The sequence below is a fragment of the Erpetoichthys calabaricus genome, chromosome 2 (assembly GCF_900747795.2).
Source record: "Erpetoichthys calabaricus chromosome 2, fErpCal1.3, whole genome shotgun sequence".
Classification (NCBI taxonomy): domain Eukaryota; kingdom Metazoa; phylum Chordata; class Cladistia; order Polypteriformes; family Polypteridae; genus Erpetoichthys; species Erpetoichthys calabaricus.
The window spans coordinates 117,465,522-117,609,700 of record NC_041395.2 but is presented as its reverse complement, the minus strand read 5'-3'; the positions used below and the strand labels follow the sequence as shown (position 1 = coordinate 117,609,700).

At 38.8% G+C, this 144,179-nt stretch overlaps 4 protein-coding genes across 7 annotated transcripts in view; all 4 read left to right on the top strand.

Annotated features, from left to right (window-relative positions):
* The window catches only part of cul3b (cullin 3b), a 123,209-nt gene extending 118,160 nt beyond the window's left edge, over positions 1-5,049 (top strand). For both annotated transcript variants that reach the window (XM_051923899.1, XM_051923900.1), the window contains 2 exons: positions 2,243-2,388; positions 4,068-5,049. In XM_051923899.1, the coding sequence (XP_051779859.1) occupies positions 2,243-2,388; positions 4,068-4,199 (278 nt within the window). In that variant the 3' untranslated portion in view covers positions 4,200-5,049. The remainder of the gene's footprint in view (positions 1-2,242; positions 2,389-4,067) is intronic.
* A 7,965-nt stretch (positions 5,050-13,014) lies between these two features.
* LOC114646296 (protein FAM124B) lies at positions 13,015-42,828 on the top strand. The gene is made up of 4 exons (XM_028794424.2): positions 13,015-13,236; positions 16,675-16,706; positions 39,431-40,176; positions 40,886-42,828. The coding sequence occupies exons 1-4, from the start codon at positions 13,172-13,174 to the stop codon at positions 41,564-41,566; spliced, it is 1,524 nt and encodes a 507-aa protein (XP_028650257.2). The 5' UTR covers positions 13,015-13,171; the 3' UTR covers positions 41,567-42,828.
* Positions 42,829-55,076: 12,248 nt separating this feature from the next.
* prss16 (serine protease 16) lies at positions 55,077-87,147 on the top strand. Its single transcript, XM_028794422.2, has 9 exons — positions 55,077-55,375; positions 58,619-58,800; positions 62,623-62,855; positions 65,164-65,299; positions 67,364-67,478; positions 80,199-80,400; positions 82,169-82,259; positions 84,415-84,623; positions 85,991-87,147. Exons 1-9 carry the CDS (start codon positions 55,160-55,162, stop codon positions 86,095-86,097), a joined length of 1,491 nt encoding a protein of 496 aa, XP_028650255.1. The 5' UTR covers positions 55,077-55,159; the 3' UTR covers positions 86,098-87,147.
* Positions 87,148-95,225: 8,078 nt separating this feature from the next.
* Positions 95,226-139,235, top strand: serpine2 (serpin peptidase inhibitor, clade E (nexin, plasminogen activator inhibitor type 1), member 2). 3 transcript variants are annotated; one of them, XM_028794419.2, is made up of 9 exons: positions 95,226-95,376; positions 115,021-115,296; positions 116,251-116,478; positions 119,358-119,552; positions 126,975-127,173; positions 128,384-128,484; positions 129,625-129,711; positions 129,831-129,914; positions 137,109-139,235. In XM_028794419.2, the coding sequence occupies exons 2-9, from the start codon at positions 115,038-115,040 to the stop codon at positions 137,144-137,146; spliced, it is 1,191 nt and encodes a 396-aa protein (XP_028650252.1). In that variant the 5' UTR covers positions 95,226-95,376; positions 115,021-115,037; the 3' UTR covers positions 137,147-139,235. The 3 variants fall into 3 exon arrangements, with proteins under 3 accessions (XP_028650252.1, XP_028650251.1, XP_028650253.1); XM_028794418.2 differs by having other exon boundaries at positions 95,252-95,446; XM_028794420.2 differs by lacking the exon at positions 95,226-95,376 and adding an exon at positions 95,487-95,581.
* The last annotated feature ends 4,944 nt before the right edge of the window (positions 139,236-144,179 follow it).

Below are 144,179 nucleotides of genomic sequence, written 5' to 3'. Positions count from 1 at the left end.
TGCAAACAGGAATGGGTGAAACTGGCCAAGGATAGGTGTGCCAAGCTTGTGGCATCATATTCAAAAAGACTTGAGGCTGTAATTGCTGCCAAAGGTGCATCGACAAAGTATTGAGCAAAGGCTGTGAATACTTACAGTGGTGTGAAAAACTATTTGCCCCCTTCCTGATTTCTTATTCTTTTGCATGTTTGTCACACAAAATGTTTCTGATCATCAAACACATTTAACCATTAGTCAAATATAACACAAGTAAACACAAAATTCAGTTTTTAAATGATGGTGTTTATTATTTAGGGAGAAAAAAAATCCAAACCTACATGGCCCTGTGTGAAAAAGTAATTGCCCCCTTGTTAAAAAATAACCTAACTGTGGTGTATCACACCTGAGTTCAATTTCCGTAGCCACCCCCAGGCCTGATTACTGCCACACCTGTTTCAATCAAGAAATCACTTAAATAGGAGCTGCCTGACACAGAGAAGTAGACCAAAAGCACCTCAAAAGCTAGACATCATGCCAAGATCCAAAGAAATTCAGGAACAAATGAGAACAGAAGATCTATCAGTCTGGTAAAGGTTATAAAGCTATTTCTAAAGCTTTGGGACTCCAGCGAACCACAGTGAGAGCCATTATCCACAAATGGCAAAAACATGGAACAGTGGTGAACCTTCCCAGGAGTGGCCGGCCGACCAAAATTACCCCAAGAGTGCAGAGACGACTCATCCGAGAGGTCACAAAACACCCCAGGACAACGTCTAAAGAACTGCAGGCCTCACTTGCCTCAATTAAGGTCAGTGTTCACGACTCCACCATAAGAAAGAGACTGGGCAAAAACGGCCTGCATGGCAGATTTCCAAGACGCAAACCACTGTTAAGCAAAAAGAACATTAGGGCTCGTCTCAATTTTGCTAAGAAACATCTCAATGATTGCCAAGACTTTTGGGAAAATACCTTGTGGACTGATGAGTCAAAAGTTGAACTTTTTGGAAGGCAAATGTCCCGTTACATCTGGCGTAAAAGGAACACAGCATTTCAGAAAAAGAACATCATACCAACAGTAAAATATGGTGGTGGTAGTGTGATGGTCTGGGGTTGTTTTGCTGCTTCAGGACCTGGAAGGCTTGCTGTGATAGATGGAACCATGAATTCTACTGTCTACCAAAAAATCCTGAAGGAGAATGTCCGGCCATCTGTTCATCAACTCAAGCTGAAGCGATCTTGGGTGCTGCAACAGGACAATGACCCAAAACACACCAGCAAATCCACCTCTGAATGGCTGAAGAAAAACAAAATGAAGACTTTGGAGTGGCCTAGTCAAAGTCCTGACCTGAATCCAATTGAGATGCTATGGCATGACCTTAAAAAGGCGGTTCATGCTAGAAAACCCTCAAATAAAGCTGAATTACAACAATTTTGCAAAGATGAGTGGGCCAAAATTCCTCCAGAGCGCTGTAAAAGACTCATTGCAAGTTATCTCAAACGCTTGATTGCAGTTATTGCTGCTAAGGGTGGCCAAACCAGTTATTAGGTTTAGGGGGCAATTACTTTTTCACACAGGGCATGTAGGTTTGGATTTTTTTTTCTCCCTAAATAATAAAAACCACCATTTACAAACTGCATTTTGTGTTTACTTGTGTTATATTTGACTAATGGTTAAATGTGTTTGATGATCAGAAACATTTTGTGTGACAAACATGCAAAAGAATAAGAAATCAGGAAGGGGGCAAATAGTTTTTCACACCACTGTATGTACATGTGATTTCTCAGTTTTTTTATTTTTAATAAATTTCCAAAAACCTCAAGTAAACTTTTTTCACGTTGTCATTATGGGGTGTTGTGTGTAGAATTCTGAAGAAAAAAATGAATTTAATCCATTTTGGAATAAGGCTGTAACATAACAAAAGGTGGAAAAAGTGATGCGCTGTGAATACTTTCCAGATGCACTGTAATTACTTCCCCGACTGTAATATAACATCCTCCAATCTGCTTAATAGAATGCAAGGCTGTGAGTGATATTTTTTTCTTATAGTGCTCCTTCATTGTACTTTTGGATTTTTGTTTGTGTTTTTAATGATTGTTCGGCCAGTCTGGTGTATGATGTGTTTTTTAAACATTTGCATGTGCTTTGCACTGTTCTCTTTCCCTTTAATTTTGGTAGACTTCACTCTAAACTGATATACAACTTGTTGCCTAATGTTGTTTACCACCATGCTAAACAGTATGCTGACAAGTTTTATTTTTATAGTTGCTGCCAAACAAGGAGAGTCTGATCCGGAAAGAAAAGAAACGAGACAAAAGGTAGATGATGACAGAAAACATGAGATTGAAGCTGCCATTGTTCGTATTATGAAATCAAGAAAAAAGATGCAACATAATGTGCTGGTAGCAGAGGTGAGTTTTTTGTTGGTCAGTTAACCTATGTTTTCTGCATCAATGTTGATTAACTAAATATTAACTAAGAGCCCCTATTGCATCACTAGAGTGTAGGAGACTACTTTATTCGTAGGCAAAAGATAAGTCTGTAAAAGTTGTGGTTATAGGACAGCTGTTGCATAGCAAACTATGTAGCATCACAAAGAATATTTTTCTTTTTTGTAACAAATATTAGTGTGCAGGGTGCTTGCTCATCAAGTGGCTAAATAATAAATATTACATATCAATTTTAATTAAATTCTACATTTACTTATTTGGCTGATGCCTTTATCCAAAGTGACTTGCAATATTTATGATACCAACATTTCTTTTTGGTTTTCCAATTGGAACACAGGCAGGTCAAGTTACTTGCTCAGGGTCACACAGTGGCAGTAGCGGGATTTGAACCAACAACCTCAGGGTTTGAAGTCCAAAGCCTTAACCTCTACACCACACTGCCTGGTCTTCATCTATGAGATGAAGAGGAGACTCTAATGCAGCATATGTGTTTAGGCCTTGTGCTGTTGCTCAGGGTCACACAGTGGCAGTAGCGGGATTTGAACCAACAACCTCAGGGTTTGAAGTCCAAAGCCTTAACCTCTACACCACACTGCCTGGTCTTCATCTATGAGATGAAGAGGAGACTCTAATGCAGCATATGTGTTTAGGCCTTGTGCTGTTTCAAAACAAACAACATTTTATATTGTTTGTGTTTTTCATAGTAACAGTAGCAAATAAACAATGCACCTGTGCTGAAAATCTGAAGGACATTATTGATGCCTTAGGATATTCAAAAGCACATGCACACTGTGTTTCAAAAGGTGTAATTGCTGATGAAACTGTAGAAAGAAATGTTTTCCTCTTCCATTACAAGGCAAAGGATGAAAACGTTTTGTCATGAATCATGATAAGGGGATGAAAAAGAAGTCACTTTGAACTGGAAACCAAATGATTGTCAATTGAATTGCATCATTCATCTTTCCCTCAGAACAGTTTAAGGTTGTTCTTCCAGTGGGGAAGTCATTGCCACTACATTTTGGAATGTACAAGTGTCTATTTTGCTAGAAATTATGCCACGTGGTCAAATAATTAACTCGCATCTGTACATTCAGACTCTGAAGCTGTTATTGAAGTGTTTAGGAAAGAGGTTCACCTCAAAAATGTTGCTGAATTCATCCTTCAATGCAATACACAACAACACACAAAGTTGAAGAGACTCTGAGCAAACTCTGCCTCTCTTCCTCCTTGTCCACGTTTAGTCCAGGCCTTGCCATCTAAAATTTCCACCTTTTTCGGGATCTTAAAGGCACCATACATGACAAAAGGTTTGGGAGTGATGAAATTATTGAAAAGGTGAAGAATTGGCTATAAGTGCTGACCTGGTAAGACCATTTGCATTGAAAAGCCAAAAATGTTTGTTTGCTATACATATTTAAAATCAACCAATTGTTTAAAAAGAAGTCCCAGAAATGTGTTCATTATTGGAAATGCTGATTCATCAAGCACACTGGTGCTCAGGTAGGCACTAAGATAGCAGTAGGTCCTTATTATGTAAGTAATTCATCATAGATTTGCAGGAATTGCATTTTGTTGTCAGAATTCTTTTTTATCGTTTTAAGTCCAGAAATCCTAAAATTTTTGTTTTTATTCACATACAGGTGACTCAGCAGCTGAGGGCTCGTTTCTTACCAAGCCCAGTTGTAATTAAAAAGAGAATTGAAGGACTTATTGAGAGAGAATATTTGGCACGAACACCTGAGGATCGCAAAGTTTATACATATGTAGCGTGAAATGCATTCATTGAGTTAAAAAATATTTTGGACTACATTATAAGCATGAACTGGGAAGTTCCTTTTAATTAAGCAAACACTGGGAAGACCTCTTCTCCATTTAAAACAAAGAAAAAGTGTTCTAGAATATTTAAATCAGGCCTCTATTCCCTGTGAGAATTTTCAACATGAATGGATCCAGCTTCAAGCTTTTCACCACTTTACCCTCGTAGAGATCGCCTCTAAACAATCCTTGGGAATAATGTGAATGCACAGCATTGTTTTCAAAACTGTAAAAACAAAAAAAAAAAATTAAATAAAAAAATCACAAAAATGGAATATTGTTCATATGAATAAAATACTTGTTGAAATTTCTCTCCCCACTTCTTAATGTTGATGTAATTGTGTTTTCTTAGTGTTTTGCAGCACCTTGCTTGATTGTACAGATTTGAAGTCAAATGCAGCAAATAAGGTTTGACAGTTTTAATCTAAATTAAATCTGCAACTGATGGATCATTTCTGTAGCACCTAGCAAGGGATGCTTTGTAGCATGCTATATTTTACCAATTGGAGCTTTTCACTCATGCTAGTAGTAAAATGCTTCATTTTGGTGGGGGACTAATGTACATTTTCAACCCAATATTTCCTACTCCTTTTTGAAACTGGGTTCTTCAGAGTACGGTTCATGAGGGATTTTTGGTTATTTTTTTATTTTTATTTTTTTGTTTCTGACAGGCTGATAAAGGATTCGATTTAACACGTTTTACTGTGTATAAAATGTAAAATAATTCTGTCATTGTACTCACTAAGAGGTCAATTGTACAGACCCTTGTTTCCATCATATTAAACGTTTAAAAAGGAAAACAGAGAATAGAGTTGAATTTTTTTTATTTTTTACTGAGTGAAGGAAAATGCCTTTGTTTAATTTAGAGGCTACAGTTTTTATGTTTAATGAAGAAATTGTATGCTAAATTCTAAGATGTTTTGCACCACTTTTTATAATTTGTACGTTTTTGACTAGAGGAAAAAAAAAGTCTCCTTTTTTTATGTTTAATTTCAGGTAAGGCACTTTTAACTTTGGAAAGATAAATTCTTTAGGTGAAAATTATTTTTGCAGCTTTTGCATAGAATGGCCCACACCATAGATAGCTACATGTAAAATATATTGAACCAAATTAGAGGATCAAACTATTTTGAACAACACTCTCACTATTTTTATCAGTAAGTCAAGTGAGGTATTTGTTCTAAAAGCCATCTAGTCCTGGATAAGACTCTGAGACTCCATTTTTTAAAGAAGCCAACCGGTTTTAAAGAAAATATTTTAAATCATGTCAAAAGTTGCTTTGTATATTTTAAAGTGGAGTTGGAAATTTGATATTGCTGTTCAGGCCATTTTATTATTTACACAAGTGTCTACTCTCTGAGTCACTAATGTTTTTTTTCTAAGACTTTACAACTGTTTCAAGAATTAAGATATTTAAATTTTATTAAAATTATAGTTGGATTTATTTCATACTATTCAACTGAGATGCTATCGTTATAGTAAACTTTTTTAGTAATTCATACAGAGCTATATCTCATGTAAGTGAATACAAGACAAAGACTTCAGATGTTGTAAAAACAATAATACCATTTACAGACATGGTGCATACAGTATATATGGGCAAGGTGAATGGCCTGTGCAGACGTTTTTAATCAAAAGCTAGTATTAGATGTTTTTATTATTTTTTTTTTAATTCTAAGAGTGACTTGACACATCTTAAATTACGTTCACTTAGTTTCAAGCCTATTGAGTTACTAGCTATGTTTGCCATTTTCTGTACCAGTGACACACTAACTAATGCTTCCATCAGAGTCATTGTTTCTGCTTTAGAGTTGCATGTGTCCTGCACATAATGTCTAGAGATCAGCTACCCACCAAATATACTCTCTACTCGCTCCAAAAAATCCAGGCTCCTGTTGCACGTATCCTAGTACAGAGCAAAAGGGTTATCCATACAAAGCAGTGAGTGCCAAATACAAACTGTTGGTAGGAAACTGGTAGCAATTCACATTTTGAAAGCTGAAGTTAACATGAGTGTTATACTGGATTTTACTCCACTTGAATCATTTTCAAATGTCTTTTTAAAAGGGATTTTAAGTGTTGTTTTGAGATTAGTAATAATCTGTTTAAGGGTTTCTAAAGACAGAGAAATCCAAGAGTTGATTATCTTTCAGACCTTTTGGTACTGATCCCCTGTGATACTGTATGTTATAAAGACCTAAATGGAGTATTAAGTGTAAAGAGTTGTTGTTCTTGAGTCTACTTCCTAGTTCACATTGTATATTGTGGCACCCGGATGGGGTTCATGCCGGGACGCCCAGTAAGACCGGAGGAGGGCCCATTCCTCCTCCAGACCGCGAAGGGGCGTCCGCCCTGGTTGTATTGGGGGCCACGGGTACAGGGCTTGGAAACCCAACCCTGTAGGGGCCCATGGTCACCGCCAGGGGCGTCCCCCTGCCTGAAGGACCCTGGACCCCAGTACTTCTGTCACACCAGGAAGTGCTGGGGGGAAGAAGAGAGGGAACACCCGGAGTGCTTCCGGGAGGACAGCTGGCATTTCTGCCACACTGGGGTGTGTCCGCGGGATTGCCGGTGCACACCTGGAACACATCCGGGTACGGGTAAAAGGGGCCGCCTCCCTTCATTCAAGGCTGGAGTCGGGTGGAAGCAGGACAAGGTGATAGAAAGAAAGAAGGAGGCGGTCCGAAGAGGCAGAGTGGTTGGCCTGGACTTTGGGGAAGATTGGGGTTTGTGGCATCGTAATTGTATATAATAGTGTAAATAAACGTGTTGGGTGACATGAGCGTGTCTGCCTGTCTGTGTCCGAGCCAGTCTCCACAATATATATATATATATATATATATATATGTATCGGTGTGTGTGTTGCAATAGCTTGCAGCATATAGATCTTGATATATCTGTTTCTAGTTTAATTGCTGTTAAAGAATTCAAATACAAGAACCTGGAATGTTTTTAATTTATTAACGTATTGAACATTTTCAAACACATTTAGTCTCTTTCAGGATTGTCTGGGGCCAAAGAATATGAAATAAAACTCCATTGTACAATTTAAACATTATTATACTGAGATTCCTAGTACTTGAGTTTCCAACTCATAACACAATGGATGGAACCAGACGTGCTGTTGGCTTTCACAAAAAGCTATTTTTGAATCATGGGGAAATACTTTTTGTAGTAATAATTATAATTCAATTTTAGTGTGGGGCGGCACGGTTGGGCAGTGGTAGCGCTGCTGCCTCGCAGTTAGGAGACCTGGGTTCGCTTCCCGGGTCCTCCCTGCGTGGAGTTTGCGTGTTCTCCCCGTGTCTGCGTGGGTTTCCTCCGGGCGCTCCGGTTTCCTCCCACAGTCCAAAGACATGCAGGTTAGGTGGATTGGCAATTCTAAATTGGCCCTAGTGTGTGCTTGGTGTGCGGGTGTGTTTGTGTGTGTCCTGCGGTGGGTTGGCACCCTGCTCGGGATTGGTTCCTGCCTTGTGCCCTGTGTTGGCTGGGATTGGCTCCAGCAGACCCCCGTGACCCTGTGTTCAGATTCAGCGGGTTGGAAAATGGATGGATGGATGGAAATTTTAGTGTAAATTATGTGCAAATACTAAAGGACAACATGACACTAAATGTTAGCTGTTTTGATATCCAAAATATGGGAGCTCTGGTCACTCATTTTCCTTCTGCCCTTAAATGTCCTTTTTTTATTGTTGATGTCAAGTGATGCACATACTTTTAATTGCATGAATGATTTTACTTTTGTACTTATTTAATTTTCTTTATTGCTTTTCCGAATAGCATTATCTGAATTTGATGTGACTGTGGATTATAGCTAGAGTCATTCTTTTAAAGCCATAAAGTAGAGTTTTAGGCTAAGAAAAATGTATAATGCAGTAACTTTTTTCTTTTTAATTTCAGTTTTACAGTTTGTTGTCATGTGTATACAGTACAATGGAAATCTTACATACTTGTCTCCCATACATCAGTGACAATAGTGTAATTCCAATGAAAGAGGAACAAAGGCAATGAATTCAACATAGTAGATTCCATTTTCCATCTATATTACATTTATAGGAACTATTTTTTAATAAAGTTAGCTTAGTTTTTATGTTGTCCTAGAAAGCAGCATTTGTAGTGAAAAATCTACAGTGATTTTAAAATGTCAGATTTATTAGTTGTGCTCAAAAAGCTTTCATATACAGCATATTAATCCTAAAGGAGACATGAATATTCTAAATAGGTATTTGAGTCCATTCACCTGTGTAAAATAGGTTGCATATAAAGAGCTTGTACAGTGAATTGGCTTATTCATGAATTATCCCTGACACATCCCTTATCCTACAAATTCAACAAAATATTTGATTAGATAAACGTTATTAATCCCATGAGGAAATTTTGATGCATACTACAGCAGAAACATAAAACTCAAGACTCGCAGGATAAACAGTAATGTATATTGTGCAGAAATTGCAAAATGAGCTTAAGAGTACCAGCTTTTAGTTTAGGGTGTTGGGTTTAAGCATTGAATTGCCTGATAGCAGTGAGAAGAAAAGATCCACAGACACGGTGGTGTAATGATCCTGTGGCTACAAGTGCTCCAAGAGAGTGCCATCTGGAGGGAATTTTAAATGATGGCATCCAGTTTTTCCACCATTTAATTTCCCACAAAAACTTCCAGTGTGTCCAGGGGTACGCCTGTAATGGAGCAGGCTTTCCTGATAGGTTTATTCAGGCATGGGTCATCTTTTGAGCTCAAGTTGTTTTCCCAGGAGACCGAGGCTTAGAACAATGACTGATGGAACATTTCCAGCAAGTTGCTGCATGAATCAAAAACCCTTAAGTCTCCTTGGGAAAGGGCAGTCAGCCCTGGCTCTTCTTCTACAGAGCGACTGTGTTTGTTGTTTATGTGAACCCCAAGTACTTGTAGCTCTGTACAACTTACACATTCTACCCTGGATGGTGGCAGACCTCAGGACTTCTTTGGCATGCCGGACATCCACCACCAGCTCTTTTGTCTTGCTGATGTTGAGTAGCAGTGGGTTCTCCCTGCACCATGAGACAAAGTCCTCCATTGCCTTCCTGCACTCTGAACTCTTCTCCATTTTAAATACAGCCTATGATAGAGGGGCCATCTAAAAAACTCTTAAGTGGGAAACAGGTATTGTTTTGGAAGTCTCTTGTGTTGGGTAAACAGGAAGGGAGACGGGGCAGTTTCTGTAGGTACCCCAGTATTACACACTACCATTTCTGAGTCTTTACCATCCACTGCAGAAAGTCTAGAGTCATAAACATACGTTAGACTTTTCCACAAACCAGAATGTCAAGTGGCCCAGTATAAGTTAAGGTGGTTAGAGAAAAGGTGAATCCCTTTAGTAGTTGGCATCAACTTTAATAAACCTCAGGACTTTCTTAATTACATGTAACAAAAGCCTGGACTAGTACAGTGTATTCTACTGCCACACAGAGCTGTCTCTTAAGGGCACTTTTGACAGGAAGGAGTGTTTATTATCATGAGGTTTGCAAGATACAGCACACTCAGTCACAATCACTTAATTAATACTGCCGTGTTTTGTGTTTTTGGTTTGGTCTGTTTAACTTGGTACATTATGTAAGATTTACACTAACTGCTTAGGTTTGATTAAATTACTAAGATTCATTTCCTTTTATTACACATTACCAAATAAGTTGTTTATACTGTTTTCTGGTTACATTATCCTAAGGATTATTATTTCTCTTGCTTTCTGTTTATTCAAAATAATCAGTAGTGATTTTGGAGTATTCATATAAAGTATCATTGTGCACAGTGGTGGTGTACCTTAATCTTGACAAGTAACCATATTTGGTTGCCTTTAGGCACTGCATTGTACAAAATTACATTTTTCCATACAATGCAACTCGACAAGAGCACTTATTTTAAAGGCCTTGGGTTTAATGTTTTCTTGGTTTGTCTTTAGAACTAAGTTATTTTATACTGCTAAATGTAAGTGTTAGTAAAATTATGATTTATTGAATCACGATGGAAACTACACAGAGAAACATTTTTAACTTCTTAAATATAACATATTGGGTCAATAAGTCAAAACTTTTAAAACAATTAGTTTATTGTGTAATATACTTTACTACATGTAATCTGATTCCAGTAGCATACAGACATTCATTTTATAATTGTCCATTGTTGTGGTAGTATATTAATTTTTGGAAGTATTTGCACAGATAATGTAATTGAAAGTTATGTTTTTTTTCTCACATAAATAACTTTGATTAACCAATGTGATTAATAAAATTACTCCTCTAATATGAGAAACTAAAAATACCAAAGCCATGCTTACATACTTGCTTTCAGCTCTCGTGTCTTTTTATTTAGATGGACGTTAATGGAATAAGGTCACATATGCCAAAGGTAAAAAAAAAAAAACTCTTGTTATTTGCGTCTCTTTGTTAATTACTTGAAAAGTTCAAACTTTTTTGAAAAATCCAGAAATAAACTATAAAAGTTTGTACACCCTCCACCTGGAGAAGAAAGTACATATTGTTATCAGGTTAATATTTATTTTAAATGAAAAAGTATTGCTGAACCAACACTTTGGCCCATATAAATAAGTTTTTCTCTTAAAAGCACATGGCCATTTTGTTGATTCATTTATAATTTTTAATAATAATCTACACATTGTTTTCTCATCCTTTTTAAAGACCCCCATGTTGGTTGCTTTGCCAGTCACTTGGACTGTAACGCTTTGAGCAGTGTTTCTCAAATGAGTGTTGGGAGTGCAGGTGGTCAACAGCGCTGCACGTTACTAAACCCACCGCTTTTACATTCAGTTCACCAAGGGGTACACCATTATAAACATTGAGAAAAACTGTCACGGACCACTTTAGTACAGTTATGACCATTTCCTTTTACTTTATTTTTGCGTGTTTATTCAGTCTTTTCAGTTCTCTTACACTGTACAGTAATTAGCAAGTGTGCTTGTTATCTGAAAGTCACTTCTGTAACACTTACAGTACGTGTGAATATAACCAAGATGTACAACATTTCACAGTAGTAAACTCTACAGTATCTCTTTGATTTCTTAAATGCCATCTAAGGGAAGTTTAATGTCTGGAATTGAGCCCCTGGATGTCCAGGACAAGGTCCAAAGGTCGAGCAACAAGATGGAAGGATTTCCAAGAGGATGATATGTAAGATAAAAAATGAAACAATTTGTATGGAGCAAAACGGGGGAAAAAAACTTTGTTTTTATGACCTTTGACATTTTTAAATTGCCAAAACTTAACAAAATCTATTAATTGCAGAGATTTTTTCTGTTTATTTTTATTTTTTTTACCAACTAATATAAATCTTGCAATAGCAAATGTTACAAACGTAACAAAAGGTTTATCTGTCAAACTATATTTTAAAAGTATGTCGTTACCCCAACACCATTACATTTTTTTATATTAAAATAACCTGAAGTATTTTGGAATTCACTCATTCAACATTACAGATACAATAATGTTTGAATCTTTATTTTTAGAATTGATTTTAAGCAGTATTTTTCAACTACTGCAGAGAAAATATCAGAATAAATTTGGAATGTGCACATGGTTGGATATATCATGTCGCCCATGACCTCTACTTTATAAACACTATGCTAAAATTCCAAGATTTTAAAATGCCCATTATTTGTTGTTAGATGTATGGATTCCTTCCCCCAGTGTATCAGCCATTAAAATGCAAGCCCTGCATTTTGTTTTGATAATTATAAATGTCCGTTCTGGTTTACTTAAATTATTTTTTGAGTCACTACTTCATGGATATACCAAAATTTTAAAGCTATTGTTACTGTTAGTTTTTATTTTTATTATATTACAACAAAAGACACTACTAATTTGAATAATTGAGGCACTTTTCATTAGCCGTTGAATGGGATTTCAGTTTTTGCCTTGATATTGAATAGACTTGGAGTGTTGCGAAATTTCACTCGTATTGGTACCCAATAAAAACATTATGGCGTTGTGACATTCCTGTGTGTAGCTCAGAAGTGTAAATAAATGGATGAGGGATGCTGATTTGCCCCACCATATTGAAATGAACAGGTCCTAACCCCTTACCCCCCGGACTGGCCGTAATACGGAGGTCTTGGTCCCTCCTGAGCTCTTCAGCTGGGCCAGTTTGAACTGCCGCGTGTATTTGACGTGTAGTCCGCCAGTTAAAACCTTGAAGCCAGCACGGAGGACAGTTTAAAGACCGCTTTAGCATTAATAAAGTCCATGCAAAAATCCAGCTGACATTGCATTCTAAATCTCATGTTAATAATCTTAGTAACTAATAAAAATAATTTTTAATAATTTATAACGGTTGTTTTTTTTTGTGTTTTTTTTAATGTCAGCCTATAGAGCGCTTGTGCATGTTATGTCCTTTTTTTAGAAACGATTTTCTCGTGCTAACACTTTGTCTTTATAACATAGACATTTATGATTGCGTGTGTAGATGCGGTGTGCACAATTCGTGCATTCTCAATAAAATATACAATGGTATTACATAACAGGACAAACATGGATTAAATCGACAAAATGTAAGAAAAGAGAATGGTGTCTGTAGGATCCAGAGTACCCCGTAAAGGAGAACGAAAAGTGCAGAGCAGTTTATTTTACCGTTATGAAGTCTACTGCAATTCCACAGCGGGACAGCACTTGTTTGCAGTCTTTAGTATTTCCTCATGGGACTTGACGGCAATAGTATAGTCGGTGCCTTATTTAACAAGAGCTTCCCTTTGAAAAAAAGTCGCCTTGCATTCAAATGAGAAGGCGCCGAGTGTGGGCCGGGAGGACTGACGTCACGTAATGAGGCTAAGCGCCACATCTCCGAGATATCCGCCCACCGAGCATGTGTTCCTCGGCTCGATTTCGCTCAGAAAGAGTACGCCGAGTGAAGAGGCGCTGGCGTCGGGCTCGCGGTTAACTGACAATGTCGCAAAAAGCGACTCGTCTCACTGAGGATGAGGGCAGCGATTCGGGAGCAGAGACTGCAGAGTAGGTGTAGAGCTGCAAATGTTTCTTTTCCTTGTTGCTGTTTGTTTCGCTGGTTACTGGGCGTACGTTCTCGGTGTGTCCGTTTCACTTTAACCAATACGGGGGTTTGTTTTCAATTTAGATGTTAAGCCTTGTGTTTCTCCGCCTCAGTGTAGGGTAAAGGCACCCAACATTTAAATGCGAGTACTAGAGGGAAAGGCAGGGGCTTCTGCGGTGCTTAACAAAAACAAAACATTTGATAAGTTGATCCTGTCGCTTGAAGTTCTAGAGTATTACCGAACTTTCGCAAAATGCAGTGCGATTTTTTGGAATCAGACGTGTGCAGCACCTGGACAAACTGAACGCGATAAGCGGATTGTGTGAGGTAGTGGAGCTGCTATATTAAAGATGGATCAGCGCCAGTGTTATGGACGTTGAAAACACTGCACTTTTCTCTATCACGTTGTGTGTGTGTGTTTATGATAATGTAGATATGATACCGTTTATCCAGTTCTTAAATAATGCATAAAATACAAGTGTAATGTCAGTCGCAAGGATAAAAGTCTTCACAAATAACTGGTGAGCAGATGCGAGGGCCGACAAGGATGGCTCAGTAGGTATCGCTTTCTTTCAAGCGAGACACATTAAAATTTATTGGGATTTTGTTTTCTATTGCGGATCAAATGACTTTTCATCATTAATGTGCTTCTTTATTGATAAAGTAAAATAAAAGTTTTATAGAGGAAAATAAAGAGAATTGTTATGCCATTCAGATATTTTATTTCAAACCCTCCAATTTGAATTTGGTTCTCCCAGGAATGCGTTTAAGGCGTCGAAGAACCGAAGCGCTAGTTGTAAACAGTAGTTGCCCTGGAAACTAGAAGGCATTCTTCTGGGTTTAAAGAGATGATGCGAGGGTCTCTCTCTCTCTCTCTCTCTCTCTCTCTCTCTCTCTCTCTCTCTCTCCAGCTCCCTTTGTTTTGGTTTGTTTTCCATTAGGCGATATTATTTACTTATGGCAATGTTGTGCGCTCTTCTTTCAAAAGTTTTAAAACATACCTATACATATTGTTTGTGCGCCATAACAAGCAAAGTATATACATTCATGTTAATTCCCGCAACCAAAATTCGCGAGAGGTGCACTAAAATTCATTGTTTTCTTGCCTTAGAACATTTTTTATTACTGTATATTAAACTTTACTATTTTTTGGTGATAGCCTAGATATAAACCGTTAATTTCATCAATAGAATAGTTGGAATTAGGGCTGTGTCAGAGTTTATGTGCTGAAGGAAAAGGGTAAAGATTTTGTGGTGGAAAAGAATTTTGACTCTTGTCATTTAGACTGCAGCAACACATCAGAAACATTACATTTCTATCTTTGTTTTTATTTTAATATAAATATAACAAAAAATTTATTATAGAAGTTAAGTAGCTTTCCTGAACAGGTTGTCATGTTCTTATCTTAAGAAGGATTTCTATGACAAGGCAAACTATTGTTTACAGATACAGCATATTAAAATAATTAGATGTCTTAAAACATTTAAAGTTGTCTCTATATGATTTAAAGACGTGTTGAAATAAATTAGATATTTTATTTAATGACATGATTCAAGATACTCTTAAATAAATCTAAAAGTGCACATGGCTGTAAATGATTTACAGATATTTTTTAATCATTTAAAGATACTCTAAAGATATTGATTATTTAAACAAATGGCTCGAAATTGTCAGCTATCTTAAAATTACTTGCATTCTTTAATAAATACTAGGGAGCTTTGCTCGCCTGTGCTACGTGCCAGCAACTACGCATCTCTGCTGCTCGGGTATGTGGATTTCACTTTCACCAAACAACAAAACTTAATTCTCATGGATAGGCCTCTTCATTGGATAGAAACACTACTTTTCCCTGATGGCAACACGAATCAGACAATCTACAAGTCTCTGACTTCAAGTTTAAATCCGAACAATATATTCAATCTCTTTTTGCTATTTCGTTATTTTACCGAGCAATAATTTCCATTTGTTTGCGCTAATGCGATCTTTACTTTATCATTTTTTGAAACTTTCAAATTTTCATACTTCCATTATCTCTAACCTGTTCTGCATGTGTATTGTGCCAATGTTTTTGAATTCTTTATGACGTTCTACTTTGTCATCTACTCCCTGTCTTTTATTTCCAGCCTGGGCGTGGTTAAATCTCTTGGCATAAAGTCTCGTCTCACGGGACATGATAGTGTCTCTCTAAGAAAGGCACATCTCGTCCCAAGATTTTTCAATTATAATAGAGAGAGCGATATCTTTAAATGAGTTACAGATGTCTTTAAATTTGTTGCAAACACAATTAGATTAAGCAGGTTTGAGAATGTTAACAAAGCAGTAAATCAGAATTTGGACTCCTGATATGTGATTTCATTAAATTTATTTGGGTGTGCAAACTGAAATGGAAAGAAGGAACTGCATCCTGTCAGCCTGTAGCCACATAAGCTAAATTCAGTTTTGCTCTGAAACCTTAAGAGCATATACAGCCTTCAACCCCCAAAAGTATATTTTTGCAGTATGATTTCTGTTTTATAACTGTTGCTTACCGCTGTGTTTACGAGTAAAAAATACATGGTCATTGAACTCTTAGCATGCTGCTTTGTCTGTCATGTAGTTTGAGTGGGCTACAGCTGATCTTGTCAAACAGCACTTCGTGCCGAGCTGAATATGCAACACAAAAGAAACACAATTCCGAAGAAATGAACCTGCAGCTTTCATGCACATTTGCTGTTTTGTGTGTGCTACACATTTACCTGATCCTCATGCGTGCCATTGCTCATCATTTCTAAATAACAAGGTGCTGATTTGCAGATATATTAGTTGCATTTAAAGACTTCTGTAAATGATTGAGATATCTGAGCATATTTCAAACACTTGTGATTATGCTGGATTGGCATATGGTACTAGATTGCTCTTTTTCTTATGAGTAACCCAATAGGCTGACCCTGTACAACCCTGTATCTTAGTAAGCAAGATTTGAAGCTGAGAAGGTGTAGTGAACCCAGCAACAGTGTATTGATCATAGGAGGTCCCTCCTACTCATCTGTGTCTTAAGGATGCATTATGCAATGCTCCATGCAATGATTTGGTGCAATTTCTGCCTTCACTATCTTTGCAATTATAGAAATAAAAGCTTTAGTTTCAAATTGTATACTTTTGCACACATCATTTTTTGCTTGCTATGCAGTTTCGGCATTGCGACCTTCTTAGAAATGTTCATAGGAACCTTTAGAGTTGCATTTGTGTTAAAACACAACAAATATTTGGCAAATGAAAATTGCACCAAGGCTGAAGGAAGTAGCAGATTTAATATTATACCCAGCACATGTCAGTCTGACTGTATTATTAAACATTTATCATTAAGCCAAATCTTTAGTTTGAAAGTGAATAAATCATTTATCGTTTTCCTTTATTTTCAGATCAGACTGCAGTAAAATGTCATCTTCAAGCAGTGAGTATTCCAAACCCTTTTTTGTGTTGATTTACTTGGGCATTCATACCTTTGGGCAGTAATGAGGAAAGGATTGTAAACTAGAGAATTTGTAGGAAAAACAGTTTCATCATCGTTTGTTTCCAGGCCAATGTTAGAAGCATGCTTGTAGTATCTGGGCTTATTTACATGTAATCCTCCTTAAACTTTTTTGTTAAATAATTCAGTCTGAATGTGAGGATGACCCTAAATCTACATCTCTAAGGTGGTCTTTTCAAACAACAACAACAATATTTATTTATATAGCACATTTTCATGCAAATGTAGCTCAAAAAATAAGGTAAAAGATGCCTTACTTATAAAGGAGTTTCTTAGAGCACAGATGAAACCTTTTTAATCTCAGTCATTTTGTATGATACAGGGAACGCAAAATAAAATACTATAGGTAAAGAAAAAAATCATAATGACAAGAACAGTTAAATAAAAAAGAAAAATAAAAAGGACTGAGTATTTAGTAATGGCAACAAATGAACCAACCATACCAGTTTAAAATCTTAAAAAGAAATTAACTGGATTAATGAGGTGAATTGAAAACAAAGGGGAAAAAACTAACAGATAAACCCATTTCTTCTTACCAACTATAATTTAATGGGCTTATTTCAGCCAGTCTTCTACTTGTTTTATCTTCTGGTGCTATTTTATACTCCACTTGTGAGTAGGCATTTTTGCAACTTAGTACCCCTGATGTAAGATTCTTCTTAGTACCCATTGGTCCCGATGACATACCTTTGGAAGCATGGAGGAGCATTTAGGAGAGATGGCAGTGGAGTTTTTAACCAGATTGTTTAATGGAATCTTGGAAAGTGAGAGGATGCCTGAGGAGTGGAGAAGAAGTGTACCTGTGCCGATATTTAAGAATAAGGGGGATGTGCAGGACTTCATTAACTACAGGGGTGCAGTGTAATTGATGAGCCACAGCATGAAGTTATGGGAAAGAGTAGTGGAAGCTAGGTTAAGAAGTGAGGTGATGATTAGTGAGCAGCAGTATGGTTTCATGCCAATAAAGAGCACCACAGATGCAATGTTTGGTCTGAGGGTGTTGATGGAGAAGTATAGAGAAGGCCAGAAGGAGTTGCATTGCGTCTTTGTGGACCTGGAGAAAGCATATGACAGGGTGCCTCGAAAGGAGCTGTGGTATTGTATGAGGAAGTCGGGAGTGGCAGAGACGTACGTAAGAGTTGTACAGGATATGTATGATGGAAGTGTGACAGTGGTGAGGTCTGCGGTAGGAGTAACGGATGCATTCAAGGTGGAGGTGGGATTGCATCAGGGATCAGCTCTGAGCCCTTTCTTATTTGCAATGGTGATGGACAGGTTGACAGATGAGATTAGACAGGAGTCCCCATGGACTATGATGTTTGCTGATGACATTGTGATCTGTAATGATAGTAAGGATCAGGCCGAGGAGACCCTGGAGAGGTGGAAATATGCTCTAGAGAGGAGAGGAATGAAGGTCAGTAGGAACAAGACAGAATACATGTGTGTAAATGAGAGGTAGGTCAGTGGAAAGGTGAGGATGCAAGGAATAGAGTTGGTGAAGGTAGATGAGTTTAAATACTTGGGATCAACAGTACAGAGTAATGGGGATTGTGTAAGAGAGGTGAAAAAGAGAGTGCAGGCAGGGTGGAATGGGTGGAGAAGAGTGTCAGGAGTAATTTGTGACAGACGGGTATCAGCAAGAGTGAAAGGGAAGGTCTACAGGACGATAGTGAGACCAGCTATGTTATATGGGTTGGAGATGGTGGCACTGACCAGAAAGCAGGAGACAGAGCTGGAGGTAGCAGAGTTAAAGATGCTAAGATTTGCACTGGGTGTGACGAGGATGGACAGGATTAGAAATGAGTTCATTAGAGGTTCAGCTCAGGTTGGACGGTTGGGAGACAAAGTCAGAGAGGCGAGAGTGCGTTGGTTTGGACATGTGCAGTGGAGAGATGCTGGGTATATTGGGAGAAGGATGCTAAGGATAGAGTTGCCAGGGAAGAGGAAAAGAGGAATGCCTAAGCAAAGGTTTATGGATGTGGTGAGAGACGACATGCAGGTGATGGGTGTAACAGAACAAGATGCAGAGGACAGAAAGATATGGAAGAAGATGATCTGCTGTGGCGACCCCTAACTGGAGCAGCCGAAAGAAGTACCCCGATAATAATTTATAGAAAGACGGTCTTGTACTTGCCTGCTCAGCATGTTAGCAAAGTAAGATGACTTCACTTTTAATTGAAGTGTTTACTTGTGGTTGTTTTTAGCAAAGTTAAAGTAATACACCAGACACAAGCTGCCTTTGAACACTAGGTTCTTTTTACAGCCTTAGCTTATTGGTTGCTGCAAATTGCTGCTTCTTTGCAGTCCAGGTTCACTTATGCTGAATCAAGTTTGAAAGACAACTTCCTAATCCATAGAGCTTGCTTAACCTGCTTCCAGTCAGCATGGGACACATGCAGCCTGAGGCTATGTCAGGGCCAGGTACAGTATGTGTGCTCTTCATAGCCAGTGGCTGCATCACAAGAAGGTATGTGCACTCTGATTTTGGGAGATAGTGAGACGAGGCTCTAACAGAGAATTAGGCAACATCAGCAATTCAGTGACCACAGCCTCTGGGTTTGTCTTTAGTTAAGTGTTACTTTCATTTTCATTATTTGTTTACTCCTGAACCTAATTAGAGAACTTATATAAAGCCTATGTTATGATATGGATTTTTCTTCTACCACAATACCGGTTTAAATTGCCTAAACATTTGGAACATGGCGCAGCGGGAAACTGTTTAAGGGGGACCTTTTTCACTGCTACACCGCTAAACAAGCATACACCGGAGTACATGCGTTAGTAGAGGTATTGCGTGGTGAAAATGGACAGAGAACATTCTGAAACTGAAGCTGTAGCAGACGATAAAATTGAACATAATGACACAGAAGAACTTTTGCTAGAAAAAGGAGTCACGTCTGTTGTCTGGAGATACTTTGGATTTAAAAGGTCGGATGTGGACCATTATGTTCAAATGTGTGAATACTGTTTCTATACTACTGGATAATACTGCAAGCCAAGTTGTATTTTTTTTCAATACTGTGTAATGTATCTGGGTACTGTGTAATAGTGTGACGACATGTTGACTTTATTCTCGACATTTCCACTTTAATCGCGACGCTTATGACGAGAATAAAGTCGACATTTCTACTTTTTTCTCGCTGTTTGTCGAGATTAAAGTCGACATGTTGACTTTATTCTCGGAATTTGTTATTAATGTAGAACATTGTAAACTACATCTTAAAATGAATATTTAATTTACTCGGGGAACACAACACAAAGCATTTAATGTGCTACATAACTTATGACGGGGTTTGAGAAAATCTAGTGAATTAAACATTCATTTTAGGATGAAGTTTAGTTTACGACATTCTACTTTAATGACAAAATAAACTACAAGAAGAAAGTGGAAATGTCGACTTTAATCTCAATATATAGTTTTTTTTTTTCCCCCACTGTTTCCGTATTTTTTTTCCTCATCGTGGCCCTAATACGATTCTGTAGGGCTATACCACAAATAGCATTATAAATGCAAGTTGCAGTTTTATTATTTATGTATATAGCTTAGCTTGAAGCAAGGTCCATATTAATGCAGTTTGCCTTAATGATGGTTCAGTTGGTAAAGATGTCATCACCAAGTTGCACTTGTTTTATTTTTATTTGGTGAATACTGTGTAATGCACCTAGGCTTGAAGTCTTGGAAGTAATAGTATTATTACTGGAAGTTGCACTATTATTTGTTTTGTTATTATTTATTAGTTTAAATATTATGCAGTTTAATGATGGTAAAGTTGTTTAAAAAGTCACTTTAATATGTCAATGGACAGAGATTGTTAACATTAACAAAGTGTAGTTGGTTTACAAAAAATATTTACTATTTATTCCTTTTCTAAGACATGTTCAGTGAAGTACAACTTTTGACAAGCACCTCTGGATATTTTACTAAGTCTAAATGCCTCTTTGGATGGTTGGAAATATGTTGTCAAAATTTTAGTTTAACTTGTTTGCAAACATTGTTCAATAAAAAGGTTCTATACTTTGACTGCATCTGTCATGCAATTTGATTCCTTCTCTTCATTAGTGCCACCCCCTTGAAAACTATCACTTTATGGGGCCATGCAAACCTGTATTAATACTTGTGTGCACATTAAAATGTTTTTTTGTACAATGTACGATTCTCATGACAGTGGAATAGGTTATTCTTAGCCAGTCTACTGCAGTAATTGCAGTGGAAAATGTGGTTAACATCCACTCGTGCATGGGAAAAAAAAATACTGTCAAATACCATGAAACTGGTATAATTTTTTTTTTTCCATCACGTGTCATTGTTTAAGTGAAAATTCCACTGGTTGCTGTGATTGGAGAAGATAACTGACTAATATCCTTTCCTTGAAATAAATAGTATAAAAAAGCAATGATAAAATTGAATTATCTTGGTTTTGTTATTATAAATATATCTCTGAATATTATGCTGGCTCAATCGCTTTCATACGCAGCAGACTGCAATTCAAGTGATGTGAAACTGGCATTGATTGATGTGTGTTAATAGTAGTTAATGGTCTTGCACTAATTGTTCATTTTTCTTAAAAAATAACATTTTTTACCATTTTATTGAAGTTGTTAAAAGCAAATAACATTCCATACTTGCAAGTCAAATTTTACAGAACCAAGTTCAAGTCAAATCAACCCCCACCCATGAGAAAGACAACTTGGCCAACAGAGTAAAACTTTAATAGTAGGAAAAATAAATGAAAAAAAAGGGAAGAGAGTACGCTTCTTCAATTTAAATGCTTATTCTGTTCTATTAATTAGATCCTGCCATGTTTTAAAAAAAGCTTTGCACAGATCCTCTAAGTGAGAATTTGATTTTTTCCAATTTAAAATATTATATAATGTCAGTTACCCACTGAGAGAGATGGGGTTCTTCTAGTTGAGCAAGATAAGTCTACGTGCCAATAGTGAAGTAAAGGCAATTATGGTTTGTTTGTCCTTCTCCACTTTAAGCCCATCTGGGAGTACACCAAACACTGCTGTTAGTGGATTAGGAGGGATTGTGTCTCCAATGCGATCTGAAAGGCATTTAAAAATTTAGGTCCAGAATGATGTTAATTTGGTGAACACCCCAAACATGGCCCAGTGAAGCTGGAGCTTGATTGCAGCGTTTGCAGGTTGGATCTTGCCCTGGAAACAGTTTGGGCAATTTTAAAAGAGAGAGATGATTTTAAGTTGAATAATTGTATGCTTTGCGCATATGGAGCTCGAGTGAATTCTGTGCATGGCTGCCTTCCACTCCATGTACTCCGGGATCTTTGAAAGGGAGGGACTTTAAAATGTTTTTATATATTACAGAAATGCTGTCTGAGTCCTCAAGACTTGATCAATATTTTTTCAGGAATAGAAGTAGGTGGGAGGTGAGGAAAATTTGGTAGGTTTTGTTTAGCAAAGTTTCTAATTTGTCAGTAGTGTGCAAAGACGTTGTCTATGTAAAAATCTCCTAAATGATTTAATCCCAGATGTTTTCCAAACATTAAAAACTGCATACGTTTGAGAGGGTGGGTGAAAGGTAGTTATCATGCAGAGGTGCCACAGGTTAAAGCTTCTCTATCTTGAAATACTTCCTACATTGGTTCCATATTCTGAGTGAATGAAGCACAATTACGTTATTAGTATATTGGCGATAACTTGTATTTACTTGAGTACAAAGCAAGGAATATAAAGAAGTATTGCAGGATTTTATTTCTATTTGGACCAAGCCTGTATATGTTCATTTATTTGTGTCCATGTCCAGGTTTTTATAGCTTGTATACAGTTCGGTCCATAAATATTTGGACAGAGACATCTTTTTTCTAATTTTGGTTCTGTACATTACCACAATGAATTTTAAATGAAACAACTCAGATGCAGTTGAAGTGCAGACTTTCTGTTTTAATTCAGTGGGGTGAACAAAATGATTGCATACAATTGTGAGGCAAATAAAGCATTTTTTTTAACACAATCCCTTCATTTCAGGGGCTCAAAAGTAATTGGACAAATTAAATAACTGGAAATAAAATGTTCGTTTCTAATACTTGGTTGAAAACCCTTTGCTGGCAATAACAGCCTGAAGTCTTGAACTCATGGACATCACCAGATGGGTTTCCTCCATTGTTTCATTTAAAATTCATTGTGGTAATGTACAGAACCAAAATTAGAAAAAAAGTTGTCTCTGTCCAAATATTTATGGACCTAACTGTATTTGCCACCCAGTAATAAAATTGAAAGTTAGGTAGAGCCATGCCATCTTCTGCCCTAGGCCTTTGTAGGGTTGCCCTTTGGATACTTGGATGTTTTAATTTCCAAATAAATTAGGTTATGAATGAATCGAACTTCTTAAAAAATGATTTATTGATGTATATTGGAATGCTTTGAAATTGAAAAGAAGCTTAGTGACCAGTGGAGGTGTGCTGAGGGAGTTTGGGTCCCTAAAGAGGAGAATTCCAGGAACATCGACCAGTTCCAAATGATTTCCCTGCTGAGGGTAGAAGGAAAGGTGTTTTTCAGCATCGTATCCAAAAGACTGACAGAGTTCCTCCTCAAGAATAACTACATCGACCCCTCTGTCCATAAGGGGGGGAAATTCCTGGAGTCTCTGGCTGCCTGGAGCATACAGATGTGGTAACTCAGCTGATCAGAGAGGCTCATGAGAACAGAGGCGACCTTGCTGTGTTGTGGTTGGTCCTGGCCAATGCCTATGGGTCTGTACCACACAAGCTGGTTGAACTCGCATTACATCGCCACCATGTTCCCAGGAAAATCAAGGATCTGATCCTGGATTACTATAACAATTTCAGAATAAGGGTCACTTCTGGGTCAGAAATATCAGACTGGCATTGGCTTGGCAAGGGAATGATAACCGGGTGAACCGCCTCCTTTATTCTTTTTGCCCTTGCCATGAATATGGTGGTCAAGGCAGCCAAAGTAAAATGCAGAGGGCCCCTGACTAAGTCAGGTGTACGACAGCCCCCGATAAGAGCCTTATGTGGATGATCTAACCATCACAACAACATCAGTCCCAGGGAGCAGGTGGATCCTACAAGGACTTGAGAGACTCATCACAGGGGCAAGGATGAGTTTTAAGCCTTCCAAGTCAAGGTCCATGGTACTAAAGAAGGGGAAGGTGACTCATAAGTACAGATTTGCTATCACGGGAACAGTCATCCTATCCATCACAGAGCAGCCAGTCAAGAGTTTGGGGAACGTCTTTGACTCAAGTCTGAAAGACACAGTTGCCATTCAGAAATCCACCCAGGAGCTTGGGACATAGCTCACCAAGGTTGATAGGTCTGGCCTGCCTGGTAGGTTTAAAGCCTGGATCTATCAGCACTCAATTCTGCCCTGGGTCCTATGGCCTCTGCTGGTATATGCAGTCCTGTTTTCAACAGTTGGGTCCCTTGAAAAGAAGATCAGCAGCTTTCTTCGGAGGTGGCTGGGACTTCCACACAGCCTCACCAGCGCAGCACTGTATGGATCTAGGAACATCCTGCGGCTACCATTTAGCGGCCTCACGGAAGAATTCATGGTAGCACGCACCAGAGAAGCCCTACAGTACAGGGACTTCAAGGATAGTAAGGTGTCAGCAGCTGGCATTGAGGTGAGGACAGGCAGGGAATGGAAGGCGGAGGAGGCTGTGGAGATGGCAGAGTCACGCCTGAGACGGAAGGCTCTGGTGGGCACCGTGGCAACAGGTAGAGCAGGTCTGGGCTACTTTCCAAAGACCCAGGTCGGCAAGGCCCAGGGCAAGGAGAGAATCCATCTACTCCAGGAAGAGGTCCGAGCAGGGGTGCAGGAAGAGAGAGTGAGCAGGGCAGTATGGCTCTGGCAACAGGGTGTGTGGACAAGGTGGGAGAGTACTTTCCTGCGAAGGATCACCTGGTCAGATCATGCAGGGAGATTTCTTTCGTGTCCGGTTCCTGGTGCAGGCGGTCTACGATGCCCTGCCAAGCCCAGCAAACCTCCACGTCTGGGGAAAGAGTGAGACACATCCTGCCCACTTTGTTCAGGAAGAGGCTCTCTAGAACATCAACTCAGCAGCTTTCCTAAAGCACTGGCAGACAGCTGCTACTGGTGGCATCATGACAAGGTGCTCAAGGCAATTGCTGAAAGCTTGGCTGCAGCCATCAAGACATGCAAACTCCTCCATGGCCCAAAGAAGGCAGTTACCTTCGTTAAAGCGGGAGAGCAATCCCAGGCAAAGGCAGTAATAACAGGCCTCTTTCACACAGCCTCTGACTGGCAGCTGCAGGCTGACTTGGGAAACCAGGTAAAGTTCCCGCAGCAAATTATAACACCACCACTCCGGCCAGACATGATCATTACATCATAGGCCTCAAAACAGCTCATCATGCTGGAACTGACAGTGCCCTGGGAAGAGCGTATCGAGGAAGCTAGTCAGAGGAAACGCACCAAGTACCAGGAGCTGGTGGAGTAGTGCAGGGACAGAGGCTGGAGGGTACTCTATAAGTCCATAGAAATTGGCTGCAGAGGATTTGCAGGGCGCTCACTCTGCAGTGTCCTCACACGGTTGGGCATAACTGGAGCGGCCAAGAAGAGGGCCATTAAATCTGCAAGTGAAGCCGCAGAGAAAGCCTCAAGGTGGCTTTGGATGAAGAGGGCTGATCCATGGATCGCTACTGGGATACAAGCTGAGGATTGATCAACCACTGCTGGGTCACCTGAGCGAGGGTGTATGATGTTGCAAAACCCGAAACGCCCGATGACCTCAGGATACATTACTGATGATGTGCCCTAGTGCATTTAGGTGATGTTTCTTATATAGTCATGTTATGATTGAATCTAACTTCTTAAATAATGATTTATTTATGTATATTGGAATGCTTTGGAATTGAAAATAAGCTTAGGGAAGATATTCATCTTAACAATGTTAATTCTTCCAGCTAATGTGAGATGAAGGGTAGGCCATCTATGCTAGACTTGCTTACGTTTTTCCATGGAGACAGCAAAATTTTGTTGATAGAGAGCTTTGTTTACTTGTGATGTTTACCCCTAGGTATTTAAACTGTTCTGCGATGATAACATTTTTAAAAGTATATCCAATAGAGTAATATCCAATAATTAGCTATTGAAAAAAATATCTGTTAATAGAAATGACAAATGCTGGCATAAAATCAGTAACAATATTACCTTATTAAAGGAGAAAAAAATAAGTTCCCCATCTAGCTATTAATATTAGTTAAAACCCAGTAATTAGTTACATTTTTATATAAATTAGAGTTTTGAAAGAAACTGATTTATTGTCTAATGGGAATACAAATGGTACACAATAGACAAGAAGGTTAGGGTCTTTCCACAATTGTTTGTTGTATATCTGGGACTGAAAAATCAGGGGCTTAAGCCACTGAAACCTCCCACCTCCTGACGGCACTGCCCATTTTTAAACCCACCCTATGTTTATATCACATAGGGCAGCTTCACCTTTCTTGTGTATTTACTTAGTTCAAACACCATTTAGCTGCAGGTTAATACCATTGGTTCTTTACGGTAATTTCATAAACCATATCACAGACCTGGCAGCAATTACAAGTTTATAGAGGAGGAAGTTAGTAATTGTTAATGTGTAAACTAATGCATCCTGAATTTTATCCACTCTAGGTTGGCCTCTGATAATACGTAGATCATTGCATATATTGGATTGTACTTCAAGTGTCTGTAACAATAAGCTTTTCTTTTGCTAGATGCAGAGGAAGATTTTGATATCATAAATTAAAAGAATATTTGTGGAGTTGTCCGGATTACATGAATTTTGGAGCCTAGTTCTTTTAAGTGGTAAAAATGTGGTATTCTACCTCAGTGTTCCTCCACTTTTATGGTCTTGCAAACTAGTTTCATCTTTTTTTAATTTTACTAACATTCCACTGTCAGCATTAGAAGAGCGGGGATTTTGGAGTCTCCTCATGAGTGAGAATAGGGTCCTTCTTCATAATACAAGCATAGTTAGAAATGGGGGAAAATGCATAGCCCTGTCGATAGCTTGGGAAGTAACCGGAACATCCACTTGTAAACCATCGATGGCAACTGGCAATTCAAAAGTAGGTCTTGGCCAGTGTTCCATCTGAGCTGGTAACGTGTGTAGTCTCTTACATTTTAGGAGTGTCGATCACAGATTTTACATTATCACTCACGAATAGCCTCCACTTTCAAAAAACTAAATAGAAATTAAAGTGAAATCAATTACCAATCGGATTTAAACAAGTTTCATACAAAATTGTGATGTATGAAACGATCTGTGCTGTTTTTTCTTTGTAACTTTTAACCATGTCTAAGTGAAAAGCTGAAGAGAATTCAAGTAGTAAATCTAAGTAAAACAGAATGGCTGACTCCAGTATGTTTTGATAAAATGGACTTACTATGTAGCGCCTGACAATATGTGCCTCTGGGGGAAAATTTTAACTTCTTGGAGACCGATGGTGTAATTTGCAAAATATATTTGAAAGCAGATCTTTCAATGAATGGACTTCAGGGAAAAAGCATGGAGTGACAGGAATGTGGACCATCTCAATTTGAACCAGAAATCTCATAACGGCGGAGTGGTGGCTCTGAGGCTAAGGATCTGCACTGGTGTCCAGAAGGTTGCTGGTTCAAATCCCCGTCACTGACAGAAGAGATCCTACTCAGCTGGTCCCTTGAGCAAGGCCCTTAACCTGTAATTGCTCTGGGGCGCTGTACAATGGCTGACCCTGTGCTCTGACCCCAAGGGGTATGCGAAAACTAACAAATTCCTAATACAAGAAATTGTATGAGGTGAAATAAAGAACAAAAAGCTTTAAAGTCATTCAGAAGTTTTATTGAAGAAAACATTTAACACTAACAGAATCTAAGCAAGAACATGAAGACTGGAAAGAATTTGTGCAGTGAAAACAAGCGGCTCCTGACAAGGTAAAAGTTTTAATAGATAACATTTTGTTGTCTGTGAAAATAAATACTTCTGATTTGACTGTCCTGGATATTCGTAATCATGTTGCCAAGTACATGAAAATCCTGGATTGTTGGTGAAGTAAGAATTACACCAAAACTGGACATGTTAAATGAAATTAGAAAGTCAGTTTGCCAGTCGATAAATCAATTGATGTATCAGTTTCAAAGACTTTAATTGTATGTGTTAAATTTAGAAATGAAAATGAATCCATTCATAAAACTGTGTTCACTGGCATCATACAGTTAACAGCATGTGACAGTTCATCTATTCTTGGGGCTTTTCAACAGCATTATATAGAAAACAAGTTAAATTTCGGCCAGATGATAATGTTTACCTCGGATGGCACATCAGTCATGCAGGGCAAATGAAAAGGTGTAGCTGTTTTTTTGTGGCAATCCCTTCCACACTTATCAGAGCAACATTGTTTGGCCGACCATGAGGACGTGGGCATAGATGTTGCTTGTAAAGACATTCTCCTGACAAGTGATATTGAGACTTTAGAGCTAAGGACTATTTGGAAAAGTTTTTGCAGGTTATCTGTTAATTAGACAAAATTTGAATAACTTATCAAAGAGGCAGATGTGATAGCATTTAAACCACTAAACAAATTTCAAGATTACTAAATAAGGTAAAATTAGAAACAGGAACTGTAGAGACATTTTCGGATATGGTTTCATTTACTAAACAACAGGATCACTTCACTGAATTGTTTTCACCTTTGAACATTTCTAGCACATTCCAGGCCTCGAGTGCTGTGTGTGAAAGAGGACTTAGGCTAATGAACAATATAAAATCAAATCAAGAAATAGTTTGGATGCCAAGCACTTGGAAAACTTGATGAGAATTAAACTCTGAACAGACTGTTAATGTTCATAGTTCATAACTTATTGAAGACCGAAAACTGTGGAAGAGAAACTTTTTGAATATTGAGTGACATATTGAGTCGAAATAAACTTTTTATAGAAGAACTTTGTCATATAAATTCAGTTAATTTTTTTTAATATTTAACATTAAATATGCAATACAGTAAATATTCATATGTATGATTTTATTGTGTGTTTTTACAGAAATACATTGCTAATACTGGCACGCAAAAACTGTTGGATTTTAGAACTTGTTGCTCACACACACAAAATAAAAATTGCACACACCAGGCCACTTCTTAAAGAGGATACTGGTTACAATTACAACCTAATGGTAATCTAAGGTGAAAGTGAACACTTGAATGATTAGAGTCTTTCATTATGTCTGCCAACATTCTGCCACACCTAGCACAAGTTAAGAAAGTGAACTGGAAATATCAGTACCATGGCATTTGAAATTGGAAGCCACTTGAATACTAACTGAGAAATTTGCTAAATTTATGTTCTCACCAAGTAGAAAAAAACAGTGACTTGGTCTAATTCATTTTACAACTGGTCTTCCTCATATGTAGTTTGAACAGTTTTACATTTGGTCATAAGTCCGTTTCAGCAGTCCCTATAAGTATAGGCATATGTCCATGTATGGTGAGAAATCTCACAAAAAGTTATGGGCCTGGAAGCCTGATTAGATCCAAACTGCAATAACCAATGGCTTAAAAAAACAATCCAAAAAGAAGTTACAATAGATAGCTCCATCTTGAGTCCCTGACTCTGACGCTACCTGACTTTGCTCCAGGCTCTTTGGAGGGACTCAAGGCGGAGCTGTCTATTGTCATTTCTTCTTTTTGGAGTCTTGATGTATTTTTTTTCCTCCTTTCATCTCTCACTAATGGCAGCAATGTCATCTTTCGTCCCACCGAGTAATTTGTTGTGTTGCTTTTTGTGAAGGTAAATCTAAAGATTCACCACATTCACATTGGGCTGATTGTCATGTATGCTCTTCAGATATCATGTATTGCTGAAAGGAGACTTAAATTGCAATAGCATGTGTAGATCCCCATTTATAACAATATGTCCTTACTAATTGGTGGTGGGACATACTAATAATCCACAGTTGTTGGTGTGATTATTCGGAAGAGGAAGAAATATAAAATGACCATCAATCACCCTCGGTCTGGAGCTCCATACAAGATCTTGCTTCATGGGGTGAGGATGATCATGTGAAAGGTGAGGGATCAGCCCAAAAGTACACAGGAGCAGCTTGTTAATGATCTGAAGGCAGTTGGGACCACAGATACCAAGAACACCATTCGTAACACACTACGCTGTAATGGATTGAAATCTTGCAGCCCCCACAAGGTCCCCCTGGTCAAGGAGACACATGTACAGGCACGTCTTAAGTTTGCCAGTGGATATCCAGGTGTGCTTTACACACATAATGAGTTGAGATCAGGAGTATCTGTAATTGATAGATTGTAATCTGTGTGCCCTATCTGTGGGAGCCAGAATTCTAGCTGGGTTGTAGGGATCAAATACTTATTTCACTCAGTGGCATGCAAATCAATTCATAACTTTTATGTAATTTTTTTTTCTGGATTTTTAGTTGATTTTCTGTCTCTCTTCATTAAAATGAAACTACCATAAAAATTAGAGACTGTGTTCATTTATTTGTAAGTGAGCAAATTTACAAATTCAGCAGGGGATCAAATACTTATTTTCCCCCCACTGTATTTATATTTTATTCTGTATATGTCACTTTAAATAAAAAGCACTGTCTATACTCGGTTTAAGATGTAGCAAAGCAGTCATCTGCAGTTTGCATATCATATATTCAAAAGTAATATTTTAAAAAATATAAATTTTTAAGACTATTATACCCTTTTGGGGGTCATGAGGAGTTGGGACTGTACCCTAGTGAACACACTGACACTTCTACTGTTCACTTCTCCTTTGGATGCTTTGTTTTTAACCAGCATTCAAGAATGCTTTTAGACTGTGCTAAGAAATCCATGCAAAAATGGGAAGACTACTCCTTCTTCATGCAGGGGGCACTTTAAATCAGAACTGAGCTACAGGAAACAGTATAATTTGAGTCAACAACAGTGCCTACTGTACCAGTGCATGATCCATAGTAAAAGTTGAATTTTGGTATAATAATATAGTAGTAAGATTTCATCTAGCATAGCTAATGGATCTTATTGTTCAATTTGTTCCTGAAAACTGCTAGTTCATCTCACACTCTGGTTTGTGGCTTATGCAAGATAGTAAATGAATGTATTAACAGAATGATGAAAAATGTCTGGTTTGTTAGCATCTAAACTCTACAGTAGTGCGCCAAAATGTGTGCTATGCAGACTGTCCAAATAATTTGGTAACTGAAACCCAGAATGATAACACCTCCATAAACAAGAACTTGGAAATGACAGCTGGCATGTATAAAGAAAAATAATTGTGTTGGAAGTAAGGTCAGCAGGTCACTAAACACATTGTATTTTTAAGCCTTAATGTAATGAAAGGTAAAGAATCAATATTTTGTTCATTTATTAATTTTGTTCCTATTAAGTGAAGATGCAAAAAGCCTGGGGGGTAGTGTAAAAGGTCCCAAAAACATAGATTTGTAAAATGTCTATTTTATATAACATTTTTCTTGTAAAAAATTATTTGGTTATTAAAAACATGTTGTTTATTTACACACAAGGAGAAACAATATAGAAGGTTATTTCAGTCTTCTGACTCTCTTATTAATACACAGTCTGGAATTCAAGTCCTACCTTAAGTTTTCACTCACTGCGTTCTTCTTGACACTTTTCCCTTCTAAGTGACTGTTTTATTTCACATTTTAAGACCTGTACATTGTATCCTATAGCTATAACATATGTACATGCCTCACTAAAAGGAGACTGTGCTACAAATCCTGGTAACTCCCTGCACAGTTTGCATGTTCTCCTCATGTCTGCATGGGTTTTCTTTGGGGGCTCTGGTTTCCTCCCACAAAACAAAGACATGAAGGTTAGATGGATTGGTGATGCTAAATTGGCCCCTGAGATACAATGCATCCAGAAAGTATTCACAGCACATCACTTTTTCCACATTTTGTTATGTTACAGCCTTATTCCAAAATGGATTAAATTCATTTTTTTCCTCAGAATTCTACACACAACACCCCATAATGACAACGTGAAAAAAGTTTACTTGAGGTTTTTGCAAATTTATTAAAAATAAAAAAATTGAGAAAGCACATGTACATAAGTATTCACAGCCTTTGCCATGAAGCTCAAAATTGAGCTCAGGTGCATCCTGTTTCCCCTGATCATCCTTGAGATGTTTCTGCAGCTTAATTGGAGTCCATCTGTGGTAAATTCAATTGATTGGACATGATTTGGAAAGGCACACACCTGTCCATATAAGGTCCCACAGTTGACAGTTCATGTCAGAGCACAAACCAAGCATGAAGTCAAAGGAATTGTCTGTAGACCTCTGAGACAGGATTGTCTTGAGGCACAAATCTGGGGAGGGTTACAGAAAACGTTCTGCTGCTTTGAAGGTCCCAATGAGCACAGTGGCCTCCATCATCCGTAAGTGGAAGAAGTTCAAAACCACCAGGACTCTTCCTAGGGCTGCACGGCCATCTAAACTGAGCGATCGAGGGAGAAGGGCCTTAGTCAGGGAGGTGACCAAGAACCCGATGGTCACTGTGTCAGAGCTCCAGAGGTCCTCTGTGGAGAGAGGAGAACCTTCCAGAAGGACAACCATCTCTGCAGCAATCCACCAATCAGGCCTGTATGGTAGAGTGGCCAGACGGAAGCCACTCCTTAGTAAAAGGCACATGGCAGCCCGCCTGGAGTTTGCCAAAAGGCACCTGAAGGACTCTCAGACCATGAGAAAGAAAATTCTCTGGTCTGATGAGACAAAGATTGAACTCTTTGGTGTGAATGCCAGGCGTCACGTTTGGAGGAAACCTGGCACCATCCCTACAGTGAAGCATGGTGGTGGCAGCATCATGTTGTGGGGATGTTTTTCTGCAGCAGGGACTGGGAGTCTAGTCAGGATAAAGGGAAAGATGACTGCAGCAATGTACAGAGACATCCTGGATGAAAACCTGCTCCAGAGCGCTCTTGACCTCAGACTGGGGCGACGGTTCATCTTTCAGCAGGACAATAACCCTAAACACACATCCAAGATATCAAAGGAGTGGCTTCAGGACAACTCTGTGAATGTTCTTGAGTGGCCCAGCCAGAGCCCAGACTTGAATCCTATTGAACATCTCTGGAAAGATCTTAAAATGGCTGTGCACCGACGCTTCCCATCCAACCTGATGGAGCTTGAGAGGTGCTGCAAAGAGGAATGGGCGAAACTGGCCAAGGATAGGTGTGCCAAGCTTGTGGCATCATATTCAAAAAGACTTGAGGCTGTAATTGCTGCCAAAGGTGCATTGACAAAGTATTGAGCAAAGGCTGTGAATACTTATGTACATGTGATTTCTCAGTGTTTTTTTATTTAAAATAAATTTGCAAAAACCTCAACCTATATGCTTGCTAGGCCAACCCGGACTGTCCTATTATTGTAAAAGAAAACAGTTGTTGAAATGTTCAGTCTAAAACAGAAGCATCTGTGCTTTTAGAGTTTTTTTTTTATGTGTGTATGTGTGTGTTCATCTTGTGACAGTCTGTTGCCCTGTCTAGGGCTTGTTTCTGCTTTGTGCACAATACTTGCTAGGATGGATAGATAGATAGATAGATACTTTATTAATCCCAAGGGGAAATTCATAACAAAGATAGGATAGGCTTCAGCAGCCCTGTGGCCCTGCTCTGTATTTGTAGGTTTGAAAGATGGATGGATTGATTTTGTTACAGAAGAATAGAAAAAGAATATGGCTTTGGTCAAGTTTATTTAAAAGTAAGTCAGAAGAGGGTAGTCTTTTTAGGCAAGATTTGAATGAGTTTTAAAGTGCATGTGCTCATGAATTTTATAAAGGATAGATACTGCCAGAGATTTTAACCTCATTTTTATGAAATGCATTTATTGAATATTTTAACCTTCACTTGGCACCTTGTTTTTATGGATTATTTATTTACTGAGGACTTGAAGCACTGCATTTTTGAATATTTGTTGTTGTAAATAAAAGTACCCAACAATTTGCACCAATCCCTTGTGGACTGTGGATGTCCTCATTTGCCTGGCTCATCCTCGAGTATGTTATGAATGGTTCAAGGGTTCAAGAGGCTACCAGGAAGCATGGAGCCAACCTGGACTGTCCTATTGTAAAAGAAAACAGTTGTTGAAATGTTCAGTCTAAAACAGAAGCATCTGTGCTTTTAGAGTTTTTTTCCCTTTGTTTTATTGTTGTTCTTTTTCCAAATTAAGCAATCTGTGTTAGCGTTCACTTAGAACAATATTAATGAGAAAGAAATTGCCATACTGAGAACAGTTGCATAAAGCATGGCCTTTCCTGACCTGAGTCACTACTTGCCATTTCCAGTAATGGGAGGTGAGCGCACCATGTGTGTCTAAACTAACAACTGGTGTACTCTGTGTTGCATATATGTTTCTTATTTAGTTTATTAAAGTTCTAATTTATCATTGTTCAGATTCCTTTTTACTTTATTCCCTTTTTCCCAAGTTGAAAGAAAGCGCAATATGATTTCCCAACCACCTAACATTTAGGCATCAACCAGCTACTAAAACATAAAACCTGAAATAACTAGCCAAGATTTCTTGACATACTAGCAGACATTATAGAGGCACAGTGACATCCAAGCGACCTTCTACTGCTTAACGGAATATACAATAATAGGTTGAAATAGGTTACTGTAAATCTGCCAGTTTTGGCAGCCAATAATCTGATTTTGAATTTTGTATAAACATTTAAATGTTCTTGATTTTAAGCGCAGCAAAAAAAAAAGTTTACCAGAATTTTAACATCCCTAACATATACTGTATCAAATGTGCCTGGGAAATGAACTAGTGTCACAGGATAACACTACATGAAACTGCTTATTGAAGGATTTGTATAAAACATGATTACTTTTGAGAGTAAAGCTACACCGCACATTTGATGCAGAACAAAACTGGGGGCCTCGTGTATAAAACCTTGCTTGGATCCCATGCTAAAATGCTTCTTATGCTCAAAAGGCAAACAAAAAATTAAATTTATTAAACCATACATGCACCAAGTTGGAGTTCCTTTATAAATCTCAAATCAGCTAAAAACAGTGCCCATGCTTTCAGCCACTCTCCGTCACTGCCTGTCAGTAACTGTATGTATGTGCCATAAACACACCTGTTTTGAATATTAATGATCTAATTACCATACGAAATTGCCCGTGTTCTTGAGCAACCTCTTTACTACAGACCATGGAAGAACAGAGGAAAAAAGGGCAGAAAAAGATACTTCAGTGAATGTGAATTTGAGGTGTTACTGACTAAAGAAGAGAATCGCAAAAACATTCTTTTTCCTGATCTCTCTGCGGGAGTTATAAATGAAAGAAAAAAACAAAAAAAACAAGAGATGGAGCTGCTGAGTGGGAAGAGCAATGGCAATGTGCCCTCATGCAGTGCCCAGAGTGTGAATTGATGCAGGCTCTATGCACAGAACTGTGAGATATTAAGAGCATTCTCACGGAACCTGTAAACACATCTGCACAAGCTACTGTATTACAACTCAGAAAACCTTTGAGGGGCTGTACATCAGCATGCCGTCTGATGAGTCCAAGCACCGCTGTCTACCTTTTTAATGAACCAATGGTCTGTTTCCTCACCTATCATGTGCCAGAGTGCTTTATATTACATATCCCCTCTTTTGGTGTACCGTCTATCACAGAAAGATAATACAAGTTGTCTGAAATGTACTGTACTGAACTGTAATCCTATTAATTAGGCTTACTTACCAAGAAGCCAAAGCCAATCATTGCACACAGCATGAACCTGAAGCCTGCTTCCCACACTACTTTTGGAAAAAATAAAGGAATGGTGGGTTGAACTGCACAACATTAGTCAGACACATTTCATCCATCCATCCATCCATCCATTATCCAACCCGCTGAATCCGAACACAGGGTCACGGGGGTCTACTGGAGCCAATCCCAGCCAACACAGGGCACAAGGCAGGAACCAATCCCAGGCAGGGTGCCAACCCACCGCAGGACACACACAAACACACCCACACACCAAGCACACACTAGGGCCAATTCAGAATCGCCAGTCCACCTAACCTGCATGTCTTTGGACTGTGGGAGGAAACAGGAGCACCTGGAGGAAACCCACGCAGACACAGGGAGAACATGCAAACTCCACACAGGGAGGACCCGGGAATCGAACCCAGGTCTCCCAACTGCGAGGCAGCAGTGCTACCCACCATGCCACCGTGCCGCCAGACACATTTCAACATAGCATATTATCATTCTGTGATGGCACCTTTATTGCAGTGTGTGCAGTTAATTGCACCAATTACATTAGGAAAATCATCAATCTCTTGCCTTTGTTGATCTTGGCTTGCTCACCCTGATGGAGAGGACATTGCATGTATGTGGGTAGCATCTTAAGTATGCCACCCCATACAGTTTGCATGACGCAGCTCAGGGATGACTACAAGAGTTCCTGACCAGTCAGTCAGTTCACACTGAAAGTGCCTATTGCCAAACACCTTCCAGCACACAAGATTTCAGAGTCTGGCTCTTGGAAGTTTAAAATGGCTTATAAGCCAAAAGTTCATTGCAACACCAGAGAACTTGCTTTAGCCTGTCATTGGTGATATCCTCCATAAAAACCAACACACTCTATTTGTAGATAACTAAGGCAATTTAACATTATGTGTGTTCATTAGGTATTATTACCAACATTGAAGACAGCTGTTTTGAGATAATATGTCAATAAAATTGTGATATAATTAATTCAAGAACATCAGAATGTGACACACGCATCATTGAAATGTGAAATAACATGAGATTTTTTTACTTTATTCGTCCTGGTTCCTGGATTTGCTGAAATGCCAACATCAAGAAATCTGTGTAGGACTTCTGGATGGTGAAAACATCCCATACGTTTAAGACAATTTTCACATCATGTTTGTTTTATAAATGCAGATTTTTTGCAAATGATAAGGGCTTATGCATAGTACAAGAGGCCCCAGATTTTTTGGCACACTGACGTGAGTACTTTCGAACAACAAATCAAGGCAAACAGTTAACCCACCAGGAGAGTTGTTGAGTTGCAATTGGTTGAAAATAGAGAAAAGTTTTTCTAAGGTAACATCTGAAGTTATTCTTGTCTATCTATCTATTATAAGAAGAAATCCTGTCCCCTGTCCTGATAGTCTACAATACGTGATCTTTCTCGGAAGATCATTTAAAGACCCGCAAGACGAAAGAGACCTGCCACGGTGCGTCTCACGGGAACATAGAACGAGAGTCTTGCAAGACACACCCTACTTACAAGCAATATAAAAAAAAAAAACAAATCAGTAGTGTAAAGGCAGTCATGCAGCACACACAGCTCCAGGGCTCTCAGTGCATATAAAATGTATAAGGTCAATACGGTAGAAATGAAATGAATAGGGTAGAAATGAAACGTCGACAATTAAACGAAGAATAAAGAAAAGCGCGGAGAAAAGAGACTCAAATGCGTTGGACAGAAAAAAGAGCAAAAAAGAATAATCGAGGTGCAAATTCAGAAAATAAGGAAAGTAATTATCAGCCCGGAACAAGTGGAATTGAAAAAAAAGCACGTCCAATCCGGCTCAGAATTAAATGACAGTGAGTAAAAGACAAAGTACAGTAATCCCTCACTATATCGCGCTTCGACTTTCGCGGATTTTATATGTAAGCATATTTAAATATATATCGCAGATTTTTTGCTGGTTCGCGGATTTCTGCGGACTATGGCTCTTTTAATTTCTGTTACATGCTTCCTCAGTTGGTTTGCCCAGTTGATTTCATACAAGGGATGCTATTGGCAGATGGCTGAGAAGCTACCCAACTTACTTTTCTCTCTTGCTCTGACATTCTCTGCTCCTGATGGAGGGGGTGTGAGCATGGGGGCTGTTCGCACACCTAGACGATACGGACGCTCGTCTAAAAATGCTGAAAGATTACCTTCACGTTGCTCCCTTTTGTGCAGCTGCTTCGTGAAGCAACATGCTGCACAGTGCTTCGCATACTTAAAAGCTCGAAGGGCACGTATTGATTTTTGATTGTTTGTTTTTATCTGTCTCTCTCTCTCTCTCTCTCTGACATTCTCTGCTCCTGACGGAGGGGTGTGAGCTGCTGCCTTCCTTCAACAGCTTTGTGCCGCGGTGCTTCGCATACTTAAAAGCCAAACAGCCCTATTGATTTGTTTGCTTTTCTCTCTCTCTCTCTCTCTCTGATATTCTCTGCTCCTGACGCACACTCCTTTGAAGAGGAAGATATGTTTGCATTCTTTTAATTGTGAGACGGAACTGTCATCTCTGTCTTGTTATGGAGCACAGTTTAAACTTTTGAAAAAGAGACAAATGTTTGTTTGCAGTGTTTGAATAACGTTCCTGTCTCTCTACAACCTCCTGTGTTTCTGTGCAAATCTGTGACCCAAGCATGACAATATAAAAATAACCATATAAACATATGGTTTCTACTTCGCGGATTTTCACCTTTCGCGGGGGGTTCTGGAACGCAACCTGCGCGATGGAGGAGGGATTACTGTAGAACTTCATAGAGATGTTTACAAACATTGGCGCTAAACACATGCAGAGCAGGTTAGAGACTATGATACCAGGGAAATTAGAAAGGCTCAAAAAAAAAAAAAAAACCTTGGCGCTATACACATGTGGAGAAAGTTAAATGATATGAAAGTAGGAAAATTAGAAAATATAAAAAAGTAAACATCGCAGTAGCGCAAACAAACAAACTGCCTCATTTAGCTATGCACCAGTCTAACTTTGGTTTTGAAAAATAATTACTACATTATTGCACCTTAACACTTAATTCTACTTTATTCACATAATTTTACTTATTTATTATGTTCTACTATACTGTTATCTTTCAATCTATGACTTTTTGTTAATCTAACTGATATTCTTCTAACTTTGCACAGTTTTTGATAAGCAGATCAGGATGCATTTCACTGCGTGTTGTCCTGTATAACTATGCATGTGACAAATAAAGAATCTTGAGAATTTCAAAAACGGAGTTTACCGCACATGCATTTATTGGTTAATTTAATAGTGTATATATATTTATCTGTCTGCTTATTTAAAAAGCTACATTTACCCCAGAAGTCAAAAACGTTCTGTCTAGCCCTTGTACAAAAACCTACACAAAAGCTGGGGTATCACCTTGGTAACCCCATGTGCTTTTGGAACTGAGAGAGGAAAATAGCACGACTTTACAGACAGGAGTCCAATGCAGAACTCTACTTACTTTGTTACTTTGTAAAAAAAAAAAAAATAAATAAATAAAATGCTGATGATGTAGATTGTTTTGTCTGTGCTGAAATTCCAAACAGAGAAACCTATCCTGACCTCATTAAAAAGACTCAGCATATTGGGACTCGCAAGATTACAAATATTGTTTTTACAGAAGTTCTGAAATAAAAGTGAAACTAATGAAATAGCAACAATTCAAAGAAATCTTAAAAGTGTGTATCCGGAAAACCAAATTCGAGGGTTGGCGAGCGAAGCCCCCTAGTTATTAATATTTAGCAGACGGCTTTACCGAGGGCAATTTCAAAAGCATGCAAATTTGGTGTTAAGGGCAAAGCCAGAAACCTTGGAGAATAGACGAGTGGTTAGAAAGAAATAATGGGGAAGAAAGAGCGGTTTATTTTTTAAGTTTAATTTCTGCTTCTTTTTATTTTGGCAGATGATTTTATAATAATGGAGCAGCAAGACGTTCTTCTGATGACTGTGCATCTGCTGGCAAACCCTGGGGAATCCTTTCTTTTGCAACAGACTCTCAACCATCTATTGAAATGTGTCAGTCCTGACATCCACCTGTTTAGAGTGTCGGAACGTGCTGTGCCAGTGAAGCACAGTAAGTATGAAGCCTGCAAAAGGTCTTCCTCATACCCTTCCTTGTCCATCATACTTTTCCTTCATGAGGATTTCGGTGAAGAGCGAATCTTGCAGGTGCATGATTTTTTTCAGCATTTGCCTTGGCAGTACCATCACAGTGAAAGTGCAGGTGGGAAGATGGTCCCATTCTTGATCTCCAGTCAGGATTTTTACAGTCTGGATGTAGACATGCCAGTGTGGGCTGTACGTCAAGTTCACTATGGAAGTGAGATAGTTCGTGTCACGTTGTACTGTAGTTATGACAATTATGATGATACCGTAAGGATGTATGAGACAATCCTCCAAAGGGAGGCCACCTCCCAAAAACTGGGATTCTGCTATTTCACTTTATATTCAAACAGTTCATTGTCTATCCAGCTGTCCTTAAAACAGCTGCCTCCAGGAGTTTCTGTTGAGTTGAAAGAATCTGCTGTGCTCCAGTTTAGGGTGCAAGAGATTGGTCAGCTGGTGCCTCTTCTTCCTCACCCCTGTTCTCCTATCAGCAGTACAAGATGGCAAACGGAGGATTATGATGGAAACAAAATTATTTTTCAGGTAATTTAAATTGACTATTTAATTCCTTTTTGGGAAACTGACTTTTGTTGTAATTGATTATTACAGAAGCATTAAAATCCAAAAAAACAAAAAGGAGACACAGTGCAAGTGAAGGAGTAAAAAGTAGAAAATATAGGAAGGCAATGAACGGTGAGATATAGAAACAGAAAAATAAATTGATGCTATGCAAATAAATGCAAAACAGTACCTCTTGTTAATGTTCTCAGAATTTATATATGCATTGTAACCCAATTAAGACAAAGGAAAGGTAGGCAACAACATCCTTGGGGTCACCAAGTCTTCCAAGTGTGACATTCGAAGATTCTGTTTTATGACTATATACTAAACTCTGTAACTACTTGCCAGCCTTTTGGATGCAACCTTTCCAAGTTCTCAGTGCCAGTTACCCTTTACATTTATGCAGTTAGGAACATGAAATACTCTCATAAAGAATTCAACCAAGCCTACCATGCATCAGCAAACAGCCCCAGCACACACACACTTTCACTTAGACAGTGCAAGTGACCATTTTTATTATCTTCTAGCATCATACACAATGGACGTCAAAAGCCTGTTGAATTTCTGAAAAGTAATAGTTAGAGAGTTTACACCTTTATGCATCCAAGGTATTGAAAGTTAAAGAGATTGCACTCTGTGATAACCACTGAGAATACTCTCCTAATAGATTACATCTCATTTATTTTTCCAGGTGAAAGGAAATGCAAGGTCTTACCACAAAAGGAGTATGGCATTTGAAGTAAGCAGTACCTCTGTTGTTTCTGTGTCCACACAAGGACGTCAGATGTGCGATCATGCTGCTTTCCCATATAACGTAAATTGGCATTCCAAGAACAAAGTACATCATAGCTCGGGATTGAACTCGAGCCACATGAAACCTTGTGCGAATTTACAGACGAGTGACACAACGAGACAAAGCGAATATGTACGCTCGGACAGCTGTAGCAGTACTCCGCAAAGCAGCTCCTGCTACTCCTCTCAAAGAAGTAGCCCTGCAACTCTGTCAAGACTTGAGCTCACTTTTGAAGGAGGTAGCAGCACAGGCGCAACTGGTTATAATGTCGCAGACTCCAGACACTGCCTTAGCACTTTACAAGAATCTGAGATGAATGTTGACACGGGCTTTATGGTGGCGGACACAGCCACCTCAGGACAAACAAAGTGTCCCTTCAATGGATTTTCGAAGGATGTCCTAGATAGCTTGCCTGATGCCCGATGCTCTGCTGCAGCCAGCTCGATGGCTTGCTCAGTGCCTTCTTCAAGGAAGTATCCAAATGGTATTGCTGCTTCTGTTGGTTTTCAACAGCAAATGAATATTTTTCCTCAGAGCCAAACACAAAAAAATGAAGAGGAGGATGAATTTTTTATTTAAAGACAATATAATTTAAAACAAACCATAAAGATGTCCCAAATATTTGGGCTCGGAAATGGGATAATACACACGTATTGCTGAGATGGTGTGAGGTGGTTAGGGTAGATGTGCCAGCGATACATGTTGCACTTTGATAAGTAGCACAAAGTTCTGCTTCCATTTAGTCAATAAGATGATGAAAGATGGGACCCCTTTATATATTGGGTCATGTAGGAACAGCAGAGAGCAGGTTGGAGTCTGGTTGGGTCATGTTCTTCCTCCAGGCCAACAACATTTAAACTCTGGAAAAGTCAGATGAACGTGTGACTTCACTGGTTTTACTTACACTTCCCCCTCTGTTTCTTCTACATTAGTCTGCAGATCAAGCCAAATGGTCACACTCCTGATAACGCCTAAAAAGCAAATCAATCCTAAGGGCACTAATCTGTATCAGTACTTTACAAAGATAGTCACACATCATAAGTTACTAAGTATTGCTGTGAGGACAACCAAATTTCGACAGTTTACAAAAGTTATGCAAACTGAGATTGAAGGGATAAGTTTGGCAGAATGAAATATTCTTGAAACATTATGTTCAAAGGTCTTCAACAATGGCAATTCAAGGAAGCATTGAGGAACCCAAGAAAAAAAATTGTGCTTTACGAAATCAATTGCTAAATTGAATACTACATGCATATATTGCATAGTGCTAATTTCTTGTCATTGCTTGTGTTGCCAAACACATTAATATTACAGGATTGTTTTTTACTTTTTTTTTTTTTTTACAGATTGAATTAACTAAAATCATTCTTTAACTGCATTGGAAGCTTTACATTAGAAAAAGCGCACTGCAGAAAATCTGAAAAATGTCCATTTATTTTTTGTCCACAGTTTAATTTGCATCCTTGTTTTGACTGTATTAGTGTAACTCATTCCAAAGTATTTTACTGTGCACTCGTTCACATTGTTCTTCTGGTTTTTTTTGGCCAAAACCATTTCAAAAATGTGTTAACAAAGAATATTATTTATTGATTAATTTATTTCAATAAAAGAAACCACTGTTGTTTGTTTGTTAGTTGTCAACAGATGGCAATCTAGTATATCTGCCTAAAAATAACGTAATGCAAGCAAGAAAAGCAAAATTACTCCCATATTAACAAATGCCTCATTTTCCACCTTAACTGTTTTATTTATTTTTCTTAACTGTGCATCTGAAATGGATTTATAAGTGTCTGGCAAAGTATGGATAATGTATCTGTTATGAAATAGATTGTGTGGAGATTTGTTTGAACCGTTTACTCCACTCACATTACTAACTAATAAATATTTTTTTTCTGTAATGCTCTTTATCCTTCCGTTATGTTGAGTCATGCTTGCCTATCCAACCAACTTACCAGACCCAATGTCAGTTTTACTTTGCAAAGACAGTGATCAGTGATCAGGAAATGACATGTACTGTAGGTGTGGATGACAAACTCTAAGAAGATATGCAGTACAAGAGTGGAAAACCACAGACTGCTGGCCATATCCTCACAATTGAGTTCAACTATCAAGCAAGTCTTCAAATGGCTTGCTGGACTTGCTGCAAATGTCGCACAGTAAGTGGATGGGGTGATTCAGATGCTGTTGTGTGCCATTTACATATAACATGGATGTACTGTAATAGGTCCATAGGAAAAACAGACAACGGCCCAACCCCCTGTCTCACTTAAAGATATTCACACTTGCAAATAATTAGTATGGAATTATCAAACAACAAGGCAGAGTGGGTGTAAATCCAAAGGAATATAAGGCAACATGCAAAAAAACATTCAAATGTTACACACAAGGCAAAATGTACCCTATGTCCAAGCATGGTAAGGTTGCATTATGGGCACTTTCATCATAATGTGTTTGTCATTTAACTTTAAATCTAAATTTTTGCATTTCTAATTTTGTAAACTAAGTTTAATAGCACAATTCTTGTTTCATAATTTTATTGTAATCCACCATAAATATCACTGATGTACACACAGATATTCTAACAGTGCAAAAAAGAGAAGATGCATATTCACTGAAATGAAATATTGCTGTATTGGACATTATACAGTTACAATCAAACTCTAAAACAACCCTGATCATGAGCGAGAATTCAGACGTGTAACTCTATTTATGATACAGTTAGTGTGCAATTTTGTAAAAAGGTTGCCCTTTGATTGATAATCTGAATCAAATATACTACCCAGCACTAGAGTCCTGGGTATTAGGTGCCATGTTTTTGTCAATGTCACATTTCCCTTGGCAGTGCAATGTGGGAAATGCCTCCAGGCATGTCTAATCCAGACCTGGAAGACACTTGCTGTTATTGTCCTACAACCCTCAGTCATAGCACTGAACATAAGAAATTGTTTGTAAGGGCAGTGGTCATAAACCTTCCATCTACAGCTCCAGGGGTTCTGTACAATAGCTTACTCTGCACTCTGACCTTCAAAGGGCATGCAAAAAGACAATTTCCCCTCAGGGATTAATAAAATGTACCAAAAAAAAAATACAAGCAGAAACAATCTCCTCGGTAGGATTAAGGAATGGCAATTGTGAAGGAAAGAATTCAATGGGCATGCATGGATGAGTCCTGAACCACTTCACCACTGTAGATGAGTCATGGAATGGGAAATCCCATATAACTACATAAAGTGAGCCACTGACCCCAGCATTCTGTCTCCATTCTATCTCGTGTCACTTTTCAGGGAGTGGATGTGGAGATGGTCCACCCCTACAAGTATTTGGGGGTCCACATCAATGACAGGTTGGAATCATAACACAGAGGAACTATACAGGAAAGGGCAGAGGAGGCTCTTTTCCCTTAGGAAACTGTGCTCCTTTAATGTGGGAAGCAACATCCTTTACATCTTCTGCAAATCTGTTACGGCCAGTGCGATTTTCTACACTGTGGTGCTGGTGACATAACCTTAAGAGAGGCCTACCAAAACAACAAGATAATTAAAGGGCAGGTTCAGTCATGGGACACACTCTGCGTCTGCTGGAGGTTGTAGCAAAGGAGAGAATTAATACAAAACTGAGTGCCATTATGAACAATGCTGCACATCTCCTCTCCGATACACTAACACTGAGGACTTTCAGTCAACAAAATATTCAGAAGAAGTGTGTCAGCAAAAGCTACAAGGGCTGCTATATACCAACAGCAATATGCCTGCATAATGCCTCATTGTGACTGGAACTGCCAAGTCGTAAGTTTTCCTTTTTTTAAAAACTAGGGGGCTCTGCCCCCTTCTCGCTTCGCTTTCCAACCCCCGGGCGGGCACTATGCGCTAGCCACTTCTCAGATCTGCCACTCACGTATGGGGAAGTGGATGTACAGTTTAAACAGATTATTTTCATGGGAATTGTTACATATGCATAATAGAACTAACTATTTTACATTACAGCGAGTAATTAACCATAGTAAAGAATGGTAAAATGTAATAAATTGAAAGAAAATTGTTTCACTTTTACTGTATAACTTCAGTAAAAAATATTTTTTTAATTAACTTTTCATCAATATCGCATTGAATTTTGATTCTTTGTTTGGACTTCCATCGTGACAACGCAAACTATAACTGCCCCTGAGTGAATATCGTTTCTTTCTCTCTAAAAAATAAACCGACTTTTTCAAATGTTTGTCCCTGTGATTTGTTAATTGTTATAGCAAAAGCTATTCTATCAGGAAACTGTTAATGTTTTAATACGAATGGCATATCAAGATCTCCTTTGGTGTCTAATGTTATCCGCAGAAGATGTACTACATTACCTTTCTTGTTACCTGTTAAAATTTTATATGTCAGAATTGTTCGACAGCATAGTCTATTGATATGCATTTAACCAATTTGCTGTGTAAACGATCGACTATCCATCCATCCATTTTCCAACCCGCTGAATCCGAACACAAGGTCACGGGGGTTCTGCTGGAGCCAATCCCAGCCAACACAGGGCACAAGGCAGGAACCAATCCAGAGCAGAGCACCAACCCACCGCAGGACACACACACACACACACACCAAGCACACACTAGGGCCAATTTAGAATCGCCAATCCACCTAACCTGCATGTCTTTGGACTGTGGGAGGAAACCAGAGCGCCCGGAGGAAACCCACGCAGACACGGGGAGAACATGCAAACTCCACGCAGGGAGGACCCGGGAAGCGAACCCGGGTCTCCCAACTGCGAGGCAGCAGCGCTACCCACTGCGCCACGTGCCGCCCCCGATCGACTATTTTCGCGTTAATTCCTTTGACTTCATTGTTTCTCGGTGCTAGGATTGCCCGTGTACTCATTTTTTCTGTTGATAACCCTTTGGGATGAAATTCTTCAATAAGATTTGGACATAATAAGTCTTCTTTTATGGAGAACTTAAAATGAGGAAAACGTAAAAATTTATAAGAGCCGAGAGTGCAGGAACTGTGTCTGACAAAAGCATTGACACGAATGAGAGGTGAGATTACCATGTGTGTGGGCCATTAACTTAAATGGTTGAGAGGAGGGCGGGACTTGAAAAAATCTCTTGACAATAGTATCTAGTTAATATATATATAATATAAAATTAATATATAAATGAATGTATGTATTCAGTTATTTATTTAAAGAGCTTCTGTAAAAAGTCCACCGAGGATAAATAAAGTTCTATCTGTCTGTCTTCAAGTGACAACACATGGCTGATGCAGCAGTGAAACAGAATGGCATGTACCTTCGCAGTACCATTCCTGGATTCCCATAAGATTATTTGAGGTGATGCCTTTTAAAAATTGTTGTAGCCATCTGCTACTCGGTAAGACTTGGATGTGCAAACTAAGATGATGATCTACACCAGACAAACAAAAACTACAGCACATATAAAGCTGCATTGTAAAGACATTTAAGGCTAATCACAGACGGCAACAGATGGTTATCATAGAAATACAGTAAATCTTTGTGACAAGTTTTTGCTCAGATTAAGGTAATGGGTCATCAGAAACTGTTGCTGCAAAAAAATACTAGCTAAAGAATGAGCCTGGAGTTCTCATTAGAAATTAACTTCCAAATGGGCATCCTTTATTACTCCTGGCCAGTGAAGCCATGCCAAAAGAGCTGCACAGTTCTCTTTAGCATAACCAGATAGTTTTGAGAACAGTTTCTTACATCATTTAGGTTAATTTACATAACATTTAAATATATTTTAATTTACTCCAACACACAGATAAATGGTATATTCTAGTAACATCCCTTATACCAGTAACTATTATGTGAAGTCCCAAATTAATTAAACATATTAAAAGGCATGGCTAGATATTTGGTTGAAAGAAATAAGACTTCTTCACTATAATCTGATAGGTAGATACTTTATTAATCCCAAGGGGAAATTCTTATTGTTATTATTACTATAATTAATATTCTTATTGTTATCAGAGAACAAAATGTAAAGTTAAATGTTACATGGCCTCTTTTTCTAATTTAAATGTGCTAGTACAAATGTCAGGATGTCCTAGTTAAACAGGCAGGCAGTTTCAAGAATGTTCTCTCTTACGCTGTGCAAACAGAAACTGGCATAAAGTCAGGATCCACACAGCGGGAGATGGCAGTTCATCACAAAACACATCTAGCCATATCACAATGGCTTCATTTAGATGCCAATCAACTTGATGACATGCCTTTAGGCTGAAGGAGTAAAACACACTGGAAAATTAATAACATGCAACATTCATTCAGCAGTCCAATCTAGAAAGAAAAAAGAGAATTTAACTACCGGGCATCACATTAAAATTATGAGATTTCTAAGGCAGATTGGATCACAAGATGAATAAAATCCAGAATGGCTAACTCTTCTTCTGCTGCTTAATTCTCAGTTCATTAACATAGTGGACAAGACATTTCAGTGGATGGTATTAAGTATGGTAAGAGTAAAGACTATCATCATTAATGCTAGATTAAGCGTCTAATCTACCTTGAGAGAGAATTAAAAGCTCTCTGTCTTAAAGTCAAGTGATCTCATAATATAGACACATTGTTCTGTTCACTGCTGCTGAAGTTCTGGTTTTACTTCCTGAGAATAAAAAACACTGAAGCATAAAAGTGTACCACAGAGTTACTTCAGACTGTCTGTTAAAAGGTTTAATTACTCTTGACCTTTCCTTTTCATTTCTGTTAAATTTAGCAAGCTCATTAAAAGACACATTTCATATATGATGTGCACTGTAACAGGGCACTTCTGTTTACCATCTGACCTCGAAATTAAAGCCAGATTCATAATACTGTATATCGAGAACATTGAGCTCATGGAACTCAAAAGCTCAAAAATCATTCAGGCTAATAAGGTAAGGGAATAGTACAAAAGTTCAGACTTCTTCCAATAGCCAGTCCCCCACAATATCCCTACTGCATTAACTTCTACTACCTCATTTAGTATAGCCAGTGATGAGTCCATCTCAGAGTATGAGTATGAGCTGCCCATAACTGATGAGCAAGTGAGAAGAAAACTGAGGTGGATATACATAGGGAAAGCCACAGGACTGGATGGAATTAGATCTTAGATTAGTAAGGCGGGTGCTTCACCAATTTGGAGGTATCCTCTGTTACTTGTTCAGTCTATTACTTTGGCTTCAGAAAGTGCTGCTGCTGTGGTATTGTTTCAGTTCCAATGAAGGCAGGTACATCTTCATCTAATGACTATAGATCAGTGGCCATTGGGTCTCACGTCATGAAGAAGGCTGGACTCTTGCGAAAGACCACTTGGACTCACTGCAGTTTACTGATTGGACAAAGATTGGAATGGAAGATTCAATTATCTATCTTCTCCAGAAGGCTTATTCTTTTATGGGCACAGCTGGCAGCACTGTGAAAATTATATTTTTTTTATTTCTACAGTGTCTTCAGCTTCTGTAAAAAGCCAACTTTCCCTTTGCAACTAATAAAGTACTATCTATCTGTGAAGACAATGGGAGGTATTGTAACTGATGTTCTAGAATATCCCACAGATTCTCTATTTGAGACATAAGGCAGGATGCTGTTGTACAATGACAATCCTGCTTGGAAAGGTTGTATGAAAGAGGAGCAGATCACCTTAATATACAGTATATAACTAGTCACTGTTAACAAGCAGCAGAGGAAACTGCTTATTATACTGTAGGTTGTTGGTGTCCCACAACATGAAAACTTTCTAATATCACTTAAAGCAAATTGTCATGCAAAGCTAATAATTATCATATCTGTCTATGCACAACTCACACACGGGTTTTCCAGCAAATCTGACCAGTTATTGGTTGCATCTACTTTACTGTCACAGTATATACTGTATATATAGAATTTATATACAAAATATGTCTACACAAACTAATCTTTGATTTCAAAAGGTAAAGTAATTCTAATTTATATAGAGAATTAAAATAAAGAAAAACAGCAAGCTGTCGGGATTTTAAAGTTGTTGATTCATTTTACTAAGAGTGGAACTGAATCAAACTTCCTTAAGAAGTGACTCTGTAACACACAAGGAGTCAACGATCGGACTTTAATTGTTGAAAATTCAAAAGGCATTAAATAATGTTCCACTGTTGACTATGAGTATTTCAGAATAGAAACATAATGATGTAAACGAATGAATTATTTGAACATTGTGAGCAGGTATGCAAGTGAGGGTATGTTTTCTCGGAAAATTGGAAATTTCCCAGGAGCACATTAATAGAATGGAGAATCACCAAGACTCTTCCTAGAGCAGGCCAACTTTCTGAACTGAATCAATGACAGATGGAGATCAAGCAGAGAAAATAAAAATAAGTTCTCTGCCAAAGACTGGAGAACTTGTCCAGATGATGCCATTTGCCATGCTAGATGTAAAACATTCCATGCAATAGCACACTAAATACTATAAAACCATGCTGCCTAAGATATTCCATTCTACATGAAACCAATGGTATAATTCTTCATGAGTAAATACCAAGCAGAGTGTCCTTCATATAAAACGTGAGAATGTATTTTAATAGATTAAAACTGAGGCATTTGACTAAGGGAGGAATTAATGGAAATAGATTCTTAAGGAGAACCGCCAGAATAGTTCAATGTTTTGTAGGCCTAATAAAGCCTGTTTGAAAATGAGTATTGGAGTTTGGTTCTGTCTTGGTAAATCAAAAGGAACAATGGTCATGTATGTAAATTCTTCTAAACCACAGATTTAAGATAATTCAATCCATTTTCTTACCCACCAAGAACGCATCAAATGGTGCCAGCACCTGTCCTGGTGGCACTGCACATAAGGTAGGAAGCAGAGGGGATGCAATTCCAGTCCATTGCAGGTCACACTCAGGCAAACGTCCTGGACTAATTTAGAGCAGCTAACCATCTTCAGCTATGTGTCATATCTCAGCTGGGGATCCTACCATGCCTGGAGTTTAAATTCATGTTTTATGTCTCTTTTGTTGTTTCTCGACTCTTTTATTGATGTTGATTATGTGCACAATTATTTATTATTTATTTTTGATTTTGTCGATGTATATAAGCTGTCATTGTTATATTCTATGAATTTTGTGGGAGTCCCACCAGAGATGGGATAATCCTCTTCTCTATAAATCCAGATGGATTTCCACAGTTCCTGGCGGTTAATTTAGAATGCACATAAAAGAGGTGAGTGCTTATGCCTTTTGTGAATTCACATGTGATTTATGGTTACTGGATTTTTGACACTTTGCTTTGTATTTCAATTATTCTTGGGATTTCGTATTGGGACTATTAGTTGTATAGGGCCGATTTATTATTTTTGGTAAATTGTATTGCCTTTGTGCTCTATGAAATTTCATTGTTAATGAAGAATATTTTTTGTGAAGATTAAATCTTAAAGATTCTACAAGGCTTTTTTTGTGTCCAGTCAGGGCTTTTGATGGGATTTTCTCTCTCTAGAGGGTATTTTTAGGAGTGATTTTGGGACTTATGTGCTTTGAGACTCCTAGTTCATGACCCTATGCCTTTAGGATATGGGAAAATTAACAAAGACACCGTACAAAGAGAACATGAAAGCTCTAAGTAGACAGTGCATGAGATGTAACGTGAACCCTGGACACTGATGCTGTACCGCTGCACAACTATCTCCACCTTATCCTGAAAATGTATCCATGCCTGTTGAGAGTATGTAAAGTTCTTAATTTTAAAAACATTTAAGTACTAGATGTATGCAGACTTAATAATTGTGTTCATCACTTGCCACCACAAAAAACAATAAGGAATGGTTTAAGAATTCATTGAAACTGATACTTTCCAAAGAATTTCAGTCTGTGCGAACTTTATTGGATAAAAATCAAGTCTAACTTTATATTTAAAGAGCTTCTGTAAAGAGCCAAATCTCCCTCTGGGGACAAATAAAGTTCTATCTATCTACCTATCTATAGTTCCTTTAACAGAGAATAGTATGATAAGACGTACAGAGTATGGTGAAATGGTTAAAGAATTTTACATTAAACCACAAGGTGGCTGGTGTCTTACTATACGAATCTGAGGAACTCACTTAGTTTGTATGTGCTCCCATTGTGACCAAAAGAAAAAAATCAGCACACAGATGTCACCATATCCTTATATTATGAATCTCTTTGAATAAAAAAAATGATTAAAATATACAATAATAAAGATATTTTTCAAGGCAACATTTTAAAGTAAAAACAAGACAATTTAATATAAAAAAATACTCAAATCCATCTGTGCAAAGCACCTATAAATCCATGAAGACGTAACCCTAAGGCTAAAGTCAAAGGAGCTCCTGCATAATAATGACTCAGGATGGAAGAAATATTTAATGAAACAGGGCACTTCCTTCATTCATCTTTAATCTGTTTATTCCAATCTATCACTATAAGGACATTGTCTATCCTGGCAGCACTTAAGTCAAGGTGGAGGTGGAAAGTCACTGCAGACAGCATTGCCATATGTGGGGGATTTCAGCCGACCTGGGTTAGTTAGAAAACAGTTCTACATGTAAAAATATTAATAAAGCAGGGTGTGGTTTTTTGGGCTACTTAAAAAATGCATCACAGCCATGAAAAAAATCAAGAGATTGAAGCAAATTCAACATCAAATTAATGTAATGTGTGTAGCTGCTGTACAGTATACCGTTTCAACAACTGAGTATCGGCACTGATCTCAATTTCATACAGTACCAGAAAAAAAGCAAGCAAACATCTGGAAGACAGATGACTGCAAACTGCTGCCACAACCATAAGTATGAATATGGATATGTGTACAAGTGGGCTCTTCGATGGACTGGCTCTTTACCTATCTTGGGCACATTACGGCTGTAAGGGCTACAGCCCAGTATTATGAGTTAAAATGCAAATTTCATACAGGCAGTGACTGAGCCAGGATATAAAATCAAACTCTCTTCTGTTGCAATCAAGTTAACTTATTTGTAGGTACTTTGATGCAGTCAACTTCAGTCTCGCCGTGGACCAGCTCGATGGCAGGGCTTCATACCGTGTCACTTTACTGCCAACATGAGATTTCAGTTTTGTTTTATACATCTTTCTAACAAATTACTGTTAGAGACTTCAACCGGAGTAAGCTGTGGAATCGATATAATGCAAGTCTGATAAAATTCAGATAATTCTTCGTGGTATATGACGTACAAGATTCCTTCCTGCAGAAAATGACTTGGAATGTCACGAGTTTAAAAAATAGCGCCGCCACCAACAGACTCGCGTGATTTATGTACAGTAACGATGAAGATCATAGACATAAAATTACTAGACGCCGCATGACCAGCAGCATCGTACGTCAACGTCGCCGCCATATTGCGAGTGGCACTGCTGTGGAGTGAAGTAATGGATAAAGATGCCTCACGCATGTGCTGCTTGGGATTGTACAAACTGCTGTACGCTCCAAACCAGATCACCGGGATTACATTTCTTATGTAAAGCTGAATAATTGTTTTGGTTATATTTGGCCATTAGAAAATCCCATTTTATAATCTTAACTTTAGCTACACCAGGCTAAACTAGCAAAGCTATGCATTTATGTGTTCAAGTGAGTCTCCAAACATTGTTTTGGCTAAACGTATTTAGTCACTAACTATGTAGATTGTTGATAGCTGTTAACATTTCTCAAACTTTGAAAGTTTCCCAAAGAAATCCACCTCAGGAAGCAGTGGGAGGTAGCCCTTAGACGGGATTTCGAGAATGCTGTCCTGTGATGTGTGTCGTGCCAGTTTGGTAACAGATGCTGTACCGGCATCATATGATCAAAGCTACCACTTGCTCACATTAAAAAACAGAAGAGGTTTGATGATTCCTTCTGAGGGTACAGTCAAGTTGGTCAAAGTGGCTGAGCATGTTATCCAACAGTCGACATTAGAGCAAGCTGTCAGTGTATCTTTGATCAATCAGTTTGTTCAGCCTGAGATTGGTTCAGATGATGTGTTTTTTGTCAAGGAGCACATCGAGGAAACAGTTTGAAATTGACAACCATCATTTTATGCTTATGTCTTTAGTTGTGTCTGTCTTCCACAAACTAAGGCTGCACCATATTGCCAGACTGAATACTCTCAAATTACAGAGTGGCAACACACGGAAAAAGCTATGTAAGACAGTTCTGTTTCATGGATTTTAGATCCTATCCTGTATATGTTTAAGTAACCACATTGTGTGTGTGTGTGAGAGAGAGAGATTGAGAGAGGAATGAGTGAAATGTTTTCAGAAATTATTAAGCCAATTTGTATACAATAAAATTGTTTATTTTTGTCATTGGGTGTATCATTTCACTGTTTAAAGAAAGACCAGACTGCCAGTTGCAGTCTTCCTATTTTGACTTTCAGACATTGGTCAAGTTTTCATCTCAATAATTAATAATAATAATAATACATTTTATTTAATAGGCTCCTTTCTTAGCACTCAAGGTCACCTTACAATAAAATTAAACAACATTAGTAAATTTAAAACAAGAGAATGATGAATCAAAAAGCAATAATTAGCAAACAAACAAAGATAACTGGCAGTAACAGTGTAAAATTCACAATTGGTATGCCAGTTTGAAAAGATAAGTTTTGAGGGTAGCTTTAAAATGTGCTATTGAATCGAGCTGACGAATATGAGAGGGAAGAGAATTCCAGAGTTGAGGAGCACTAGGAGAGATGCTCGAGCTCCCATAGAACATAGTTAGATGTGCAGTACAACTGGGGTGTTGTACTGTGTTAGCCATTATGAATGTAGAGAAAAGCCAAGCAAAATGACACCTTTTATTGGCTAACTAAAAAGATTACAATATGCAAGCTTTCGAGGCAACTCAGGTCCCTTCTTCAGGCAAGATGTAATCTTGCAGAAAGTAGAGCTTCAGATGAGGATCTGAATGAGCGAGAGGAGTGTAAGCCTGTTGGAGATCAGTGAGGCTGTGGAGAGCTTTAAAGGTTAAGAGTGGTATTTAGTATTGTATTCTGTAGTTAACAGGGAGCCAGTGAAGTTGAGAGAGAAGAGGTGTAATATGTTCAATAGATTTAGAACAGCAGGTTATTATCCTGGCAGCAGAATTTTGAAGAAGTTGTAAGCGACAGATAAGATTTTGTGGGATGCCAGATAGAATAGCATTACAGTAAGGTGTCTAGGGCATTAACCAATACTTCAGTACTGTCTTGCATAAGAACAGGACGAAGTCTAGAAATGTTTCGGAGATGGAAGAAGGCAGTCCGAGAAATGTTACTTATATGGGAGGAATTATTTAATAATAATAATAATAATTATTTAATAATTGTCATTATTAGTGTATAAATGGATATAAATAATTGCATTTAAACGATTCGCCAAAATCTACTGTATGTAAACGATACTGTTTTAAATGTTATTGTTTTTTCATCAGAAAACCCGGTTTCCACGTCTACCTCTATTAGTTTAAATGGCACTTTTGCCACTCGCAATATGGCGGACGCGCTGACGTATCGTGTCGACTGGGCAACACAGTGAATGCGGCGTGTATCTATATATGTCTATGTAGAGAAAAGCCAAGCAAAATGACACCTTTTATTGGCTAACTAAAAAGATTACAATATGCAAGCTTTCGAGGCAACTCAGGCCCCTTCTTCAGGCAAGATGTAGGTGAAGATTACAAATAGTCCTCGCCCACTTCCGTGTATTACCGGATCAACAGAATAAAAGTTCTTGTCAATCAGTGTAAACTACCACAATTCACCGAAGAGTCCTAAACTTTATCTGAGCATTTTATTGTATGTTTTATTTATTTGTTTGTCTATTTGTTTTTTTTATTGCATTAAATACTTAAAATTGTATTAGCTGTCACATTGCTGTCTATTAGAGGACGCTGCCTTTTGCTGGACATTCACATACATAGTGCCATTTTTTTTTACGTAGCCACTTTTTTAAAGCATTCTAAATGGGGTTTTATGTTTTTTAGATTAAACATACTACTCCGTGTTTTCTCTTTTGTTGTTTGTAGTTAATAGATTGAAATGCTGACGCAGTCTCCTTCGAAATTATTGCAGTTTCATCTGCCTACGACCGATGTGCTTTTATTTTGAAACACTCCTTGTCCTAGAGCAAGAAGACATCTTTCCGAGTGCTTTATTGCTGGAGGCTGTCAGCTTGCTGGTAGTTGAGATTTGTCTCCACACATGATGAGTTGCGGGCAGACATGACGATGTTTGACTTGTTTGAATGTAAACTACAGCGATTTTCGCTGTTGTTTTTTATCTTGTCGTGTAGCCTTTCACCACTGTCGGCTATCCATAGTTTGAAGGCTTCGTGGAATTTTCGGTTTAATGCGGCTCATAAAGCGAACGCTGAAGATTTGTGGTTTACTCAGAAGCTGGATCATTTTAACGGGGCGGACGACAGAGTATGGAAACAGGTGCTTGACGCAGTGTTTGTTTGCTTCTTGCATGAAATAAGTCTTTTTGCCAGGGAGTGTTTGCTTGCAGCATAATAATAAAAGTGCACAAATCAGTTCAACTCTTTACAGGAAGAAGTTCGTTTAGTCACATGACACGGCAGCACATCTCCAGAATACGTGCTGGTTAGGTTGATTGGCACTTCTGCTTTAGCCCTTTGTGCGTGCAAGTGTGGGTTTGTGCATGAGTGGGCCGTGGCAGTTTTCTGACTCACGCCCAGTGTTGTACATAGGCACCGGCCACCGCGAAACAGAATTGGACCAAGATAGGTTGAGAATGTTGTTTTGGTTACAATGAAAGAAAATCGGGGAAAATGATTCACTGACACGTTCCATTAAGCAAAACTATTAGTATGTAATTAAGAAATTGATTGGAATAATAGAATTCATCTATCGCAGCACTCGAGGACCTAGGCAGCCTTGTGGGTTTTAAACATGCTTAGTGTCTTAGACTTGATCAAGAGGAAGTGTTAATACTATAATAATGTAGTAAATTAAACTATATACAGGTGCATCTCAATAAAGTAGAATATCATTGAAATGTTAATTTATTTCAGTAATTCAATTCAAAAAGTGAAACTCGTATATTATATAGATTCATTACACACTGAGTGATATATTTCAAGTGTTTATTTTCATTTTGCTGATTATGGCTTATAGCTAATGAAAACACAAAATTCAGTATCTTGGAAAGTTATAATATTGTGAAAAAGTTTAATATTGTAGACTCAAGGTGACACACTCCACTCCGCTAATTAACCCAAAACACTGCAAAGGTGTCCTGAGCCTTTAAATGGTCTCTCAGTCTGGTTCAGTAGGCCACACAATCCTAGGGAAGACTACTGACTTCACAGTTGTCCAGAAGACAGTCATTGACACCCTCCACAAGCCGCAAAAGGTCATTGCTAAAGAAGCTGACTGTTCACAGAGTGCTGTATCCAAGCATATTAATGGAAAGCTGAGTGGAAGGAAAAAATGTTGCAGAAAAAGGTGCACAAGCAGCAGGGATAAACGCAGCCTTAAAAGGATTTGGGAAGTATGGCCCGTTCAGGTATTTGGGGAAGATTCACAAGGAGTGGACTGCGGCTGGAGTCAGTGCCTCAAGAGCTACCACACACAGATGTGTCCAGGACATGGGCTACAACTGTTGCATATTCCTTGTGTCAAGCCAATCCTGAACCAGAGAGAACATGAGAAGTGTCTTGCCTGAGCTAAGGAGAAAACGGACTGGACTGTTGCTCAGTGGTCCAAAGGCCTCTTTTCAGATGAAGGTAAATTTTGCATTTCATTTGGAAATCAAGGTCATAGAGTCTGGAGGAAGGGTGGAGAGGCACAGAATCCAAGTTGGTTGAGGTACAGTGTGAAGTTTCCACAGACCGTGATGATTTAGGGAGCCATGCCATCTGCTGGTGTTGGTCCACTGTGTTTTATCATGTCCAAAGTCAGCACAGCCGTCTACCAGGAGATTTTTAGAGCACTTCATGGTTCCCTCTGCTGAAAAGCTGCTAAAAGTACTAATACCTGGTTTAATGAAAGTGTCGCAGGCTGATTTGCCTCCATGCCACACTGCATTGATGCAGTAATTCATGCCCCGAAGTATTGGGTGTGTACATGGACATACTTTTCAGTAGGCCAACATATCTGTATTAAAAATCTTTTTTTTTTTTAAAGTGGTCTTATGTAATATTCTAATTTTCTGAGATACTGAAGTTTGAGTTTTTTGAGCAAAATGAAAAGAAATACTTGAAATGTATTACTCTGTATGTAAGCTATATAATGAATTTCACTTTATTGATGGAATTACTGAAAAAAAAAACAACTTTTCAATGATATTCTAATTTATTGAGATGCACCTGCACAGTTTAAAAACTAATAAAAACAGCTTTGTCCATGCTTAAAGATGAATCTCCAAGACTTTTATAATTCACAAAACCCATATACACCTACTTGCATAGTGCAGTCTTAGGAAAGTGGGCAAAAAATAAGTGTATGTCATACAGTATACCAACTAGATAGTAAGAAAAACCTAAATCATTTATGCAGGGCGATTGAAATCATTTTAGTGTTAATAAGAAATTACATTAATGTTCAAAGCATTGGCAATTTGTAGTCTTTTTGTTTTAGGCAGGTGTTAGCTAGTACTGCATCTCCTTTCATCTTGTTTTACAGATTTGTCAGTTTATCAGCATTGTTTGATAAATGTAAGTTCCTACATTTTTTGATAATGAACATTTCAACAACCCCTGCTAAAAATCGTGCACATGTGTTTATAGATATCCAACAAATCCCCTAGGCACACTTTAAATAATCTGAAGCAAGAACAACTTGTACCCCCACGCATCCTTAGTCATAGGGTAGAGTACTGACTGTCATTGTATTGTTGAGATCTCTTAAAAATGTAAGATTAGAACATAAAGAGATTCTGAAGTGCAGCTTAATTTTGTGCTGTTTTATATACTATTCTAAAGTGATTTCAATATCTACTGGTAGACTGTAATTTATCTAATTTTGTGAGCAAGTGTTTTCTAATACAGAGTTGCAGCAAACTAGTATGTCTCCCAGCAGAAAAGAGCACTAGGCAGGTTGAGATGGCAATCCTTTGAAGGACAGTGCCTGCTGCACACATGAGAACTTAGTATTCAGTTCAGCACAAAATTAGCATATTTGAAAAATATATTTTACATACATTTTCTGTTTTTATTGTTTATATATTTAAGTACCAATTAAAAACCAAACTTGTATTCATTGTTCTTGTGGCCAGGAATTACCATATTTTCCCACTTTCCTTTGCAAAACTGTAACTTGGAAAGTGAGATAATATATTATTCATTGTCAGACAATAATTATTTTATATAAGGGAAGTTGTATGTGTGCTGTTTCCTTACCTTCTTGTCTCATTGTAAAAAGGTGATCATATGAAACAGTTAGGTACCCTGCAATTTAGAAATCAAGCAAGGAAGATGTATTTGCAGCTTTGGCTTGAATGTTGGTTTCAAACAAAACATTTGTTTTATTGGAATGGGATGCTAACTGTAGCTTTCAGAAAGGGAATTCTTTCCAGGTGAATTTTTTTTTTCTCCCCCTCTTATGAAACACTAGAAGAAATCTAGAAGTTTTTAATTCATTTGCCATTTTTCAATGACAAGGTTCACCCAATTTTTCGATTTCAACGCCACACTTCTCTCTTTATATCTTGTCTTCCAGAGATACTTTATCAATGATACATTCCACCATCCTGGAGGACCTGTGTTCCTTATGATTGGAGGGGAAGGACCTGCAAACCCAGCCTGGATGCAGCATGGTACCTGGCTTGTCTTTGCACAGAAATTTGGAGCGCTCTGCCTGATGTTAGAACACAGATACTATGGAAAAAGCCATCCCACAGAGTATGTTAATTAGAGAATGTTATTGGTCAAATATCTGAAAACTAGCCAGCTTCTTTGTCATTAAAAATTCTCAGACACATTAACCATTTTCTTATTTAAGTATGACTGTTTTTCATGATTTTTGACCTTTCAAAAGAAAGAAATCCTTATCTGGAAACTTAAGTTTTATTTTCCATTTGAAGATTTTACTCCTCTGTATGCTGTTATCTCTTATGCTGTGTCTAAAAATGTAAAAATATATACATCTGATCTGAGGTTATGTATATTAAATTTTATAACAATGTTTGGCACAAGGAGTTGCCAGCATACCATTAACTGTTTGACATCTGTTTTTTAAAATACTCCACCCCAAAATTTTCTTGTGTTATGTTTATAGTGGTGACCAGTTACAAGCTTTAATGGTTTTTGTGGAAAAAGGACATACAGTGGTGTGAAAAACTATTTGCCCCCTTCCCGATTTCTTATTCTTTTGCATGTTTGTCACACAAAATGTTTCTGATCATCAAACACATTTAACCATTAGTCAAATATAACACAAGTAAACACAAAATGCAGTTTGTAAATGATGGTTTTTATTATTTAGGGAGAAAAAAAAATCCAAACCTACATGGCCCTGTGTGAAAAAGTAATTGCCCCCTGAACCTAATAACTGGTTGGGCCACCCTTAGCAGCAATAACTGCAATCAAGCGTTTGCGATAACTTGCAATGAGTCTTTTACAGTGCTCTGGAGGAATTTTGGCCCACTCATCTTTGCAAAATTGTTGTAATTCAGCTTTATTTGAGGGTTTTCTAGCATGAACCGCCTTTTTAAGGTCATGCCATAGCATCTCAATTGGATTCAGGTCAGGACTTTGACTAGGCCACTCCAAAGTCTTCATTTTGTTTTTCTTCAGCCATTCAGAGGTGGATTTGCTGGTGTGTTTTGGGTCATTGTCCTGTTGCAGCACCCAAGATCGCTTCAGCTTGAGTTGACGGCCAGATGGCCGGACATTCTCCTTCAGGATTTTTTGGTAGACAGTAGAATTCATGGTTCCATCTATCACAGCAAGCCTTCCAGGTCCTGAAGCAGCAAAACAACCCCAGACCATCACACTACCACCACCATATTTTACTGTTGGTATGATGTTCTTTTTCTGAAATGCTGTGTTCCTTTTACGCCAGATGTAACGGGACATTTGCCTTCCAAAAAGTTCAACTTTTGACTCATCAGTCCACAAGGTATTTTCCCAAAAGTCTTGGCAATCATTGAGATGTTTCTTAGCAAAATTGAGACGAGCCCTAATGTTCTTTTTGCTTAACAGTGGTTTGCGTCTTGGAAATCTGCCATGCTGGCCGTTTTTGCCCAGTCTCTTTCTTATGGTGGAGTCGTGAACACTGACCTTAATTGAGGCAAGTGAGGCCTGCAGTTCTTTAGACGTTGTCCTGGGGTCTTTTGTGACCTCTCGGATGAGTCGTCTCTGCGCTCTTGGGGTAATTTTGGTCGGCCGGCCACTCCTGGGAAGGTTCACCACTGTTCCATGTTTTTGCCATTTGTAGATAATGGCTCTCACTGTGGTTCGCTGGAGTCCCAAAGCTTTAGAAATGGCTTTATAACCTTTACCAGACTGATAGATCTCAATTACTTCTGTTCTCATTTGTTCCTGAATTTCTTTGGATCTTGGCATGATGTCTAGCTTTTGAGGTGCTTTTGGTCTACTTCTCTGTGTCAGGCAGCTCCTATTTAAGTGATTTCTTGATTGAAACAGGTGTGGCAGTAATCAGGCCTGGGGGTGGCTACGGAAATTGAACTCAGGTGTGATACACCACAGTTAGGTTATTTTTTAACAAGGGGGCAATTACTTTTTCACACAGGGCCATGTAGGTTTGGATTTTTTTTCTTCCTAAATAATAAACACCATCATTTAAAAACTGCATTTTGTGTTTACTTGTGTTATATTTGACTAATGGTTAAATGTGTTTGATGATCAGAAACATTTTGTGTGACAAACATGCAAAAGAATAAGAAATCAGGAAGGGGGCAAATAGTTTTTCACACCACTGTAGTGTCTGATAGAATGGGACCCAATAGTGACCAACGCTGGACAAAAGCAAACTATATGGAAAATGTTTGTGGTGAAAAAGTCAGTTCTCATGTCGCATAACCCTCATGTCATTTATCTAGTTGTATGCTCAAAACATGCAAAATGCACGCTTTTTTGCTAAAATATTATTAGTAACTTCTGAAATAAACTGGACAAATTATAAACCAGAAACTACAAGTATTTTAGGAAAGACTTTCTGAATAAAAGACCCACCTCTCCCCCTAATTTTATGGTCAAGAGTTTGTCTTCAATTAAAAATAATAGCACATGTATTTTATCTGCAGAGTAGACATCTTTGCTTGACTTGGCAAATCCTGTGGCTCTGACTATGTAAAAAAAATTGACCAGAACTACTGTGCTCAGTGGTTACTTTAATTCTATAAACTCGGAGTTCATCACTAGGAACCTGCATCAGAGGTGTCTGCTGTACATTTGCCATTTGATTACTGAAGATTCAAGTCCGGTGTAATGACAATTCTTCGATTAAGACACTGTACATGTTAGAGCTTGCTCTCTGACTTTTGAAGAGTGAAAGTGACAGTTTTAAATTTACTGTGAAATGTGACTTTTTTTTGGAAAATATTTCTCCATAATATATAACTTTGTAGAAATTCTTAAAAGGTTAGTTTACTATGTGTTAAAATCTCCTTAATGACTTGCAAAGGTTTTTGGATTGATGACTTCATTTTGAATGCTGTCCACATATGTGCTGAATTTGATATATAATGTACTTCCCTTGTCTTTTGTGACAAAATGAAGTTAAGAGTTGAGTGTAAATGCAACAAAGCACTTGCATGTCTTTTATTCTCTGAGCTAATAGGAGAATGTTGGTGGGTGTGTGTGGGGCACTTCTGTAACCTGCTGTGTACTTTGATTCTTTATTCCAGAAGCAAGATACAGCGACTTTATATAGTACAGTGCTTCCAATGGTTGTAAATAGTGGCATGGTATTACTGAGTTTTTGTTTTTCAATTTTTGTCATTTAAAAAAAATATATTTTAAACATTATAAGGTGCCAACACTTTTAAAGCCATGGGCAACTTTGGTTTCCTGCTTTTTTTTTGTTATTGAGTGGTAGTTTAGCTAGCTAGAAATTTAAATCATAATTTAATGAATAGTTTTGTGCATTTTTCTTAACCTGATTTTGTTGATCTGTGTTGTGATAAAAGATGCAGCAAAAATGAACAGAACTGCCCACTTTACCTAGTGAAATGCATGTAGTATTAGCTTGTCATATGACAAGAAATGTATTTTTAAGTGTCACCTTCATTGTTTTGACTTGTCTCACAGTTTATATATTTTATACTATGAACTTAATATTTTTCAATTAGATATACTTTCATCACACTGCCTTCTAGTGTTACTATCTTACATTTAGTATTTATCAATTTTGTATGCTATTTTATATGCAGTATATTCAGAATTGTTTTTAACAGTTTAGAACTGAAATGCTAAGCATGTAGTCCTAAATTTGTTATTTTTGTTATTGTAAATTGTACTTTATTGGATTGCAGACAGACATCTGTTTTTGTTTTGCACCACTAGATGGCCACAAATACATTGTGATAATTAGAAGCATATTTATTTCTTACACAGTTAGAAATATGAATGGGTCATTTGGTACATGTAGCTACTTTATTGCCTTATTTATTTATTTATTTTTTTGAAGTTCAGTTTTTAAATGTTTAAATCTTGCTATTAAACAACTTAATGACTGATCTGTTTTTCTGTATTTTTCAGAGACTTGAGTGTTGAAAACCTTGTGTACCTCAGCAGTAAACAGGCTTTGGGTGATCTTGCTCATTTCCGTACTGAGATGGCACAAAAAATGGGTCTGACTAACTCAAAGTGGGTAGCATTTGGGGGATCATATCCTGGATCGCTAGCAGCTTGGTTTCGATTGAAGTATCCTCACCTTGTGCATGCAGCAGTTGCCTCCAGTGCACCAGTTAAAGCTGTGGTTAACTTTCCAGGTAATAACAGTAAAATATTTTCAGAAATAAGTGCACCAGTCCATGCTGTTATTTAGGTTTCCAAATAAGTATACAGTACTTCTCAAAAATTGCTAGGGGGGAGGGGCAGATACCTTTTTGCTGCTATAATTTCCCCTACTGACTTTCACATGGAAAGAAAATTGAGATCTAAAACTTAGCAGTTTCAAGTTCATTGTTTTTATATGGAATAAACTTAAGAATTTATAGCACCTATAGCATTAATGCTTGCTATTTTAATAGTCTTTCTTCTTTGCTTTGTTTTAAAGCCATGGTTTAGAAACATTTGCCAGACCCCCACATTTTCACAAAAATCGAAACTCGGCAAATTATTTTGTTGACATACTCTCTCTCCTTTAGCATTAGTACATTTCTTACTAGCAGATGCATGGCAGCAGTACTTCTAGCTTTCCACTTTTTTCCTCCAGGTAAAACACTGTTGGTTTTGTTTAACTCATTGGCAGTTTTTTTTTTTTTTTTTTTTACTTTTGTTCGGGTTTGTTTTGTACTTAAGCTTTTGTTTAATCGTAGCCCAGCTTTGTCCTCTCCTTGAAGCTGTCAAACTGCCATGCAGCTTTTTTTGCGTGGTGGTGAAATTTAGTTTTGTCAAATTTGATTGTTTGTATGGGATGTTACTGGAAACATATCCTTACCTTGATGAAATACTAACCTTTATATAAAAAAAAAAAAATCTTTCAAAGGGGATGTATTCAGTAAGTTTGACAACTTTTTTCTTTGCACAATAGCCATTGACTTTAGTTCCTTTTTACGATGCAAGAACAGGCTAGGAATTCTTATTAATAAAATGCTTTATTTTAAAACACAATGTCACGTGGCAAATAATTGTATACCATGATTTTGAAGAAATAACTTGTACTTGAAACAGTGTAGTGCTGATGAGCTATTGATGAAATCAAAAGGATGCAGACTCCATTTGGTGTTGGCATTGGTGATTTTGTTGCACAAATAAAATGTGTGAAACTTCTAATGTTAATATAACATTATTGTTTTAAAAAGTATTTTTGTCTTATTAATACTGAAGGGAACTGCACCTTCCACAAAGGATATGCACTCTCTCCTTGCTAAAGGTTAGTAAATGAAAGTAACAAAATAAAACTGTAAATCACAAGAAAAAAAAAAGAATAAATTTTGTAAAGAAATGATGCAGCATCTCCAAATCAATGAATCTGTAGCTGTCAAAAATTACACTCAACATGTATGATTGGTTTTCAATGGTGTATTGTACAGCAAAGTGATAGAAAGTCATCTCCAGATTTTAAAGAATAATCACCATTGCCTAGAAGTATGGTCTGCAAAAAATGTTAATGAAAGTATATGCCGCAGCCCTAAATATTTTTTTCTTAAAACCACACTGCATTTGAGACCTAGCATTATGGTAAAACTGGAAAAAAGGGACCAACATCTCTTTATAATGAGCAATTCAAAAAATCGTGATCTTTCATGCTGTCCAATATGTAATGAAGCATTTAAAAAAGCATAGGATAAATATTTTCCAAGTATATTTTAAGAGAGGGGTTTTTAAAGCCAAAACAGATCATTTAGAAAATCTTTTTTTAGAATGTAATCTATAGTTTTGTTTAAGATTCCTAATCCATTATAGACTTTTAGACGTGATCTTGAGTTTTTGGTTATTCCTTTGCTAATTACATGTGTAATATCCTTAAATAGTTAGTTATAATGTCTGACTTCTGATGATATAAAAGACTAGGCTCTGGTTAACACAGCTTTTGAAAGCTTAGTGTTGTGTATGGTCCAGAAAAGAGATTGAAAAATTGCATGATTTAATAAAGACAAATGTATATTTGGAATATTTTATTCGGTGTGTCAGTTAAATTGTCTCCATATCCAATAATCAAATGATGAAACTATCTTTTTATCTGCATGCAAATGTTTATTTTATTTTGCACACTTAATTTTAGAGATTATAATGATCATTTTTAAATGCATGTAACCATTCTTACTACATCCATTGTTCTTATTTGGCTCATTATGCTTTGGATGAGAGGAAAGATAAGACACTAAGACCTTTGTCTGCCATGATTATTTCCTCATTCATTGTGCTCGTATAACAGTTAACATTTTTATTGCTAGAGCATTGAGGTAGTGATAAAATTTGTTCTAGACTTAAGTGTTAATTTATATATGATTTAAAAAAGCTTCTCTGTATGATAAGTATGCCATTTTAATTTTTTTACCTAACAAGCTGCCATGATTTTGGTCAGTTTGATGGTTTGTACACTATTTTACTTGTGTTTTCTTTGCTTGCCAGAATATTTGGAAGTTGTCCAGCGCTCACTTACCTCATATAGTGCTGCGTGTCCCCAGAAATTGAAATATGCTTCTGATACGCTTGTGAATCAGTTGAAAGACACCAAGAATTATGACAAGATTACTAAGGATTTCAGGTTTGTGTCTTCAGTCCCTTTATCGCAAGCATTATCATTTCCTTTATTGCGATTTCATATTAACTACAGTAAATACAAAAGATAGATACTTTATTAATCCCAATGGGAAATTCACATACTCCAGCAGCAACATACTGATAAAGAACAATATTAAATTAAAGAGTGATAACAATGCAGGTATAACAGACAGACAATAACTTTGTATAATTTTAACGTTTACCCCCCACCGGGTGGAATTGAAGAGTCACATAGTGTGGGGGAGGAACGATCTCCCCAGTCTGTCAGTGGAGCAGGACATTGACAGCAGTCTGTCGCTGAAGCTGCTCCTCTGTCTGGCGATGATACTGTTTAGTGGATGCAGTGGATTCTCCATGATTGACAGGAGCCTGCTCAGTGCCCGTCGCTCTGCCACAGATGTCAAACTGTCCAGCTCCGTGCCTACAATAGAGACTGCCTTCCTCACCAGTTTGTCCAGGCGTGAGGCATCCCTCTTCTTTATGCTGCTTCCCCAGCACACCACTGCATAGAAGAGGGCGCTCGCCACAACCGTCTGATAGTGTTTCTTTAAAGAATAAAAGGATCTTAATCTTAACAGCTTTTGTTCATTGCCTGAATTTTCTTGGTAATCAAGCTATTTTGTAAAATTCTGCCGCAGAAATAGTTATGAACTTGAAGAACTCATTCACATCTTCCCCTTTTTGTTTAAATAAGCTAAAGTAACAATAAACCCATACAGACCCAATTCATCGATTTGTTGTGCCCCAATAAATGTGAAAATGGTTTTTCTTTTTGGTTACACAAGGCATCCATGAGTGAAATATACCATTATTCTTTACTAGTTCAACAGAAACAGTTGCTAGTAAAGCATTGTAATTAGTGAGTCATCCTATTTCATTTCATTGGCCACTGCCAGATTAATAGATACATGTGTGTACTAGTGTATACACTTTCACAGTAAATGGTATAATAAGAAATGTACAGAATTTTTTACAAAATTTTGTATGAAAATCTTTCACTAAGCAAGACAAAATTATCATGAAAAGTAACATATGTATTTGATTCTGGAAGAGCGCTGCTTTTTAAGCATAATGAAATCTGCAGTAATGAGCAAGTCAAAAAAACATTTTTAAAAGTCAATCTTTAGCTTGTAAACAATCATTTTATTAATTACATTGGTTCTGTTTGCATTGTTATTGGTCTGATTTTTAAAAAACTGTTCACAAATAGTTCTGAGAGTGAGATATTTATATTTACATAAAGCTTGAGTTATATTGATTAAAGTCAGAAAAATATATGTGCTGTACTTCATGTAAGATTATTTTAAACAGCACATTTTATAAACAATACAATTTATAAAAACTTCAGAAGATAATGATGAAATAAATATATACTTATACTGTATCAAGAGTTAGTTTAAGCAGTTGGCAAACAGGCATTATTATATATCTTGTTTGTGAAAGGTTTTTGCAGTGATTAGTGTATACCTACTACATACTTTAGTACAAGGAACTTGATCATTTTATCTTTTCTGTATTGCATTTAATTCAGACTAACTACATTTAATTCAAACTTCATTAGTTACCAGAAAATTATTAATAAAGTGAAAAATTTCTGTTCACTATTATGCAAAAAAGATGTTATAAAATGATGCATAAAATTGTAATGTGTAAAATATGCAGAAGGTGTAAATTTCATTATTAAATGGTCTATTGCTTTTTAAAGAATAATTGCATCCTTTGCTTTTTATCTGAGTTAGTGATGGTTTAAAGAGAGCTACTTCACTTGCTTTACTAGTAAACTTCTCTTTGACTGTTTATGCATCTACGATGATAAAATTGTGCAGTGCATAACGTGATAGTAATATGGAGTAAAATTGTGTTATAGTTGCAGAGTGGGAGACTTTTTTTTTTTTTTTTTTTTTTTAAGTTCATGCAACATGGCACATTCAGTAATAGTAAACCAAGATGCTTAAACATAGAGGGTAATAGTAAATGTAAATGCTTCTTTGCAAGTGATTGTAATAAACTTATTTATTGGATTTCTTGCATTGTGTCTCTGTTTTAGATTGTGTGATACATTAAAGGCATCCTCAGATTCTGACCTGCCATACTTCTTGGAAACATTAGCAGGAAACTTTATGGATGTGGTCCAGTACAATGAAGATAACCGAGAATTTGAGGTGAAATTTTGAAGGGTGCTATGTGTGGCTTTAGATCACTTTTGAAATAAAAGTACCTTGATATATTGTTTAGAATTGACAGGAATTGTGTTGAGCAGGCACTAAATTAAGGAGTATATGATGAAAGTTCATTATGTGAGGCTTGTTTTAGGATGTGTTAAATAGATTAAGGCAGCCATGATAAAATTTTGCTTGTTTTAAAGAAAGATCCAAAATGTAACTAAAGTCAAAGAAATGATTTACCATGAGTTTTTATGATGTTTAATGCATTTTAACTGCCATCATTTCAAGTTTGAAATATATACTGTAGGAGTAACTAGCTGTGTTACTGGGCTTCACCCAGGAAATTTAGTAAGGCATTGGGCCTCTGTTATTGTGCCATAATTTAATCAGATGTATCAGAAGTACAATGTAACTGTTTTATCATGTAGGCTCCTTTGGTAACCCTATTTTCCCCTTTATACCCTTTATTGTGTTGACATTAATAAAATGTTTTAAATCCCATGTAATTATCACTCTGTGGTCAGGTACTTAGGCCTTCCCTTCTACATCGTAACCTCAGTTGGACAGAGTAAAGGAATATGCAGGAGTTAAGTTACTCATTTAATTATGTATTATTAATAATATGCCCATAAATATTAAGGAAGCATGTTACAATGTGAATTTTGGCAAACCATGCCATTACAACTTAAGTAACAGTGCATCTTGTGTCCATAAGTGGCTCTCGGCTTCTATTTATTCTAGCTTGCTTTGCTTCCACATGCCTGCCTCATAAAAATCATTTTTCAGACCAACAGAATTCATTTACCTATCCCTTCCTGGACCATGTACCAATGACCGCATTCAGGTAAAATTCAACTCCCAGTTGCTTTGTTTAGGCAGTTTATGGCCTTCCTCCAGGGATGGCTTATATCCTCAAAGTTCAAACACGGTCACCTTTGCCAGACTGGTTTAATACACATGCTCCATCCACCCCCATTAAAAATCCTGGAGAGGAGGATGCTCCATACATGGGGAGCAAATGCATGGGCACACTCATTTACATATAAAAACTTATATTGGTTTTCCCACCCTGAATAAATATAACACTAAAAATGTAAATCTATAATACTCAAAAAATCCTTTAAATTGCTGGAATAATTCATTATAATTAATACTTATAGGTGAACGTTATGCATCTCTCCTCTATGTACTATTACATTTGCCTTGTCCTAACTTACAAATAAAAACAGACATTATCAACTTCTATACTAGAAATTAACCCACAAAAATCAAATCCTTTTCTGTATACAATATTACATATATTACATTATTGAATATGCTGCATACAATTACCCTTCAGTAAAATATTCCAGCTGTCGAGGAATTTTTGCTTTTTTTTCTACTGACTGATGTTGGCTTTTGTTAATGGTGATTGGAAAACACAATTTTACAAGAACTTGTATTATTTTGAATTCAGACTGGTATTTAGTAGAAATAGGAGTTTGGGGGTATAAATGTAATTTTACACTGCAGCACATCCTGTAAAAATAATAGTTTCAATCAGATCTATAATCTCAAACCATTACTAAGTGTTTGAGGGTTTAAATCAATAGCATTATACACTTATTACATACAGCACTGATGTTTACAGGCCGCACATTTATGTGACCCATGCTAGGAACTGAGTGTTGCATATCTCTCTATTATAAAAGAAAATCTTGAGATGAGACTATTGCCAAGAGATTTTTTCAAGTCCTGCCCTCCTCTCAACCTTTTACAGTTAATGGTCCACACTCACGGTCTTCTCACCTTTCATTCGTGTGAATGCTTTTGTCAGACACAGTTCTTGCGCTTTCAGCTCTTTTAAATTTTTATGTTTTCCTCACTTTAAGTTCCCAATAAAAAGACTTATTATATCCAAATCTTATTGAAGAATTACATCACAAAGGGTTATCAACAGAAGAAATGAGTACACGGGCAATCCTAGCACTGAGAAACGATGTCAAATGAATTAAAATTGTCGATCGATTGCACGGCAAATTGGTTAAATACTGAAACAGTTGGTGGTGATGGTGTGGAAGATAACATCAACTTACAATACCCCGTTGAATATCTACAACCGTTAACTCCGTCCGGTCTTCCACTTGCTGAATTACTGTTGAAAGAAGGATTTATTGTAATGTTATTGCGTGTAAAATTTTAACAGGCGACAAAGGTAATGTAGTACATTTTCCGTGGATAACATTAGACACCAAAGGAGATCTTGATATGCCATTCATATTAAAACGTTTCCCGTTAGAATAGCTTTTGCTATGACAATTAACAAATCACAGGGACAAACATTCAAAAAAGTCGATTTATTTGAGAGAAACGATATTCACTCATGGGCAGTTATATGTTGTCACGATGTAAGTCCAAATATGGAAACAAAATTCAATGTGATTCCAAATATTGTTTTTTCTGAAGTTTTATAGTTAAAGTGTAAGTTTAAAAAGTATTTGCGTGTTAATTTCAAAGCCAAACAGAACGAAAACATATAACACAGGGGTGCCCACACTTTTTCGGTTTGTGAGCTACTTTTAAAATGACCAGGTCGAAATGATCTACCTACATTAAAAATGATATATATAATACACACACTGAGTATACTTTATTCATAAAATATATGTTGTCATACCTTGCATAACTGAGTAACCTTTATGGCACAGTAACAATTTAAGATGTTTATGGTCACTACAGTATTTGGATTTAGTAATCTTCATGTGGTAAAAGGCTGACTCGTATAAAAGTAGAGCCGAATAATGCAGTCAAGGAGGTCATGTTTGGGTACTTTTCTTCTGTGAGTAAGTTCCAGAACTGTCCAAGAGCCCCAGACTTCAGCTGAATGTCATCCTGTAGTGTCAAAATCTCATCCTCCACTGTAGAGGAGTTTTAGGTGAAACAGTGTTGCAGTTTTTGATGCGGGTGTGTCTGCCTTTGCTTTTGAATTCAGCCGAGTGAAAAATGACAGCTTTCCGATTTAACTGCAATTTTAGTTCCCTCTCCTTTCTCTTTCTCAGATCGCTTTTCGGAAGGAAGTCAGTTTTGTAGTTTTTATGAACCATTCGAAAGTGCCTTTCCACATTTTCCTTCTTTGGAATAGCAATAATAGATTGACAGATCAGGCAAACGCACTTCGATTGTGACATTGTGAGAAAAAAATCCTCTTTCAATTCCACAGCCAGCCCATACCCTCCCCAAACAAATTTTTTTTTAAATGCCTTCTTTAGTCAATATAAATTGGAAGGCTAACTAGATCACATCCGGAGTTTTGCAGTAGTTTGCCGTTTGATCATGCGTGCGGGATGACCAGTGTATTAGAAGAAAAGAGATCGGAGACTGGCCGCCCTGTATGTCAATCAAGTGGCAAATGTGATAGGGAGGATATATGATAGGCTAACATTTAAAAAAAAAAATTTTTTGAATGCAACGCAATCTACCTGCACTACCTTTCCGATCTACCGGTCGATCGTGATCATTGCATTGGGCACCCCTGCTCTAACACAACATGAAAAATAATTTTCTTTCAATTGATTGTTTTACTATTTTTTTATTATGGTTAATCACTTGCTATAAATTAAAATAGTTAGGTGTATTATGCATATGTAACAATTCTCGGTTTAAATTGTACATCCGCTTCCCCATACGCGAGTCTAGAGGTCTAGAGGTTAAGTTATATTTGTTAAACTGTTTCAAGGATTTGTAAATTTTAAAAAGTTATCAAAGTAAACCATGAAGTATTTGACTTACTAATAATTCAATATCAATACAGTCCCTTGTACTGAAGTACAGTCCCCATTTAACCTCCTAAAATAACATTTGCAGATTAGGCATAGTAGTAAAATTCATTACTCTAAGCATACATGAAAATGCTACCACATATGCAGTGCACACCTTCACCAGAGTGAAGTGTCCATTACATATCCATACTGTAGTAGAGCGAATTTAAAGGTCCAAATCCACAAATAGACCAAAAAATAAGCAGTGAAACAATTGCCACTTCCATGAGCTGCAATGTCACGCCCCCAAACAAGTATAAATGATGAGTCAGAACTTAGGGCAGCTTTAAATAAACACAACAAAAACTTGGCTACTGTAACCCTGGCAAAATGTTAGAAATCTGAGGATAGCTACTTGAACTAATATTTAATTTAATAAATTTTCCTTTTGCCTTGTATTTTGTAGCAGTACCTATGTCTGAGAGCAGTACATTATAACGGTTCAGAAGTGTATTCAGGCCGTTGCCAAATATTCCCCCCCCACCCCCAAAAAAAGAGAAATTATTTAGCAAATGTTCTTAAAATTTATAGGTTGCAAGAACATTTGCTTAAGATATGTTTCAGCTTAACTCAATGTGTTGGAAGCACTGATGTGAAGTAAAAGAGCACAGGAAATCATGGTATTTTGGAGAATGTTTTCTAAATAGTTTTTGTGATAATCTTCCTATTGAGGTTGGAGTAACGATAACTTGTATAAAATGTGTGAAATATTGTCTATTCCAGCAGTGTGTAATGTCAAAAGTACAAAAGGGGATGTATGAAAAAGACTTTTAACAGCAGCACTGCTATAAGTGCTTTGTGACATTTCATAGGCCAACCAGAGGTGAAAACAGGCTTTGCATTATTACAAACAATTTGTTATACATTTCAGTGAAGTGTCAGTCATACTCTGATGTCCATCCAGCCATCCATTTTCTATTAACATATTTACTGTAACTGTGGTCTTAAACATTGATGAAAAAAAAAAAAATGCCCTTTTTTTTTAGGGTATTTTAGTAACATAGGGCATCCATTCCGAGGGCGTTGCCCTGGCCACTCTGCCAAATGTTAGTAATACGTGAAGTTCAAATTCCCTGAATTTTTTCTTTTTCTGTGTTCTCCCATGGTTTGAAAATAAAGGCATCACTGAGAAACATGGCCAAGTTTGTGTGATTAGATTATGATAATTTTTTTTTTTTAGTTATTTTTTTTTTTTTTTAGATAATTGTTAAGTATTTTATACCATTAATAAGTAGTCGGGCGGCACGGTGGCGCAGTGGGTAGCGCTGCTGCCTCGCAGCTGGGAGACCTGGGGTCCTGGGTTCGCTTCCCGGGTCCTCCCTGCGTGGAGTTTGCATGTTCTCCCCGTGTCTGCGTGGGTTTCCTCCGGGCGCTCTGGTTTCCTCCCACAGTCCAAAGACATGCAGGTTAGGTGGATTGGCGATTCTAAATTGGCCCTAGTGTGTGCTTGGTGTGTGGGTGTGTTTGTGTGTGTGTGTACTGCGGTGGGTTGGCACCCGGCCCAGGATTGGTTCCTGCCTTGTGCCCTGTGTTGGCTGGGATTGGCTCCAGCAGACCCCCGTGACCCTGTGTTCGGATTCAGCGGGTTGGAAAATGGATGGATGGAATAAGTAGAGTCCATTTTTCTGGCATACCTCATTAGCAACACATGCAGTATTCAAAGCTAGAAAAGTTTTCTAGATATTGATATTTTTTTAAAAAGTTTCCTATACAATTAAACCTAGTTAAATTTGTTTTGTCTATTTCCATAATAAAGCAGTAACAATTCTTATTACAGTTGTGTTGCATCACTGATATTTTGGTTTATGCTGCCAGAAACGATCAAAGTTTCTCAGTCCAGTTATGCCAAGAATGGCAAGCATTGCAATTTAATTTCTAATCAATACAAAATTATCATTATCTTCAGGGTCTAGTGATTAATGTGACCGTGATCCTTAGGCTCAAAACCAAAAAAGAAAAATCTTTTCACAGTGAGCAGATGAAATATTAGCAAATGTAGGGAAATTGCTGAAAAAATGACACTTTTCAGGTTTACTGTCACAGCATCACTTCCCATAGTATAAGAATGAGTTTCCATGTAGTAACCTAGTAATGACATAAAATCATCTTGTACCTGATCCTATTTCCCCATTGATATCTACTCGAGAGAGACTTACCTTTGAGATCTGGCAATTGGTAGTAGCTAGAAAGCTGCTTCTTATTTATGGATATCTGCTGATTTGGTCAAAAAGGCCAACCCTAATCTGGAGAATCATGTATGTTGTTATAGATAGCCTGGCTGATGTGAATCGGAATGAAGAATTGTTTTGTTTTTTTGTGCTATTAATATATTATACCTAGTAAATACCAGGTTTAAGCACAATCTTACATATATGTAACAGAATATCTTCCACCTGAGGTCAGTAATCCTTTTTGTAGTTCGTAATTGAAGGGCATATTTTCTGAACTGTTGCACTATTGTGTATAGCACTGTGTGATGTAGAGGAAACTGTAGACAGGCAATTTGGTGTGTGTACACCAGTGATGAAATGAGCTGCCCTATTTGTTAATACCAAAATAAAAATCAGAGCTTTGAAGCAGAAAACACTTGATTATGCCATTTAGCAGAACTGCTAAATACAAATATACGTACATACACTAAATTTGTGTTATTTGCATGGATTTTGAAGCCAATCTAATATTCATTAGTGTAACATGTAAAATGTGACTAATGTAGTAGAAGCACAAGTATCATATATTTTTAAAGGAATTTTGGCAAATGTAATGCAGACTAGTAGTTAAACTGGAGATCCAGTTAATATTCTTATTTTGGACTTGTCCACAGACTAAGCAGTAACATAGTTTGATCACTTGTTTGACACCTTGAAAACCATAATACAAAGGCTGTTTTACAGGAGTTCTGAAATAAGCAATTAATGTTAATCTGATAAGTCTGATTTCACATAGGAAACCTTAAACTTTGGACAATTTAAATAAATAGGAGAAACAAATTTGGAAAATTTTAAAGTACTAGGTATCTCTCAGATTTAAAGTTTATATCATTTTGACTCCTCCGTTAAGTATTACTCTGCAGCAAGTTTTTTAACCAGATAATAATGCAAAAATACATTTTACAAAAGCAAATGTTACAAACCATGACCAAATGCTTGAATTTTTATTTTTAGTATTAATTTTAAGCAGTATTTTTCAGTTATTGGAGAGAATGTCAGAATAAACTTGGAATTTGCATATAGTAAGATAAATTTGGGCTGTTCATGATAATATAATTCTTTAACCTAATTGCTGAAACCCCACCTTAGGTTATAACAGTCCCCTACTGGGTGAATCCCCATGCCCATCACCCATTTTAGTTCAAGCCCTGCATTGTATTTTGATATTCATGAATGCCAATACTAGTTTACTTAAATGATAGCTGGGTAATTACTTGATTTATATACCACTATTTTAAAGCTGCTGTTACAATTAGTATTTATATATTTTGTATTCTATTAACAAAAAGGCACAGTATCGTTCATTGGAATAAAAGAGGTACTTTTAATAAAAAGCTGTTAAATCGGATTTTTGTTTTTGCTGTGGTATTAAACGGGTATAGAGTATTATGACATTTCAGGGTATTAGTATGGAATACAAAATTTCTGGCATTTTGACATCCCTATTCCTCACAGATAAATTATAAAACATTTTCCATACACTAATATTGTGGATCAAATTTTAAATGTACTGTACATCATTCACTCTGAAATACCAAAACCATGTAAATCTTTCTTAATCTTTCCTCAGTTTGTCAGCCCAGAGCAATGTTTTTTTTTAATGCAGCAAACCTGAAGTACATTGAAATCCATCCATCCATCTTCCAACCCGCTGAATCCGAACACAGGGTCACGGGGGTCTGCTGGAGCCAATCCCAGCCAACACAGGGCACAAGGCAGGAAACAATCCTGGGCAGGGTGCCAACCCACCGCAGAGTACATTGAAATGCTGAAAGAAAAGAGGGGGGGACAAACCCAACCCAGACTACTTTGTCAGGCAGTGAAGTACAACTGCTTTAAAAGGTTATAATCAAGTAAAAGATTGCTGAAGCCTTGGGGAAAAAATACAGACAAGGATCAGTACCCATAGTCCTTTCGTAACCACTCTGCATTAGACAATCCCCATAGTAAAGATGAGATCATTCTGGGAATTATTGTGATAAAACCGAAGTTGGGACTTTTCACATGACAGTTATACATCAGTGTTTCGAATGGCCGTTTTCCCTATCCACACTGCTATGTACAACCTTGTATTTCCAAATTAAACCTTTGAAAATTTAATCTTTTCAATAGTACTCTCCAGTGGTAGAAAACATCATTTGAGTGTGGATGAAAGGTCAAAATGAAATAAACAACGTAAATTGATAAGATTTATCTTTTTTGGTGTATACGGAGCCTAACATAAATGCCATATTTTTACATTAGCAGTTTACTCATGTAGAACTCTGTCACATACTCTCCAAAAGAGTAAAATTTCTGGAATTAGTGGCATGCAGCCAGAATTACTTTTAATGTTGTCCTCTTTGGATTTATTGGTATATCCTCCATTGCCTTTTTTTTCTCTTGTTTGCTTCCCAATTACATTCATATCTTAACTCTGCCCTAATTTTACTGCTGATAAAATAAAATGAAACCTTTCTCATTCCAGAGTTCTTGTCCACTATCATCAATCAACACTGATGTAAATGTACGAACTAAAATTTTAGTAAGAACACATTGTCCACTTACTGGTAATGCCATATGATCAGATTATCTGCTCCAGCTGGACCATTAAATTCTTGGTTTGGTGTATCATTACAGCTTAGTTGGGTGAACCTAGAATCATCCCTTATTGTACCACATACTCTTTTACTCTTTTGCCTTCAGATATACAAAACTGTAATTTGGACTTATTTCAAATACAATCCAAATTTAGTATTTAAAATAAATAAATAAATAGATATAGTCACCTCTCTTTAGAAACTTTTCTTTTTTTTATTTAGGATCCTTTAGCCTTCCTCTTTTGTCACTTTTGGGCTCTGCTTTTTAGGAGACCTTTTCTACAAAGCGTCTTGTCTGTACACAATTCTAAAATTAGTCACCAAGTTAACATTCCTGTTTTTTGTTTTATTCCTACAATTTTGCTAACTTTTCTTTGAGCTCTCCATATCATCCTATTTTCCACTGTTTTCTTCTCGTCCTTTCTAAAAGTATTGTTTCTTCAGTTTTTTTCTCGCATGATAAAATCTTCCCATAAGCCTCTATCTGTTAATATTTGGGCTAGAAATATAAATTTGCAACATACCTATTGGAACTGTATACATACCTCCTTATGTTCAAGAAGTCCTAATTATTGTTTTTTTCAGCTACGATTAATTTATCATCTATAATTCTCTCCTAGGATATGCTTTACTTTGAGCTTAGCCCTAAATCACAATGTCCCTTTATGTGATTTGGATATTCCTGCTCTTATTTGCATATGTTTTTGTACTGTCCTTTGTTACTCAAACTGTGGTCAAATATCAACTGCATTCTTTCCTCCTTTTTGTTTTTTTCTATCCATTAATATCTTAACTTTTGCATATGTCTAATCTTTTGTTGTTCCTCTCTTTCTAAAGTTTTTTCTTTAGGCACCATTGCAGGCAAACTTCTGATCACCTCTAGTTCGGAACTTGCTAATCAATTATCTTTTCTACATTGGTGTTTTCTTTTTTCTAAATCTGACCTTAGTAGAAATCTCAGCAGTAAGAATTGATCATTTATCTATCTTGACCATTAACTTGTGGCAGATAAAAACCTTGATGATCAAGAGTTAATTATACTTGGATTCTTAATAATTTATACATTTTCAGATTGTTTTGCCTTTAGGGTGGGGTTGGGTTGAGTATTTTTGGAATTGTGTCTTGGAATATCACACAAAAAAAAAAAAAAAAAAAAAAAGATTGAAATAAGGTTACGGTTTGGACCTCTTGGGTTCACTTTCTTTGACAGGTTGGATATTGGAGTGAGCTAGCTATGTGGTGAGGATACCATACTGCAGTTACAGCACAGGTCCCAGACCTATTGGGGAGGACACATTTTTCAGTTTGCCTTGGAGACCCTTGGTGTTCCACACAACAGGGTAGAAAACTATTGCTAGGGTTTAGGGAAATCCTAGTGTGAACAATAGTGTGTTGCTACCTAGTCCTATAAAACAAAAAATGGATCAAAATGAGATGAAAGGAATAACAGTAAAATTACATTTTATGTAAAAAATCATAAGTTTCATTTACTAACTTAAATTTACAGCTGTGGTAAAGAAAAGCCAAGCAAAATGACACCTTTTATTGGCTAACTAGAAAGATTACAATATGCAAGCTTTCGAGGCAACTCAGGCCCCTTCTTCAGGCAAGATGTAATCAATGATTACATCTTGCCTGAAGAAGGGGCCTGAGTTGCCTCGAAAGCTTACATCTTGCCTGAAGAAGGGGCCTGAGTTGCCTCGAAAGCTTGCATATTGTAATCTTTCTAGTTAGCCAATAAAAGGTGTCATTTTGCTTGGCTTTTCTCTACATTCATAATGGCTAACACGGTACAACACCCTAGTACTACAGCTGTGGTAAATAAAGGGGTTTTTCTGTGTCTGTTGTCCCTGTAGGCATAACATCACTTAAACTTGTTTTAGTCATTTATTTAATAAGCACTTTGCTACATTTCAAGATAATGGAAAAAAGTTGACTCAAAATGTTAATGAAGAAAATTTTCAAGGAATTAAAATTCACAAGCTCCATTGTTTTTAAATAGATTTTAATTCAATTTAGTTTGCTAGCTCAGTTTTAAAAGTGCATATGTTTCTCTAACATAGCATTCTTTGGCTGCAATAAGTATTGGCTCTATACTGACGAACACTGGCAGACAGGTTTTCTTTTTTTTAATAATTCTGTTGATGTTAAATGACCATGAAAACAAGGTGGGCAGTGTGGCATAGTGGTTAAAGGACTTTGGACTTAAAATCCTAAAATTTTGGGTTCAAATCCTGCTGCTGACACTCTGTGAGCATTAGAAAAATTACATTACCTCATTGTACTCCAACTGGAAAATAACTAAAAGAAATGTGGTCAATTATATCTCTCCGATGTTTTATGTCACCATGGATAAAGACATTAGCCGCATAAGTAAATAAAATAACAAAATTGAAAAAAATAAACAATTCTGGTATGCTTTTTTTAAAGAGAAGAAGGCAGGAAGTAAAAGCCGCATGTCAAACTGGCAAAGAAAAAGTTAAAATGGACAAAATAGATATTAGACAGAAGATGAATGGAACACTGTATCATGCTTAGCATCCCAGAGTCACCTTTTCACTGTTGTAGATGATACTGGAACTTGGTGTTTATTTAATGAAGAAGACAAGTGAGAATCAACACTCTGATGTTCTCACCCTCTTATGCAGTTGCCCATTTGGGCCTTCCCTTTCTTTTTTCGTCCTGGTTAGATCCAGTTTGGCTTCTTGTATTTAGACAGTAATGGGCAATGCAGTTAAAACGATTTCTCTTTCCAGTCAATTTAAGGGTATGTTGATAGAGAGGTATCAATTTCTATAAAAAAAGCTTAATTTCTGGCTGAGAGCAAACTTTTGACTGATACTGAATAGTGGCTTAAATTACAATTAAAGTGGTCAAAGTCAGTGGTACCATAAACTGAGGAGTTGGGAGTCGAAGGTTTTGTGTACCAACTTCATTAGCTTTGTGCACAAAGCCATGTCCGTAAAAACATGGGTTAAAGAGTCTGATGTGAAGGAAAAGGAGTGGCCTGCACAGCGCCCTGGCCTCAACACTATTGAACACCTTTGGGATGAATTAGAATGCCAATTGTAAGCCAGACCTTCCCATCCAACAGCTGTACCTGACCTCACAAATGTTCTTTTGGCTGAATAAGCACAAATACTCACAGGTACACTCCAAAATCTTGTAGAATGCTTTCCTAGAAGATTGGAGGCTGTTATTCACAAAATGGTGGTAGTTCTGTATTAATGCCCATGGCTTTGGAATGGGACACCCAAGAAGCTCACATATAGGTGTAATGGTCAGGTGTCTACAAACTTTTGGCCATATAGCGTACTTTTAAGGACAACTCCTGAGGCACTTTGTTGCATTGTCTCAACTAGAGTAGAACTACATTGTGGAACCTAAATATTTGGCAGCTTTACTGTATGATGCTGTACTGTAAATGTTTCTTAAAGAGACTACTGCTTACTTTAGAAGTGCATCTCTTTAGAGGCAAAGATCTTCCTGTGTTGTCTAAAAATACTCAATTCTATTAACTTTTCACTCATAGCCTAGTATATTTCAAAAGTATGTTTATTCCCCCTCAGTGAAGCTACACAACAGGATATCTTAGTTGTTAATTTTTCAGCAAGTGGCATTAGTCTTCATGTATTTAATTTTTTGCACCTTCATTCTCTGCTTTCTCCTTACTAAATCACGCAAATGATGAACATGCATTTTTATTATTTATTTGTTTACCTAAAACTGGGGCCAACAGACTCTTTTTTGTATTGTTTCATCAGTTTTCCTATATCTGATTTCTCAATCTTTTGTGAAGAAATTTAAAGCAATGGCAGCAATTTTGCTGGCAAACAATGAGTAAAGATTAAGAACCTAGTTATGAAAGTGAAGAAATAATGAGGTTATCTACAGTAGGAAATGTAATATTTTGACGTTCTGTTTGAAAATGGTTGTTAAAATTAACAAACATGTTTAACATTGGAATGGTGTGAGCTGTCTTTGCTTTAATATTTCATGTTCTGTCTAGGTTCTAGAATGATAAGGAGATTAAAATTTATTCTGTGCATTACTAATGGATAACTACTTTAGAAAGTGCCATAGAGTGAGATGAATACTGGCTTATTGTGTTTTTACCGTTCTCCAACCTAGGGTGTGCCAGGCACTAATATCACAATCAAAGTCCTTTGCAATATTATGGAAGATGAATCTCTTGGAACACCATATGACCGATATGCTTCAGTGGCTCATTTGATCCAGACAACTTTATCACAGAAATGTCTTGATGTAAAATACAAGAATTATGTGAAAGATATGTCCAATAGCTCTTGGGATGGACCAGCATCTGGTGGAGGTAAATGAAGAACACAATTGTCTGCACAAGTAAATTAGTGACACACAGCTGTAAAATAGAGAAGTATGTTCAGCTTTTTTTTTTGTTTGTTTGTTTGTGTTTTTTTTTTTTTTTTTCTTTTCAATCGGAATATGAATCTTAACTTTTTTTTTGTTTGTAAAACCTTTTTTTATTTGCTAAAGATAAGTGAAGCCTGGGGACAACTTTGGATGAAAGCTTGAATTGCAAAAAATTTGTTTTGAGATGTTCAGTTTTGTTATTAGTTTGTGTCAGAGGTAATATCTAGAAGGCAGGGACAGTCTGTCTTGTTAAGTGAGTGAAGTATTTATCAGTTGCCAAATATGTCATTTCCTGGGTGCACAGTTTTAATGTAAGTAATTTTTGCAGTCTTTGAAATGCCATAATACTTGCATGAATGCAAGAAGGCAGATTCCCAAGTGACCAAATCACACTTCCCTTCCCCAGTCCCATAGTGGTAGCTTTGTAAAAGAGATGTGTGGAAGTGGGGCAGTGTTTTGTCTGAGTGAGTCATTGAGGTTTACCAGGGTGGCTGGTTGTGAATATATAGCCTTATGAGAGTTTTGTTTTTAGTTTGTGGTTTTCCCTGTCTGTACTGAAGTTTGTGAGGGTTATTTTTTTCCCTAAACTGTTGTGAGAAACATTTGTTTATAAATAAGGTATAACATTCACCCAGTTTTTTGCTTTTATTGGAATACAAGTGTATAAAATGTAAAATTATTACAATTGGCAATAATTTCAAAATTCTGTGTTTGTAGTAGGCTATCAGCTATTGAAGCAGGAGGAGGAAGCAGTCGAACGTCTGTGTGTATATAAACATATGTATATGTGTATATGTAATTTTTTTTAATTCAATCACAAAACTTACAACATTGCATATTTTGGCATAGTCTTGATTTTCTTAGGAATGTACTTAGGTAGGGATACTTATCGTGTATTGCACTCATAACTTCTTTTAATGTTCTGAAACCATGAAATTGTGCAGACACATTTACAGAAACTCTAAAGCTAGTCAGATTTGTGAAATACAAACAATGGAATGCATATGTAAGGTTCTGTGGTTGAATTAGCACATAATCTATTAAATGTTACGCCCACACAGCAAATTAGACAAAGTTGAAAGACAAATGTTGAATATAATAGCGTGTTTTCCTTGTTCTTTGTAATTTATTACTACTTAGAAACACACTCCTAAAACTGTGAAGTTTGCTTTATTTCTGCTCAAAATATTTTTTGTATGGACTCCATTGTTTTGGTAAAGTTTGGCAGCTCCTCTAAACAAGATTGGCACCTGAAGTGTACTATAATGTTATGGTGAATTCTGAATTTGATGAGAATCTCGCATAGGTCTGCTAGATGATACTAGAGACCAGATGCTTTTCAGATGACAGATGTATGCTGTATTAGTGGTCTGTGAGTAGAAATTCAGGCGGAAAACAAATTTTTAAGATGAAAATTATGTAATTTACATGTTTCACAAAATATCAGTCTTAAATTTCAAATTCTACAAATAGTCTGAAGCTATTAAAAATTCTCAAGTGAAAGCCTGACTCCTTTTTAAGCGTTCTTTCCCAAAGCTCAGATGTGTTGTATTTGATGGTACAGTAATGAAATTGAACCCTTTTCCTGATCTGGTTATTGGCCTGTTTTACCACCGTAGATTTTGTCTGTCCTACTCAAATGTTGATACTTGCTAGTAAGTAGTGCTTCACCTCAGGCCCTCCATACTCATCTCCTCTTTTATTTATAGGAAGGCAGTGGGTGTACCAGACATGCTCAGAGTTTGGATTTTATCAGACCACTGATTCCCCAAACCAGCCATTTTCTGGATTTTCTCTTGTGTAAGTAATGCATTTCCCTCCACAGGAGAGATAACTGGTGCTGAAAAAACTAAAACTGATTATTGTAATATTTATCCATCACAGTATATCAATAACAATACACTAAGGTATCTGGATTATTTAAACCATCTGTGGGCATGTAGAAGCAATGCATTTTATTGGTGAATAAATAAGTTGCTTGTACATCCCTGCAGATGGCGGACCAGTAATGCTAGCATTGCTGTAGAATATACCTCTGCTGAGGTCACTTGTCACATTTGGATGTGGTATTCATGCATATCCTGCAGGCACTTTGTTTACCCCATCTTGATTAGCCAGCTTCTAAATCTGGCCTCTGCTTCATCTTTAGCAAGAGTAGTCTATGGGAATATAAATTCAGTTTTTTGAACCTAAACTTTCACTTACACTAATCTTGTAATAAATTAAGATGAAGATTTTTAGTTATTCCAATTTCTAGCCATTTATTTTGCTACCCCAACTCTACATTCAATTATATAGGAGCAACTGAATGATTTCAACAGTCTGACAAAGTATTGCAATTGTCACTTCTTTAGAAATGACTGAAGTAGCTTAGTGAGAAACTGAATAAGAAACACCCTTCAATTTGCTTAATTTCTAAGTTGAGCAGAGAAGATTGTTAAAAGTGTGAAAAAGCATTGGCTAAAGGTTATGGTTGTGAGGACAGACCCAAAAATTATTCCAAGTCTTTTGCAAAAATGTTTTCCTTATTGTCTTAGTCATTTGCAGGTTTTCCATCCTTTAAAACCTAGGGGGCTTTGCCCCCTGCTCAGTTTGCTCGCCAACCCCCCATCCTGCGTTACGCACCAGCCACTTTGCGTCTCTGCCGCTCATGTATGTGGATTTTACTTTCACCAAACAACAAATCTTTTAATTCTCGCGGATATGCCTCTTCATTGGGAAGAAACACTACTTTTCCCTGAAGGCAACACGAATTAGACTATCTAAAAGTCTCCAACTTAAAGTTTAAATCCAAACAATATATTCAATCTCTTTTTGCTGTTCCGTTATTTCACCAAGTAATTTCCGTTTGTTTGCGCTAATGCGATCTTTACTATCATTTTTTTGAGACCTTTACATTTTAGTACTTTCATTATCTATAACCTGCTCTGCATGTGTATCACGGCAACATTTTTGAATTCGTTATGACGTTCTACTTTGTCATCTACTCTGTCTTTTATTTCCAGCCCCAGGCATAGTTAAATCTCTTGGCACAGTCTCGTCTCACAGGACGTGAAAGTATCTCTCTGAAAAAGTTACATCTCATCCCAGGCTAAAAAGTCTCGTCTCATCCCAGGATTATTTTATTATAATAGAGAACTGTATCCACCCCTAACCCCCCACCACCCTCACCCCCAAGACTTATAAACAGTGTCCCCTTATTCAGTGTTTTACCTCACTAAAACAGTTACTGTAGTATTGACGGAAGTATTAAGTTTTTGATAAATGCAGTTGAGTGTTGTTAGAATCAAGTTTAGATATATAACTACAAGTTCTCAAGACATAAAGAAAGATTACAAACTTTAATTTGATTCTAGTTTTGCTACTTCCACAGGTGGCCTTCAAGTTATTGTAATATTTAATGTCTTAGAAAAGCATTTCTCTTTAGATTTTTACTTTTGAAGTAGCTTGCTGTTGGAAAGTTGTGATTTTGTTTTCTGTGAAGGTGTGTCATCTTGATGTTATTGTTCTTCACTAATTAATGAACTGACTTCTTAGTTTTTACAAATTTGTCTTCTACTGCTTTTAACCAAAAAAAGCTGACTAAGAGGTCAGGAATTTTCTAATTGTTTTTCAATATAGAACTGAGCATTGAACCAGGCCTAAAAGAATATCAGTGCTTCAAGTGTATGATGCATTACATGGTTATAAATACGCACTCGAGATTGTCTAGTGAGCTGTTTTGTACTGTATTTGTTAGAATGTATGAATAACTACAGTGTTGCTTGAGGAGATGTAACTCTTACAAGCTAGAGGAATCCTCGGCTCATGATTGGCAAATTGTTAGGTTGTGTAAATGATCAGAAATGATTAACAAAATGTGACGGTCTGCATTTTTTAATGAAGCAGTAAAGCAAATGTTTTTATTTGTTCTCTGCAATATTTTAAAAATTATATGTTGCAATTTCATTTTCAGGTACAATCTAAAGCAGTGTTCAGATATCTTTGGCTCCTCTTTTACTGCCACTTTAGTGACCAATGCTGTGCAACAAACTAATGAAGATTATGGTGGCTATGATATCAAGAGCAGCCGGATAGTGTTCCCTAATGGGTCCATAGATCCTTGGCATGCACTTGGAATCACCAAGGACATCACCAGTGACCTACCAGCAATTTTTATTGAAGGTTTGTCATGTTTTATTTATGTATGTAATAGCAAGAAGATAGACTGTGTGCATCTGTAGATTTCAATCAATCATTACAAGGTATAAATTCAACCTGCATACCTGAAAAAAGACAGCAGCACTTTACCCATGCCTCATCCTTTTGTAAGATAAAATACAAATACAGAAACATTTACTTGAAAGCTACTCCCTTGATGGTGCTAAATAAGACGACAGGGCTCACTTCTGAAGCCAAGCCTACTAAATGTGTTCAACTGTTAGGCTTGACTGTAAACGCCTTCTGGCCACGTACCTAACACAGTCTGATCAGAAACCGTTACAAAAAACCTTCATTAAACCAGCTTGTGGACTGGACATCTGCAAGGTGAAGGTATGAGTTCAGCTGTGATGGCAGATGGATAACTAACTTGGGTAGGACAAATCCAGACATACTATACCTCCACTTTAGAAGGTGTATGATACATTTTTATGCATTCCATTGCATTGAAACAAAAGGTGTAATAATTTTTATGTTTTCAGTGCTTTCCAGTTTTAGCAACATGAATACTTTTAACAAAAATCTGTTGGGGGAGGGGGGGGTATTTATTTATTTATATAATATTATAATTTCCCCCATAGGATTGTATGTCAATACAATTAATCCTTTCCACACCGTACGAACTGTATACAAATATATTTTTTTAAAGATTTTTAAGCACAAAAATAGGTAATCATACCATAGAATGCACAGCATAATAGTAAAATTAAATGTAAAAACATTGCATAACACTGAGAAAACCTTGAACAGAGAAAGCTAACATTGCAAGAATTCATCCTATAGCCTTATGAACCGCTTGCTGTAAACACTTTTTTTAATGAGTTTTAAGCACAGGGAAAACATGAACATTTCAATTTTAGATTTGTCCTACTAACCCTAATACCACTGGTATCTGATCTAAGGTGACTTATATGACTTATGCAATCAGTGGGAAACAGCTATCGCAATCTTTTGCTGTCAAGTTACTTGTTGCTGGAATATATTAAATAAAATATAGACAGTCTTTACCTGAAGTTGTTTTAAATTTATTATTTTAAACTGCCACTTAATTTGAACAAATCGACTAATTGTTGAATCCATATGTAATTAAAACAATGTAATTTCTAAGTCTCTGAAAGTAAAATTTTCCTATACTAAAAAAAAATCTTAGTACAGAAGTAAAAACCAGTGTAGTATGTTGTTCTTGTTTTAATTAATCTAGGTAATGAATAGTCTTTTTAAGACCACATATGACTAATAGCATTCCTTTGTGTATAAAATCATGTTTTTGTGATAGGAATAAGACTTCCTGTACCCTGAGATTTTTTAACATTTTATTCTCTTATCTTTAGGTACAGCACATTGTGCAAACATGTATCCAGCGAGGCCGGAAGACCCACTCGTGCTAACATTAGCAAGGGGACATGTCTTGACGCTCCTAGAGAAATGGCTGCTTTAGTAAAAATATCAACATTTTGCATAATTTAGTTGTTTTCAACCTGTAGTCAAAGGTGTTAGATACATTTTTTTTTTCATTGTTACTTTTGATATGTTGAGAGGTTTCAGAAAAGGAATGCAAGAAACTGCAGTCTAGGAGAAATTTGTGTTCCATTAGTGGGTGACTGAGAAAACCGTGAATCTTTCTAGCATTGTAATTTCAATTATTGTTGATGTAAATGTTGTGAAGATTCATTGAAAAATTAAGCATTATTTTTTTATTTCAGGAGTATGAATCATTTTAACAGTACCTAAGATAGCTTACAGATTTATAAAATAAGCCTTTACCTGCTATATTGATAGAGTTAATCTCATGAATTAAAATTTGACATAACGAATGGTATGACTTGTGTGGTATGAGAGATTTCTCTCTAACCTTATTACAGAAGCAAATGTGTTGATAGTGAAAAATCTAAGGTGTCATGGGAGCACATGCTTAAATGCTCTGAGCAGAACATGGACTTGGTATTAAGTTTGTTTTTCTGCTTCATTTAGATGATATTTTTGATGTTAGCCAAAAAATGCTGTATAAAATATATTCTTTGTAATAACAGAATGGTTGAGTTTTTTTTCCCTTCTACATGTGTCTTGATACAATTAATTTACTAAGAGAGGTAAAGTTTAAACAAAATTTAGATATGCTTACTGTGGGATATTTAGAACCAGAAATTTGCATAAATGTGTGAAACTTGAATAAGCAAAACACAAAGACAAGAAAAAAATTATACATTCAAAACCTGAGAATTATTAAATTACTAATATACCAGTTTGTCACAGGTTATTAGAAAATGAAAATTTAAATGAATTTTATGATAACACGACCAGGTGTTGTAGAGTTTGAGTGGTGATTTTGTTTTGCAGCTTGGTTTTAAAGCCCTTTAATCAGAGTTGGTGATAAGGAAGTTGGCATTCAAGTACTGTGGAGATGTAAAGGAAGAACAAAAAGGAAATGCATCATATTTGTCTTGTGTATTATGCCTAATTATTTTAAATAAATCTAACCCCAAGAGCACTTCTATTCAATTTATATCAGGCATCCATGATTGTAACAGCTTTTCTTAAATTAACTGCCAAACACAAATGGTGAGATGCAAGAGCAAGCAACGGTAATGGACCTCCCCGTGGACATAAAATAACAATGTATGTCCAAAAACTCCTGCACAATGAACTTAAAATGTGATGAAAGAAGAGATCCTGTTTATTTACCAGTTCCGTTTTAAACTGTAAAATACATGGATAAACCTAGTCAAATAGTTAGAGAGGTGGCATTTTATATTTAATCATTTTGTTAAATTCACTGGTATTTGTCATATATAAGAAACCTATAACCATACTGGCCCTTTTTAAATAAGTGTGTGTGATGTATGTGTGTGGTGTTGACTGCCATATCATACAGTATTAGTTCTTTATTTGCTCACATTTCTGTTGGCGTAAGACACACCAAATGTATTAGTCTTTTACTTTTCGACACACCAAATGTATGTCTTTTACTTTTCTTCAGGAGAATCATCACAAGGTGCACTACAAATCTCAGAGCAACAAAACATTTGCATAAATTTTAGTAATATGAAAAATGTGTGTGTCAAGTCTGGCATGGTCCTTGATTCTGTGCTTTCACAGCCTTTTATTCTGACCTTGCCACTTATATAAATGGTCCTTTAGGAAATTTGCTCAGTAATTTGACCATCAAGTCCATTGGATTGGTAGACAGTCTTCAGCACAAAAATCTATATATTTCGATAGTGATAATACTGTAATTCTTTACTCAAAGTGCTCTCTGTGCAGGGAGGACCCGGGACGCGAACCCATAATCTTTTTACTGTAAGGCAGCAATGCTTTATGATGTCTGATGAAGCAAGTTGTGGTTTGGGATGCAAATCTGCCTCTGTTTGGGATTTTTTTTTCTAAACTAGAGGGCTTTGCCCCCTGCTCGAATTGCTCGCCCGCCCCCTCCCCCCATGGGGGCACACTATGCGCCAGCCACTTTGCATCTCTGCCGCTCGCATTGTGAAGGGTGGGTGGGTGGGGCTGAATGCACGCTAAGGAGATGTGGTCGGATCAGCTGCTGGCTTGCTGCTGCTGAGCTGCGTGTTCTGCTTGTCGATCATATTGAAAGCTTGTACAGCAGCTGTCCTTTTGTCTCACTGCCTTGTCTTGTGTGACGTTAAAGTGTCTCTCGCGGGATGTTTGTCTCTGAGAAAATCATGTATCGTCTCCTTCCAATATATATATATATTTTTTTAAATAGATGCAAACTACATGGTTGCTTACAGTAAGGTCTCTATGTAAAGTCATGGATATTGATGGAGTTATTCTTGTAAAAAAAATTGTATGTTTTTAGAATGGGATTCATTTAATTGTGTTGTCTTTTGTCATTGTAGGTAATGCACTCAGATGTGAGTGAGACCAGGTAGATATATCAAGAAAAGTCCAGCAAAAAAAAATTAATTTTGAAAAAAAGTTACTAAGCCTTTTGGATTTCTCTGTGTGACCTGGATGAAGCAGCTTAAGAAAATAAATGAATGGATGGAAATTTAATATTAATGAACTATTTTAATGTGTTTAAGATTTTTAAACCAATTTTAGCATGCTCCCAATGCCTTTGTTTCTAGTTACTTTTAATCACAGATCCTAAACCATGCCCAAGGATTTCATTCTTGAGCACCTTTCTGCCTCTTCAAAGCTAAATGGCGAATGCTCCCATTTCCTCATAGGCGAGCGCTGACATAAACAGCTAGCCATTCCATGTGTTGTAAATTATAGCACACCACCCCTATAATCTTTCTTTTGCAAGACTGGCCTTTTCCTGGATTCATTCTTGTGAAGCACTGTCAGAGCCATTATATCTTCTGTTTACTCCCAAGTGCCTTCACTCTGAAACCTTATGTTTTCCATCTACAAATTAATTTGAAAGAGGGTGAAAAAGATCTTTTTTCGCATTCAGAAGTGCTAAAGGAGGAAGGGACGCAGAGAGGTATTCAGAATGAGTGGTTTAAAATCTATTTCTGATGAGTGTGTTGATTTAAAACAAGGTTACTGCTCCCCACTGTAGAGATGAATTCAGCTATTGAAATATTTTAAAATAATTCCTTTTTGCTTAACATATAATGCTGTATATGTTATACTTGGGCAGCACAAGATCCAGAGGAGGCTTCTGCAGAATACATCTTGTATAACAACCACACCATACAAGGAATGAGAAAAAAAACACCAACTAGCTATATTTCTGGACCCTTGCTCCACTTAAGATGTTTTCTTCAGGTTCTTAAGAGATAACCGATTACGAAGTCGTTACCATTTCCAGAGCTCATGGTTATATACAGAAGTTTAAATCCAGTAATCTGAAACTTGCTTTCCAGATCACTGCAAATGCCAATTTATTTATTTAGTATTGAAGACAGTTGTTGCTCTTATTTATGATATGGCTTGTTCCTGCTCTTGTTCTGCCAGATCAAAATGCCTTTCTGTTTGAATATTCTCAAGACACTAAAATATAAGCAGTATTTTGCAATTTGGATTGTGTCAGGTCAGTATCATTTTTTTCACCCTTTCAATATTGAATTAGAGTAGGTTTTCATAATGAATGCAGGTGCAAATGGTTGGAAACACTTTTGTTAAAAGGTAACTTAGTATGAAAAAAAGCAATCAAGAGCTTGGCATCTAAATGGGTTGCATAACAAAGTGCTAGAATTGAACAGGCTAAATGCTGCAAGAAAAATCTTTGTGAAGTTCATGGAAAAAGTCATGTGCAGTTTGTAGGTTGCAGGCAGTGGGCTAATGCAAACCATTTCTAATGAAGTGTAAGGTTCATTATCCAGTATTTATTGGCTTTTGATGAAGCCCCTGGTTGAATTAAACACTTAGACTATGTTTGAGACCTCTGGCTATGGCAGGTCCTGTTGCCATTTATTAAATCATGTTATTCCTTAAACTAGCCCAAAGCTTCATCTGACAAATTAAAAAAAAAAAAAAGTTAATAATAGTAAAGTCAGTGCCTGTCATTTTATAGTTGATTTAATTATAAACTCAACATCTTTTAGTATTGAGAGAATTTTGAAATTTTGCTTTTTTTTCTTGCTGCTTACTGTCACGGTGCAGTAGTTTTCCACTTTCCACTTATGAACACCTAATGAGTTATTTATTTATTCTTCAGACTGCATTGTCTACTTTGGAGCTACATATTATTTAGATAAGATTGACAAACAGGTTAAAGTCTTTTTATTCATTAATATGCTAACTCTCTTACCCAGTTCACTGTTGTGGACAGTTTTCTCCCTTTTTATTTAATTCATTTTAATTGCCTTTGGACTAATGATCCTAATCCCATACCTCAAATCCTCACTCCTCATTCTGAGTTGTTTGCTTTTGGTGTATCATATCATTGGTCCTGTTTGCTTAAATGCAGGCTGAAAGAACAGTTAACTAGTATGTGATAAATTATTACAAAAACAGGTTTATTCACATAGAGCTAGTTATGGGATTTTTTTTAAAAATCATTTTACATTTGCCAAGTTGTATCCTGTACATCATCCCTAGCATTGTTGACTATGCCTACAGGGAGGAAATGATCCATGAATAGTGAGAAAATAACTGTATTTAATGCTTCAAGAATATCCCACATGAACTCTGCTGGAGGTGAGAAAAGCTGGAGATGATGTCATGTGGGCATTCTAGGGAGGTTTGTTTGGTTAGGCATTATAACATAACATAACATTCTCAGACCTGTGCCCTTTTGAAAAATGACACCAGGTCAGCTTATTACACAAGGTTGTTCAATGAGTTACAATCTCCTTCATACCACAGTGCACTCAAGCTATCCAGTGCCCAGCTTTTGTAGATGTCCGCACCCTATTCTGTGCCACCTATTGTTTTAGTAGTCTAGGGCCAGAGGTCCCCGTTTCCGTTCCTGGACGCCCACAGTAGCTGCAGGTTTTTATTCAAACTCTTTTCTTAATTAGTGATCTGTGTTTGCTGCTAATGAACTCCTTTTCCTTTCATTTTAGTTGACTTGTTTTTTAAGATTTGTTCCCCTGAATTTCTACATCGTTCCTCTGAATTACTTCGTTACTTTCCTTAAATGGCACCCAAACAAATGAAATGTGAACTGACTGAGCCAACAGAAGACCAACTAAGTCAGGGCCTCAAACTCCAACCAGTTGCTTAATTAGGTGCCAAGTCTTGTTGTTAATTAAATCCGTTCTTTAATTCCATGGCTTGTTGCTACACTCATTGTGCAATGGCATACATTTCTGAAATTGTTTTCTCTTTTCTAAGAGCACTGTTAAAAATGTTTTGGGGGACCTGAGCAGATCGACATTCCTGATCCCTTAGTCTTTCTTTATTTTCAGATATTGTATGATGGACACAGTTTGCTGGTCATGTTTTGGTTCATTTTGTATCTCATTATTGTTTGGCAGCTAATTAAGGAAAAAGAAACAATGAAGATTAATTCAAAAGTTAATTAGCAGTAAACACAGGTCACTAATTAAGAAAAGGGGTTGAATGAAAACCTGCAGTCACTGTGGTCCTCCAGGACCAGAGGCGGGGAGCCCTGGTGTAGGGCAGTTATTAACAAACAAGGGGTCCAGAAGTCTCTGCGTGTGTCCATGGCACTCCTAGCAAGGTTGACACCCTTTAAAATGTTTTCCAGTTTTGAAGATTATCATTAAGTTATCTCGCTTAATTTTAAAATAAACAAAATGTTCTAATTGCTGCCTGAATGCAAGTCCTGCATCAATGTAGCTATAGTCTAGTGCTGCAGTTCTCAGCCAGAGAGCTTGGGAGTGAGCCTTGAGAAAGACCGTTGGTTACGCAGTGGCTGAATTGAGTCTCCATGTTATTTCAGTTCCACTGCTCTGTCTCCCAGTGCTCTTGAAGTGATTCTCCCTTCCTGTGTCACTCATCCAACCTAGTACTTGGCCTGTGCCAGTTCATGATCGAGAAGTCTGAGATTACAGCTCCGTGACACTCCTCTCTTTGAGACTACCTTGTAACAATGTGCCAAGACAGATGAATTGTTGCGAAACAGTGCATAGTAAACAGATGAGTGCTGTCTTAATGGTTTAACTCGAGCACTCTGGTCAAGTGTCTCTGCCACATGCTTGGTGCATCAATGCTACAATTTTAAGTTTTGGTAAACTTGTTGGCTTTATCATCAGTTTCGGAACAGTGTTAGAAATCATCTAACTACAGTACTACAGAATTTACAATGGGAAGAAAGATGAATGTTACCAATTAATAAAATGCACATGAGTAACATTTCATTTTAGCGTTATTAATACAATATTTATATTAGAGGAAATATTTTAGATACAGTATACCAATGTTTGGCAACCTTAATCTTTCTTTCCTTTAAAAATTAATTCCAGGAACAGGCTCAACCAGAAGCAGAACTGGGCAGCAATGAAGCAGGCTCAGCCTTTATACTGACTTGGAAGCACCTATGAGTTCATTTTCTCATTTTTGGCCATAAGTTGTATGTAACCAGGGAATTGACTTTCTCCTGCTGTTGATCTGGATTCAAATATATGTGTATACTTTTTATAAATGTGAAGTAGTTAAAGGCCTTTTTATTTCATAACAAATCACACAACTGTTTTTATATTAAAAATAACTCATTACAATAACATTGGTCATACATGGAACATTTAAATAAAACTAGCGGTAATCTCGTGAAATAGTCAAAGGTGCAGTGTTTTGGGGCATTAAAGAAATATCACCTTTATTTGTATGTAGTAGGAGCATAAGTACTTAAATTTAAGATTTAAAAAATGGTGGTTCTTCAGAACTTTAATTACTAGAGATGGTATGCCAAGAAAAAAAGGGTTGAATTTCTCTGCTCTGTGCTATCATGTGATGTACGATCACAAGTTCATCAATCATCTGTGATAATTAAGCATTTGCTTATGTTTTTCTTGGTCACCACTCCAACCTACATAAGGTAAGTAACACACAAACATTTTTGGCGGGTTATTCCTTTACATGATACTTCTTTGAGATCATTAGCAGTGTCCGGGATTGTTCTGGTAGCGAGGTATAGCGAGCTGTGGGTGGAGTGATATCTCACAGTACAGCACACTCCTCCGAGTCCTCACTGTATGCGTGCACACATTTGCCCTTTTCGGGGTCCAGAATTTGCCTGCCATGGTATTGCTTTGGTCTATGACACATGGCAAACTCCGCAAAACAGGCAAATCTATCTGTTGCCTCAAATGTTAGTGTTTGTCAAAGTGTGAATACATCGCCAGAGTGTATAGGTGAACCTAGCAAAGGAGGGGATTTCTATCCATCATTTTTCTTACCTGCTTTATTATCAGACATGTCACCCAGAGCCACATGCAATTTTGACAGCATTAGTGTTTTAAAACCATTTCTTGGCATTGGATACAGTTTGCAGTTACTATGATATGTAGGAATGGCAGTTGCTGCTGTAGGTGAATTATCCAGTAGTAGGTGCATTTCAAGTTGTTCTTCTTTCGGCTGCTCCCGTTAGGGGTTGCCACAACGCGTCATCTTTTTCCATATCTTCCTGTCCTCTGCATCTTCCTTGAGGCTTTATTGTTATACCATCCATACAGTGTTACAAATTAACGTTTTCCAGAACCGCAGTGCAACATAAAATAAGTGCAAGACAAGTGAAAAACTGGCGTCCTCAAGAGGGTGGAAATAGCTGATGAACAAAGGCAAGCAGCCTGCATAAGATAGTAAAGCATAGGGCATGCACCCAGGTGTCACATTGAAAAGTATCCACAATACGGCCGGAATGTCCAGTGCAGAAAGGCAACAAGTAGTGAGGAGGAGGAGGAGTAGTACAAGGCCTCTCCAGTGAAATGAGGTTTGTAAATGCATGATGTGATCGGTACCATCAGACTTAACGTTGTACTATTAAGGCTGTTTTAATACGTGGGCATTTCACTATGCTAGCAAATAAATACTAGGTTATAAATTAAAATAGTTTTTTTTTTTTTATTTATTACTAATAAATAAAACAACACCAGTCACAAATGTACTGCATACAAGTAAACTGCTAGGAGCAGATCTGTTGTTTTGGGGTGGGAGGGCAACATAGAGTTCAGAGCTCAGACAGTCAAAGCGGTTTTGGAATCTGACAGAAGTGGTTTGAATGGTTTGATACCTACTGCCAGATGGAAGTGGGACACTGACACCGTGTGCTGGGTGGGAGCCGCAGTGGTGCCATGGGAGAATGGGGGAAGTACGCTTGCCTTTACCCGGTCACTGAAGCAAGCAGAGGTCCGGCTGTGTCTTCTTGCCTGTGGGGGTGTTGTTAATTGACCAGTGCTCATGACAGAGCCTTTGAAAGGTAGTGAGTGGACATCGTGGGCCTTTATAAAGACAAAAAAGATCAATGTCACTTTGTTCATATTAAGAGACAAGAATGTTGCACTTGAACCAGTCCACCAATCTTATCTCCATTCTGTAACCAGACTCCTCACGATTGTTGTCGAGACTCATCACCTTCTGTTGTCAGCCAACTTTATGAATGCGTAGAGCTGTAAGCAACCATAGTGGTCCGAATACACACACACACTACACTTTTGTAATTGAATGGATTGGTGTGGTTTTGGTTAGTTGCAGACTGGCATCATCACATTTATGGATGGAATTATGCCCTTTACCTAGAGATGGATATATTTTTCATATGATTGGACAGATGGATGGATGTTGCTCATCTCATATTGTCTACTACTGGTTTACAGTTACCCAACACCACCCATCGGAGGTTTTGACTCATCATCAGCTACACTTTAAACGCATTGGTTTGGAGGTCGTCGCCAGAAAAGGGTCCTGTGTCATAGTGCTGCCTGGAAACAGTTTCACTTTCGCCCTGGGTCGGAGGGACAGGTTTGTTTTCAACTGCTCGATTATAACTTGAGAAGCTAAAAGTGGCGTCCATCTGAGTTATGCTGCAAGAATGGTGTTGAATCTCTTATACCCAAGCGAAATGTGTTGAGTTTATAGCTTTGCTTTCTCGAAATATGCCGAATGGAGGGGGTGCTGCTCGGTAATGCGCATCAGGCAGTGAGCTAAAAGGGCACAGCAAGCCGAGGCACCGCATCGCAATCGCTCTCCCTAATTACAACTAATCCTGTTACCGAGGTGTCATTTCCTGTTCGCAGCTCGCTGCTGTTTACAGCGACTCGTATCTGCTGGCGTGGCCGAAGGGAGGAGTTGCACACAAAACTGTCCGCCCGATATAAATGAAAGTGCGCGACATTTCTCTGTAAGTTGCACGCAGACGGGGTGTTCGCCTGTTTAGCATCTGAGTTTCGTCTTTGAGCTGCGCCGTCGAGGTAAGGCAGCGCCGTGTCCGCTTCTCGTTCTCGTTTCCTCGGGTGCTGTTGCTCGATTGATATTCCAAGGGTTGCCCCTCTGTTGCAGGAGTCATTCGTATGTAAAGGCAGTTGGCATCTCATGTGGGGGAAATGGTATGCAAATATAACTTGTTTTTCATCATTTAACTTGGAAATGAGCATCGTTATTCGTACTTTTGGACAGTCGATCATCATTTTAAAAGTTGCTTGATGAGAGGGAGAGTGCTGCAGAACCCTTTTTATTAAAACCAAGGCACATCCATCACATAAACATGAGGGGGGGGGATCTCGTTCTTTGTTAATTAGGGTGGGGGCTACCCGCGTGCAGAAGTGGAACGTACCTCGGACAGGTACACACGACTTAACAAAGCTCGGTGGCAGTTCATTAAAATAGCCAACGTGTGTGTCTGAGAGACAGAGAATGTAAGATCAATGGGGGCGGGAGCCGACTTGCTGCTGGTCGTCTCGCTGTTGTGTTGCCACCCCCAGCCCCTCATTTATTGCTTTGTGCCGAAGAAAAACGTTACATTCTGAGTGAGTACGAGCTCGGTGACTGCACCTTTTAAGATCCCTTGCACCGCCTCGCTTTCTTCTCGCTTCTTTGCTGAAACCGCTGTAGCCAGTTGTAGGATCGCGGTGAGCCGGAATCTGCCCTGATGGTGCTGGACGAATCGCCCACTCCGGGCCCGTTTACAATTACGGTGGAAAACCTGACCTTCTTGTCCTCGGAACGATTTGTGTACTTCGAGAAAATGTTATTGACGCCTCCGTCTTTCCATTTCTGTTTTTGTTGTTTCCTGTAGTCTGTCGATCTGCTTCGACTTTAAAATGTTTTTCACGACAGCATCGTATTTGGTCCCTTCGTTTGCAGTGGAGGATGAGTGGCACAGGAAGGAATGTATTGGGAGTTTTCTATACTTTCAGTGTTGCGAAAGCAAGTCCGCATTTTGGGTTCGCGTATTACTCGTTACTACCGGTCCTGCCCACCGTCGTGGGGTGCGAGGGATGGGGGGCTTGCCGATAGTGCAAGTTTACGATGGCGAAACAAAACGCACCCCCATCTCCAGGGTGAATGCTATAATCCTGCATCCTTCACCCCTTTCGATGCTGGCCAGAAATAAGCAGCCGTAACACAGTCTGCCTTTGCTTGTTCTCTCCGCTCTTTTCTCTATTTTTTAACGCTATACCTCATTTACGTCATGTTCTTCATGTATGCCAGTGGTGCCAGCAAAATCTGGAAGTGCTGTAGTCCCGATTGACTTTTTAGTCTGTTGTAAAACAAAAGTTTGGACGCAAAATACAGTAGCCTACTTGTTTCTGTATCGAAGTATTTGAAAACTCTTATTTTAGGGAGGATTTAATTTGCCGTGGCGTCCCTTGTAGTGTTGTGGTGTCTGATGATAGTAGGAGAGGCTGCACCCCCTTTAAATGGAATAAGCAGGTTCAACAAACACCTCAAATATGTGCCCCCCACTCTGAATGGGATTAAGCAAGTTTGAGAATGTTTGTGGTAATCTGAGTTTTAGTATATCCTAGTTCTGGCATGCATTGATTTTTAGCATAAAACAGAAGGAGAATGTTTAGCATGGCATTCACACCGCCCGGATGTGTTGGGTCAGATCTTGGCCTGCACACGCACTGCCTGAGTGTAGTTTGTACAGTGAGACTGGATGTTGTCCGGGTACTCGGATTTCCTAACACAATGCAAAGATTTGCAGGTTTAAGGTTGACTGGCAGTGAGTGAGCATGGCATGGACTAATGGGTTGGCGCCTGGTGTGTGCCTCATATGCCTGTCATGAGCTTCAGCCCCCACAGCCTTGAACTGAAAACAATCACTTCAAAAATTGATGGATTAGTTAGATAATCTTGTATAATAAAACTCTGAAAATGAATGTCCTTATGAGATATTTGGACGTGGCACCTGGCTGTATTGTGTGATACAGTGGAAAGGAGCATTGTCTGGTGAATGATGGACCCTGCAGTATCGGCACTTTGGGCACCTTTTTTTTTTTTGAGGACTGTCCAAAAATATTTGGCAAAGTGTATCTACTGTAGTGTTTTACAAGTAACCAGAACTGCACTTCTCCTCTCACTGTGGATTTTTTTTCTGTGGTTTTATATCGGACCCATCAACCTGTTTCCTCATGTTTAATGCGCAGTATGAGTGTGACCTCATTGTAGTGGTCTTTTATTATTTTTTTTAGTCATGACGTAGCTTGGTTGCAGCTGCCTAAAACAGAGAATTAAGAAATACAAAGAGATGGCAACACCCTGACAGCACCAGGATCTAAAGAGAGAAATGAGAGTGTAGACCGTGCCCAGTTTTCCTCCTTTTGAAGGCCTGTTCTCACTTAAAATGTTCACAAACTCCTTATGATCTCCAAAGCTTAGGGCTTTTGTGGTTTGTTTTTTTTTTTTTAGAAATAGGGGAACAAGTGCATCACAAATATTAAGACTGCTTAATTGTATTTTCTTCCTATTGTGATATAAATAGGTTGTGTTTTGTGTTGCAGTCTAATTTATGCTTTTGATTGCATTTGGTATTGCGATGTAATGCTCTTTTTTAATTGCATTTGGCTGTTGCTGCTTTTCTAGTTTTTAGCACCTCTAATAGAAATCCAAACTTGGCCACATTCATTCAGACGCATGCAAGTTTCATTTTGTTTGGGTTACATGGCAGTTATCTTGACATGCCATCGTTCTCTTGATATGTAAGAAAAACACGTGACCACCCCATTCCACAGTGGCGCTGCTACACAAATAGTCTTCCTGTGTTCATTTTTATGTAATTGCTTACAGAACTTTGCAGTTGTACCCTTTTGTTTCGGACTGACCCACTTACTCCACCTAAACCTGGGTGAACACTGCGTGTTTCTGGAGCTGGCCTCGTCTCCTCCACAAAATTTCACTACGTGACACTCTGGTGGGATCCTGTTCTCATTTAGACCAGGCTGCCACATTGCATATTGACCTTTTTGTAATCTGTTACTTCATTTTTTTTTCCATATGGCCATTTATCTTACACATCCGGTGTTCCCGACTTTACTGTGTGTCAGCATGCAAGAGCTTTCATATCTGTAGTTGCTACTGCAGGGTAGCAGGGAGCTGGAGTCTGTCCTAACCACTCGGAATCCAAGGCAGGAGCCTACCATAGATGGGACATCAATTGCTCACTTGCTGCACTTGACCACACTCAACACTCGCTCTTATATGCCAGTTGAAAGCCCCCAGTTAAACCTAAGGCTGGCATCCCAGTGCGTGGCTTCAAGTCGGAGGACATTGTCAGAGTTCTTGACTCTGTTGCTTTGAGGTTGAAATCCACACACACACTGATTAGGCTGTGATTCAAAACACGCTGCCTATGTATGGCAGGGCTTGCAAAATTTTCAAAATCCCAGGTAACCCTTTAGGCAGGCACTCTTCAGATTTTGGTAGCCTGAATTAAAAAAAAGAAAAACAATTTCTTAATGTAGAAGGATAGATATACAGTGATCCCTCGCTATATCGCGCTTCGCCTTTCGCGGCTTCACTCTATTGCGGATTTTATATGTAAGCATATTTAAATATATATCGCGGATTTTTTGCTGGTTTGCGGATTTCTGAGGACAATGGGTCTTTTAATTTCTGGTACATGCTTCCTCAGTTGGTTTGCCCAGTTGATTTCATACAAGGGACGCTATTGGCAGATGGCTGAGAAGCTACCCAACTTACTTTTCTTTCTCTCTCTCTTGCGCTGACTATCTGTGATCCTGACGTAGGGGGTGTGAGCAGGGGGGGCTGTTCGCACACCTAGACGATACGGACGCTCGTCTAAAAATGCTGAAAGATTATCTTCACGTTGCTACCTTCTGTGTGCAGCTGCTTCGTGAAGCGACATGCTGAACGGTGCTTCGCATACTTAAAAGCTCAAAGGGCACGTATTGATTTTTGACTTTGTTTTTCTCTCTCTCTCTCTCTCTCTCTCTCTCTCTCTCTCTCTCTCCCTGCTCCTGACGGAGGGGGTGTGAGCTGCCGCCTTCAACAGCTTTGTGCCGCGGTGCTTTGCATACTTAAAAGCCAAACAGCCCTATTGATTTGTTTGCTTTTCTCTCTATCTCTGTGACAGTCACTGCTCCTGACGCGCACTCCTTTGAAGAGGAAGATATGTTTGCATTCTTTTAATTGTGAGACAGAACTGTCATCTCTGTCTTGTCATGGAGCACAGTTTAAACTTTTGAAAAAGAGACAAATGTTTGTTTGCAGTGTTTGAATAACGTTCCTGTCTCTCTACAACCTCCTGTGTTTCTGCGCAAATCTGTGACCCACGCATGACAATATAAAAATAACCATATAAACATATGGTTTCTACTTCACGGATTTTCTAATTTCGCGGGTGGCTCTGGAACGCAACCCCCGCGATGGAGGAGGGATTACTGTAGTTGAAAAATCCATCGGAGACAGTCCATACATCATCATACATAAACTATTCAACAGTCGTCAACATAAATATGCATTCAGTTCCATCCGAATTGACACTTGTATGAACAATATGATGAATGTAAACATGACTGAGTCTGTGTCCGATTCTGAATCGGAGTTCTCGACTGAAATCACAGATGAGAGAGTGCCACTCGACATCGAGGGCACAGCTTCACCAGCTTTCCTCCCTTGGCTTCTGGGCATTGGTCTCCACTTGTCTGCTCTTTGATTTTGTTAGGGTGTTATGCTCTGCTTGTCTTGAACCTTTTCCAGAATCCATCCAGGAACTAACTGCCTTGTCAGGGCAAAAAGTTTCAATGGATTCCCCATTTATGGAGAGATGCATGAGGCCATTCAGTGTTGCAGACTGTAGAGAGGAACGGTGGGACACTTTCACTGTTTCTGCAAGAAAATCCTCTCTCTCAGATGGCTGTAGATGTCCACATTAATTTTACCAGTAACAAGATATGATAGATGTGTTCTGGGTTCTCGTTGAGAAGACCTCTGTACAGACAATCTAAATTGAATACCCCAGAGCTCTGAAAGCACATTTTTAGATCTGTCCGTCATTGTGGAATTTTCTGCTCCTCTTCCTCATTCAGCAAACTGAAACAATAAAGTTTTCAGATAGATTTTTAAATCTGCTGTCCATTTTCTTTTACTGTGTTGTCAGTCTTCTGAAGCATTGCACCAAGGGTGGCTTTGTCTGTATTCTCACTTCTTCTAACAGGTTGTTGGGTTTTAGTGAGCCGAGTTCCACAGTAGCACATGCTATCTTCATCTTTCACTATGAACCTTTGTTTCCAAGGCTTTCTGGTCTTCACACTTACTTAGCCCGAGATGAAAACCAGGAGATGTGGTGCTCTCCACTAACTGATTTGTTCACATGCTCTTTAAGTTGTCCTGCTGAAAACCAGTACTGCAGTCCAACATGAAATGTAGAGAGTGAACAGACTTCATGATCTTCATCTCCTGCGCCACCCCCTTTGCTTTGACGGCGTCCTTTGACTTCGCATCACCTCCTCCTGCTATATTCTGCATGTGCACAATGGTGGGAGTGCATTTTTTATTTTTTTTTCCACAGCCTTTAGACATCTTGGCCTGCTTGGCAGCCCAGTGTGCTTTTCAGGCCACTGAGCCACTTTCTCATTATTCATTTGACTTGTTTCTCTTCTTCTTTGTATCTTAAATATGATGTTCAGTGTATCCTCAAACCTGACCAGATACTCTCAGCATTTCACACTGTCCAGTACTTTTAGTTGTAATTTCTGTGCCACACATTGGATTAATATGATTTGGGGTAGGTGCATTTTTAGTCTCCCAGTTTTCTTGCCCATGATCACTGCAGCTCTACCAGAATTTGTACAAACTCCTTTCTCCATCCATATCTCTTCACTGATACCCATGGTGTCCACTGCCTCATCGATAGCTTCTAGAACACCTTCAGCATTTGCACTCTTCCCTGGATGGCATATGTCACCATTATGTTTCATATAACTGACATGAACCAACACCTCTTCTATGATGCAAGTGTCTGTGCTGCCATCTGCAAGAACTGATAAGAATTTGCTTTCTTGTATTTCCTTTCCAATCTGATCTCTTGATATTTGTGTTATTGCTCCAATACATTTTCTGCATGCATGATTATTGCGATAAGTATCACCAAGATCTAGGACATTTGCTGCTTGAAGTTTGCAAGTGGTGTTAAACTTTGGTAATGGTAGTTCACTTTTGGCAGCGTAAGTATGCTGTTCTGAAAAGTTTTGTCAGGGCTTCATGTTGTGCTTTGTCTATTTTTATTATGTTCTTTGGTATTGGCGTTTGTTCAGGGAAAGAAGCTGCAGACTGGGCCCATATGCTTCTTGTGATGCACAGATTTGTCATGGTTTCTGATAGGGTCTTTCCTAAAATGACTGCTTCCAGTAACAAAAGCACTCAAGTCCGGAGACATTGCGGAGAATTGACAACACCCCCAACAGACCATTGTTTCGTTTAGCTTGTGTTTCAGCCGCAGAAATTCTTTTATCCATGAAACCAAAAATCTGTTTTCTTTTTGCCTTAAATGGATATTTCTGAATTCTTCCACATTGTGGTGGTCTGCTCTTCTTCCTCTGTCCCCCTGTTTTCCATTCTGACCTGTCTGTTGTGGCCGAGTAGAGCTGAAATATTGGCGCACGTCCATGCGCTGCCACCTTAAATTTTCCCACATACACACACATGTTGGCGATTTTGCAGACTACAATTTAATCAGCTTTATGGCCCATGCAAACTCTATGGAGCCCCTAATGGGACATGGGCAAACAAAAAAGAAATCCTTTAAAATTAAGCTTGAGCACCAAAAAGTTTTGCGTGCGCACCAAACCTGTAAAGAACCTTTTTGTTTGCCCCTGTCCCTGTAGGGGCTCCATAAACTCTTAGCAACAGTAAATAAATGAAGTGAGAACTACACTCTTTTACAGGGGGGGTGGTAGAAACGCAACGAACATCGTTGCACACACGCACAGGCATACATGCCTCTGCAGACAAATTATCGTGATTACACATCGGTTTGTTCCATGATTTTCATTTTGTTCTCTTCATTCAAATAGCAAGTCACAAGGGGGTTCTGCCCCCTGCTCGCTTCGCTTGCCTACCCCCGGCATTGGGTATCCCGAAATACATTAGTCGAGCTTGTTCGTTTTGGAGCCGTGCCCGCTTTGCCCGCGGCATTTCAGACGCGCGTTGTAGGTGCCTACGTTCATTGATCTTATCCAGGAAGGCTCGTGTTTGTATATCCGTCAGTCGAGCTCGTTCGTTTTGAACCCGTGCCTGCTGTGCTTCTGCAGTTTCAGACGTGCGTTGTAGGCGCCTGCGTTCATTGATCTTATCCAGGTGGGCTCGTGTTTGTATCGTTGAGCTGTATTGTGTTTGAATTTGGTGTAAAGCGTTCAGCGGTTTGTACAATCCCAAGCAGCACATTACTCCTAACTTCACTCCGCAGTAGTGCCAGTCACAATATGGCGGTGACGCCTGCGCCTTCACTCCGTACCATCTTTGTGGACTTGTAGGGCCTCCGTAGCCTCTTCCGTTTGAATCTGGGCTGCAACGCAGAATCCTCTTTTTTGTGTGGCTGTGTCGGTAGTCGTTAGCTATGGGCGCGTTGTTGCTTCATTTCTCATTCACGTCAGTTGAGCTCTTTCGTTTTTGGGCCGTGACTCCTTCGTGCGCGGTGGATACGACTTCGCTTGCGGTTTATGAGACGTGCGCTGTACGCGCCTGCACAGTACGTCTCATGGTCCCATCGCCGTGTACCTGCGTCCATGCCATCCGGTTTACCATTCTCGGTTAGTAATATGGATAAGAGTAGACAAAGTGAATAAAGGAGGGAATCTGATTTCACTCAAGAGTATCATTTCAGGTAGCCCATCGGGCAGGGTGATGTAAACTTTTTCCCCATCAAGCTACCACCAAAATGTAATAGCCCCGGGATGTTGGCTACTGATTTTGCAAACTGTTAATTGATTAAACTATTATTATCGGTATTTTGTTTATTAATCCACTCACTAATGTTTTTTAGCATATAAGTCTTTGTATGTGTTCCTATTTTCTTGTTCATTCCAAGCCTTCCTTGACTTGTAAAATGGGTGCTGAAGTTCAACGGTGGTGTTTGTTATCCATATTAAGTGTCCTCCAGAGTAGCGTATTATGGAAAACATTAAAGGGAGAATGTAAAAATCACACAACATTCCTCTGTATAATTACACAAGCAGCTTACTTTTTTTCTTTAGTGAACACTTATTATGCTAATAATAAAATGCTTATTTAACTAAGCAAAAAGGCCAGAGTGGTGGGTCTGTGGCTAAAGGATATGGGCTGGTATCTTGAAGGTTGCTGGTTTGAATCCCAGAAGTGACTTGGCCATTGAGCAAGGCCCCTAACCCTATGCTACGCTCTGCCCCTAAAACTCTGAGAAAGGTGGGGCATGTAAAGAAAAATTCCCCTCTGGGATTAATACGGTGTACCAAATGGCTTCAGAGCTTAATAGTGGGGGGGTGGTGGTTAACATGGTCTTGCGTTCCTAAAGACCGACAATAGATTCCCAGGCTACTACACGTTTTAACGGTGTCTAAGTGAGGGCAAACCTGAAAAACTCGCACCAGACGACGCCTCCATTTTACTACATTGACCCCAACGTGCCCTGTAGGTGGCTTTGCGCCTGGTGCTTAGTTCTGCCAGGAGAGGTTTGTGGCTTCTAACAATGACTTGACTAGAGCAGCTGTTTGTGTTTTGCATAACCGGCCCCACCAGCTTTCTGGGTGCTGCTTGAAGAGTGTGGTTGGTGTATTTATGAGTTAATGTGCAGCTACAAGGCTTGTAGCGGCACACAAGTTAGAATTGTTTTAAAATCCTGGTCTTGGTCTCCTACTAACCTGGTGGACGGGAGTGACTCAGCTCATTGCCCCCACACTGTCTCTAGAGGATATGCTGAGTAATGTTCGTGAAGTCTGGGAAGGTGATGGAAAATTTCAGAAGAACAGAGAAGTGTTGTCCAACTTGTGGAAACTATGCACATAAATGTGGTGCCCACTGAGGTCTCTGTCTCCGCTTGTCATTTCTGTGTGGTTTTTTTTTTTTTTAGAAACCCAAACAGAGGGCTGGCATTACAGCTTCTTACAAGAATTATAAAGTTGTGGTCATCTTGCAAAATAGGGACCCTGCTATTCATCAGCACTTCCTTTTGTGGAAGTTATTTTCAATGGTTTCTTCATTTCTTCCAACAACATGGCTGGGGCTCAGTTTGAATTATACTCATCATATCAAAACGTGAAGGGGGTGGTGGAAGAACAGACCACAGATAAGCTCTGAGGGATGCATCCCTGGCCATTGGCATTTTATCTGCCGGAGCAGAGGGTTTGTAGTTTGTAGGGCTTCTTAATTCTTTTTATGTTTTTATTTATATCTGTTAGCCCTGCTTCAGAAGTAGGGAAATATCTGTGAGCAGAATTTATTGAGCTTTTGCAAGATGAAGGGGATTTTCACCTTAATTGACAATGGAGACTGACTGATATTCCGTGACGTCAAAAATATGGGGTGTGTTAAATCGCTTGAATATTTAATGTCGGTTATTTGTCCCATCATATGGGGATCTAACCACTTAAGTATGGATTGCCAGCATTCCTTGATACATTCCAGCATTTAATTGTCGCTTAAGTCACACCAATGGCTTTGAAGAAGATTTCTGTTATTACATACAAGGGGGCTCCGCACCCTGCTCGCTTCGCTCGCCTACCCCCGGCGTTGGATATCCTGAAATACATTAGTCGACCCAAGCAGCACATTATTCCTAACTTCACTCCGCAGTAGTGCCACTCACAATATGGCGGTGACGCCTGTGCCTTCACTCCGCAGTAGTGCCACTCGCAATATGGCGCTGACGCCATCGCCTTCTGTACTTTATGGACCCGTGGGGCCTCCGTAGCCTCTTCCGTTTGAATCTGGGCTGCAGTGCAGAGTCCTGTTTTTTGTGTGGCTGTCGGTAGTCGTTAGCCATGGGCGCGTTGTTGCTTCATTTGTCATTCACGTCAGTTGAGCTCTTTTGTTTTTGGGCCATGACTCCTTCGTGCGCGGTGGATACAACTTCGCGTGCGGTTTATGAGATGCGCGCTGTACGCGCCTGCGCAGTACGTCTCATGGTCCCATCGCCGTGTCCCTGCGTCCATGCCATCCGGTTTACCATTCTCGGTTAGTAATATGGATCAGTTCAGAAGTAGGGCCGTAGTGAGCACGGCTCTCCCATTCATATGGTCTTTATTGGCAGCACCGGTATACCAACAGGGCACAGAGTGGTGCTCTAAATGTCATTTCTTCAGCCCATTCTTACATCTAATGCAGAAAACGGCAAGCAATGTCACCCATTATTTCACGTTTGCTGCTGCAGGCGGCTAGGGCTTTGCTTGGCAGTCGTGCCTCACTCGCCCTGTAGCAGGTCACCATAGTCCTGCTCTCCAAGTTACTCTGACACCTAGAGAATGCCGGCACGCTGCCTTTCCTCCCAGATTTGTGCTGGGCGGAGGTTTCTGTCCACACGATGCTGCCTGAACATGAGGCATACTGTGACTTAAACTTTCTTTCATTTACGTACAAAGCTGGAACAAGAAAGCACCTGCACAACACTTTCAGGAAATGCAAATATTCTGAGAGCTTTATTACGTGGGTGGACTTTGCATCGCCCGCTGCGTTTTAGAGGCGACTTGTTTGCCTTTGTGACCGTGCTCAGTAATGGATGGAAATATCTGAAGCATAACAATGTACATGAAACAAAGAAGGGGGGGTGATACCACATAACGATTCAGTTGGTCTTTAACACAAAATCAGAATTGCGCAATAACTTTCCTAAAAGTTGCCGTTTGTTTTCCCCTTACAGCATTTGAACAATGTTTTAATAAAATGTATGAGGAACATTACAAACTTGACACGCACATTTAGTGTGTAAACACTAAACCTCTCCCTTATGTCTTTTGAATTTTTAAATATAAGTATATTGCTTTTTTATTCTGAGAACCAACATGAATGCCAGCCTGATTCTTAGCTTTTTGTTTTTGTTTTGTTTTTTGTTAGTCCTAAAGTGCCCAGAAAAAGAGAAACCATTTCAAGTGCAAGTCTCGCACACTTCAGCCAGGTTTACATGTCTGCATCTCAGGAAATGGTGCAACAGGAACCCGAGCTGCTGTCCTGCCAATTTTGTTTTTTTTCTTGGTATTTGATGTGTAATTGTAAGAGATGTGGCTCTTTTTAGTATGTATGACAAACTGCTGGGATTTTCTTCCAGTCTTTGGCAGCCAGTGTGCTGTTCTGGATGAGTAACGGCAGCCCGGGGATTAGCATACATCTGAGTAAACTGATGAGGAAGGCCAGCTGTACTAAATGGCAGCTTGTTGGTCAGACATACCAGTAAGAATTTCACTGCCTGTTGTCCGTAGTACTGCTGTTACTCCTTAGACTTGCACCACATTTTTTGATATATTCATCCCCGAGGGGAAGTTGTCTTTTTTTGCATGAACCTTTGGGGGTCGAAGCACAGAGTCCAGCCATTGCACAGCACCTCTGGAACAATTTTCAGGTTAAGGACCCACTGGAGTAGGAACCCTTCTGGCAGTAATGGGATTTGAACCGGCAAGCTTTCAGATATAAGCAGAAAAGAGGAGAATGATCACGTTAGAGGTCATTATAACTAACACTGTGCATGGAGCACCTTTAGTCGCATTCACCACGGTGCAATTTGTGAGGCTATACAGGTATGGGCTCATTTTTTGATTATAGCCATCACACCGAATGACCCCTCCATCCTGCCCTAGCCAGTTATGTCAGACACATTTGCATACGTACAGCACATCTTTACATCACGTCCAAGTGTGTAGCGCTTATCCTCTTAATAGTTCAATGGAGATGTGTGTGAGCCTGCATGAAGTATAAATCCAGCCTGAATAACAAAGGGGAGTCATTAGCAGATAAGAAAAAGGTACAAAAAAATGATGAACTGGTTTGTGATCATATAGTTTTATATTTTAATGTATCTGTGCACAGGAACATTTCACCCAGAATTATATTTGTTTGTTACTTACACCATATAGTTTGTAGTGATTGCCAGGATTTTTTTTATTTTTATTTTAAATCTTGTATTTTAATGCTGAACGGAGATAGTTTCTGATAAAATGTATAAGTCAGTGGTGACCAGTGTTGAGCAACAGCAAACAATACCAAAACGTTCATGAAAAAAAACTCCTGTTGCTTAATCCACATGTCATGTCACCCAGTCATAGGCTTGCGTCCTTCCAGACCCGTGCATTTTTGCTAAAATATTTTTAAACAAGTCCCTTCCAGAAAAACTCTCATATGAACTAAAATGGAATGCACTAAGATGCAAACGAGCATTTGAATTGAAGACCTGCCCAGTAACCGCTTCTTTGGCTAACGGCGTGTTTCATGTTATCACCCTGGGGACATGTACAGCTAAAGATTAAAAGTTAAAGAAACCCTTATCAAGAAGAGAATGTGCCTCAGACGTGTGCATAGCCGAGAAGCTTCAGTTCAACCGTGTAGTTTCATAGCCTGCCACTAAACAATCTCTGAATATAAATGTAACGACGGGAGGCAGTCTATGACTGAAGTGTGCGTTCCATTTTAGTTCAGGAGAGCATTGTCCAGAAATGTCTTATTTAGAAATACTTTAATAAAAATGAAGGTGTTTGACATGTTTTGAGCCTATGACAGTATAAAGTCGTATGAAAAAGTTTGGGAACCCCTCTCAGCCTGCATAATAATTTACTTTCGACAAAAAAAGATAACAGTGGTATGTCTTTCATTTCCTAGGAACATCTGAGTACTAAGGTGTTTTCCAAACAAAGATTTTTAGTGAAGCAGTATTTAGTTGTATGAAGTTAAATCAAATGTGAAAAACTGGATGTGCAAAAATTAGGGTCCCCGTGTAATTTTACTGATTTGAATGCATGCAACTGCTCAATACTGATTACTTGAAACACCAAATTGGTTGGATTAGCTCATTAAGCCTTGAACTTCATAGACAGGTGTGTCCAATCATGAGAAAAGGTATTTAAGGTGGCCAATTGCAAGTTGTGCTTCCCTTTGACTCTCCTCTGAAGAGTGACAGCATGGGATCCTCAAAGCAACTCTCAAAAGATCTGAAATCAAAGACTGTTCAGTATCATGGTTTAGGGGAAGGCTACAAAAAGCTATCTCAGAGGTTTAAACTGTCAGTTTCAACTGTAAGGAATGTATTCAGGAAATGGAAGGCCACAGGCACAGTTGCTATTAAACCCAGGTCTGGCAGGCCAAGAAAAATACAGGAGCGGCATATACGCAGGATTATGAGAATGGTTACAAGCAAACCACAGATCACCTGCAAAGACCTGCAAGAACATCTTGCAGCAGATGGTGTATCTGTACATCGTTCTACAATTCAGCGCAATTTGCACAAAGAATGTCTGTATGGCAAGGTGATGAGAAAGAAGCCCTTTCTGCACTCACGCCACAAACCGTCTCCAGATTCATTTTGGAACAAAGTGCTTTGGACTGATGAGACAAAAATTGAGTTATTTTGTCATAACAAAAAGCGCTTTGCATGGTGGAAGAACAACACCGCATTCCAAGAAAAATACCTGCTACCTACTGTCAATTTGGTGGAGGTTCCATCATGCTGTGGGGCTGTGTGGCTAGTTCAGGGACTGGGGTCCTTGTTAAAGTCGAGGGTCGGATGAGTTCAACCCAATTTACAAAACTATGGCAACAAGAGAGTATGTGTCCATAGATAACTGACAAACAAATACACATCAATACAGATAAACAGAAGTAAAGATTTTAGCATGGATTCTTTTAACTTTATCCAAAGTTATTAAATTTAAGTCCCAGCTAATAAAACTAAAATAAGTTCCAGTTAACTGAGTTTTCAGAGCTGCCGGGCCCTCATCTATTTAGGGACATACACATATACGTTAACATTATACAAAGTTGTCTGTTTTACCTGCATTTTTATCACTCTTTAATATTGTTTTTATCAGTATGCTGCTGCTGGAGTATGTGAATTTCCCCTTGGGATTAATAAAGTGTTTATCTATCAATCAATCAATCAATCATGCCTGACTCCTGCCTGCCTGGATTATTGTGACCATGAACTGCAACACTGGTTTGAAATGGAGCACAGGGATGCCAGCCCATGCTGCCTCCAGCATGCCCCACACTTGTTGACTGTTCATTACATATCTATTCTGAATGGCCTGTTTCACAATGGGTGCTAATTTGAATAGAAGTCTGATGACTGGGGCAACCACTGCATTATGCAGGTCTCACTTTTGTGGAACCACCCCAGACGTGCCTAATTTTGTGGCTTGAAGCATTACCCTTCTTTTAAAGGCCATTAGTAGATGGGTAAGACAGCTGTCATGACAGAAGTGAATCAGGCCAATGACATATTTGCTGTCTTGTGATGTTCACATCAAGAGATTCTTCCCGGATTACAAATGCAACCCGACTGAATTTGTGAAACCTGGCAGGTTGTGTGGTTTCAGCTTGAATCAGAAGGAATGCGGCAGTGCTTTTCCCAGTTATCCAGCTCCCTACAATTGCATCTTAAGTATTTTTGGTGGTAAATAAAAGTGGAATATGTGTGTGAGTCAGCAGCCTTACGTCATCCAGGGCAAGGTACGACAAGCTGTGCATTTCACTAGGCCTTGTTAGATAAAGCTGTGAACCTGCAAACTGTGGCCTGTTTTGTTTTAACCCTGCTTAAGTTGCCTCTACGGGTGGCTTTGCTAGAAGGTTCTTTATACAATCGAGATACTGCTTTAAATAACAGTTGTCTATTGCACTTAGTGATATCACTGATTGAGCAGTCAGCTAAGTGGGCAGGCTGGTTGTTATTGAAGAAAACTAACATCTTCATTTCCTTTAGCAGATCGAGCTCTCACTGCAGCCTCTAAAATGGGGACCCTCTGCGTCCGTACTGGAGGGCTATGGGGATTGCAAGTTTTGCAGACCAATTTCCTAATTGAATGCCAATCCTTGATGATAACAGATATGATTTAATTCTATAGCTGCCATTTCACAATATCAGTTTTTTTTCCCTTCATTTCCCATACTTATCATTCAAATTATTGTCAGCTAGTTAAGAAAATAAGCCATTAAAACAGAATACAGCTGTTTAAGCTGTATATTAAGGACTAAAGTTTCAAAAAATAAAGCACAAAAATGTTATTTGAGCAATACTTGCTTCAGTATCAATAGTTGACTTTTTAAGAGACTGAGTTGGAATAAATACCTGCCACCACTGCGGTCCTCTAGGGCTGAACTAAAATGTGTCCCAAATCACAGGAGCCGTTTTGCTGCGACTTGAAAGTTCTGTCGAAGTGCTTCAGTGTTTTTGTTTTAATGTTCCTTTTCTTATAACCCAGTGGTTTGTGCAGCTACCTCACAAATGAGTATCCTGGTTTCACATCTCCGTCACCGTCTGTACAGGGTTTTCATGATGTCCCTGTGTGCTTTTTCTCCTGGTATTCTGGTTTTGTTCCCCCCCCCTTCCCAAAGACCAAGCATGTTGTGTTGTTGACTCCAAATTGTTTCTATTAGAGGAGGGTCAGTCAATGCCTTCGAGCTCATGCCTAGTGGATTTGGCTTGTGTTTCATTAACTGGGTTCAAAATTGATAGGTACATTATTTAAAAAAACATGTAACATTGGGATACAGGAGACAACATGTTTTCAAAATCGGCTCCTAGCATATTCTTTAGACACGTTAAGTTTGCTAAAAGCATCCTGGAACCTCTTTGACCAGGGTCACAGTTTGGCTGTGTGAATGTATTGCTGGTTTAACAAAGTTAGCCGGCCTGTAGGCTTGTGTGCCTCCTCTGTACTCCCGTCATTTAGAATTTTAAGTATTATGCCTCTCGCAGTAAGCGCCATCAAAATGCACAAGAATATGAAACTAGTGACTTACAAAAGATCAACAGTCTCCCTTTTCTCAAAGGTACTGTCTGTGCTGGGAGGCTTCACTAGGCTGGCAATGCCCTGAAGACTTGTTAGGCTGCTTGAGAAGACTTTTAGAAAATACAAGCATGTTGTTGTGGTGAAGCAAGTGTCCTGAGCCATAATCACACCAGTGACGACAAGAGTTGGTGTCTGGAGATAAAGGCTGCCAAGTAGGATGGTGTTACTCGATTTTTATCTTTACCACCTCCTTTCACGCTCTCTGTCAGTCTCCTTACATGGAGAAAGATGATGTAAAGCTGGCCATTAGCAAGAATTTCTGTGTTGCTCCCATCTCTCTCAAAATATAATTATAATTATATATCTGATTACAGAAATGTATAGATAGCCAAAATGTCAGCATCAGTGAAATGTATGCACTGCAAATGTCCATCCATCCTTTTATCAACCCTGATTAAACCAGTTTAGGGTCTTTACAGCACTGGGCTTTGAAGTGAAAAAAGGAATGCCAGGTAGTTTGCCAGCTTGTGGCAGGGCCCCCTCGTGTTCCTACCCATATACTCCGTCAAAAGGACCAATCCTGAATGTCTCTGGGATCAACACAGACAGACAGCAAGTGCCTTTGCTGAAAGTCAAACCCAGGACTCTGAAGCTATGAGGCAGCACCACTAACAATTGTGCCACCTTGTCTCTCAGAAATTTCCATAACTACAAAATTCAGTAGCATGCGACTTAAACTTGTGGGGTGCCCTTTATTACCAAGATGCCAGAGTGTGTGGCTTCATTCAATCCACCCTGCTCAGATCTCTGCAGCAGTAGTAAGGCCAGTGTGAATAAATGGCAAAGAGACATGGGCAATAAGGAAAAGGGAGGAAGAGAAACTTGAAAGAACTGAAATGAGAATGCTGAGGTGGGCTTTTTGAGTTTCCCTGAGTAGTGAATTGGCTAGGAGGTGGGATAGCGTGGTAAAATTAAGCAAGAAAATTAGAGAAGCTTAATGGAGATGGGATGGGCATGTGATAAGGAGAACCAACGGGGAGATGATTCACAAAGTCTGCAGAAGCCTCGTCACTGGGGACTGTGGAGAGGGCTCTGAGGGATTGGAGGTTAAGGGAGGAGGATGTGGAGGATAGCCAAGATGGAGGAGACGCCTCAGGGCAGCCAGACTCTAGCAAAGGTTTAACAGCAGGTGGAAGAAAAGATGATGCAGTGTTTAGATTCCGAGACCTGACTTCAGTGCCTGGCCAGACCTTAATCTGTAAAGAATTGATAACTTTAAACTGGCATACAGTCCAGCATTTTATCTTGCCTTCTCTAAAAGATACTCACTTATTGTAATGGAAGATGCAGGTTAGAAAAATGAAACGCTGACCCCATTTTCTGAACACACTGTCTAGTAGAGGGTATTTTTTTTGCTTTGGTCCAGGTGTCAACTAAAAACACAACTTTTTCACTGTTGGAGGAATGTTGTGAAGTACTAATACCTGGTTCAAGCACACCAATTTGTTTTATGTACCATAATATACAAGTTTGTATATCTATTAAAACACTCTGTGTGCTCCAGCTTCTGTCCAGGAGCTTCTTGTGTTCCAAACATGTCCATGTTAGGTAACCTCCTGACTAGTGTGACTGTTGGTGTGTCCTGGCCATGCTGATTTGCACCTTGAGATAGGCTCTGGCTCCCCATGACCCTGTAGTTGTATTAAACTGGTTTAGATGAAACATGGATTGAACTTTTTGAGGAACTGATTTATGGTATTTGGTGGGAAGTGGAGTGAAAGAGATATTATTGGGATTACGTAGCTTATAATATTAACATGTGATTTCAAAACTTTCCCACTGTTTATTCCTGAATAGCATTTTCCTTGCTATTTATTTATGTCATTGTGGTGGTTTTGATTTGAAAATGAACTGGTGTACCACCTACTGAAAGGATTTCAGTGCCCACCATCAAGGACTTGGAGCCATAAAATTACAACGTGACATTTTGTTGTTCTGCTTAATAAAATTAGTCCATACACACAACCCACAGGCCAAATTTAAAACCACTGACCTGACTTGCATGTCTTGGGCGGTGTGAGAAGAAGACCACAGGTACCTGAATGAATGAAAGCTCACACAGACATTGGTGGAAAGTACAAACTCCACATGGATAACTAGATTTAAATCCAAAATTGAGGATCAATGAGACCGCACTGCTAACCACTGTGCAACCATTACATTTTAAAAACTTGGATGTCTGGGGAAGTCTGGTGACATGGAGACTTGTACTCTTTCTTTGGACTTGTGACATTCCAGGATTTGCTTACAAGATTTTCTTTATTCCCTTCATCCTGTCCAACTGCCTAGGCACCATACTTCACCGTAGGTCTACGCCAGCAGTTATAGGAATGGAAGTTAAGGTTAGGGTTTGGTGTGGTTTTGTGACCAGCTGTAAATTATTACATAACTGCTGGTCTAGACATGCAGTGATGTCACTTCCGCCCTGAAACTACTGGTGTAACAAATGTAGAGTTTTAGAAGGATTTTCGCAGTTTGAGCAGCAGTAGGTTAAAAGTGTCCTCCTCTCTGAGTCAGCGGCTGAAACTGAAGGAACAACCTTGTGGTTTGAAGTGATGATGTCGTGAGGTGTGCCATTCAAAGGTTTGACCTGTGGATTCTCAAAACAGAAACAATTCAAGGGTTTACTTTTATTAATGTTAAAGGAGAATAGTTGCTAGACTAACTTTAGATAGATAGATAGATAGATAGATACTTTAGAAGGAAGTGTGCATTGCGACATTGTATTTGCCAAAGCGTTTGGGTTTTTGGGCAGCTTTTGTTCAGTTAACCCCTAAGTGAGATGCATCAGAAGTATCCAGGAGGTACATAAAGTGATATGTTTCCTTATTAGGCTTTCCCCAATTTTCCACCTGTTACACCTGGGATGAACCCTTCTGGCCAGTGATCCTGAATGAGTTATCTTGAATTTATCTGTTGTGTAGTCTCTCTCATTTACTGACTTTTAAAGTTGGTGAACGTTTTGGAGGAGATAGCTTACTTCAGACTTTTTCCATCCTGAAAGACTTTTTCAAAATGTGGCGGCATTGATTGTTTCTTAGCTAAAACTGAGACTAACCCTTAATTTGGTGCCCTGCTCCTGTTTACCAGGCTGTCAGCCGTGTTTACAATTTGGAGCAGCCTGAACACTGAGCATTTTAGTTTGTGTGTATGTGTACGTGAGTGCTTTTTGCAGAAGATGTCAAAAGAGTTGAAATCCACATCCATTTACGATGCTTGACCCTGTCATAGTATATATTCATGGAAGATGGAGGCAGAGCAGCAGTTAGGAATGCCATCAATGTCAACCCATGTTGAGAAGGAGGCTAAAGCAATCATTCCCATTAACAGAAGAGTAGCAATAGGGAATATTTCATTAGGTCTTAGGGAGGCCATTGTTGACAAGGTGAAAAACTGTTTACAACTGGCCTTGCATTCAGCCATGGAATTCAGAAGCCTGTAGACCAATAAGGAGTAAATGTGTCTTGAATGCTTCTAAAATAGATACATTTTTTTGAAAAATTGAAGTGTAGAAACTTGTAAAAACCCTCAAGAGTAATTCTGTTTTCCTTGTTCTTTAGGTGAATACCAGGCAAACATGGGACATCTGATTTGCCTACTGCTTCTAGGAGTAGCTGTATCTTTTGTGCAAAACCAGCATGTGGGTCAGCTTGCTTATGGAGAACTGGGTTCTGACTTTGGAATACAAGTTTTTGCTGAAGTGGCAAAATTGCAGCCCAGAATCAACATCGTCATGTCACCCCATGGCATAGCCAATGTGCTTGGAATTCTACAGGTTGGCGCAGATGGGAACACAAAGAAGCAGCTGGTAACAGCCATGAGATATGGCATGAATGGCAAGGAACCATATTTTTTTGTTTTGAAAGTTAACTTATTCTTGAATATATGTCTCTTTCCCCAAATCCTTTTTAAATTTCTCGGAGTACTGCACAGTAATCCTCTAATTCAGAGCAAAGTGTCAGTTAGATTCTAATAATGTTTGCTTCATTTACTATTTAGAAATTATGAAATCAAATCTGATTGGAGGGTGATTTGAGTGAAAAGGTGTTCGATTGGCTAAACAAAGTAAATCACTGACTCCACCCCCTATATCAAGAGTGCATGTTGAGTGCAGGATGTGGATACAGCAGTGATAGGCAGGGTGAGAGGTGCATGGAAGAATTTCTAGGAGGTGATCCCATTCTAACCTCTTAAGGAGCCTGCCTGACGTTGAAGGGAGAAGTTTCTGAAAACTCTGTGAAAAGCAGTGCTAAAAGCAGAATATGAAGCAAAGCTGAAAAGAACAGAGACGAGAGTGACCAGTTGAATTATGTGGAATGTAAGGGAGAGAACGGAAAATGAATGCAGGTTACGTTTTGGTCTAGAGGTGATAGGTACAGATAGAGGTTCTCCTCAGCATGACACCTAAGGTGGTTTGGGGCATGTGTATTGAAAGACAAAAGGTGATTAGGTAAAGAGGTGCACCATGATGGTGGTGGATTTGATGAGGCCAAGAGGGAAGCCAAAGAAAACATAGTTGAAGGTGGTATCAGATTGAAACAAATGGCCCCAAGACATACCCAGGATCTTGGATAGTGGAGAAAAAAGTTTTGGGGGCAACTGACTAACCTGTAAAATTGGTGATAAACCAATGATGATGATGCAGAGAGTGGTTCAGTTAATGTACGGGACAAGAGCATCAGTGTTGCATCCTCTTATGAATTACAGTATCAGTCCAACCCATCATTCCTCTCCAAGAATTTGTCTCTCGTTTGCCCAAGAATTCTAATTCTCTTTTGTATTTATTCCAGGCGCTTCTAAAATGCTGAGAAAAATCCAGAAGAGCATATCTTCCAGAAAGAATAAGGACATTGTCACAGTTGCTAATGGAATGTTTGCACAGAAGGGTCTAAAAATGGAGGAGCCTTTTGTTACCCGCAGTAAAGACATGTTTCAGTGCGAAGTTAGGAGTGTGAACTTTGGAGATGCTGACAAAGCTGCTGCCTTCATCAATGAGTGGGTTAAAAATAAGACCAAGGGTAAGGCTAGAGTGGATCGTGTGGGTGATTTCCCCGGGTCTTTGGAGCTGGTGCCACACCAAGTATCATCTTTTCAGTATTGTGATATGATATACCAGATGACAGAGTGGCAGGCGGGTGGGCTGACCTAGGGGGTTTTTATTTATTTTAATACCCACCCCTCCAAGCTGTAGTTTTCCATAAAGGACTGGGAGGAATGCTGATGCATTGCATGGGGCACTCCTTACAGCGTTAACATTCCAGTCATTGGAAAATCGGTGAATGCCTGCCGTGGTCAATTGACCCTCCATAGAATTACTGACAATGACTGCGCTGTTTTGATCTGCAAGTGGTAACTAAGAGACGCAGGGGCTTTCCCAAGCTCTTCAGTTCTTTTTTGAAAGGCAGCAAAAATGTGATGTTTAAAGGAAATTGGTGAGAAATAATAGTCTTGCAGCCAAGTGGGGCTCTTAAAGGGCTTTGCAAAGATCATCCTTTTCAGTCGCCCATTTTATTTTAGAATTCCCCATTAAGTTAACTTGCTTTAGGAACTGTTTTTGATTTTAAGTTGTGGGTTGTCATGGCTTTAGTCCGATATGTCTGCTGCTTGCAAATTTTGTCATTCTACCATAGGGTGTGGGGTACCAGCTCTGCTTTTTAATTTAGTAAACCTTTAAGATTATGAACCAGTTTTGACTACATGTCATCGTTTGTGGCACATGCCCTACACAGGTCTATAAAGCAAAAAAATGTGCATGCTAAAAATATATTGTAAAGTGTCATCTGTCAGAGTGCAGAGTGTGTCTGTGTAACAACCTTCATTTCATATAATACCTTTCATGATAAACGATGTGCACGCACCTATAAAATGTCTTTAATGCAACCACCAGCTGATACGTCAATGCATTTGGGTTTAAACTGCAGCTTGGCCAGTAGGTAGCACACTGTCTAAGAAAAGGTGTGTGAGGGAGAGAGAGTTGAAATGTACATTAAAATGCATCTGGGATGGGTGTGAAGAATTTCCACACTGACAAACCGAGAGAGACCTGCAACATGGGATGCTCAGCAGCACTCGGACATGCAGTGGGTCCAGGCCCATCAATTTTGTCTAATCCACAGCAAATAGGTTTCATGGCCCAAGCATTAGAGCTCACCACAATGATTATACATATTGGCATGCTGCAGCTAGAGTCCCAACACGCTGATTACCACTTATCAGGGCTGTGTAACCCCTCTGCCTACCGCATTGCCTGGGTTTCCTTCTTAATTCCTACATGTGTATAAAGCTATGAAGGAATCTTCCAGCCTCAAGTGCTTATGTGCTGCTCTGTTTAGTCTTTTTTCCCTCATCGTTATTAACAATACCCACAGATCATGCAGCAAGGCAATCCCTCATTTACTATGATGGAACAGTCTTTGCAGAACTCGGTGTCCCATTGAGAATGTGAAGTTTCCTCATCCCCAGCATTCAGTTCTTCTCTGCCACAATGTGAAACCTGACACTTCATTTTGCTTTTTCCCCCCTTGTCTCTCTGATGTCCTGGCATGGAGTCATGCAGTCAGTATTTATTATAACCCCTATTGCAACAAGCTCAACCAAAAGGTACTTTACAAAAACCAGATAAAGGACATGGCCGTGTATTCTTAAGCAAATGGTTGTAAATGTGCTGTCACTTGCTTTAAACTAGTGCACACTGTAAAAGGTGAAATATAAACTGAGAACTGATTTATTGGTGAGTTCCTGAATTGCACTGAAAGAGTGGGGGGGAAATGAATGTACAGAAGTATGGATAATTGGCAAATCGGAACTACAGATCAAAAACCAGTGTGTGCTTCCACACTAGTATTACTGGATGTTTCCACAATCCATTATTAATATGGCACCATTGATAGCAAACAATAAGTTGATTGTACAGCAAATTCCAAGCTAAACTATGTGTTGCAAATATTGAAATTGTTTTGTAACCTGCTGTGCCCATCGCTCTCCCTTTTAAGGCGCTATATAAGGACTGATAGATCTATTGGTAATTCCCTGAAGTGGACTTGAAAAATGAATGAATGTTTGGTAACCTGAAACTTCTGATGCCCTCCAAACAATGGGTGTTGATTCAGCAGGATAAGGTAGCGAGGATCAGATGTTTTGTGACTCTGATGCCTTATTTTCTTGGCTTTTGGATGCTTTTATAATTATTAGCCATGTTAACTAGCATTGCCCTGGTGAGAATTATCAGTTATGTATTATCAAAGCTTATTACCCTTAAAATGTTTGCATTTAGTTCATAGGTATTGTTAGTATTAGAACGTTTCTTTGTATAAAATATTCTTGGGTTTTCCTTTTGCTGCAAAAACTTCATATTACAACATATACTGTAACTCTGGAGACAGTATGGTCCCACCCAGGGTGACCTGGGTCCGTGACAACTATTGAGGAAAATGCTTGATTAAAGAAGAAAAGTTAAATCTAATGAGCGTAAATCAAACCTGATAGGCAAGTATGATAAACATTTCACCACAACCCACCCAGCACTATTTTGCTATCAGTGAAGCACACTGTGATGTTCCTTTCCAATTGCTCAGACCCTGAGAGCTTCTTGTGACACCCCCACCACTCGCCAATGAGGTAAGAGCAGAGGTTATAGATGAAACCTCAAATGATGAAATTTGTCACACAGGTACGTCATAAAGCTGTGCAGAGAGGACAAATGGTGATAGTGCTTTATAGCTATATAGCTAAAGATGCATTAAAGAAAGGATGAGGTGTAATTTAAAAGGCTGATCAGTTCGGTTACACTCTGGAGGAGAGGGCATGTCATTTCTTCTGTGTATTTGTGTCTATACTGGAATGTGTTAACATTTAATATTAATACTTTTTTTTCTTTCCTCTTCAACCCCGATATCAGATATGATTGATCACATTATAGGCCAGGATTCCTTAAACCCACTGGTAAAGCTAGTGGTTGTGAACGCAATTTACTTTAAAGGCATGTGGGCTTCACGCTTCCAAGCAGAGAATACCAAACTGCGCAATTTCAGTGGAGGAGATGGGACTGTCTATCAGGTCCCCATGATGGCCCAGCTGTCCCTATTTAATATAGGTAAGCTTGCATTTTGTGGATGGAATGACTGAAATGAAATGTTTAACTTTGGCAGCTGTGTAGCCTCTGACCTGTGTATCATATGTGAAAGTGACTCCTTTGGATGCAGATAATGTTGATTAGGTAAGCTCAACTAGTTAAGTCTTGCCTGTGTCCGATTACAGACACCATCTCCAATGCTTTTTCACAGCTTCATTTTTCTTTATTCGCTACACAGTCACGCATGTCTGTTCCATCGTGAACACTCGAGACCCACAGAATGGAAAATGGGGCTCACCTAGGGCCATGAATTTGGGTAGAAGAATGTTGATATCTCCCCCTATTGGGTGTAATTGACTGTTCAACATATTTTAGCTGTGTCCTCCTAGAAGGGCACAGTGGACAGTGCTGAAATGTGGGAATTTAATTCTATTTTATTTATTTTTTTTTTATACTCTTGCTGTCGCTGAAAGTTCCTTCTTCTGTGTTTCTAATTCAATTCTTATAGCTGAAAAATCTTCAGGCATTCACCTTGGTTGGACTTGGAGAAAAGTGCTGCTTAGACTGCAGCTTTTCTTTCCAACCAGTTTCTTAACTCAACTGAAAGGGAAGTTCCTATATTCTATTCAATAAAACTAGGCCTGTGTGCGTCCAGTCCCTCAGCGCAATCTTACTGTTTAGTTTGGTGCTGTAATTGAAAGAGGGAAATGTGAGTGCGAGGCACATGAGGAGTGAAAAGCACACCAAGAGTTGCCCTCAAAGATAAGTATAAAAGCAGACAGGAGGCGAACAAGGTGGCTCAAAATGAGAAAAGTATAAAAAGCAGGTATAGGAATGTGGTCAAGAAGTTCAGACACAAAAGGATACCAAAGTAAGGTGCCAAAGGTACATGTAGGGCAAGAGATATCAAATACTTTTCGATTTATTCTGTTACCTGCTTTTGAAAGGTATTGTGGCTAGCTCTAAAATTCTGAATTACTTCTATGAGCACAGTGGTAACACAATATGAAAACAAGTTTGGGAGAAAAGTTTAGGAAAGCCCGCTAATGTGATTTTTGGTGAACAAGTGGGACCGTTTGCTCTTTTTATTTATCTGCAAAGAATCTTTTAGGGATGTAGGATTGTTTGCCTGTCTACTATTATCAAAGTATTTAGCAAGAAATCGGCATTGACAAGCAATCAAATGTACAATTTCTAAATACATTTATTACATTACAGGGTGGCAGAGAACTGGGAAATTATCTGCATAATCAAGAACAAGGCAACAAGCAATCCTAAGTAGGACAGCAGCCTACTGCCAGAGCACAGTCCCACACACATACTTGTTCATGTCCGATCAGTTTATAATTGGTATTTTTCTCAATATTCACATCTTGTTTCTTTCTGCATCCTAATTGCCAAATCCACGAGGGCATGAGAAGAAATCGTGTAGGGTAGAGGCTGGGTTACGATTTGAACACGTGTCCGTGGATCTGTGTAGAGCCAGGCACTGTACCATTGTATCAACCTAAAAGGACTTTTATCTAACCATCCATTTTTTGAGCAACTTCAAGGTCATGATGTGATGGTTCTTATCTTGTCAGCAGTGGGGCCAAACCTAGATGTAGCACACTGACCTACTCAGATGTGCTCATACTAGGACAGTTGCTAGTTAACCTAACATGCATATTCTTGCAATATGTGAAGTGAACCATATCCTGAGAACAATCAATAGACACTGGAAGAATGTGTGAAGAATGTGTGAACTCCACAGACTTTGTCCAAGCTTGGATTTAAAATATGGACTGTGGAACTATAAAGCAGTCAAAATTTTTAAGTCTCCTAAAAGGCATATATCATTCAGCAGGAAGTACATTTGGGGTTAGTAAGTATTTAAAACAAAATGGTTGGAGAAGCCATTGACATGAATGAAGAAGCTGCTACAACTGTTAGTGGAGTACTTCTGGAATTCTGCATGTTTAGTAGACCTACATAATCACCAGTGTGCTGCTAATTGGATGCAGTGAGTCTCGCTGTGGACTGAAGGTTGACTGTTTTATTTTAAGTGGATAAAGGTTTATCCAGTCAAACCAATATGTTTATCCTTTCTTCTTTACCCAAAGTATGTAACGTGTTGTGGATTGGGGGGACAAGGGGAGTGAGTTAGACCGAACAATGTCTCCTTTGACTAGATAAGCGTTTCTCAACCTTTAAGTATTTGCGACCTGAGTTTTCATAAGTTTTAATCGTGCCCCCCTAATGTTTTTTTTGAAAGGAGCCCACTAATACCAATTTGTTCTTTTTTAATTAATTATATATAATAGATGCATATTTTATTATACCTACTTAACTTTTATCGATATTTACCTAACTTTATATTTATTTTTCTAGTATCAGAATGTAGTTTAAGTTAATTTGTTTTGGTTTCAATAGATGTATTTTTCATATTTTCGATTCTTGTTTTCTTTTAACATCTTCACGCCCCCCTAGGGGGGCCCGCCCCACAGGTTGAGAACCACTGGACTAGATAGTGCCGTGAAAAGGTATTTACTGCCTTCCTAATAGCCTCTAGTTTTTAAATATTTACACAATTGATGGCCTCAGACCAATACAGCAGAATGTGACCACAAGTTAAAACACAATACCATTTTTTTAAGTCATTGCTTTTTTTATTCAAGGAACAAAGCCATCCAACACCCATGTGAAAAAGTAATTGTCCCTATAGTTTTAGTACTTGGTGGCAGCACTTAACAACAATAATTACAACTAAATGCTTCCTCTAATTGGAAATGTCTTTACATAGTGTGGATGCTAGAGGCGCTGTTGCCCCATGAAACCCACCAGACAGACGTCCAAGACACACTTATAAAAAGCACCAAGAAGAATTTAATAATACTTTTTCTTCCAATACAGTGCACAAAGCACCACACACTCCACAATTCTTCAATAATCAATACAAAGATAGCAATAATCAATAACAATACACACCCAGCAGCTTAGTACCCAACCTCCCAACTCTGGCTCTCCTTGCTGGGTCTTCACCAGTCCTTTAAATAGTCCATAACCTGGAAGTGTTTCTCCCGGGTTCAATGCCACATCATCCTTCAAGTAGCCCGGAAGTACTGCGGGCTTCCGTCCTCATGACTCCAAAGTACGTCCGGGTTGTTGTAACTGTAGTAGTCCCCAGGTTCTTTGTGAGCTCCCCCTGGTGGTACCCACGGCACCCAACAGGGCTGAGGAAACGGACTCCACGTCCCAGGATGCTTTGAGGGAATCTGGGGAACCGTTGCCATCCGAGGGAGCTGCCACCTAGCATCCCGAGGAGGTAGTGTCCTGAAAAGGCTGCCTTCTTCCATTCTATTTTTTTCAGGGACATCCCAGCCAGACTGAACCGCTGGCTGTCCATCACAATCGATATTGAGGAATTGTAGCCCACTCTAATTTGCAGAACAGCTTTAACTTGGACACATTGGTAGGTTTGCAAGCATGAACTACTTATTTGAGGTGCTACCAGAGCATCTCTACTTGGTTCAGGCCATTCCAAAACTTTTTGTTCCTTTTGAGCCATTCAGTTCTAGACTTGCTTTTTGCCTTTTGCTTCATAACCTAGTTACACTCTAGCTACAGGTCACCGACAAATGATCTATCATTCTCCTTAAGAATATCCTATTAAAGTTCAGAATTCATGGTTCCTTCAATAATGGCAAGTCTTCAAGGTCTTGAAGCACCTTAGCATCCCCACACCATCACAGTAGCACCCCCATGTTCTTGCTGTTGAATTCTGTATTAATTTTAATGCCAGATGCAGTGGAATCTGTCATCAACTTGTTTGACCAAAGGCTTGGAGATCATCCTGGTGTTTCTTTGCAAATGCAAGATGAGCATGGGTGTTACCTCTGTTGTCCAAGAGTATTTCTGTATTGTAGGCTCATTAACACTGGCCTTCACTGAGGCTAGAAAGCCCTACATGTGTTTTGAGTGTTCTTCTGAGGTCCACTGAGACATGAATGAGTTACTGTTGTGCCCTTGGGGTAACATTAGCAGGCTGACATTTCCTAAGAAGCTTCAGCTTTGAATTGGCTTTGTAACCCCTACCTTGTCAACAGCTTTTTAACTCCTCTCTTGTGGAATTTCCTCAGGTCGAGGCACAGTGTTCTAGAAACCTTTGATGACTTCACTGTCTTGCAAAACTCAATATATGATGATGTTTGGATTCAACAGGCCTGGCTGTAGTCTGGTCTGGTGGTGTTCAGTGGCTGTGACTGATTATTGATTAACTTTGGACAGCTGTTTGATAAACTTAGGGAGTGATTATCTTTTCACATGGGAAATACAGGTGGTGGATACCTTTATTAAAGATATTACCTTTATTTAAGATATGGAAGAAGATGATCCACTGTGGCAATCCCTAACGGTAGCAGCCAAAAGTAGACAAAGATACCTTTATTACTTGCATATATTAAGTAGCAATTTAGAAATGGTGTTCTGTTTGCTCATGTGCCTTTTATGCATGAAATCTTTTGGCAAATATACAAAAATAGATATAAGGAAGGGGATCATACTTTTTCACAACTGCATGTATTCCTCAGCTATAGGTTTGTGAATCTTTCTATGGATTCCTGACTAATTGGTGTTCTTCCCAATTTTGGCACTTGGCCCCGTTTCGAATAATCAATTTCTGCTTTACTTCATTGTTACACCTCTAGTAAATTTTACTGCCATGATAGATTCTTATTTTTGTCTTTGAAGCATCTCATCTTTTCCAACGTTTTCTCAGATTAAAATGTATTCTGTTTACTTCAGTACATTTTAGGTTACATCTCGGTGAACTACACTGTTCTGTTTTGTAGCTTTTATTATGTCTTGATATTCCGGTAGTTAAATTAATATCTTAATGTCTATAATGTTACTCTTCAAATCTTACTTTTCATGGTCAACTTTAAGATCTAGCAGCTTTTCTGTTTGTGCTCTTATTTAAAAAAAAAAAAAAAGTTTGCACACAAGCAAGGGACTAGCAATATACTGGGAGTGCACCTTAGTGCTTTCTCTTACTATAATATAAAATATACCCTGTTGTTCAGCTGTTTCTCATTTTCATGATCCTGGCTTTCATTTATCCAATGTCCCAGAAGTAGAGTATAGCAGATATTCTAGAGAAACTTGTTGCCATAATGCCATATGACAGAAGTGATCAGATGGTTTAGACAGATGTAGAAAGTGTTTTACGGTATTACTGAATCTAAATTAGTTACACTGCTTCAGAAAGTTAATGCTTCTATTACAAACACAATCTGTAAATCGAGTCGTATTAGAACAACACACATTATGGAACCTGCAGTAAGGGTAACTTTTGTATACTAATGGCTGGACTTCTGGTTAGGGTGTTTGCGGTGGCAGGTTGGAGGTACTGTATTCCACAGAAGGCTCCAGTTGTGAATAAAGACTTAAGTATATCCGCTGTCAGCAAATGGGTGCAGTATGGTCTGCATGAGGTGATTTTTTTTTTTTTTAATTTTGTTGCTTAAATGTTTTTTTCATAACTCCACCTCATCTTATCATGGATCATCTCATCCACAAGGTATAAAAACTAAAGAGCACTAGAAGATTGCAGGGCATGCTGGTGCACAATTCAGTAGAGTGTTTGCTCTTCCATTCTGAAGCTGATGAAATACTACCTACTGCAGTACTGCCTTATAAGAAGGATTTGATCTGGTTTGTAAGCAGTTCCACAATGACTGATTAGTATAAGCTAGGTTACACATTCAACCTGTTACGTGAATGGCGATCTTCTCATAACTTTCTTCATAGTACTGCACTGTTGACTTCTCCTCTTTTTTTTGTCTTTAGCAAGTAAGAAGTTTTTCTTTCTTTTTACAAATTCTTGGGTACTTGTTGACCTTCTGTAAAAAGCCAGGTTTCTCTCCAGGCACAAAAAAGTTCTATTTAGTAATGGCTTCATACATCTTAGAGGGAAGCGGTGTAATGGAGACTTGCCCTGACCTGTGCCTACTATTGGACGTTGAAGCATTCATTCTGATTCTGATTGCAGGAGACGGTTTCATGTACAGTGATCTTGTTTTGCCATTTACTCTTATTTAAATTTCTCTTCTACTACTTCAAGATTGGTTTAAATTTGCTCTTGAAAGTATTTGCAAATGACAGTATTTTAGGATCAGATTTTTTCGTTTACTTGGTCAGTATACTGTATTTGGATTTTAAGAGTCCTATTTATCATTGTTACCTTGTTGAGAGGTTTACTTACCTTGGCAGTGACTCTTCCTGTGAAGTCAGTAGACAGATTGGGAGATCATGGGGAGTCATGAGGTCACTGGAAAGGGGTGTGTGGTGCTCCCGATATCTATGCAAAAGGACCAAGGTCCAAGTCTTTAGAGTCCTGGTGCTTCCCATCTTACTATATGGTTGCGAGACATGGACGCTATCCAGTCACCTGAGACAAAGACTGGACTCCTTTGGTACTGTGTCTCTCCGGAAAATCCTTGGGTACCGTTGGTTTGACTTTGTGTCGAATGAGCAGTTGCTCATGGAGTCCCGAATGAGGCTCATTACCTGCATTGTGAGGGAACATCAGTTACAGCACTACAGCCATGTGGCACGTTTCCCCGAGGGTGATCCTGCTCGTAAGATCCTCATTGTTGGGGACCCAAGTGGCTGGACCAGGCCAAGGGGTCACCCACGTAACACCTGGTTGCAGCAGATAGAGGGTCCATTTTCAGAGGGTAGGACTGGACTGCGTGTCTGCCTGAGGGGTTGCCAACCGGGATCCCAAGCTGTTTCGACGTGTAGTGGGCGCAGCAACGCACTGTACCAGTGCCTGCTCCCCAACTTGACTTGACTTGATTTATCATTGTGGTGTTTGTGCATGGCCACTGGTTTCCATTTTATATGAATAAATGCACAGTGTGTGTTCTTATTTAGATACACTAATATCTGTATATTTTTCCTTTCAGATGTGCCAATGTGAAGCAGTTTTTGCTTTTATTATTTTAAAATATAAGCTGCATGGGCACAACAACTGATATGGTTGCATTCTGAACAGAATGACACTATTTTGGAATGTAATGTGTTGTGCTTGCCAAGTGGTTAACTTCTTTGGGTTTGCGATGAACACATCAAGCATTTACAGTACGCTTAGAGTGACCTGCTGATTGTAAATTGAAGTCTAGAATGTTTGATAACTAGAAACTTGGAAAGTATACAGTAGTGACAAAGTTTACTTGAGATGAGACAAGTTGCTTTATACAAGTTGTATAGCACCATATAGAAATGTTTAGAATCACAAGTGGAGCTGAAAGCTGTCAAAAGTGGTTTTCTATGTAAGAATTCTAACCTTTAACACTAAAGGGATTCAAGGGTAGAGAGGCTGTCACTCCCAAAGAGACCCAGAAAAGTGCTAGACTTCAAATCTCCATTTACAAAAGCTCTTTCTTTTCTTGTGCCCAATAGGTTCAACCAGCACTCCAGATGGCTTGCAGTACACGTACATTGAGCTCCCATACCACGGTAACAGCATCAGCATGCTGGTGGCATTCCCTGTTAATTACAACACCCCTCTGTCTGAACTTCTCCCTCACATCAGTACTAAAACCATTCAGAGCTGGCTAGGACTTATGACTCAGAGGAGGGTTGGACTGGTCATCCCAAAGTAGGTGTTCTCGTTTTTTTTCTGTGCTTTTCTCTGTTTTACTTTTATAATGTGTGTTATAATACTGTATTTTACTACAGTTTATTTTTAAACCCATTTATACCAATTCAAGTTCGTGTGGTGCCACCAGAACCTATCCTGACAACATTGATTGCAAGGAAGGGACCAACATTGCACAGGCAAGCTTGCACATACCCCACCACTCACATATAGAGGATTGAGTTAATAATAATAATAATAATAATAAATTTTATTTATATTGCACTTTATATTTTAGCAATCCCAAAGTGCTACAGAGTAAAAATAGAATAATAAAATAAAAAAACAAACAAAAAAAAAAAAAAACAGAAGAGTCTATAAAATACTTTAACAAAATGTCTTTCTAAAAAGATGAGTTTTTAGGTTTCGCTTAAAGGCCTCAGTCGACTGTGGGGCTCTCAGGTAATCAGGGAGGGCATTCCACAGCCTCGGCGCCACCGATGAAAACGCCCTGTCACCCATGCTGCTGAGCTTAGTTCTGGGGACTTGAAGAGTGTTAGTGTGTACAGAGCGGAGGGAACGTAAGGAGTTATGGGGGGTAAGGAGTTCCTGTAGATAAAGAGGGGCATGTCCATAAATGCACTGGTGGGTAAGAAGGGAGACCTTATACTCTATTCTGAATGAAACAGGGAGCCAGTGAAGGGTTTGCAGGATTGGGGTGATGTGATCATACTTTCGCACCCTCATCAGGATCCTGGCAGCGCTGTTCTGAATATACTGGAGTCAAAAGGAGTTGGAGTCTTATGAAAAAAATCTTTGTTTTGTGGGATGAAACACAAAGAGGAAAATTGAAAGAACATGCAAGCTCCACAGAGAGTGGGACATAGAAATGAGCTGTAAAGCAGCAGCACTAACCTTCTCATCACCTGTCTGTTCATCTGCATTACAAAGCAATATTACACTACTACTATATTTAATTATTTAGTATTCTTATACAGTTTTTAGAAATCATGCGGCTTTTAGGATGTATTTGATAGATTAAACTGTTATTTAATTTGATCTTGCATTTTTATGTAGCACTTTTTTCATGCTATATATTCCAGTATGAAAAAGCAGCTTGAATTACTAGTTGGACATCTGGAGGCAGGCTACATGTACTGCATGCGTAGTGGTATTGGTGGGTGAACAATCTTGTCTTTTATGCATAACACTGTTTCTTGTTTTTGGCCAGGTTTACAGTTGAGACAGAGACCGATCTAAAACCCTATCTGTCTGCCCTTGGCATCAAAGATATGTTCCAGGCGGGGAAGGCTAATTTTGCAAAAATAACAAGTAAGAAGACTGAGACAAATGCAAGCTTGATGTTCATCTTCTGGAAATGTAAAGGGCACTGGGAATTGTGACTCAGTCTCTAACTGAAAGGTTATTTATTGCATTCAACCTTCGGTTACAACTAGCTGTGATGGGCTTATGGTCCTTACATCATGACCATAACTAAATGTAAATCCAAGCCCTTGCTATTGTCTTTTCCCCTAATGTTTATAGACTGTGAATGAATATGGAACAGCACTTGCACAATCGTGGTTTTACTGTACTCCTCATTTTACATGGCTCTTATTGTCATTTTGCTTTATCATGTCAGAAACCAGGTGGGAAGTACTTCTGTTGAATTTTATCATGCAATAGTGTAGCTCTACCCTTTAATGGCTACCACAGTTTCAAGCCATTTCTTACCCAGCCAAGTATTTGTATTTACAAAAGTCCCAACAGTATTGTGTGTAGGGCAAGGGCACGGCCATGGATAGGATGTCAGTCCATTACATGAGATGCTGAAACAGGCTGTCATGCCTACTTCAATCCCATTGAATTAGAGACGGCAGTCAATCTGTCCTGCTGTGGGAAGAAAACCGGAGTACCTGGGGAAATCCAAATGAACAATGGGAGACTGTAATAATGATGATTTGACAGAGTGTCACACATCTAGCGGTAAAGCAGCAGTTCGGAACTCCTCGGCCAACGCACTGGCATTTAAAAAGTGCCAAGAATGGATTTTCCAGTAGCATATTGTCTTGAAACATTTTCTTGTTGTCCACCTGCAGCCACGAAAGGTCAGATGAATTAAATTTGGAAGATTTAATCAGGAGGGCATCTCACAGATCCAGGTGCCCTATTACTGAGGCAGGGATGAGTGGGCGGTGATGTGTCCCATTAAAAATAAATTTTGTAAAGCAACATTAGTAATTCTAACGTTTTAATTTCATTACATGTTTTTAGACGTTCAAATATGTGTAACCACGGATAGTACATGGTGGTTTGACTGCAGTCTGTATGTGCACGTACACAATTGGCTTTTAAAAAGTATGTGTAAGGAGACGGATGCATATTACAATCCCACACTGGAGTAATTTATGAGTGGGGATGAAAATTCCTCACTTAGGGATTTCTTACTGTTTTTTCTTTCCTTTTCAATAGGGTCTGAGCAGCTCAGCGTATCCAAAGCATTTCAGAAGGCTAAAATTGAAGTAAATGAAGAAGGAACAAAGGCATCAGCCGCCACAGGCAAGTAATGCTAGAGCTATAGTAGTTGAACTGCGGAAGGGATGAAATAGGTACAGCTGGGGAGTTATGCCCACAGTTGACATAATAAACGGGTTTACTGTCTCTTTTTATCTTGACAGCTGTGGTAATGATGGCTCGCTCATCACCTCAGTGGATTATTATAGACCGACCTTTTGTCTTCTTTATTCGTCACAACCCAACAGGTAAAGTTGCTGGTGGCAGCATGCTGAACACCTGAGTTTTGCCAAGTTTTACATCCATATGTTCTAGCCCTCATTCCTTTGGTATTCTTATCTAGAATGTTTTTTTTTTGTGCCCTCAACTATTAGATAAATATAAATACTCACACTACACACATTAGAATGACTAAAAGGGGAGAAAACAAAAAAACAAACAAAATAAGTACTTCTGACTTGGCTGTCACTGTCACAGTGAGGCATTTTGCAGGCATATTGTTGTTAGTATGAAGGAGCCCCAGTAGTGTTTCTTGAAACACTTTTGCTGAATGATGTGTTGGCTGAAAGTAGTCCGTGTTAGTGTGTCAGGTGGAGGATGTGCAGCATTGTTTATAATGGCACTGTTTTGTTTTAATTCTGTCCTTTGCTACTACCTTAAGGGGATCCAGAGTTCATCCCATAAGGTAACTTGCCCTTTTAATTAGCTTGTTAATTCTGTGGGCCTCTCTTGAAGTGATGATAGTAGAAAACTACAATCACACTGGCCATCACAAAGTTGTACAAGATGTGAAGGATGTCACATCCCTCATTAAAGGAATGCAGTTTCCTAATAAAAAAGAGCCTGCTCTGCCCTTTCTTACAGTGCATCCGGAAAGTATTCACAGTGCATCACTTTTTCCACGTTTTGTTATGTTACAGCCTTATTCCAAAATGGATTAAATTCATTTTTTTCCTCAGAATTCTACACACAACACCCCATAATGACAATGTGAAAAAGTTTACTTGAGATTTTTGCAAATTTATTAAAAATAAAAAAAATTGAGAAAGCACATGTACATAAGTATTCACAGCCTTTGCCATGAAGCTCAAAATTGAGCTCAGGTGCATGCTGTTTCCCCTGATCATCCTTGAGATGTTTCTGCAGCTTAATTGGAGTCCACCTGCGGTAAATTCAGTTGATTGGACATGATTTGGAAAGGCACACAGCTGTCTATATAAGGTCCCACGGTTGACAGTTCATGTCAGAGCACAAACCAAGCATGAAGTCAAAGGAATTGTCTGTAGACCTCAGAGACAGGATTGTCTCGAGGCACAAATCTGGGGAAGGTTACAGAAAAATTTCTGCTGCTTTGAAGGTCCCAGTGGGCACAGTGGCCTCCATCATCCGTAAGTGGAAGAAGTTTGAAACCACCAGGGTCCTCATGTATAAACGGTATGGACGCACAGAAATGTTGCGTACGAACGTTTCCACGCTCAAATCCAACCATCCATCCATTTTCCAACCCGCTGAATCCGAACACAGGGTCACGGGGGTCTGCTGGAGCCAATCCCAGCCAACACAGGGCACAAGGCAGGAACCAATCCAGGGCAGGGTGCCAACCCACCACAGGACACACCCACACACCAAGCACACACTAGGGCCAATTTAGAATCGCCAATCCACCTAACCTGCATGTCTTTGGACTGTGGGAGGAAACCGGAGCGCCCGGAGGAAACCCACACAGACACGGGGAGAACATGCAAACTCCACGCAGGGAGGACCCGGGAAGCGAACCCGGGTCCCCAGGTCTCCCAACTGCGAGGCAGCAGCGCTACCCACTGCGCCACCGTGCCGCCCCACGCTCAAATCGTGATGTATAAAACCTAAACTTGGCATAAAGCCACGCACATTTCCACGGTACCTCATACCTTGGCGTACGCAATTTCTCCGCTCGGTTTTGCAGACTGGCGGCACCCAGCGTCAAAGCAGTGCTACTGTTCCTATGTAGTTACCCTTTCTTTCTTAGCTCCACATTCCTGACGCGGCTTTATAAATACAGTCGACCCTTGATATACGACCGGCTTGACATGCGAACAACTTGATTTACGACCAAAATTTTTATTTTGATTTACGACCAACATCTTGCGTTACGACCTGAATGCGGTCACGTGTATCCGCTTGCGCGATTGTAAACAAACAGAAACATTCCTATTAATGCGGCACTCATTCAATAAAATGTCAGGTTTGTAAACTCTCTTGGGACCTCCCCCAACTAGAAGACATGCCAAAGTCCAAACTCGGTATGGAAGACTGTTTATCTGTTGCTGGGGCAAAAGCCGGCTTAAAGCTGTGCTAAGTCTCTCAGCCAAAGCAAACAGAAAAGATATCGATGGGTGATACGCATGTGATATCCCTGCCCGGCAATGGACAAGCAAGCTTCCACAGTCGCGGCAATCGCACTTCAGGACGCACTTCAGCACGCACTTCAGCATGTTGTTCCCATTGAGTGGGGGGGGGGGGGGGGGGGGGCTCAGAAGAGTTCAGAAACAGTTCCTTGTATCATCGCAAGGAAATGCTGAGAAAAATTCTCGTCAGAATAACTTGTAGGCAGGAGGAGATTAAAATTAACGCAAAAGAAGCTATTGAAATGATTGCAAATGCCTGAGCGCAAGTTAAAGAAAGCCTTTAAAAAGCCTTCAGTTTCATTATCATCATCCTCCTCCCTTCCTGCAGCCCAAAGATGTCAAATTAAATGGTGAGTACAGTATGAAATTTGTTTCTGGTAGGCTAGGCACTTTTTATTACTTTTTGGTTAGTACATTAGAAAAATTATTGGTGTTTTGGTAAATTATGCACATTATACAACCCTTTTTTTATTATGAAAAGGTTAAGTAAGTAAGTGTTGCAGTGGGAGGTTCGGAACGCATTATGGGTATTTCCATTATTTCTTATGGGAAAAATAGTCTTGACTTACAACCAACTTGAGTTACAACCAGCCCTCGCGAACGAATTGAGTTCGTAAGTCAAGGGTCCACTGTACACTGAAACTAACTGCATATTGTTTATTAGTGTAATGCATCTGATTGTAATTAACCTGCAGCAATATAATGGTCCAGGGAATAGCCATAGTATTCCAAATACCATAACTGCTTTAGCATTGTAACTGCATCTTCTTCTTCTTTCAGCTGCTCCCGTTAAGGGTTGCCACAGCAGATCATCTTTTTCCATATTACTCTCACTGCACCACTCGGAGTATTTATATCACTGTATCTGAGTGGGGAAATCACAGCAGCAGCTGATCGGAAAGAGAAATATCAGTATACAGCATGAAGCAGACGCTGCCTGAGCCACGGCAAAATGCTTTAGAGACTTCCCAGTACGGACTTCGCGGTTTAGAAAAGGTTTCATCCCAAGAACTCTAAACACACTCAATCAGTCCATCAAGTGCTCCTTGTAGAACTGTTTGTACTTATAAGTACAATTACCACACTGTAAACTTGCACTACAGTTATAATATTGCACAACCTGCGCCACTTTATAAAGCGCGTATTTACATATGATGACGGTATTCATTTTTAAGATGAAATGCAGCAAAATATGTTGATTTATATTATACAGATAAAACTAACTTCATTTAAATAATCTGTATTGTTAATAATTAAACATGTGAGGACACGGTGCTGCAGCGCTAGCTAGTTCAGGGATTGTTCCTGCATTGCGTTGTATTCTTGCACTGACGCGACACTGGAAAGATAGACGGATAGAATAATTAAACATGTACTACGAAGATATTTCAATGTTCCTTAAACGTTTTGAAGAATCGGCGTTCTAAGCTTACAAATGGCTTCACGTCTATTACAGAGCTGATTGTGTGGCGATTGGGTATTTGGAGAAAGAAAAGTAAGGACAGGAATTGGAGGTTAGTACGTTTGAAAGAGACAGTACTGCTGTGATAAATTATTTCATTGAAGGTCGCGCATGGCGCAGCAAGCCTCTTCTGTGAGATATGAACAAGCACTGCGCCACCGTGTTCCCATGTTTAATAACATGCTTTCATTCCTATCATCATGAAAAAGATATCACCTATACATCTCAGTATTTTAATTATTCAGAGAGCTGTAATATCACGAATGTAATGGATTATGTGTCCTGTTGGAGAAAGAGAGAGCCCGTTTAAGAAGCAGGTAGTGATTCACACACAGAGCACAAAGAAGATCAAATACAGAACAAAGCATTTAACGTCCTACTTTAGTTACAATGGGATTTGAGAAACTAGTAAATTTAAACGATTTTAAGATGAAGTTTATGATGTTCTACTTTAATGGCAAAATAAACTACGTGATTAAAGTGGAAATTTAGAGATTAAAGTTGACATTTCGTGCTTTTTTCCCCCCACTGTGTGCCTATTTTTTTGTCTGTACCCTAATAAGCTTTCATACGACACTGAGACGGTGGGCTACGACTTGCCTTTTCACTGCGACTTTGATATGTGATTTTTTTTTTATTTCGGGCACTGTGCGACTTTGTGAACTTGAGCTTTCGACTTTCTCCAACACTCTGTCACTCGATCAACTTCCTTTTGTTGATTATACCACTGTTTAAACCAACAAATAGTTCATTTTTCCTTTGCCTCCACTTGGTATTCGGTGAAATTCTTTTATTTTCCCCCGTGCTTTTCCCATTGTCTTTTCTCAGAAGGCGATTTATATTGATTTGCATATTCAAAGAGGCGTAATTCTGGGAGGAGCTGGGGCGGGACAGAAGGCGCATGCACGTGCGTTACTTTTCACACTGATCGGGATTTATGTAGTAGAAGAACGTGAAAGTTTGCGTACGTACAGATTCCTGCATCTGGATTTCTCTGTGCGTACGCACATTCCCGCTTTTGTGGTTATGCCATGTTATAGTGTGAGTTCTACGCACGGCGTTATACGTGAGGCCCCAGGACTCTTCCTAGAGTTGGCTGGCCCTCTAAACTGAACGATTGGGGAAGAAGGGCCTTAGTCAGGGAGGTGACCAAGAACCCGACGGTCACTCTGTTGGAGCTCCAGAGGTCCTCTGTGGAGAGAGGAGAACCTTCCAGAAGGACGACCATCTCTGCAGCAATCCACCAATCAGGCCTGTATGGTAGAGTGGCCAGACGGAAGCCACTCTTTAGTAAAAGGCACATGGCAGCCCGCCTGGAGTTTGCCAAAAGGCACCTGAAGGACTCTCAGACCATGAGAGAGAAAATTCTCTGGTCTGATGAGACAAAGATTGAACTCTTTGGTGTGAATGCCAGGTGTCACGTTTGGAGGAAACCAGGCACCGCTCATCACCAGGCCAATACCATCCCTACAGTGAAGCATGGTGGTGGCAGCATCATGCTGTGGGGATGTTTTTCAGCGGCAGGGACTGGGAGACTAGTCAGGATAAAGGGAAAGATGACTGCAGCAATATACAGAGACATCCTGGATGAAAACCTGCTCCAGAGCGCTCTTGATCTCCGACTGGGGCGACGGTTCATCTTTCAGCAGGACAACGACCCTAAGCACACAGCCAAAATATCAAAGGAGTGGCTTCAGGACAACTCTGTGAATGTCCTTGAGTGGCCCAGCCAGAGCCCAGGCTTGAATCCGATTGAACATCTCTGGAGAGATCTTAAAATGGCTGTGCACCGATGCTTCCCATCCAACCTGATGGAGTTTGAGAGGTGCTGCAAAGAGGAATGGGCGAAACTGGCCAAGGATAGGTGTGCCAAGCTTGTGGCATCATATTCAAAAAGACTTGAGGCTGTAATTGCTGCCAAAGGTGCATCAACAAAGTATTGAGCAAAGGCTGTGAATACTTGCGATTTCTCAGTTTATTTTTAATAAATTTGCAAAAACCTCAAGTAAACTTTTTTCACGTTGTCATTATGGGGTGTTGTGTGTATAATTCTGAGGAAAAAAATGAATTTAATCCATTTTGGAATAAGGCTGTAAGATAACAAAATGTAGAAAAAGTGATGCGCTGTGAATACTTTCCGGATGCACTGTATATAGTTCCTCTCTTGTACGATACCAGTCCAAACTGAATAGTGAATGGGCATTGAGTCTCTCTGGTACAGCAAAAGTCAATAACCACTTCTTTGGTTTTGCTTATTTTAAGGTGCAGGCAATTCTTTTTGCACTATGAAACAAAGTTGTCCACCTTCTCTGTACGTATGGGGTATGCTAGTAAGGAGATGAGAATCATCCGAGAATTTCTGTGAGTGAAGTTACCTGGTGTTATATTTGTAGTTGAAGGTGTACAGTTAAGAGAAAGGAGACAGGACTCTTCCTTGTGGTGCTCCAGTGTTGCTCACATCCTTATCAGAAACACAGTCTTTGAGTCTCCCAAACTGGGGTATACCTGACAGGTGGTCCATTGTCCAGGACACCATAGGCTCATCCACCTGCATATCTCTGAGTTTATCCCTGGGTGGTAGTGAAGACACTGGAGAAATCATAAAATGCCATCCTCACAGTGCTGCTGTCTGTTATATAGCACCTTTTCTAATAGCAAACATCCCATTAATACAGTATTTAAGGCAAACTGAAGATAATAGAAACTAGCCAACCCGCGGCGTAGCATACTCCGCATAATTATGTATTGATGAGTGAACACTTCCTGAAAGACACAGTTGTCCAAATGGGGTGGGTTTGAGTATACGACTGTAGGTGAATGAAAAGATGGAACTCTGGAGAGGGCAACATACAATTGTCTGTGACTGACAATTGAAGGACCACCGTCACACGCTGCATACAGCGATTCACATCCGCGACAAACATGATTTTTCTTAGATGGTCCTGTCGCGTCCACCCTTGCACTCGAAGCATACACACTGCCTGGTCATGTGCCCACTCGCAAGAGCAACTTACAGAGACCTGCCCACCAACTGTAAGACCCTGGGATACCTCTCGCAAACTGTTTTACATGCTCATTCGGTGATTCACATCCGCCACAAACATGCTTCTTCTTAGATGGTTCTGCCGCATCCACCCTCGTTCTCGAAGCTTACGCACTGCCTGGTCATGTGCCCGCTCGCAAGAGCAACTCACGGAGACCCGCCCACCAACTCTAAGACCATGGCATGTAAAGCAGTTTGCGATGGTGGACGCGGTCGTGCATCATAACCGAAAAGAATAATGAAAAGTCAACGTGGCTCAGAGGTGCATGTGGAGTGACGCGAATGACGCCCTGTTTTGTGAGTTGCTGCGTCTGAGTTGGTGGGCGTGGCTCTGCAAGTTGTCGTCGTATCCAATGGTCTTAGAGTTGGTGGGCGTGGCTCCATCCTGCGTGCTCCTTGGGTGTCTTGTCTGTATAGATGATCAGAAAATAGAATGCCAATGGGGATATCCTTTAATTGTTTCATATCATTGTAACTATGCTTCAGTTTTAAACCAAAAGGAATTTACTTTAGTTTGTAAGAAATAATAAATGGACTTTCTATTTTTCAGGTACTATACTATTCATGGGACAGATTAACAAGCCTTAATAGGAAGAAGAATGACGCCTTATCACTCCACTCCACTCAAATTCTAAAATATGTGTGTTTTTATAACTTCACTTTGAACTGGCTTATATAAGATTTCTCTGTATTGTCACACTTTGTGATGGCCTAGGTGTTTTCAGTCAGGAGTATTTTTCTAATGAGCGTTTTTTTTTTGTTTGTTTTTTTTCTTTTGTTTTCTTTTTAAAAAAGGGTAGATGACTTGCATGTTAATTTATACTACTGAAATGAGCACAATGTAAGGTTAATTTATCAACTTGGGGGATTTTGTCTTTTTTTTTTTTAACATTTTAAATTTAGAGCAAAAGTATTACTAGACTTTTTGTATTCTTGAAAGATACTCTTTTAAATTAAATAACTTCATTTTTTTAACTTTGTACATAAGGTAAGTAAGTAAATAATGGTTTATACCTGGATTAGTTAAGATGTATTTCCTCCAAAAGCAATATTGTAATATTTGCATATATAATGCACCGTTTTGAAAGGAAAAAACAGATGTATGTGTTGTTAATAAAGAATTTTTTTTTTTTTAATGAAAAATGGCTTAATGACAATCTAGCCCTGCTCTGAAATACAACACCCCAATGCCTATGTTCTATGTATTCATTTGGATTTATTTACTGTACTTATGTGAAAGCTTTTGTTTAACTAGAGCAAATTCCTCCGTGCGCGGTTTTAAACGCCAGCTGCAGCACATGCATCACTCTTTCTTGTGCCTTCTGCGTGCAACCTGGCACTGTAGATGAAAAAGCATAATAGTTTCCATTAGGGGAATATTACATAAAACCTTAATTTCTAATCTTTGTGTAACAATTTTGACTTGAGACTCAGTCTCCCTTAACATGCTACAAGACACAGACTGAAGGTATTCATTATCTAAATGGACAATAGTACAGGACTGAGCAGTTTCATTCATCTCCTTTGTGGAAAAGTCATTAGTGTTCTTTTGACTTGATGTACATTTTTTTCATGCATGTCTCAAAGTTTGATTAAAGTGTAATGTTTTAGCTGCTGTGTCTTCAAATACAGTAAAAGCACATTATGATATAATTCAAACAAGACGAATTGCATCTACCCTACTAAAGACCCCTGGAAGGGAATGGCATGTGATGCCTACCCTGTGATGAAATGCTGCCATCTTGTACTTGTGCTGAGGGGGAGGATAGGCTTTAGGTACGCTGGAGATCTGTGGACAGGGATAACCCAAATCCCTTCAAATGCAGCACACTAAGAAAGAGACTTAATGCTCAGTGCTGTTTTAAAGTGGTGTGGAGTAATTAGTGATAGTTTCCATTTTTGGGGGGGGGGGGGGGCAGACTTGGAATTTTTAATACAAGGGGGGGGGGGGGAGGGAGTTGGTGGCTGCCATGCTTACTTTCTGTACTGGTGCCAGAAATGACTGCCAGTGGCTCAGCTTACTTTCTAATTGTAGCCAGTGATGTAATTTTTACATGCTGTATTATTTCATGAAATCTGAGGTACAGGTGGGTTTGGGATGGAATCCTCCACTTTTAATCACAATTCATGATTTAGAAAATAAACTGGGGGAACAAGAGCTGGTTGCTTATGGGGATTTCATTCTGCCCCCAAGTGAACTGCATTTTTTTTTTTCTTCCATAATACATGCTATGCAGCACCCAAAGTGAAAAGTTTCTCTGTGAAACACGAACGCTTGACCTTGCACTCTTTGACCTTTAACCTCTGCTCCATACAGTGCAAAGAATAAACCAGAGGAAGGTTTTGTGAGGCCTGAAGAACAGTGGCAGGGTTTTGTTTTTTTACTGTTGATTGGGGGGGGGGGGGGGGGTGTTCCGTCCCGTCCCGTCAGTGAGTCCTTTGGCTCATTTACAGTGGATCAGTGGTTGAATACTTCAGTGGCTGCGCTGGTCTTAGATCTAACCAGCTTCTAATTCAGAGGTGGAGTCATTTTAATGAATGAACTTTTTAATTCATTCCATTTTGTACATCTTCATGCAGTAGGCTCTTAAGTAGCCTGCAATCTGTGTTTTATGTTTATAGAGTGTAAAGATAGTTGTGTAGCCTTAAAAATAAACTGATTTAAATTTTCATTTTAGCAGTTTGTACATTATTTAAAAAGTTTTTTTTCTTTCAAGTGACCATGAACAGGTACCAGCTCAAATGACTTTGTGTTGTAAAACAGGAGCTGATGAGTCGCATCCACTTGAATGTGTGTACTCATCATCCAGTGACTGCTTTAATGACAAAGCTTTTGGAAAAAATAAATTACTATTTTTAGTAATGAAGGTTGCAAAACTAATGTGCTTCTGTAAAGAAAACACATTTTCTGCATTCTTTGGTGGGTGGGAAAGAGATGGTTTTTGGTTTGCTACACTCTCGTGCTGTGATGTGCCACTCCATAGACTTGTATAGGGCTCTTAGTACATCACAGCTGCTGGCACAATTGGCAGAGGAAGCCAAATTAACCAATCGTATTTATAAATGGGCCTTGTGTTACTGTAGATTATCCTGAATCCAAGCTATGGACTCTCTGGCAACATTTAGTGGATGAATCCAGGCTGAATTAGAAGAGTGAAATATAGAAGTGAGTGCCCATTTTTAAGTGTTTTAAGGAGTCTGCTTATCTCAGGAAGTATTTTTTTTATTTTTGTAAAGCAAGTGCAGTTCTGCTGTCTACTTGCAGTATCACATTAACCATCTTTGGATTTTTTTTTTTAATTTTAATACACACAAAGTGTTTTTGTAGACTGCAGTAAAAAGTCTGAAATAGCACATTTGTTCATAACAAACAATGATTTACTTCATGAAGTAGAAGTTAAAAAATAAACAAGAATAGCTGCATTAGCTATTTGAAAAATATTAAAAATGTGTGCTTCAATTTAAAGTCTACATATTAGCAATTGTAATAGAAACATAACCTCATCTTCATAATCACTGGCTTTAAAATAGTCTAAAATGATACCCCACATATTTGAAAATGATCATTTTTAACCTTCTAAGAGTGGTGCCTAAAGGGCCAGGACCACCACTAAAGAATCAAATACCTAAAAATATTACATTCATGATCGGCAACCTTGAAACCGCATAAACCAACATTTCACACGCATGGATTATTGATTCTCATTTTTTTCTAAGGTTTGTGAAAATTTGACCGCTTGTATCTCATTAGGGGCTGACCCCCTGGGGTTGGTTGATGTGACGTGCACAACTTCAAGTCCTTCTGATAATTTTTGCTGAATACACTTATTGGTTTACTCTTTGTCATGAGAATGTAATTTCCTGCACAAAATATGGTCTGAAAATGAGGGCGTTTTGGGTCTAGACTGCCAGAACTAGAAGGAAACCCCATAGAGCTTGAACCCCTGCAACTTCAATTGAAAAAAAAAAAGGGGGGGGGGATTTCAAAGTATTTTATGTTTATCTTGAGAACACAAAGTATCAAAGATATGATGAAAATTAAAATAACTACTGTACCAATATTTGAACCTGCTTTATTCAAGGTTAGATTTCCTAGAGTGGGCATTTCTCAAAAGCTTTAGCTGACCACTAGAAGTCACTGTTGCCTTTCCTTTAACAATAAAATAAAACAAGTCGTACTGCCAGATAGGCCAGCACTCGAATAAGGTAACCCTTTAATTGTGAGCTAAGAGAGCCACTCATAAGAACATGTTAGACTGTGGGGTGTGTGTAAACATACGTGCATTCATGTTATGCAGTAGAGGATGTTTTAGATGTATTCGTGCACAAGTGTATGTAATCTGCCTGAACATACCTCCAAAATTCTTTTTTAAAACAAAAACTTTAAATGATGAAGCAAATTCCAGCTGATATTTGTATATTATATATGTATATTAACTGATATTTTTATCTTTATATAGCTGATAGCTTAGAAAGCATTCATCAAATTTCTCTTGGTAGTTTTTTTGATGTCTTTATCTCTGCTCTCATTGCCTCATCAGCAGTACATTTTTCACTTACGCTTTGCATTTTCTTGCGGTCTGTAGCTGAGCCCAGAATCTCTAAAGGGGGAAATGACATCCAGACTCGGTGTGCACGGAAATGAAATATGCAGTCGTCTGGTGTTTGTGTTAGTGAACTCATTTTGGGAGATGCAAACCAGATCAAAGACTAATTATGGTAAGCTCTTTGAATATGTTGGTTGTAAATAAGTCCTGATTGAAACAAACCATGTCCAATATAGAACTCTTCCCTTGATGAAAGAAATTAGCACATAGCTTCTAGGGCCTCATTGTGCCACATACAATAGACTTTCTGTAAAAGTCTTCCGAAAAATGATCACAGTTGGGATCAAACTGTCAAAGTGAAGGAAGTATGGCACAGTAGTCGGGTCACGGCCATGCTGCCAAAATACCTAGAAGAGCAAGAAGTAAAAGCCTCCATGACGTCACATGAAAATCTAGAACGACATCTGGGAAGCCACAGGCCTTTTTTCTCCTTGATTTGCTATGTTGTTCATCAGGGCCAGCTGAAGGAGTGAGCAGGACCCCCAGGCGAGATCAGTGTAACAGCATCCGTGGAGTAGATTTTATCCTGAGAAAAATTACAGGCGGGAACAGCAAAGGTGGGGTTAGTGGTGTCAAAATAAGGGTGTTGTGTGTGTCATTTTATTAAAATATGCATTTAGTTTTATTTAAAAGATGGCTCTGGTGTTCATATCTCTACCCCCAAGAAAGATGACTGGTAGAATTTGGATTTATGCCGGGGGTGGGGGGATATAGGGGATGGCAGAAATTGCTCCTCTCTCTTGTGAAATATGTCACAATTTACCTTATGGAATCTTGACAATGCTGTGATATTGTTCTGTGGACAGATAATACAAATGTAGATTTTGTTTTCGTCTGCATGTTTAGAGAAAATATAACACTGCATTGCACACTGAACCACATCCTAATGGAACGACCATGCTGGTGTCATGTGGCATGGGTTGGAAACATTTGTGCATTAACAACTTGAGGTTGGAACTAGGAATTTGTGCTGGACGACTTGGAATTCTGTCCCTGCTGAAATCATTCTGTAAGGAGAAGTAGGTACAGTTGCTCTCCGTTAAAATGTTTGATTGGATTTCATGGCCAAAGTGTATTCACTTTAATAAGAACCCCAAATGATTTTCTCCCTTAGAAACCTTGTCCATTCTCTACTTCTCCACATAATTGTCACTGACCTAAATGGACTTTTGCAATCTGTCCTTCCATTTTTCAAAACCCTCCTGAAACTTCTCTCTTTTCAGTTTTGCCAGCTCTTCGTTCCCTGCCTTGATCAGGTCTTCTTGATCCTCATAGTACTTTCTACGCATGTTCACCTCGATTTTGAGGAAGAGCCAGATATCACAAGGGGTGAGGTCAGGCAAGTAGGGTTGGACACCCAAAAGGTTGACCACAGGGCCACCAATGAAGAGATGACTTTTGGTCCTTTTTTATTTGGGACTCTTCCATCAACAATCTTTTTCTCTTGGGCGACAGTTTCATCTAGTGCCTACGTCCTGGGGTTTCCTTGTCTCATTTTTTGTACTCAAATGATCAGTTTGAAACTGGGTGAACCACTTCTGGACAGTTGTCTGAGTTGGTGCTTGGTCACCAAATGAGTTTACAGCTTCTTGTTGCACACTTTGTATACTTTTTATTTATTACTAAAAACACCTGCACCTCTGGTCCTCAGAAAGATAGTTCATGCTCCTCTCATGAAATACAGCATCCCAGGTCACTCTACCAAAATTTCTGCAATGTCCATCACTGCTATCCAATGTTGCTGCAAGACACACCACATGTTCAATCAGCCATCATTTTTTGTCTGCTTTGGCACATGGTCATGTTGCTGCTTGCTGGGAGAAGGACTTGAAGCCCGGTTTTTTGGGCTGAAGCAGCCTGCATGCCCAGTTCACATTATGTTATACATATCACAACATAAGCTCTCAATTACGATTATGGCTAGGGGTTTGCAATAGACAACTTGTGATTTGTAAATCAAACACTGTATTGACATCAAAGTCTAAAATTACAAGTGGCTCATCATAAAAAGGACTTGAATAAATGTCTACCGTCAAGAAGCAATAAAAGTTACAAATGCTGTCCTCAGTCACTCTCTTTCTCCAATAATCTGAACAGGGACTTGAGATGTGCTAAAAAATCATGATTCATTTGGTCTGATCTTGGCTCATCTCTGTCGCACTTAGTAATGATGTACAGGCGTATTATAGTTTTGGCTTTTTGAAAAATGTAAGGTTTTGCTTTGATAAAAAAATGAAGTATCAGTTCATTTCAGAGTAATGGCCATATGTACTCGGTGCAATGATGTTCCTATCTGCATGTTTGACCAACACGAAGCAGGCCACCATTGTCTGTGTTCTGCAGCCTGAATCTCACTTCCTGGTTATATATAATATCCATCCATCATCCAACCCGCTATATCCTAACTACAGGGGCACGGGGGTCTGCTGGAGCCAATCCCAGCCAACACAGGGTGCAAGGAAGGAAACAAACCCAGGGCAGCGTGCCAGCCCGTGCACACACACACACACACACACACACTATGGACAATTTAGAATCTCCAATGCACCTAACCTGCATGTCTTTGGACTGTGGGAGGAAACCGGAGCGCCCGGAGGAAACCCACGCAGACACGGGGAGAACATGCAAACTCCACGCAGGGAGGACCTGGGAAGCAAACCCAGGTCTCCTAACTGTGAGGCAGCAGCACTACGCACTGCGCCACCGTGCAGCCCATATGTAGAACATCACAAAATATTAGGTAGAGGTAAGCCCCAAATGGATGCTTCACAAGCACTTTTGCAATTTTTAAACTCACTATAAAGTATTGTGTGGAGATTTTAAAGTGTTTTTGGTTGCTTCTCAAAAATGTGGCAACACTGTACACCACTTTTGGACCCATATGTTTCTCAGAAAAGGGTACTGATGAAATTAAAGTGTCTTTTGGAAATTCAGCATGGCTGAACACAGCCCATGATGAGACAAAAAGATGTACTACTAGACAACAGCTATAATCCAGTGAGACAATACAATTG

Bases quoted from the DNA above. Each gene is read 5' to 3' on its own strand.
- LOC114646296 (XM_028794424.2), top strand. From the start codon at position 13,172: ATGTCGCAAAAAGCGACTCGTCTCACTGAGGATGAGGGCAGCGATTCG. The intron at 13,237-16,674 runs GTAGGTGTAGAG...CTTTATTTTCAG, and splicing joins TCGGGAGCAGAGACTGCAGA to ATCAGACTGCAGTAAAATGT. The intron at 40,177-40,885 runs GTAATTTAAATT...TTATTTTTCCAG, and splicing joins GAAACAAAATTATTTTTCAG to GTGAAAGGAAATGCAAGGTC.
- prss16 (XM_028794422.2), top strand. From the start codon at position 55,160: ATGACGATGTTTGACTTGTTTGAATGTAAACTACAGCGATTTTCGCTG. The intron at 65,300-67,363 runs GTTTGTGTCTTC...TCTCTGTTTTAG, and splicing joins AAGATTACTAAGGATTTCAG to ATTGTGTGATACATTAAAGG. The intron at 67,479-80,198 runs GTGAAATTTTGA...TCTCCAACCTAG, and splicing joins AAGATAACCGAGAATTTGAG to GGTGTGCCAGGCACTAATAT.
- serpine2 (XM_028794419.2), top strand. From the start codon at position 115,038: ATGGGACATCTGATTTGCCTACTGCTTCTAGGAGTAGCTGTATCTTTT. The intron at 115,297-116,250 runs GCAAGGAACCAT...TATTTATTCCAG, and splicing joins CATGAGATATGGCATGAATG to GCGCTTCTAAAATGCTGAGA. The intron at 116,479-119,357 runs GTAAGGCTAGAG...CCCCGATATCAG, and splicing joins GGTTAAAAATAAGACCAAGG to ATATGATTGATCACATTATA.